The 127,715-nt window shown below is 47.0% G+C and overlaps 1 protein-coding gene and 1 long non-coding RNA gene across 5 annotated transcripts; one reads left to right on the top strand and one right to left on the bottom strand.

Annotated features, from left to right (window-relative positions):
- The first annotated feature begins 25,485 nt into the window (after positions 1–25,485).
- Positions 25,486–81,720, top strand: St3gal5 (ST3 beta-galactoside alpha-2,3-sialyltransferase 5). Of its 4 annotated transcripts, none has more exons than XM_028860520.2 (7): positions 25,486–25,635; positions 57,904–58,028; positions 61,769–61,879; positions 73,635–73,978; positions 77,031–77,217; positions 78,790–78,948; positions 80,551–81,720. In XM_028860520.2, the coding sequence occupies exons 1-7, from the start codon at positions 25,557–25,559 to the stop codon at positions 80,797–80,799; spliced, it is 1,254 nt and encodes a 417-aa protein (XP_028716353.1). In that variant the 5' UTR covers positions 25,486–25,556; the 3' UTR covers positions 80,800–81,720. The 4 variants fall into 4 exon arrangements, with proteins under 4 accessions (XP_028716353.1, XP_028716352.1, XP_028716354.1 ...); XM_028860519.2 differs by having other exon boundaries at positions 57,904–58,027; positions 61,765–61,879; XM_028860521.2 differs by lacking the exon at positions 25,486–25,635 and adding an exon at positions 25,654–25,849 and having other exon boundaries at positions 57,904–58,027; positions 61,765–61,879.
- Positions 31,729–32,630, bottom strand: LOC114685875. Its single transcript, XR_003733507.2, has 2 exons — positions 32,452–32,630; positions 31,729–32,017 (listed from the first exon to the last, which is right to left on the bottom strand). It is a non-coding gene; the product is annotated as an uncharacterized LOC114685875 (long non-coding RNA).
- Positions 81,721–127,715: the final 45,995 nt, after the last annotated feature.

Below are 127,715 nucleotides of genomic sequence, written 5' to 3' on the forward strand. Positions count from 1 at the left end.
AGCAGGTTCCCCAGCACAAGGACACAGTCCCCCAAAAGACTGCCATTGCTTCTGATGTCAGTCATAATCTGGGGAGTTCCCGGACTGCTACTAAACTACCTACATAGTCAGGCTTTCTCCCTACCCTCTTTTATTTGATATTTTCTAGAACAACTCTTAGAACTAAAAAAAACAAAAAAACAAAACAACAACAACAAAAAACAACGCATATTATAGATAAGGCAGTGGTTCTCAACCTTCCTAATGCTGTGATATGTGATATCTGATATGTGACCCCTGTGAAAGGGTCATCATAATAGCACCAGGCAGAGCAAGTTTTCTCCATGCTGCCTGGGGAGGGGTGTCCTAGGCAGGCATGTGGGTCTCCTCCTGCTCTGATTTCAGTTTCATTCTAAAGGACATATATAAAGATCAGTCAAAAGAAGAGTCCCTTAGAGGAGTATTTCTCAACCTATAGGTCGTGACCTCCTTTGGTCCAATGACCCTTTCACAGGGTCACATATCAGATATCCTGCCTATCAGATATTTACATAATGATTCATAACAACAGCAAAATTACAGTATGAAGTAGCAACAAAAATAAATTCATGGTTAGGGGGCACCACAACGTGAGGAGCTTTGTGACATGGTCACAGCATTAGGAAGGTTGAGAACCACTGCCTTAGAGTGAGGACGAAGAGGGCCCTCAGCGCAACGCTTCTGAGTCTTCCACACACAACCAGAGGGTGGTACCCCCCAGCATGTCACCTGGACCCTATTGCCCAGAGTTTTTATTGGGGCTTCATGATCCTGGAGTGATCGATTGAATACCATCTCTGGCTCTTTGTCCTTTCCACTGATATCACATGACTCAAAGCCCTAACCCTCTAATCACGTCAGGGACCATACTAGCTTCATCTTGCAGATATGAATGGGTCACTGTAATGTTCATGGTACTGGTAAATTATCATGCGCTGTTGGAGCTGCTTGAGAAGCTGTCTCTGGAGGCAGAGCCCCCCTTCCAACTTCAGACCCAAGCATGTTTATGTCAAGCGTCCTATAGGGCCCTTTATCTGGGAATGGGCTGCCTCCCTAACTCTGTGATGGGGAACAACAGCAAAGCAGCCCCAGAGTGAAAACGCTGTGCCTTGCAAGCAGCTAGAAGGCAAACCGTCTCCAACAGGTGTTGCTATTGTTTATCTCATGCTATAAAAGTGCCTGCATTGGGAAAGAGAAGCCGGAAGTTCAGCTATGGAAACTCATTCGTGGAGAGAAACTCCAGCTGACTGCCTTGACTTCCTCAGTTGGTTTCTGCTGCGTGTCTGTAAGCCCCCCATTTGGGGATGTATCTGTGTTTGTTGCTATTTGTTCTTTTACTAGGAAGTCTCACCCAAGGGGTCACCCTCCTCTGACCAGGGCTTCTTTATCAGAACTCCGGCTGGCTGCCTCCATGGGCCTTGACCAGTCCATCTCTGCTGGGTGTCTGCACCCTTTAATGGCAGTACATTTCTGCTGTTACTTGTTTTCTACTAGCAAGCCTCTACCTGAGGGGACACTCTGCTCTGTTTGGTACTCTACCAGACACCCCAGCTGACTGTCTCAATGAGGGTTCCCTAGTTGGTTTTTAAATGCTGAATATTTTGAACATCTGATTTGATGCTTGCTATCTAACATCCGTCTGTCTGTCCACCTATCCATCTCTTCTATTTATTCTTTTACTTTGGTTTGCTTTATGCTTCATAAACTCTCATTCAAAACTGAAAATATGGCTATCATAGATCATTTTCAAGCCCACACAGAACAGCCACCATTAGTCACCTTGTTAGTATAAACTTGGGAGTGATCCAGGGCCCACCATGACTACCAAAGACACTCCTACCACTTAGGAAATTCCAAGGGTTTAGAAGCTCTGCCCCAGGGATCTAAGACAAAAACCAGACAAATTCTTTTTTTTATACAGCGTCCCATAGACTGGCTGAAACATTTCAGCTGGAGCAGACAAAAGACTGGTGTTGCCATGGCTGCAGGTCTGTCTCCATGGCCTTGACCTGCTATGATCTTAGTCACTGCCCAGAACACTTGGGAGGCTACATCTAGAATCTACTAGAAGGAGTAACATGGCTAACTGTTCATGACAGCCGTGACGCAGGGACCTGACAAGAAAGGGACAGCAGAGCATGCATGTTGTGCACTAGCTAGGCCAGGTCCGAGGGATTACATCTTTATTTTTACTACATTTATTTATGGAGGGGCACATGTACACCACAGTGGAGGTCAAAGGACAATCTGCAGGCTCAGTTCTCTCCTTCGTCATGTGGGGATCAAGCTCAGGTCATCAGGTTCAGCAGCAAGTGTGCTTACCCACTGGGCCACTTTCCAGCCTGGGTTATTTCTGAAGGGGAATATTTCTGTAGATCTTATTACAGAGCATTGGAAATAGTCACATTAGCTACTAATGGAGGCTTACATGTTAGAATGTGTAAAACCTATCCGATTTTAGCTCTGTCCCAACGTATGGAATGGATGCTTCGCTCCTGCCACACAGGAAGTTATGTCTTTGTTTTTCCTCTTCAGAATCCAGACTAAGAAAGGGAGACACCGGCAGAGATGGGGGCATGTATCTCACCAACGTGGCTCAGATCAGCCCTCTGAACCTCGCTCACCAACCCCAGGAGTCCCTTCTCCAAAGGACTGTCTCAGTGAATGCAGGCCCCTTCTTGGACTGACATGTCAAGCCACCCACGGCAGGACAGAGATCCAGCTGGCATGTTCTAGTTGCTGCCAATCATTAAGAGATTGGAATGCTTTATGGTGGTGTCCAACCCTCTCTGCTCCCACCCTTGGAGTGTCCTACCATTCTGTGCAAAGTAAGACTACAGGGTTCCTTGTGGAGAAATGAATGAGGGGCTGGGAATGTAGCTCAGTTTGTACAGTGCTTGCCTGGCATGCAGGTGAAACCCCATGTTCAACCACCAGGGCGCTATGAACCAATCCTAATGGTGCATGGCTAGACTCTTAGCACTCACGAGGTGAAGGCCAGAAAATAGGAAGTTCAAGTCCACCGGGCGCTGGTGGTGCATGCCTTTAATCCCAGCACTGGGGAGGCAGAGGTAGGCAGATCTCTGTAAGTTTGAGGCCAGCCTGGACTACAGAGTGAGTTCCAGGAAAGGTGCAAAGCTACACAGAGAAACCCTGTCTCGGAAAAAAAAAAGAAAGAAAGAAAAAAAAAAAGATTTTAAGTCCAACCTTAACTACATCGTGAGTTTGAGGCCAGCAAGAGCATAGCATAAGTTTATTAGGGTGCACAATATTTTGGGGAACACAATATCACCACATTTCCCCTTTTTTGTCTAAAATTAAAAAAGCTTATAACTAATACAAGAAAAACTATATCCAATAAATATATATAATATATACAGTTGAGAATTACATTAACAATGTCCAATCCATTAACATTTGACAAATTCAGACAAAAAAATTTCATTACTTATCCTATTTAAAACAAGTAGTTCCTTTTTAAAAGTAGATTCATTAACCTCCCTTTTTATCTTATTATATCCATATTCTCTTTTTTTAGTAGATCTAAAAATCTACCTTTTATCTTATCGTTTCTATATCTTCCCTTTTTTCAGAGTAGATTTAATGTTCTACCCTTTTCTATATCATTTTTCTTTTTCTTTTTTTTTAAATAAGAACCCTGTATCTAATCTCCTTTGTTTAGCTTTTTTTTGACCATTAACAATTAACAACTTGTAACTAACCATCGTAAACAATGACAATATCCATAAGATCATGAGCCCCTTCTAACTCATAGAGCCAATGTATGATGATCATCTCAATTGTCAGCTGGATGAGACCTAGAATTACCTCAGGGATAAGGCTCTGGGAATGTCTGTGGGAAGATTCACCCATTGAGGGGCCACTCTCCAGGCTAGGATCCCGGGCTGTGTTAAAGGGATAAAGCGACCTTTATCTTCCCTATGCTTCCTTTGATCTGCAAAGCAGCCAGCTGCCACAAGGCTGCAGCCACCCCGACTCTCCTCCCACTAATATGAACTGTAATGGATGAGTCAAAACGAACCCTCCCTGTCAGAGTATTTTATCAAGGAACAGCAAAAATAACTAAAGTACTACAAAACTGCAGAAGTCCCAAACCATGAGGCTCATCCTGCCAGGGACCCCTTCAGTCTTCCAATCTAACAGCAGGGCCTCCAAGACCCTGGCCAGCTCCAAGGCCAGCATCCTGCTGAATGATGGTAGGTAGCAGAACGCTTTTGTATTTATGGCCATAGAGGAGGTTCAGCAATCAGGAAGTCAGCCTTTCTTAAGATGCTGACATTTGGCCACATTTGCTGACATTCACCACAGCATAATTTAGTGTGGGAGGAGGGATGCTCACCCTTCAAGCTCTGTTGTTTTGCCTGTGGTCCTGCCCACGTGATTATTATATCCTTGTGGTCCACATGGGACAACCAGAGTCAGTTTTTGGAAGCAACAGGCCTGGACTCTGTTAGTGGAAACTCTTTCTCAGAATTGTACAAAGCAAAACAATATCCACGAAGTTTATTTTTAGCAGATGTCCTTCACTGACAGGATGAATCCACACTGTCTACCAGCGTTCTAGTAAAATAGTAAAGTGTGTATTTATAAACACACTCTAATGCGTCACCATGGAGGAAAAGACTTCTGTTTTCATGGCCTGTCCTTTCTAAATGAGTGTCGACTTCATCCCTTCTTAGGATCCGATTGAGGGGGGGAGGCGGGAAAGGAGCTAGGGAGTGGGTTTCACTTCTATTGAATTTTTTGGCTGTGCTCCTTCTTGAGGGGATTAGAGGGAGGATAGAGAGGAGTGTAATGAGGAGAGATAGTTGGCGCAACCGAGGAAAGGCCCATGGCCCCCTCACTCCCTTCTCCCTTGTATCAGCGACTTCATCCATTGCTGTAACAGAATACCTGACAGAAACAGCTTAAGAAAGGAAATGTCTAGGTCAGTGTTCCATCACTGAGAGCGTCACCATGACCACGGCGACTCTTACACAGGAAACATTTCATCAGGGTGGCTTACAGTTTCATAGGTTAGTCCATTATCATCATGGCAGGACATGGTCGCATGCGGCCAGACATGGTGCTGGAGAAGGAGCTGCGAGTCCTAACAACTCGATCTGCAGGCAGCAGAAGACGACTGTGTTGCCGCAGTAGTCCTCGCTTGAACATGTAAGACCTCAAAGCCCGCCTCCACAGTGACACACTTCCTCCAACAAGGCCACACCCACTCCAACAAGCCACGCCTCCTAATAGTGCCACTCCCCTATGGGCGAGCCTTCACGCACATGAGTCCGTGGGGGCCATTCCTCTTCAAACCACCACAGGAAGGGTTTATTTTAGCTCGTAATTTGAGGGCTCCAGTCCAGCATGGTGGGGAAAGGCATGGCAGCGTGAGACAGGTGATGGCGATGTGTTCAGTCAGGAAGAGAACACAATGAGCTCGGCTCACATCCCCCTCTTTCTCCTTTTTCTTCAGTGTGGGGTCCTGACCTGCAGAATGGCACCACCCCAGTGTCTGTCTCCTCAGTGATTCTGAGTCCAGTCAGGCTGATAACGAAGATTAGTCACCACACCATCCCTCCTTACCCTCCACCTCTGGAAGAGGGGCATTGATGCAGTCAGGGTTGTCCGAGGGCAGAATTCACGGTTCAAAGTTCCTATGGGCAGGGGCGGGGGAGGGGGAAGGGAAGGGGAGCATGGGTGAGGCAAAGGGTTCTTAGGGCGGTGAAATTATTCTCTGTGATACTGTGTGGTGGACACGGGCATTGCATGCTTGTTACAGCCTACAGAAGGAGCAACACCAAGACTGAACCCTGATGCAAACCACCGACTTTTAATTGTAAGGTATCAGTATTGGCTCACAGGTGAGAATCTGTGTGTCCCTCTAGCCCAAAGCACTAATGGAGACATTAGAGGTGGTGATGGGACTATCTGGTATTTTCTGATGGATTTTTCAGTAAATCTAAAACTGCTCCCCACTAAATACCATTAGTTAAAAAAAAATAAGTACACATTTGAGAAAGCACATTCATTCTCACCTCCACTGTCTGCTGGGACTCTCATCAAGGCCTCTCCTAACTTAAGGAAGGAAAGGAGAAGAAAGGAAGAAAGACCAGATTTAGCGGTGAGTTCACAGGAAAGACTCAGAGAGACCCTTGGCCTGCAGCAGCTTTGAACCCGAGGCCACCGTGTGTGCTGCTTGGGTGGGACACTGTACCAGGGCTCATACTGAAGAGGACCACAGTCTGCTTATGAGCACTGGAGCTTTGGGTGTTGCAGGAGTTCCAAGTGTCTTCTTATTTTCTCAAAGACTGTAGGTGAACCTTTCTGGACTCTAAGCCTACTCCAAGATGGGGAACACAATTTGGGGATTTGGAGTAAGAACCTCTGTGAATTTACCATTCTTCAGAACCTTGAGTGGGACAGGTTGAGGCAAACACCGCCCAGGAGAAGCCCAGGGAGAGACGTAAGTGGAAAACCATGGAGCCTGGTCACCATGGTGAACAGAAGAAGAAATGGCTCAGAACCAGCTAAACCTTTGCTTCCAAAATGGCAGGATTAAAGCCACAGATAAGCAGCAAATCCTGGAACCTATACTGGGTCATCCAGATTCCCAAGCTGGGCTGTCCGTTTGTCTTGATCTTTGTCACACACACACACACACACACACACACACACACACACACACAATTTATTTATTTATTTATACACATATGCATATATTATTATTATTTTTTTTTTGCTGCAAGAACAAGCTTGTGTGAGACTGGGCTTTCACAAAACTCCACTGGCTTGTCATTCTACATAGATCCAACTCTTGGCATGGCCTGGGGCCCAAGACAGGTAAGAGTAAGCTGAGGCAGCACACATGGATGGCAACCCAGTCCATAAACCTCCCTCACTCACCCACTAATATGGCTTACAGTGATGCTTTGTGGGAAAAGATCGTTTGAGAGGACAATTTTGGAACCAGGAAAGCAAGCCAATGAGAAACACCTACCTGACGGAGCAAATCATACAAACCAAACCCTAAGCCACAGGCTCTTCAAAGGTAGAAGAGTGGCCCAAGAGATAGCTCAGTCGGTAAAATGTTTGCCTTGCAAGTGTCAAGACCTGAGTTCAGTCTGCAGAATGCAGGTAAAAAAAAAAAGCCACGTGCACACACTTGCAATCTCAGCTCCAGGAAGGTAGAGACAGAAAGATTTCTGAAGCTTGCTGGCCAGCCAAGCAGGCCTGCTTGATAAATTCCAGACCAATTAAAGACAAAACAGCCACAAAACAAAACAATAAAACCAACCGACAAGTTGAATGGCACCTGAGGATCAATACTGGAGTTTGTCCTTTGGTCACCACACACATGTGCAAACACACACAGAGGGACGAGGGAGGCCTGGGAACATGGCAGGCAGCTGATTGGTGGTAAAATGGAGAAGACTAGGGAGAGGGTTGGTTGAGCAGTAACTCTGGCTGAGTGGAGAGGTTACCTTGAACCCTTGGTGGACCACGCAGGGAGGAGCTGTTGGGCTGGCACTCTCTGGTGCTTCGTAGACTCTGCACCTCTTTCTGCTGGATACCTGCCTTGTCTCAACTCAGCAGAAGTCAGAACTCTGGTCCTTGAGGAGGCAGACAGTGTGGGTTTGGACAGGAAGATAATGGCGTCTAAGTTACGAGAGGGATCGAAGACAGATATTGATTACCACGCTCAGCAACTTCTAGCCCTTTCACTGCTACGGGTGGGAACGAGCTGGAAGTCTGATCCTCACTTTCCAGGCAAGAGCCCAGAAGACCTTCTTCTCTCTGGGGAGACTGAGCAGCCCCAAAGGAGAAACCGAGAGATACTGCTGTATCCTAAGATATGGTCAGACGCTATCCTGATTCAGAAGTGACATCTGAAAGTGACTTGGGAGTTGGAAAAAGGAAAGTAAATAATTGTAGGGTTCAAGGCTGGGGAGATGGCCCACTGGATATACTTTTTGCATAGATAAGCATGAGTTCAGATCCTCAGCACCCACATAAATGCCAGGTAGACTTAGCAGCCCAGCCTACCTGTAATTCGAGCATTCAGAAGCTCGACACAGGATCTCCTGAACTATCTGGGAAGCTAGACTAGTTGTATTGGAGAGTTTTGGGTTCAGTGACCACACATATGCTCAGGCACCTGTTCCCACACACATGCAAACACACACACATACACACCACACACATACACATAATTAAGATAATAATGAAGACAGAAGGGATAGCATGACAAGTGGGCAGAACCAGAATGGTGTGGTGCCTGTAAGGGGAACTGTGGGCAGAGTATAGGGCCAAAGATAAGGTGGGAAAGACTGAGAGCAGGAGGTGAGGGTAGCAAGGCCAAGTGAGACCAGTGGGTACCTGATAAAGATACAGGGCACCAAGGAACTCCTGCGCAAATCCCGTTCTCCCTTCTAAGTGATGTGCTGTTGCCTGAGGCCGCGTCTGCCAGCAGAATTATTGAGTCTGGCCGTGGATCTGCTAGCTGTTGCCCTGAAGAACCAGATGGAGAAAGGCTTCTAGGCTGGGCTCGGCGGATGGGAATTAATTCGGGAGCTAATTGTGGCCTGGTGAGACTTTGGAGATGGAGGAGTGATGTGTGGAATTGACTTCGATTTAAGGACAAATTAATTTATGAGCCAGACAGTGTGAGAGGTGATGCTGGGCTGCACCAAAGCTAATTGAGAAACTCCAAAACACTGTTCATTTGGCGTCAGTATTGGCTAGGAAATGACTTGGACGGGACACAGGGGTGATGATAAAGCAAGAGAGAAAACATCTGCAACCGTGTGAGCAAAAACAAGCACCCAGACAGAGCAGGGGACTTCAGATGTCACCGGACGTATTGGCAGGTTGCTCTCCCTTAGCCAGGGGAAAGCATTCTTTCCCTCTGAAAGAAGCCTTGATGAAACACCCACCACCCAGGGGCTGAGGAGGATGGTCCAGTCCCTTCCTCCCCCTCAGCCTTCTGCACAGGCTGTCTCTGTCCCTTTAAGGACAGAGATGGCAGCACCAGCAAAGCATCCTGGGAAGGAAATTGAAGCAAGCACAGGAGCTGTCATCCCCACAGTCAGCCTGTGAACTTAAAATTCATTTCTTTATAGGGTCCACACTGTAGCACAGGGCGGCCTTAAACTCGGGGCAATCCTCCTGTCTCCCAAGTACTATAGATTACAAGTGTGAGCCACCATCTAGTTTACCCACTAATCATTTTTCATATTTATTTATTTTTAGTTTCTGTGTGTGTGTGTGTGTAAGTGTACCTTGTACATGCTGGTGCCTACAGAGGCCAGAAGAAGGTATCAGATCCCCCAGAACTAGAGTTCCAGGAGGTTGTAAGCTATGGTATGTGGGTACTAGGAGCTGAACCCAGGCCCTTTGTCAGGGGCAGCAAGTGCTCTTAATTGCTAGGCCATCTCATCTTCCCCCTGTCCTCTAGTCTATGAATAAAGTCTGGTTTCTAGTGCAAATAACTTTCTGGAAAAGGAAGCAAAAGTTCTTTGCTGGCTGCCAACACCTATTCATTTCACGGGGGTGGGGGGGAGAAGAAAGATGGGGTTCCGGGGTAAATAATAATAACTATCATCCACACGTTGGAGTACATTAAAGACAGCTACACACATTATTTTGAGCCTCATTGGAGGACTGTCTCCCTCTTATAGCCGAGGGACTCAGTACCCAGGGTGGTTTGGACAGTGACTTACTGTAGGAACTGATGGCATGGCGGGTGTCTTGCCAACCTAGCCCCTCGGAACATCTGTCCTAGGGTCTAACAAGTGAGAATTCATGAAAGTGCCCGCTGCTGCCCCAAAGCAGCCCTAGCTTTCAGTACCTTGGGGACCTTGGCCTTGGGGATGATAGCATCAGTGACACAGAGTACCAAGTCCTTGCACGGCAATCTTTTCTAAACAGTCCAAGCTCCGGGACTGGAGGAGACAGTCAGTGACGTGCTTGCCTCAACACACCCACACACACACCCCACAGGCAGGCAGGAAGGGGTAGTGTAGTGCAGTGGGCTTTGGTGATGCAGCCACCTTTGAGTCATTTCTGCTCCTGTCAGTCACCCCAATAAAACTCAGGGGTTCACCAAGTTGGACTTTGGTGGGATCTGTACTTTGGTGTGTCATGAATTCTTTATCTGGAGATGAATAGATAGATATATGTGGCATCTCCTCAGGAAAAGTTTCATCACACAGCACCACTTCTGTCAGCTCTGGGGGGGAGACGGGAAAATAGGAACAGTGGGTAGTAATTTCACCCCAGTTCATAGGCCCTCTGGAAAGACCTGGGAGAGCCAGCCAGCAAGCAGCCGCCTTCCATAGCTCCTGCTCTGCTCCTGCTTGAGTTCCTGGCCTGACTTCCCCCAGTGATGAGCTGTTACCTAGAGGCATAAGCCAAATAAGCCCTTCCCCACCCCCAAGTTGTAAGCATTACAGCTCAGATGGAAAGCTATCCTGGCAGCTGGGAGCCAAGGAATACCACAACATCACACTGCACAACAAACCTCACACGAGAGATTTATTAGGAGGGAAAAAACCAGGAGGGTGGCTGCCTCTGGCCGGGTGAGAAACAGCAGCAAACTGAACAGGATACAGGGCTTAGATAGAGTTTCTTGGGAAGGCGGTGGGACTTTTCAGGGTGGAGCTTTTCAGGGTGGAGCTTTCCAGGGTGGAGGTTGGTGGGATTTCAGGTCCTGAGCTTGGGCTTTTCACTCTGTAGGGTGGGGGCAGGGTCCAGCAGTTAGGGCAGTTAGAGTGTTCCGTGGGTGGAACCTGGTAGTTGGAGGTCCTCGGGGGAGGGTCGCCTGGCCCCTCGTGCGGCTCCAGGGGCTTACACAAGTTGCTTTTGATCATGCTGTAAGCAAACTAGCACAGCGCCTTAACAGTTTACAAGTCATTAGAGGTGATGCAGGTCGCCACTAATCTTATCACAGCTGGAGGAGTTGGACTGCCTGATGGCTTCTCTGGAGACCAATGAGAGACCTGGGGAAACCTAGACCTGCCCTGTCCTGGACTTGGACCATGGCATAGGCTGTAATTAAAAAAATAAGAGTTGGTGCCGGAGGGACGGCTCAGTCAGTGCACGAAGACCGGAGTTTCACCACCGGAACCCGTGTGAAAAGAAGTTAGGTGTAGTGGCACACTTTTGTAATCCCAGAAATACGAGGCAGAGGCAAGAAGATCCCTGGGACTCACTGGCCAGCCAACCTAGCCCTTCTTGGCTGGTTTCAGGCCAGTGAAAGGCCTTTCTCAACACCACCACCACAAGGTGAGTGGCACCTGAACAGCAGTGTTTGAGGTTGCTCTCTGGCTTCTGCATGCACATGGCACCCACAATCACAGGTACGCCTGCACATATATAATACACACACACACACACACACACACACACACACGCACGCACGCACGCACGCACGCACGCACGCGTGCGCACACACACACGTGCACACACACATTGTTGAGTTGGGTGTGATGGAACATGACTGTAATCCCAGTATTTGGGAGGCAGAGGCAGGGGGATTGCCATAAAATCAAGGCCAGTTTTGTCTACATGGTAAATTTCAGACCACCAAAACTATGTATTGAGATGCTGTCTCAAAAAAACAACAAAAATGAAGACAAAATGGGAAAATGTTACCGGGATGGACATTCATTTGTGTAATAACAGTCTTTTAGGCCACCAGCCGGCACCCAAATCATGACAAGGAGGCTCCTCATTGGTTATGAATGTTCGGCCTTAGGCTTGTCCTGCTGGCTCTTATAACTTAACCTGCTTCTCTTCATCCATGTTTTGCCTCAGGGCTTTTTACCTTTCTTTCCTTCTGTATATCTTACTTCCTGCTGTCTCCATGGCTGGTGGCTGGCTGGTGGCTGCCTGGCTGGTGGCTGCCTGGCTGGTGTCTGCCTGGCTGGTGGCTGCCTGGCTGGTGGCTGGCTGGTGGCTGCCTGGCTGCTGGCTGGTGGCCGCTGGCTTCTGGCCCCAGGCATGGTCTTCTCCCTCTCCCTTGTTCTCTTCTTCTTCTCTCTCTTGAGCCTAGCTTCCTCCTCCATTTATTCTCTTCTGCTCAGCTATTGGCCAGTTCGGCTTTTTATTAGACCAATCAGGTGCCTGAGGCAGGCAAGGTGAAACAAGCGTAACACATTTTTACATAATTAAACAAATGGAGCACAAACAAATGTAACACATCTTTGCCTAGTTAAAGTGATAGTCCACAACACGTCTGTGGCTAATTCGAATATCTTTCATGCTCTGATTTGGTGGAGGGGCAAGGAGGACAGTCCTAGGGCCTTCTGCATATGAGATACTAGACAGGCACTCTACTAGTGACCCACATTTCCAGCCAACCTCACTCCCTACCTTAAAATTTTTATTTTGAGATACGGTCTTGCTAAGTTGAGCAGGCAGGCTTTGAACTTTTGAACCTCCTTCCTTGGGGCTTCTGAGTGGCTGGGGTTGTAGGCTGTGTCACCAGGCCTAGTTGCTCTAATCTCAATGGGTTAAAGAATGAAGTGCCGCCAGGCAGTGGTGGCACACGCCTTTAATCCCCAGCACTCGGGAAGCAGAGGCAGGCGGGTCTCTGTGAGTTCAAGGCCAGCCTGGTCTACAAAGCAAGTTCCAGGAAAGGCGCAAAGCTACACAGAGGAACCCTGTCTTGGAAAACAAAAGAATGAAGTGTCTCCAGTGTAACACAGTGAGGGCTCCTGAGGTCAGCCTTGAGCTGGACTGATGATATGGAAAAGAATTTGGTATGATCAGAGGATTCACGATAAGGTCAAGAAAATACAAGCAAGCAGCTGCCATTCCAGCCCGGGCTAACTAAGAGTTATAGAGGATGGAGAGGTAGTGGGCACTTCTGCACAGAGAGGGAAAAGTAAGAGGCCGGCTTATCGAGGAAAAGGCGCTGCGTTGGGCTTTGGACCTTCACTGGAATCAAAGGGGGCGGGGGAATCAGAGAAAATTCACGAGGCACATGCGTGACATCCAGGAGTCTCAGAGACAGGCCATTAGCGCAGTCACAGTTGGCACCAGCGAACGTGGACTAGGACAGGGATGGGAAGCCTAAGAGAGGGGTTTAAATGGACTTTGTCTCATTGAACTGGAACTGGCCGGATTTACTTGTGCAGTCCCAGCACTCTGGAGGCCAGCCTGGGCTACGGACTGAGACACAAACAAAGCAAAACAGCAACAACAACAATCCGTCCTTAGGGTAGCATCTACAGCCAGGAGTACTTGGCCAGGGAGGGCGGTCCTAGCCCTGGGTCTCACAGGTGGAGAGGTCTTGGATAAATTCCCTCCCCAGGCTTTGCTAAGATCTGTGTCGGTGCAAAGAATGCATTACTCGGTGGTATTTGGTTGTGGTTGCTGTTAGTGAATTCCTCCCAGCAGAAGACAGGTGGCCCCATGGAAGCGGGAAGTCGGGTGGGTTGGGTGGGTTTGGTAAAGGGACTGGCAATTAGGGAGTCAGCAAGTGATAGGGAGCTTGCTTGGGAGTCCCAGTAGCTGGAAATCCTTATCCTTACCACTTAGACTTGAAGGAGTAGCCGTGGAACTGTTAGCTGCAAGAGAGGGGCTGCCTTGGCTAGAGAATGCAGCCACTTCTGATGGAGGCAGTTGGTCAGGAATTCCCCAAACTATAGCTATTTTACTGGGCCTCAGCTGCATGGCCCAAATCCAAAGGACAGAGCAGCTAGCTGTTTGAGGCCGGCCGTCTTCCCAGACAGAGCAGGGCAGGGCATGGACCAGAAGGGGCCTGTGGGGATTCTCTCACAGGCTGACAATTTCATTTGAATAGCCAATTATATGTTTGTTTGCTTGTACAATAAAAAGACTGTATGTAGCATAGTAAAGTATAAGTTCCCTACTGTTATTGATTAGGATAAGACTAAAGCAGATATTTTTTAAAAAATTTTTTTTTTAATTTGTGAGTGTGTGTGTTCAAGTTCATGCATGTGCTCATCTCAGGGTGTGCATGAGTGTGCATGTATGTGAGAGAGAGAGAGTTTATGCATGCGCACATGCTTGCCTCAGTGTGTGTGGAGGTCAGAGGACAACTTGCCAGGGAAGTTCCTTCTCCCCTCTACCACGTGAGTTTCTAGGATCAAACTCAGGTCTCCGGCTTGGTACCAAGCCCCCTTGCCTGCTGAGCCATTTTGCTGGCCTTCAAACAGATATTTAAATGATAACAGGTTGGGCACTTTGAAGAAAAAATATTAAGTAAGTAAGGGACTGAGTGGTTTGCAGATAGGGTGGAAATGACTATGACGGCCCTTGGGGGTCTAAACTTTGGGGGGATTCTAGGCTACAAGGTATGAAAGATTCTCCAGTTCTGCGATTCTGCTGAGTGTCTCCATGTAGCCGTGCTGAGTATATGACAAATGTCAGGGACCATTTTTTGTTTCCAGTGTGTTCAAACTAGCTGATTTCAGGGAAGTCACAGTACAAGCCATCTAGTGAGATGATCATAGGATTTCCAGTCACTCCAATACAGGTAGACAAGAGGGAGACAATTCTCACTCTTGAAGGCCAAAGCAGGACAGGCCACTACCCTAATTGCCGTCGTGTTGCTGGTGATAAAATCCCCTGACCCCCGCCCCCAGGGTTTATTTTAGCTCACAGTTCCAGGCTACAGCCCATCTTTGTGGAGAAGTCAGATGGCAGGATCTTAAACAGCTAGTCATATCTACAGTCAAGAGCAAAAATAGAATGCATGCATGCATGCTTAATGCTCAGTGGACTCCTTCTTATTCGGTCCAGGAGCTGTCGTGAAATAACGCTGCCCACATTCAAGGTGGGTCTTTGCCATGTCAGTTAACCCAATTAAGAAAATTCCTCCTCACAGGCCAACCTCATTTGGACAGTACCTCATTGAGACGTATTGTCTCAGTACCTCGGCCCATGTGATTCGGATTGTGTTGAGCTGGCAGAACTACCCGTCACAACCACCAAAGACTGGAGCAAGAACCTTCACAGTAGTGTTATTTGTGATCGCCTCCAAACAACCCAAATGCCTACCAATGGGATTTTGAAAAGGATCGTGATACACTCACACTCCTCAGCAGCGAAGAAGAGAGTGCAGTTCAGTGGTAGAGCGCTTGCCTAGAATGTGCAAGGCCCTGAGTTCAATCGCAGCAATGAAGAATGGAAAGAAAGAATATAAATATAACAAACATTTTATGTAATAAATATAAAAGTACAATAAGTAAATATAATAATAAACCAATATAAGCTTCATTCAGCATCCTAGACAAGCCCCACAAGCCGAGTCTGACAGTGGATAAACTAACCTATGAGGAGACAGGAGAGTGATGTCATGAAAAGGGGGGGGAGAGTGGTGACCAGAAGGAGTCACAGGCTATCTTCAGAGAGGCTGCCCTTATTTCAGTATTTTTTTTAACAATATTACATTTCAATTCAAATGTTTATTTTTCACAATATGAAAATTTTTATTATGTAATTTCTGTATATCAGGCATTTGAGAGTAATCTTTTACAAACAGAAGCTATTTTTGTGATTAATTATTATTTATTGTATGTGTATGAGTGTCTTCCCTGCATGTGTACCTGTACACCACATGTGTGCAGTGCCTACAGAAGCCAGAAGAGGGCATCGATCCCCAGGGACTGAGCTAACAGGCCATTGTGAGCACCCTTTGGGTTCTGACTTGAACCCGGGTCCTCCTGAAGAGGAGCCAGGCAATGCTCTTAGGTGCTGAGCCCCCTCTCTAGCCTCTGAGACCAGTTTCACAAATGACAAAATGAAAGCGGTGCCTTCTGTGGCTCCAGGGGAGTGGGGAGTGGGGGGGGGGGTTATGCTTCCAATCCAGCCAAGAGGCTTGCTGCAATCTCTTCCAGCTTTGCATCGGATTCTTCGGTGATTTTTCCCATCAGCCCTGCTACTGCTCACTGAGGATTGGTGCCGGCTGATAACGTAGGACAGGAAAACATTCTCCAACATTAGGATCTTACAGGGCTCCAGTCAATCAAGACACCCCCTTACAGTCATAGAGATAGCAGCTGCCTGTGCTCCAGTAACCACAGGAAAACACGTTTTAGCAGCACAGTCAGACGCACACCGCAGTTTAAGAGTTCCTGAGTGCAGCAGCAGCAACAGCAGCAGCAGCAGCAGCAGCAAGATCAGGAGCAACTTGGCCAAAGCAGCGGCCTCACAACACTGAGCCCACTCAAGCTTCTTGGTACCTGCAACCTGCCTCCTGGTCCTTGTTTGGGTAGCAGGTCCCACATGGGATACAGACAAACCACTGTGGTTGGCAGGGAAGATCCCTGTATGGACTGTTTCCTAGAAGATCTGTCCATCAGTCAGGGAAGTAAGCAGATATATCATCAGCCTGTGTTTCTATTTCTGTCATTTTTAACCATTGTTGATCCAAGTAATATGGTCATGGAGGATGATGACATTTTGTCCTGAGCTATCAGAGATCACATGTCTTTGTGATTGAAGGTTTGGTTGTTTTTTGTTGTTTTTTCATTTCTAATTCCTTTCTTCCTCCCTCTCAGCCTCCATTCTTGATGGGGCATCTGCCATCCACATAGGTCTCACAGATGTCCATATGATGGACATCAGTGGAGTTCTTATTGCTAAATATAGTTTGCTAAATATGGGTCTATGCAGTTGACTGGATGACTCATGTTAACCTCTAGCCCTGTCTAGTGCTAGGAAAATAGGTCAAGGGATCTGCTCCTTGATTATAGTTGATTCTTGGTACTGTTTGCCTTTACTTCCAACTCTGGACAACCACTACTCCAGGAGTCATGGAGCTGCCTTATCATGGATGGTTTAGCTGCAAGCTTGCCCACAGGTCCTTTAGTATTCATACAACTGTAGCTTTTAGAAGTCAGTACCTGAGCATGCACAGACTTCCTCAGTATAGAGCTCAGCGGAACTGAGCATGGGATTGGCCTCTTCAACACTGCTCCATTCTACTCCACTTCAGTCAAGAGAAACCCAGCTCTTCTTAGGGTGGAGGGATGAGCAAGGCATCTGATTCTTCGGGAATTGGACATAGGTATGAAAGAAGAAAACTGACTTCCATCAGCACTATTTACTAAAAGTCCGGAATGTTCTCTGTCCTGCAGATTAAAAAACATGAAGCTCCTAGCCATAAAGATCTGCCATCCCAGTTGGGAGTATAAGAACATCCCTCTGGTTAACACAAACTGACCGAGCTGGCCCAAAGATGTTTAAGGAAGTGTCAGAGATTGTAATCAAACTCATTGTCACAGTGTGTCTGCACATCATCATCTTCACCAGTCTGAGGGAAAAGTAGGAGACCTCAGTCCTGTAACTGCTATAAAATATATTACTCCAAAAAAACCTGTGAACTTGGATGACTCTGAGCCCAAGTTAAGAGCTGAAGCCCTGGCCACCACCTTGGCTTTAGTCATATGAGATCCTGGGTGGAAAGTCCAGTTACCATACCCAGACTTAGGCTGTGGGAGAGTAAGTTTGTGTTGTTGTTGTTTTGTTTTTTGCTTTTGTTTTTGTTTTTGTTTTTTTGTTTTTTCGAGACAAGGTTTCTCTGTGTAGTTTTGGTGCCTGTCCTGGAACTCACTCTGTAGACCAGGCTGGCCTTGAACTCACAGAGATCCACCTGCCTTTGCCTCCCGAGTGCTGGGATTAAAGGCATGCGCCACCACTGCCCGGTTGTTGTTGTTTTTTAATATTTATTTTATTTTATGTGTATGAATGTGTTTGCCTACATGTATCTGTGCACCACAAATAAGCAGTGCCTGCAGAGGCCAGAAGAGGTCATTGGATCCCCCAGAACTGGAGTTACAGACCATTGTGAGCTACCATGTAGGTTGCAAGAACTGAATCTGGGTCCTCTAGAAGAGTAGCCAGTGCTCTTAACCACTAGACCATCTTCCCAGCCCCAGATTTTTGTTGTTTTAATGTCAATTCATAGTCATTTGTTATACAGCAATAAACAAAATGCTTGTCATAGTCTTGAAAGCCAGATTCAATTTCACTGGTCCTGATGGAAAAGAAACTAAAAAGCAATAGAACTGGTGTTATAAAGGATTTGTTAATAGATTTGCTTAGGACACACTAAACCATGCAAAGTAGAATTCAGCTAAGGGAGCAGCACTGCCTCCAAAATACTCCCAAAGATAAAGAGTATGCCTCCCAGGCCTGTTAGCAACAAGAAAATTTACCACACTAGGGTGTAAGTGTTCACCAGCCATTAGACCCACCTCCAAGGAACATGCCTCTAAGAGGCAGTTCAAGGGGATAGCACAGGGCCACAGCTACCATTAAGTCCTGGTCTGCCATGAAGTCTCCTGTGCTCTTGGTGAGAAAAGCCTAACTCTGCCAGGTGGGTAAATGACCCTGAGTAACAGCTATTCAAAAAGAACAGCACTGGTGTGTTTAAGACATCTGGCCATATCTTTGCTGTGTCAATGTCCCATCTGCCCAAGTGGCCAGACTTGCAGTCTCCTGTCTCTGAGTTGTTCAAAATGTAACCTGGGGCAGGGACCCAAAAGAGATTTAAGGATGACCGTGTGTGTGGAATGCAGAAGCCTCAGGAATGTATGTCTAAGTCAGTCAAGTCTTCTGTTTGAGGCTGACTCTTCCTTGGGCACTGGGCAGAACTGGACAAGTGCTAGTAAAGATCTTCCCCTTCATCTCTAAGTGCTCGGACTGATGTCACACGGGGACAGCATATTAGTCCGGAACAGTCCAAGAGAGGTGTCCCTGTGCTCTTAGGATGTGGCTGGTTTGTTTGCTTGCTTGAAAACGTCTTCCTTTTTAGTTAGGCAATTCAGTCCTTCAGGACTGTGACTCAGAAAGGCTGTGAAGTCTGACCTTACGGTTTCAAATCTGTATAGGTGTGCATGTTGAATGTAGATCTGTGTGGGCATGTATGCATGCACACAGGGGTCAACTTCAGGCATTATTCCAGGAGCCATCCACCTTGTTTTTTGTTTGTTTGTTTTGTTTTGTTTTTGAAACAAGCTTTCTGAGTCTAACAGCCCAGGCTGGCCTCAAACTCCCAGAGACCCGCCTGCCTCTGCTTGAGTGCTGGGATTAAGTGTGCACCACCATGCCCGGCCACCATTTTTTTTTTTTTTTTTTTGATGCATTCTCTCATTGTGAATTGGAACTCACCCATTAGGTTTAGCTGGCTGAAAAACGAGCCTCAGGGACCCACCTGTCTCTCTTCCCGGTTAGTGGAATTCCATCACCAGGTTTGGCCTTTTCACATGGGCGCTGTGAACTCAACTCTCTGACCCTCAGGCCTGTGTTGTAGCAACACTTGGCCAATTGAGCCAGCTTCTCAGCAGGTGAGTTCAAATCTTGACTTTACTACTTCTTAAGCAGGTAAACACAGCATTTTCTTTCATTGCCCTAAATTTCTCTAAAATACGGGGACAAGAAGGTTGTGCCCCCAGCCAAGCATTGGGGTGAGCTCCAGGAGCCCTGTTGAAAAGAGAGAAGAGGAATTGTACCAGCCAGGGAGGTCAAGATCATGACAGGAAACCCACAGAGACAGCTGACCCGAGCTCGTGGGAGCTCATAGACTTAAGACAGACAGCTAGGGAGCCTGCACGGGACTGACCTATGCCCTCTGCATGTGGGTGACAGTTGTGTAGCTTGGTCTGTTTGCCTCTAGAAGTGAGATCAGGACCTGTCGCTGGCCCATGAGCTAGATTTTTTGAAACCTATTTTTCTACGGTGGGATGCCTCACTTAGCCTTGATGCAAGGGGGAGGAGCTTAGTCCTGCCTCGACTTGATATGACATGTGTTGTTGACTCCCATGGGAGGCCTGCCCCTTTCTGGGGAATGGATGGGGGAGGGTAGAAAGGAGGAGGGTGGAGGGAGTGAGGGGAGAGGAGGGAGGGGAGACTGCGGTTGGTATGTAAAATAAAATTTAAAAATTTAATGATAATTAATAAAAAGGCTGTGTCTCAAAAGTCATGAAGATAGACTGACTGAAGGTGTGAATGGACTTTGCACACTGTTGGCACACAACAGGCTCCCTACAAGGAGTGTGCAAACACACAGGTGAGGGAAGGCGGACAGAGGGCTTTAAGACCTGTCTGAACGTGCCTGAATCTAAACCTGTTGGTCCCACACTTGCCGGAGGATCGGGTCCATGTGGGGCATTTCCTCCACCAGGGCCTGCCTCTGCCCACTGGCAGCTTTTCCATGCTCTTTTATTGCAAGTTCTTTCCCTGACTTTATCTGGCTCACGGAAAACATTCCTAGAAAAACCTCAAGGGACCAACTTCTTTTGTGCTCCAGGGCAACAGACAGTGGTTGTGTTGTCTGCCACAGAACTCCAACCCCCTAGGGGCCTGAGGGAAGGAAGGGGAAGTCAGTTGGGATCAATTCACACCATAAAGCACGGCTTCAGTGAAGTGAGCCTAGCCTCGGTTCCCTGGATAAGGTAGACTCAGAGGGTAAGGGAATTCCTTCCACCCCTACATCACACACCCCGTCAGTCAGGGCTGAGGTGTGTTCTGTCCTCTCTTCCCTCTGCCTCCCTACAGAATGGTCACACCAGAGACAGTCCTAACTGCTTAGAAGGTGCCCGACTCAGGGGAAGCCCCGCCTCTGTCCTGGTTGTGGGAAGAGAGCCATTTGGCTGGCAAAAAGAAACAGGCCATCTGGAGAAGCCTGAGACCTCAGTGAATTGTCCTAGTGACTCTCCAAGCTTTTATTTATTGTAAAAACAACATGATAACAACATTAAATAGAATTTTTTTTGAAGGGAATAAAAGATGACTCATGACTCAAGAGCCCTGACACTCACAAGTGTTTAATTTTATTTCCCCAGTCTCCTCTGAGCTTTAGCTACCAACTTAGCTGCATGCAATCTGTGTCTGTCTGTCTGTCTTTTTTGTTGTTTTTGAGACAGAGTGACTATGTAGACCAGGCTGACCTTGAACTAATAGGGAGCCGCCTGCCTCTGCCTCTTCAGTGATGTGATTAAAGGCGTGGGCCACACCCAGCAGATCCTCTTCATTTATTTACTTTTAGGCAGGATGCTTTCTATCTCAGGCTGGCTTGAACTCAATATGTAGCCAAAAATGATCTCAGTTGACCCTGATGTCCCTAGTACTGAAGGATGGGATGGTAGGTATGTACCACCATGCCTTACTTTATGTCATGCTGGGGTTGAAGTCACAGCTTCATACATTCCTAGGCAAGTATTCTAGTAACTGAGCTACATGCCCAATGACTTTTTTTTTAATTTATCACTTAATATATATGTAGAGACTCACAGAGGTTTCCAAGTGAGAACTTACTCAGGGTCCAAGAATCTGAGCTTGCTTTATCCAGCAGGGCTGCATAAGGGGATGATTTGCCCACAGGCATGGTTACCAGGTGTTTGGAAGGGTCTACACTTGGCTGTGAGATGTGCTTTGATCTAGCAAGGGAAGGGAGGTCTTTAGCCCCCACCCCTTGGCATTGTTATAAAAAGCCCTTTCAAATAAACAGAAAAGGCTGTTGGGTATTGACCCAGGTCCTCCCGAAGCTATCCTGTGTTTCTGTCTTTCTCCTCTTCACTATCTTTCTATCTAATATTTTCTTAACCCTCTCTCCTCATCATAAGAACCCTTGAAAAGGTGGGAGCTGGCCTCTCACAAATATACTCCTTAAGTCTTTTTCTAGTATTAATATGCAGTCTTCACATTGGTTTCCTCCATTGTTTCTGTTTTTGTGGGTTTTGTGTGTGTGTGTGTTTATTTTTTTTTAACTGCAAATATCCCAGCTGATTTGATTCAGGCATAATTAATGATTCCTTATCCCCGGAGCATTCCTGTTCATGGCTGGAATCTTGGCAAAGCTGTGAGTGAAAGGGAGTTTGTTTTCTGGGCCCATCTGCACCACAGAGAAGATCTTTCTTCTCTGCTAACATGTAACCCGAGAGTTCCCTTGTCCTATCCCAATCTAAGCTGCACTCTGAAGGTGTGCCCTTGGTTGTTGTTGTTGTTGTTGTTTTTTAAAGTAATGCTATATGTTTGATTTGTTCCTCCCAGTAAAAGCAATGTGTGCTTATGTAAAATAAAAATACAGAAAAGCCAAAGAGAATTAAAAAATGTTATATGCTGATTATGGTGGTGCAGATCCTATAATCTAGCAACCAGGGAGCTTGAGGCAGATGTATTGCCAAGAGTTTGAGGCACCTTCTGGCCCTGCTTTCCCTCTGCCTGGGCTGCATAGTGAGTTCCAGGCCAGTCAGGGTTACACACAGAGACAGCGTCGCTATCAGGCCTGTATGTCACTGTTCTGACCCCATTTCTGTTCTCGGTCCCTTTCCTCTCACCTTCCTGGCTCATTCCAGAGCTGACTTACATCATTTGAACGACGGCATAATGAAGAAGTACTGAGGTCTTGGGTGCTTGTTGAGTTCAAAACATGCACAAATAAGCACTCACAGTATCACTTGGAGGGCTTGAAGGTGGTTAGTTCAATCCACAGAGGAGCCCAAAGCCTCATCTAACTGGAATGTATGGAGGCAGGGAGGGCTTCTGAACTGCTTTAATCCAGTAACTCAAAAATGTCAAAAAGGAAACGTTTTCTCTCTAATCTTTGTACTCTGTGTTCCCACAACATTACTTTCTTCTTTGGGTCTGCTCTTCTAATCCAAATGGCTGGCTATCTTTTTCACGTCTTCTGAGGCTACTCACAGCTAGCAGGAAATGGAAGCATTGCTGGAGATTTCCTTTAAGTAATTCTGGTTCCTGTGGCCAGTGATAGAACCCTTTCTATTTCTAGAAATTACTGCAGCTGCCAAAACAAAAAACAAAACAAAAAAACCCACAACCTTTTAAATATAGAATTTACCTCATGCTTGTTGCACAATCAGAAATTAAAACTGAAGATATTTAAAAATATTTATTACATCAGATTTGGTGGCATATAACTTTAAGCCTAGGCCTCAGGAGGCTTAACGCGTCTGGTTTACTTCGAAGTTCCAGGCCAGCCATGTGAGACCCTGTTTAAAAACAAATCTAAAACAACACTATCTTCCCTCCAAACCCAAAAGAATATGCATTACTCCATTAAAAGTAATAAACACAGACTTGGAGGTATAGCTCAGTGGCAGGTGCTAGTCAGCATAGTGCTGGTCTAGTCAGCATAAGGCCCTGGATTTGATCTCCAGCACTGAAAAAATAAACACACAACTGAAGTTGCTGTCCTTGATTTAGTAGTTGTCCTACCTTGTGCTAATCAGAGTCTGGAAGCTTCTCTGAGGCCAGTCAGTAAATCTTTGAGATCTAGTGACTGATTCTGATAGATTATTTGGGGATTTTGGGGGGCAGCTCTTATCTTCATTAAGTGTGAACCAGGTGGAATGAGTTGAATGCTTAAACAGATGTCCTGTGGGGCTAAGACAGGAGGCAGAGCTCACATCTTTTTCTTCACCACCCCCAACTTAGACCTACCGCTGCAAGTCAGGGTACTTCCGGCTCCCAGGCAGTCATTATTGCTGACAGGGTGGGGCTCCATACAGGGAGACAGCGGATCTTTGGAGCACATAGGCAGGCCCCAGGCTGGTCTCCAGCATAAAGAGAGTGAGGCAGGCGCTCCACATCCTCTTTGCAGCTGTCGCCATTCCAGGCAGCTGCTCTGTCTGACCAGCCTTGGCCAACCCACTGGCTTTAGACTGTCCCATGTCAAGCTTTCTTTCATTTTTCCCCTTCTAGAACATTCCCAGTGTCCACTTTAAAATCATCCAGATTTATTATTATTATTCCTAATAAAAGCAGAATCCACCCACCCTATTCTTTCCTATGTTTTTATTCTTGGCATTGACTACCCAGATAGCATTCGCTCCCTTCGACCCTCACCCCCACATCTCTGCCCTGCTCTCCACCCTGGGGCAAGAACAAAGATGTGCCCAAACCTGCTGCTCTGTTCGAGCTGTAGAAAAGGAAAAAATGATAGGGCTCTTGGCTCGGGGTCTTGGATCTTGCTCTTCAAAATGAGAGAGGTATTGTTTGGTAAAAGACAGACACCGTGCCCGAGGGAACTGGGAGAAAGGGGTTCTAAAAGCCAGCCCAAGTCCTCTTCCTGTTTGTACGGCGTCACATGCTGTTGTAATACCCTGGCCCCAGCTTTCGCTACAAAGCTTCAGCTTTCCCAGCTGACACACAGCCGTAAGAATTATCATGGGACCATGAGCAGCCTCAAAAAGGAGTTTGATCTGCAGTAACCAAGAAAACTGAAGCTGTATCTTGGAAGACGTGTCTCCAGACTGTCAGAATGCCCCTTTGTGGTTAAATGTTCTCCAGGCAGAAGGCAAGCGGTGCCAACATAACAAAAACTAAGGCACCAGAGCATTTCCCACTATACACGAGCCCTAACAAAGGGTCTACATCCTCAGAAGAACTTGGCTTCGTTATAATATCATTTACTTTGTGGTTTGGATCCCATTCCTGTAGGTTTTTCTAGAGGATCATGGGAAGAAATATCCTAAAAGGGAGATACAGTCCAGTTTTAAGAGTTTTTAACGCCCCAAATTTGAGATTTACTAAATGTGTTTTTAAGAATTGCATGGTCGTTCCTTTCCAGAATAAGGTATGGGAGGCGAGGGGATCAGTAGTTTTCAGATTTGAGTGCTCCAAGCCCAGGTTCTGATCTTGGTTCTGCCACTAACTGCCTCCAATGGCTTAAAAGCTACTCACCTCCACCTCAACCCGGACCTCAGTTCCCCCTTCTGTTAAAACTAGGTCGGCTTGGGTAACTAGTACTGTGACACTAGGTACTACACAGCAATCCTGGCAGGGCTCAAGACACTTCATCTAGCCCAGTGGTTCTCAACCTTCCTAAGGCTACAACCCTTTAAAATAGTTCCTTATGTTGTGGTGACCCCAGCCATAAAATTATTTCCATTGCTACTTCATAACTATAATTTCGATACTGCTTACGAATAGCAATGCAAATATCTGTGTTTTCCGATGGTCTTAGGGCACCCCTGGTTGAGAACCGCTGATCTAGTCTGTCCTGGTGCTCGCCTCGAGGGACTCAGGGACCGAGGACCAGTAACTGTCTAAAGATCAGAGGGCGGCTGGCGAATAAAGCACGTGACTATGTCAAGCCCCTTCATCTCCTGGTTCCCCGATTACTAATTGGATGCTCAACCAAAAGCCCACAAGGGTTCCAAAGCCACCTTTGGTTCCCGGGGTGCCTTCCACCATCTAATCGCAGACAAGCCTAGAGACAGTTGGAGAGAGCCCCAGACGCGGGGGATCCCGTGTCCCTGGCCGCCTGGCGCCCAAGCTGCGTCCCGGCCGGAGGCGCCCTGCTACCCCCTCGCTCTCCTGGGCGGAGGGGGCTGCCCGCTTGGAGGCGGGGCCGCGGCGAGGCCCCGCGCGCCGTGATTGGCCTCCCAAGTCCTCGTGACGCTCGACCCCGCCCCCTCTCCGCATCCGCGCCGGGGAGCGGACGGTCCGGGGCTGAATGGGCGCGAGCGCGGCGCCGGGGGCGGGCTGGGGCGCGAGGCCCGTGGCTGGCGGCTAGCCAGCGCTCCCTCCCTAGCATGCGAACGGAGGCGGCGGGCGGCGCGGAGCGGCGGCCTCAGAAGCCGCGAAGCCAAGCAGCGGCACCTGCCTGCCGAGGTACGTGGCGCAGCCCCCAGTCGGCAGAGCCGACACCGGCAACCCAGGCAGAGGCGGTCCGCCTTTGCCCACTCCTACCCCGGGCCCAGCGACTCCTCCCCAGCCCTGCGACGCCGGACGCGCCTGCAGGGGGGCGCGGGCGGAGGGTCGCGGCCCCGGGTCGCTTAGATCGGTGCCCCCCGCGGCCGGCGCAGGTGTGGAAGCGGCGCAGCGGGTAAGGACGACCTGACCTGCGTGGCAGGTCCAGCCGGGGTGGCCCCTATCCACGCCGCTTGCTTCGGGGTTTTTAATTCATTGCTGGAACCTTCTGAGCCAGCGGAGCTGAACTGACTCAGTGTCCCCGTGACTGGCTTGGGGAACCCTCCGCAGGGCTACTAGTGACTCCCGAGCCTTCCCTGTGCATGCAAGCGGGTAGATTTCTGCTGGTAAAAATTCCCTGGTGACCTTCCCCGGCCCCTCTGCGGCCAGTCCTGCGGAGAAGATATGTTGGGGCGACCTTTTTGGTTCCTTGGAAATTTTAAACCTGACAAGGGGGTCCGTTCTTTGTGCGCTGTTTTGTTTATTTGTTTTGTTGTTATTTGTTTTTTAAGAGAACATTTGGTAGGACCCAAGTGAATAGGAGCGAACTCCTGCCCCTACCCCACACCAGCTGGATGACCTTGGCAGACACTGATTCTCCTGTGGGGGGCTTGCTCTCCTGCTCTGTACTGGAAAGCTTAACTGTTAGCTGAGGTCTCTTCCAGGCCACTGGATTTGTGGTTCTAACCATTTAAAATCTATTGTCGAAGAGAACTCTGCAGAACCATTAACTGACTGGGAAATGAAATTTTTATACCTCTCCATCTTAATTCATACATACGGCCTTTGCAAAATTAGGTGTCGTTTACTTAAAAGCGGGGAAATCGGCTTTATGTGTTATGCTTTTTCTGGAACTGATGGGCTGCAGGTTCCTTCAGCCAAGGGCTGTGTTGGGTTTTAGACTCACAGAGGAAGGAGACTCGCTCGCATCTTCTGCCCTCTGGTGTCTAGCCAAGCCTTCCCTTGGTTTATGACTAAATCCTCTTCTACCTGCAGATACACACACATGCTGGAGCTGGCAAGAGGGATCTATGTGTGTTGAATGAAAGGACCAGACAGGACAGATTTTGGTTTCACTTGTGTAATTCCATATCCCAACAGCTCGGAGGGGTGGCTCACATTTCTAGTTGCGGAGCTGGGAATCATCTGCTTCCAAGTGTTTGGACAGAGAGAATTAATACAGACTTCCAGAGCACTGCAATCAGAATGCCGAGTCCTTGACACCCATGTCTGCCGTGTGGTTGGTGCCATTTCTGTAAGGTGGAGGTTCTGGCTAGTGTTGATGGTGTATCCTTGAGACTTGAAAAGAAATGAAGGAGATGATTGGGGGGTTTTAGTGGCTGGTTTGTTTGTTGGTTGGTTTGGTTTGGGTTTTGACGCCCGGTATCCTGTAGCTCAGGTTGGTCTTGAATTCACTGTGCAGCTGAAGTGCTGGGATTACAGGCCTGTGCCAACATGCCTGACTTCAACAGGGTAAGATGAGGAGTGATGAGGCTTCTGGAAGACAGAGTGCTGGGGGGCTGGCAGGAAATTCTAAAAGCTCCCGACTCTGAAAAGTCACTCGGTGTGACACATATTGCTGATTGTCCCGTGTCATCAAAATAGGTTAAGTGGTGAATGGTTAGGGAGCTAGTCAAGAAGAAACACCTGCTCTCTGCTGGGCCTCCTCTACTTCTTCTGCCCCTTACTGGGCTGGCCGAAGCAGTGAAGAGTTAGTAGTTGTCTCTTGGGACATTAATGGTGTGCTGGGTAGTTTTTAATGTCAACTTGTTACAAGCTCGAGTCATTGGGGAAGCAAGAACATCAATTGAAAAGGATGCCCCCCCCATTGTCCTCTAGGCAAGCCTGTGAGACATTTTCTTAGTTAGTGACTAATGGGAGAGGGCCCAACTCATTGTGGGTGGTGCTACCCCTGGGCAGGTGGTCCTGGGTTCTATAAGAAAGCAGGCTGAGCAAGCTGTAAAGCAAGCCAGTAAGCAGTACCCCTCCGTAGCCTCTGCATCAGCTCCTGCCTCCAGGTTGGCGCCATTTCAGTTCCTGCCCCGATTTTCCCCGTGATGGACTGTGATGTGGAACTGTAAGCTGAAGTGAAACACTCCCCTCCCAGTTGCTTTTGGTCACGGTGTTGCAGCAACAGAATCCCTAACGAAGACACGTGGGAAGTAGAGTCACCCTGCACACCTTTCTAGCTTCGGCGGAGGGCTGCCTGTGGAACCAGGAGGAGGATGGTCATCACCCACCAAGGGCATGCTCGGCATTGCTTGTCTAGCTGGGGAAGTTTGGCATAGAAACAGCTAGGGATATACATGACAGCTGCTGAGGATGGAGAAGCATGGACGGGATCGGTGTGGGTGGCCCAAGTTAGCAGAGGCATCCACCGGAGGGGGTGTGACTCACAGGCCCAGTGTGGGAGGGAGCCGGAGGTATGGATGGTGGCACAAGGGCTCTCCTGGAAGAAACACCCATCTCAGGCACTCCCATAGAGGGAACAAGTGGGGTGTGTGAAGGAGGAGGGGGGAAAAGGAACTAAGAGGGGCTCGTGGGTGATACTAGCTGACACCAAACGAGGTTTGCTCCTGTCCAGATGAAGTATAGGTTCTTGCAGCTGCATGTGGTGTGCAGGCTTGGTAATCTCAGCACTTGGGCAGGAGGATCAAGAGTTCAAGGTCAGCTGGGGTGTACAGACCCCGTCTTGATATATATAAATACATATACACGCAAGCACATACATGTATAAAGCCAGTGAGATGGCTCTGTGGGCAGAGGTGCTTGCTGCCCAGTGATCTGAGTGAAATCTTAGAACCTACCCAGTGGAAGGAGAGAACTCCGTGTTCTCTTAGGACCACATTTTAGAAACGTGTGGGTTTGGGGAAGGTAGACTGACCTAAAGTGAATTGCCGAACAAATTTCCGTACTGAACATGGGCCACCTTGAGATCGGGGAACAGAACAGAACCAGGACCCGTGCTGTGTGCAGTCTGTGGCTCTCGGCACTAACCCTGGCCTGCCTGCCTGCCTTTTCCCACACTGTGCATAAATGGGAACCTACAGTGTGTGTCTCCTTTTGAAAGCCCGCAGTCATAGCGTGCTCGCTGTCTCTGCCGATGGTGATCGTGGGGGTGAGTTTAGTGCACTTGCGACCGATTGTTGAATGTGGAGACAGCCTCTAGTGTTTGTCTGCCCCAGAGAGTGCTCCTGTAACCGCTCAGTGCCTAGCATTGACAAAGTGTGCGTGCATTTCTGAGACTCTGTGCTGAGCAGTGGGGTTACTGGGTTATGGGTTTATTGCTCACTTGGGTGATCCCCAGGCAAAGCTCTTTTATTCTAGTCCTGGAATTAACAGTGATGAAGGTAACTGTCTCCAGGTGACGGTGCTAGAGTTATTTTCACAGTAGGATAAGTTTCTCCTTGGTCCTGCTCTACATGGCCTCAGGAAGAGCCATCCGGCAGGCTCCTCCGTTCTGAGCACAGGGCAGGCTGAGCCGTAGCTCTGAGCTCCATGATCCTCTTGATGTTAAGAGTGTCTCTAGTTTGATCTTTGTCTCCACCCATCTTGCTGCAAACAAACCTCCACCCAATCACTACATTCCTGTTTACCTATAGGAAAAGCCTTTTTCTTACTTGAGTTTATGAGCTATACAAAGCATCTTTGTACTTACAGTTACAGCAGGGAAAAATACCCAGGAGTAAATTTTTTGGGTCACGAACCAACACCTATACTCGGGAAACTTTTTTCCCCTTCAGACTTAATAACATCGGGATTATAATAATTTAAGATGGTGTGATTAAGTTTGATTGGCTCAACAAACAGCATTTAAAAGGTCTACTTTATGAATAATATTTATGCTTTTTTAATGTTGCAGCCACTTTTAAAATTATTTATTTATATATTTACTTATGTTTTTAGTTTAGTTTTTGTTTGTTTGTTTGTTTTCGGGTAAGGGCTCCTAAACCCCAGTCTGGCTTTGAAGTTTGGCTCCTGCCTCCCCTTCCAAGCGCCGGGACCTCAGCCATGTGTACCGCACTCGGTTTTGTCAGACTGCCCTTTTCATAATGGCAGGCTTATATATATTAACCGAGCAGTCTGTTTTCTGTTAGACGCAGAGAGCGTGTCCTCCCTGGCTGTCTTCTCTCCGGCCTCTGCGCTCTCCTCTTCCCTCGTGTTCCTCGCTTCTTTTCTGCTTTCCTCTCTTTATCTAGACTCCGGCAGGAGGACAGAGTGGCCTCTGGTCTGTCTTTCCTCCCCTTCACTTGCCGTTTCTGCGATCATATCTTAGTCAGCTGGGACTTATCGGCTGGCCTGGCCGCCACTTTACCTTCTCTCCAGTTTGCTGCTCTCCAGTGGAAAGAACCTGCGCCATACCTGTAATTTAAAATGTTCTAGTAGCCCACCTTTAAAAAAGTAAAAAGAAACTGGCAGGGACTAGAGAGATGGCTTAGGGGTAAGAGAGCAAGCTGTCCTTACAGCGAACCGGGGCTCCTTTTCCATCACGCGTGTCGGGCACCTCACAGCTGCCCATAATTCTGGCTGCAGGGTATGCAGTGCCCTTCTCCAGCCCCACATACCCACGGGTGTGCTCACACGTGTGTACACACAAGATTAAAAAATAAACTAAGGGGCTGGCAAGATGGCTCAGTGGGCAAAGGCCACTTCTGCCGGGTCTAACAACCCGAGTTTGACCCCCAGAGAACTCACAGTAAAGAGCTCTCCACGTGCATGATCTCCACGTGCTCACCATGGCACGTGTGCACCCACACAGATACACACATACTCACAATCAAAACAATAAAAAGGAGCAGATAGATTCAAGTTTCCATTTCTCTGGAAGATACCAACTTCTAAACTTACATGGACCTAGTGATACAGTTTCCAGCCGTATGTAATACATTAATGACTACTTTATAGTCTGTTAGTCACGCTAAGCCTTCAAATCCCGCTCCCCGCTGCTCCCTGTACTGTAAAACATGAGAACTAGTTTCTCACTCTGTTACATAGCTCAGCTGACTTCACCATAGCCCTGTCTGGTACCTCTCTCCCTCCCATTTTACAAAGGAGGGTATTGTTTCAGAGTGCGGAGCTAGGGTTCAGACCTAGGCCTGCAGGTTATGAATGGGGCTACCGGTCCCACATCTTTGCAGCTAATAGTGTATTCCCATCCCTCGGAAGGGGTCCTGTCTGAATTCATGACATTGCTTTGAGGTGGCTGAGGTGGTCCTGTCCAGGTTTCTACACCTCCAGGTGCCACATGGCTGTTCCCCTGGGTCTCCAGGGCAGCCTTCTTTCTGGTTTTGCCTCATGAGGGGATGGCCAGCCTCGGGAGGTTCCCTTCAACACCCAGTTCCACTTAGAAAATCTCTTTTATTCCTCCAGTATAATTTCAACACCCAGGGTAGGGGCAGCTCATTTCTCCATCAGGTTCAGCATGCGGGTCATCCCTCCTGGGCTGGGCCATTCACAGACTTCTCCTACCCGCACCCGCTGTCCCTACACTGACATCTGCCTCCCCCATCCCGCTCCAGTTCCTATTCAGACAGTGGCAGAGGACCCTGTAAAGGGTCTCTGCTCCCACATCTCTAAAAGCTCCTGTAACACTTCAGTGTGCAGCGCCGTGAGAGGGAAGACCCTGCAGACAGATGCACCGGTTTGTTCTTCTTCGTCTTGGCTCTGCGTTGTTTCTGAGGTGGGATGGTAAGACCTTCTGAAGGAAAGGCTGCGTCTCCGTTACTTCTTGCTGTCTGTCCTGATATGGACTCCATGTGTGACTGAAACTCCATGTGTGTCTGTCTGGGAGCCTGCCCAAACGCTGGCTTAAATCCTTTTGCCAAACGAGATTGGGCCCCTCAACATTTTATCCCGGGTGGGGGATAAATTCTCTCCCTGAGGGACTGCTGGTAATTAAAGGTTGTTGGAGAAGGGCTGTCATTTTCTTCAGTGGCGTTGCTACTGGTAAGTTGTCTTGCTGGGGCAAGAAACACTAATTAAACTCAGTGAGCCAGCCGCACTCCAAAGAGGACCTGGAGGTGGAGGGGAGATTTATTGAGAAGAAGGGCGAGCAGGAGAGGGAGGGAGGAAAAACAGGTATGAAAATGACGGAAAAATGATTTATGTACGAAACTGTCAAACATAAGTGTCTCAGTTAGGGCTTCTGTTGCTGTGAAGGGATATCGTGTCCATGGCAACTCTCAGTGAGGAAAACATCTCTCTGGGGCTGGCTCACAGTTTCAGAGCTTTCGTCTGTTGTCGTCAGGGCAGGAAGCATGGTGGTGCACAGGCAGACATGGAGAAGGAGCCGAGAATTCTGCATCTGGATTAGCAGGGAGAGAGAGACACTGGACCTGGCTTGAGCATTTGAAACCTCAGAGCCCACCCCCCCCCCCCCCACCCTCCCGTGACACACTTCCTCCAACACCTCCTAATAGTGCCACTTCCTTGGGCCTTTTTTCTTTCAAAATACCACAGTAAGAAAATCTTGCTTAAAAAAATTGTTCAAGATAAAAGGTTCCTGCCAGGCATGGTGGCGCATGTCTTTAATCCTAGTTATCTAGAGGCAGAGGCAGGCAGATCTCTGTGAGTTCAAGGCCAGCCTGGGCTACATAGTGATTTCCAGGATAGCCAGGGCTATGTAGAGAGACCTGTGTCAGAAAACAAAAAAATAAAATAAGTAAATAAAACAAAAGGGTGCGTGATCGGGGTGTGAAAGGCCATTGTGTGTTTTGGTCATGGCTCCCATAGATTTACGTAGGCATGGCTGGCTTCTGCAATAGGAAGATGCTCAGCGTGATCTGAGTTCAGCATGGCCTGGACTCCGTTTGTCTTCATCCTCCTCTGTTCTTCAGTTACTGGGTCCCACGGACCCCTGCCCTGTGCCTCACCTTAGTGCGGCTTCCTGATTCGGGCTTAACTGGTGTGTTCTGCACCTGCAGGATGAACACAGTTTTTATTGGCATTGGTTCATGTCGGAGCTGCCTCGCAAACCCACACCCAGCGCCTGTCCCCATCAGCCCGGCTCCCCGCGGAGTGTATCTAAGGTCCTGCTTGGCAATGTTATGGTCCTACTTTACCATCTTCAGAACCTGACCTTTCTGGGGTGCAGGATGGTGGCATCATAGAGTGCCCGCCCATTGTTTCCTCTGTGTCCCATTGTACTCGAGCATGCAGGGAAGGAAGGACCTTTATTTGTGCTGGCCTCACAGTTGTTTTCTCGAACTGTCTGTTCTTCTGGCTCTCATTTTCTCCTATGAAGTATGATTTATTAAGCCTACCAACTTATCTTTTCCTTTTATAGGGAAATCTTCCATTAAAAACTTCGCTTCTGGAGTTTGCTATGTTTAGGACAGGCAGGGATTGCCACAGACGTGTTTTACCATAGCAGATTCTTTGAGGCTGATAATGTGGTCAGGTCAGTTCCCCGACCCGAGACTCTCACGTAAGTAAGGCCTTTGTTAAGGGGACCCACAAGGAAGAAGGCCTATGGACAGCTTTCCTCCCAGCATCCTCTCTTCTCCCTCCGTCCTCTTTCTCTCTGAGGGGTGCCCCCACTTTTGCCACCGAATTGTCTTGAGAGCTAATGCCAGCATCAGAACCTTCTCGCACGCTCCATTACTTTAAGAACTGCTCCTCCCAGCTCAGTCACCAAGTTCTGAAGCATCTTACTCCCTGAAAGCCCCTGCTTGGCCCCCTTCTTGCCTTCCTGGCTTTGGCTCAGCAGTTCCGTCACCCCTCACGGCCATGCGCCCAGTGACCTCTCGGGCACCCAGTGCCTCAGCCTTGCCCTGCTGATGTCCTGGTGTCTTCTTAGTTGACTTCCATGGCCACTGTCCCTTAGATGCCCTGGTGTCCAGCCTCAGCACCCCTCTGGCAATCAGCACGTTCTTCTTCCATCTAGAACACGCTCTGAACTCCTCCTCACCCTTGGAGCACCCACCCACTCATTAACCACCTCCTCCGGGAGGCTGATATGGATTTCACAACACGCCCCCACAGTTGGGCATGGTTGCGCATGCCCGGCGGACCTAGGCACTTCCGCCTAGCCATTTCCGGGTCAAAACGTCTCGTGTGACCAGGACCCCGTGGCTTTGAGTGGTTGCGTAAAGCGGGCAGCACAGTAATGTGATCTGCACGCGTGGAGTAGCCACATGGGCCTGTGTGCGCAGGCGCGGCCCAGCCTTTATAAGCCGGGCCATATTCCCGGCTCCATGTTTTACTCGCGTGTCTTTTCCACAGGCCTGTGCACCTCTGTCTCTTTACCTGATCTTAATAAAACTCTCGTTAGTGGATTCCGTCGTGTTTTGTGATGTTTCCTCACAAGGTAAGAGCACCGCCCAAATGAGCACCGCCCAATAACCAACAGAGGCCTCCCTGATTTCTTGTGTTGGACCTGTGGCTCCTTAACCATCAGTCACACTGTCTCGTTGGTGCTTTGAATATTTGGGGAGTTCCTGGTTGATTATTCATTGAAAGAGTGAAGGGATTATGCCCTGTTTATTTCCCTAATCTCAGTTCCTGGTATGTAACATTTGCTTATTAAATGTTTATTTAAAGGATTTTAAATCTGGACATGGTAGTTCATGAACCCCGGGGATTTAAAAAATTATTTACAAAATTAAAAAATTAATAATGAGGAGTAGGAGAATTGTTAAGAGAACAAAACAAATCCCATACCCATGCAGACCAGCCCTTCTCAACTGAGGTTATATGAGAAATTTAAGCCCTAATACCCAGAGACAGCCTGTGTGATACATTAACTTCTCTCCTGTGTTCCTGTAAGGATTCTACTTCTTCGCCATCCTTGGGGCACTTGACAAAATTAGCCGCTCTAGCCCTTTGTTATGGTGATTCAGCCCTAGTGGAATTTCAGTCAAAGAAGGCTAATAGAGACAACTCAACCCTGTTCACATAAAATGCACATGAGATAGAGGCTGAGAGGATCAATAAGAATGTTGGCAATGGGCGCCCCAGGAATGCAGGACAGCTTGCTAATCTGCTTCCCACTGTCAAATATTCTCTGGTGCTTTTGCCTTTGTAAAAACAAGAGTTCAAGGCTGGGGGATGACTCATTTGGGAATAGTCATTGCTGTGCCAGTGTGAGGACTTGAGTTCAGATGCCATGCACCTGATCAAAACGGGGTGTACTGCAGTCTGGTAACAGACAATAGAGGGAGACACCTTATGTCCTTCTCTGGCCTCTTGAGAGCATGAGCATGTGCACACACACACACACACACACACACACACACACTCACACACACACACAATAGTCTGAAATGTCAAAATGGAAGGATAATTTTTTAAAAGATATTAAGAATAAAAAAAAGATTTTAAGAAAGATTTTAAAAATACTTCCTGGATAAAGCAGATTAGAGTCCCTAGCTACCATCATGCCAGAGGGGGAGGTAGAATCATGGACTGAGCCCCCTTGGCATTGCTCATTAAAACAAAAACAAAAACCAGGTATTGGTGTGACTCTTGGTGTTCGCTCCCTGGGTCCTGCATCTCTTCTTGTTTCTGGACTTCTTAGAACGTCTCTAACAAACATGCAACAATTAGTATAGTCCCATAGCCTATCTAAGTGGTATGAAGTTTCCTCCTTCCTTCCTTTCTTCCTTCCTTCCTTCCTTCCTTTCTTCCTTCCTTCCTTCCTTCCTTCCTTCCTTCCTTCCTTCCTTCTTTTTTAACTTTTTATTCATTCTTTGTGGATTTTACACCATGCATCCTGATCTCACTCATCTCCCCATCCATTCGTATCCACCCTCTGCCCTTGCAACCTCCCCACCAAAATGAAATAAAATTTTAAAGAAAAAAAAAATCTTATCGTGGAAGCTATAGTGTAATACAGTATACCCTTCAGTCCAAGTTTTCTTTCTTTTGTTGATTTTAAATTCTATTGTATGAGTGTTTGCCTGCATGTATGTGTGTTCACCATGGGCATGCCTGGTCCTCACGGAAACCAGAAGAGGGCCTCAGATCTCCTAGAACTGGCATTATAGGTGATTGTGAGCCACCATGTGGGTGCTAGAAACTGAACCAGAGTCCTCTACAAGAGCAACAAGTGCTCTTAACCACTGAGCAATCTCTCCAGCTCCTGCCTAGTTTTCTTACTAAGAGTAAGCATGAGTTGAGCTTCCTTGGAGTAAATCTGGTAGGAGACCCAGATGCTAGTTCATCTTCACCCCCTGTGCTATGACGAGCCGTATCCTTGAATTGTGAATGTAACCTTACCTGACATACTGTTTATCCTATTCTATTCCAGTGGCTACTGAAACAGGAAGAGCTGATGAAAAAACAGGAACTTTACTTAATTCCTAGGTGTGGTGGTTTGAATGAGAATGGCCCCCACAGGCTCATATATTTGAATACATGCTTAGTCCTTAGCAGGTGGAACTGTTTAGGAAGGATTAGGAGGTGTGGCCTTAGTGGAGGTGGTATGTCACTAGGGGAAGTACTCTTGGAGATTTCAAAAGCCCATGCCAGGCTCAGTTTCTTTCTCTCTGCTTTCAACTTGAGGATAAGGATGTAAGCTCTCAGCTACTGCTCTAGTACCATGCCTGCCTGCTTGCTGCCATGCTTCCCATAGTGATGGTCATGGTCTCACTTTCTGAAATTGTAAGCAATTAAGTGTTTTTTGTTTTGTTTTGTTTTTTCCTTTATAAGTTGCCTTGGTCATGGTGCCTCTTCAAAGCAACAGAAAAGTTACTAAGATACTAGGTATCTCCCATCTAGTCACTTATTAATTCATAAAGGTAGCAACTTGAGAGTGGATTCTGACTCATGAGATGTCACCAGCACCAGGCCAGTTCAACATCATGAGCTTCCTGAGAAAATGCTGAGAGAAAAGTGTAGCATCCCACTGTGCTACTCTGGGCCCCGTGTATAACTTGAATCTAATTGTGAAGAAACATCAGATGCACTCCAACTAGGGAACAGTCTATAAAACACTTGGCCTGCACTTTTCAAAAAATGTCAAGGTCATAAAAGAGAACAAAACTGTTTTAGATTAAAGAAAGTCAAAGAGACTTGACAATTGGGCCTCACATGTAATCCTGGACTGTGTCCTGGAAAAGGAAAAAGAAAACATTTTTGTTGCTGTTTTTGTTTACAAGCTATCACTTGGAACTACTAGAAGAATCTTCCCAAGGTCTTCCTATTAGAGTCTAGTTGAGAATCTGTTCATGTTCTGACATTGACCATTATACTGTGCTTATATAAGGAATGCCTTTGTTTCTAGGGTGTCACGATGCCTCCAACTTGCTTTCAGGTGTTTCAATAAATTGTGCATCTTATCCTAACAGAGCAGCAGCGCACATGGTAACCATGGGGGATATCTGGGGGAAGGATAGACGAGAACTCTTTATATTGTTCTCTAAGCATAAAGTTGTTTCAGGAAACAAAGTAGACGTCTCTACAGCCTCCAGCTCAAGGTGCTCTGACACCATGGCAACAGAAGCTGTGGCGTGGCTGCATCTTCTGTGGCCACTGCCCCTCATTTTCTCTACTGCTGAATGCATCTCAGCATCTCTTGGCCTCTGCAGGAGACAGAATGAAGACCTAGTCTCTGCTTGAGAGTTCTTTCTGCCTCGCCTGCTATGGCTGCTCTTCTAAGAGGTTTCCTGGTTTGTTTCTGGCCTGAGGGTCATCTGGTCAACCAGCTCTGACCGCCCCTATTGCCCCATTTCCTGATTTAAACTAAACCTACCACAGTCCTGTGAGAGAAGTTTCCCATGCATACTTTGAAGTGTGTTTAAACCGAAACACAGGATCTGTGCACTGTAAGATGCTATAGTCAGCTCTCAATAGCAGATAAGGTACAAGCCCCAGCATTTGCCCATTAAAGGTGGGTCTGCCCATATTGGCATTGTGGCATACACTTGTAATTCCATCACTCAGGAGGCTGAGCAGGAGGATCCTGAATTTGAGTCTGGACTAATGGGGAGATACTGTCTCAAAACAAGACCTACAAAGCAAAAGGCAGCTCCCCCCCCCATGCTTTGAGAGAACCCCAAGTTGTACCTTTCAGTAGAAATCTCACACTTGTAGAATTTTTTATTTTTGAGAATTTCATTCAGGCATCCAGTGTACTTTGATGATATTTACTTTTCCCCCTAACTTCTCCCATCCTTCACCCGCTCCAGACTGATTCCAGTTTGTGCTCCCTCCCCAACCCTTTTAAATCCAGTTTGGGGAGCCTTTTGTACTCCAGCCGGGTTCCTCTGTGGAGAGGTAGTGGTGGGGGCCAGTTCTTGGATTCAAAGGAGGGTCTCCAAGTTGGGGCTTGTAACGGGTTTGTGGGTGGTGGGCTCATGGGCCTCTGTAGAGTTCCTCTGAAACTGCCCAGCTCCAGGGGCAGAGGAAGGAGGGTTGTGATATGCATTTGGTTCCTCTTTGCCACCTTTTCTTCCTGGTTCTAACTTACCAGTGCCTTCCCCTCCCTGGCCCTTCATGGCACTCTGGCCTCAAGCCCAGCCCATGGTAAATATGGTTGCATTCTCTCTGTGTGTCCTTGAACTTGAAAAAAAAAAAAATTCCCCTGCTCTTTCTTTTTGGGGGATCTTTAGTCTAACTTCTTCCATTTATTCTTGTTCTCATTCTCTCCCTCCATGGCCCCAGCATTTTAGTCCCCATCTAACTAGCCAAGCTATTTACTGTTCTTACTTTGAAAGTTAAATGAGTGAGGATTCTAAGGTCCCAGAAAGGAAGAAGAGAAGTAGAAAGTTGTCGTCCAACTCTGTTTTTTTTTTTGCAGATTAGTACACTTAATCCAGTGTTAATTTGGCCCACATCAGATGACAGATAGTTGAGTATTTTAATCTTCTTGTTTTCTTAGGGTGGTGACATCAAAGACATCCAGTTGCTTTTTCTCCCAGGCTACCCCTGCTGGTACGTGGGACAGTCACTGACTTGTCTACCTGCCCCTCCCTCAGCACACACACACTCAAGCAGTCTTGTTTGTACAGCCTGGACACTTAAGAAACATCTAGTGAGACTAGAGAACTAAATATAGTCAGGATGGCTAAAGGTGACCCCAAGAAACCAAAGGGCAAGATGTCTGCTTGTGCCCTCTTTCTGTACATATGCAGAGAAGAACATGAGAAGAAAAACTCAGAGGTTCCAGTCGATTTTGCAGTTTTCCACAAAGTGCCCTGAGAGGTGGAAGACAATGTCCAGCAAAGAGAAACTGAAGTTTGATAAAGTGGCAACGGCAGACAATGTGATCAGGAAATGAAAGATTATATACCGGCTAATGGAGGCTAGAAGAAGGACCCTAATGCCTGCCAAAGATCACCATCTGGGTTTTTCTTGTCCTGCTCTGAATCCCACCCCAAGATCAAATCCACAGATCCTGGCATCTCCTTTGGAGGTGTGGCAGGAATGTCTCGTGAGGTGCCAGTTAACTTAGTGAAGAGGAAGAGCCTTGCATTACCAAGGCCGCAAAGCTGAAGGAGAAGTGTGAGGAGATATTGTCGGCCGTAAGTCTAAGGGAAGTTCAGTGGCGCCACGGGTCCTGCTGAAGTTGTCTGGAAAGAGGGTGACAGAAGATGATAAATAAAAACTGTCTCCTTGTGAATACCTTAAAGTAGGAGAGTGTTGTGATTGACACATCTTTTATTTGAGCCACGTTTAATTACAAAATTGATCATGATCGTAGTGTGGTTTCTCAGAGTGTCAGTGGTTTACATGAACTAGCGGTGAGTGTCCGGAGCGCCCTGAAACTGAATCAGAGTTGTACACAGCTCCGAACATTTTTAAAATGAAAAGGCACCCTCGTGTTCTCCTCACCGTACTTTGCTGTCGGCGTGACAAGGCATTTGAAGGTGTTCCTGGCATTTTGTTTTCGGTGCATGAGGCAGCGTTAACTGTGTAGTTATGGCTGGAGATCTTGAGTTGTCAGCTCTACACATCCATAGTTTGTAAAGATAACAGAACAACCCAGCAGATTTCTTGTTTGGTGTGGACGCTGTGAGGGGAGGTGCCTTTTGGAGGGGGCTCTAGCTCAGGGCGTGCACTGTGAGGCTGGACCTGTTGATTCTGCCGTGGGTGTCTATTTAGCTTCACATTGTCTTGGTTTTTTTGTGGCATAACAGTCTGCTGACATTCTTAGTTGTGGAAGGAGGGGAGGCATCAGCTGGCGTGAGAAGTGTTTGAATTTTTTTCTTTAGTTAAGTGTGGTAGATTTTAAACTGTTTTGAAATAAACTGTGGAACTCCTCCTTGTCAGCAAAGCAAAGGACTACTGTGTCAATGAAGTTTAAGAACCCTCTGTACCTAGATGCAGTTTTCAACATTCTTCTATTCTTTATTTTGTTTTGGTATGTTTAGAATGCTGAAATGTTTCTGAAGCTAAATAAACAGGATTAGATTTTTTAAAAAGGAAGAAAGGGAAAGAAACATCTAGTTGTGGTTTATTTGGCCTGAGGTTACAGGTGAATTTGGGTACACTTTGAAGTGTGGATCTAGTTGCAAGCTGATGGTCAATGCATTCACTCATGAGCCAGCCTCTTCAGTCAGTAAGTGCTCGCTAAGTGCCTTTTGCACAGTGGCACTGTTTTAGGATGCTGAGTTAAAAGAGTGAACAAAATGGACAGAACCCTCACTCTAGGGATCACCTGTGTTAGTGTGGAGAGCAGGCAGCTAGACTGATGTTTGCCATTGGAGGTCTCCAATGCAGTGAAGTCAAGCAGGAGAGCAGGGGAGCAGGTTAATCAAGGGAGGCATAGGAGCCAGACCCTGAGCGAGTAACTGCTTCTTGGTCAAAATCTTGGTTAGGCAACGTCTGTGCTCATTAGTCAAGTTCTCAGTTTGGAGAATGAATGCTTTAGAGACTATCCAAGCATTCAGAATTCATTGCCTTAATGTTTTCAGACTTGTAGAAGCATAGATTTGAGCAATGGTAATGATGCCGCCTTCATATCAGTGGGTGTGGATTAAAAGACATCCCTCAGAATCATGAAGGGTTATTTGGCCAGAACAAGTAGGGTACATATTCTCAGATCCGTGGTATTGTTTGTCATGGAAGACAGATCCTTATAACTTTTCTCCATTATAAGGGCTAAGATTCTCTGTAGAAGAATCTTGATAGTCTTTAGGCTGAAACCTGTCATTCCACGTTTATCTCTGCTGGGAAAAGCTTGCTGAAAAGGAGGATTTCTTTTTAAGTGCTCTAACCACATAACATGAGAGAACTTGCTTGAAAATGGGTGTCCTCTTCTGATCTCTACAGGTGTTGCATTCTGGGAGTGAAGTGTTAGAAATTCACATATTTTGCAGCCTCAGGTGGTTCTTTTATAAGGTCTTGCAAAACCCTGGCTGAGATAATAGAGGGAGGGACACAAGGTTTATGTGTGCACATACCTACTGGGAGATGTGGGGGAAGCCTCAGCAACTAGCACTTCCTGTGGTTTTGATATTGAGGAAACTGCATTCTTGTGACAGTCAGATGAGACCCTGCCCACCCTGTGGAAATGGGAGAGGGTGACGTGGTTGGGGTGATCCCCTCTTGGGTGTTGAGATAAGAGTAAGATGGGTGAATTACTCAGCATAATAAGTCTTTTGGATCTGGGAGTTGTCTTGAAGTGTCTCGGCACAGGTGTGTGGGTTTACACGAATCTGTGGAAAGAAGACTCAGAGGCACGTTAAGAAGATACTAGCCTTTCGAGGCTGCAGCAGGATCCAGTCTCTAAGGACTGAAACATTTTCCCTTCACCCAGGGCATTTTTCTTTTTCTCTATATTTATAGTTTAGCCAGTTGATTTTTATATGTTCAAAACAACTTGAAAGAAGCTCCCCAAAATACAATGCCAAGTGCAAATTCCTCAATTCATCAGGCACCACAGTTTCCCGGGTTTCCTGAGCCAAGTTTTGTATAGGCCTTTGTATCCTTGGGAGAGTCTCAGACAAGATTCACGAAGGGCAACCAGAGAAACCAAAGGTGTCTGCTAAACTGAAGATGGACTGGGGCTAGGACTACTGTGCAGTCAGGCCAGGTGTAGCCCAGTGGGAGTGCAGCCACAGATCCCCCTTTCTTTTATAGAAAAATCAATTATCTTGAAGGTTATGCAGTCTCAGTATATACAGCCCTTTTTCTATCTATCTGTCTTACAATCTTATGTAACACATATATATTCTTAGAGCAAGGCCAACAATCTGTAAAATGTAACACATTTTAAAGCCAATAAAGTTACTATTGCTAGAACAAGGGCACCACCTACTAGTGTAAGAAATCTATGTAAGTGAGTCATAGGATTAATGAGGCCATGGTATCTGCCAGACTTTCCATAATGTCCATTCCTGTTGTACCAGGTAACTTTTTTGTAAAAAGGTCTTTAATTTCTTTCTGGAAGTCATAAACCATTTGAGAAGAATTAGGGTGGCCCAACAAATGCATCTTAACCTTATTCCAATCATACTTGCTTTCATTAATCTTAAGATTTATCTTAATGCACATACCCTTAAGGGTAAGAAGAAACATTCCAATCACATTTTAATTTTATCTGCTCCTTCAAAATTTCTAGCTGATCCCCTAACAATACAACAGCTTGCCTTAACTCAGCTAACTCATTTACTACCTCATTATTAATCTTATTTTGTTCAGTCCAAAGTTCTTCTGAATGTCTATGCCAGTCTCTAAGGAATTCAGCGGTTTGGATTTCTTTATGAAGTGCCAATCCAGCTGTCAATGCAGTGATTCCCATAATAACTGCAACCACCAGTCCAGCCATACGACGTGTTCTTTTTAATATTCTTTCAGGGAGCTTCTGTACCAGGATCGTCACAGGAGAGTCTCATCATGGCCTCGACAACTTCATTGGTATCCAGATTTTTGGCCTTGCTCTAAGAATATATAAACTTTCAAAGGTCAAATTCAAAAACATAGAATTAACACAGGTATGAAGGGTATAGCATTCACAAGTGATGCTGTAATTATTTGGGTGCCATTGTACAGCCATCTCTGAAAGCATTAAAGATAATCTCTATAGGATTTAAAGCGGTAACTTTAGGCAAAACTGTGGAGTATTTCTATAAAAATCTTAAAAAGAAGATATAATCCTTTTTTATAGATCCCAAGTAACACACTAATGCAACTTAGCAATTATTAACAGTGTGGATCAAACAAGTTTATTCTATTTTATTTAGTGGAAAAATAATTTTGTAAGCTTTTTATCAGTAAGACATTATTTTCTGTAAGTTTTTAATCCTAGTAGCCACATTATTTAATAAGCTAACAACCCAATTTGTTTCAGGTGTTACATTTTTAAGTATTTAACCAAGAATTTCTAGAAAGCAACCTAAAGAGCAGAGCCAAAATCTCAGTAATGATCAGCAGACAGGAGCATACCCAATATATAGTTTAAATTATGAATCCTGTTCCTTTAGCTTATCTACCATGAGAATCAAACATTCATCCAAACATTTATTAGACAATCACGAGAAGAGAACATCCTCTATACAATGAATGATTAATACCTCTGGAAATTCAGACAGCATCGACTTAGCATTCCATGTCCCGACTGCCACCATATTTCATCAGAAGTTGAGACCGTTTAAACTTCCTCTTTCTCCCATGAAGGAACTAATAATAATGAGTTATTCCCACCATGAGGGAAAAACAGAGAGCATTTCCCACGAAGGGGTCTTTAATATCGAGTTATTCCTGCTCTGGGGGGGAAACATTTAAACTAAAGTTCAGCAAACAGACAACAAAATTCTAAGCTCTGGGCTTGCTTGTTAGGCTGCAGATTCTTTGTGATTCAGATGCCGCCGCTCTGTGCTGGCCGCCAGAAAGAGCTCAGAGTTTGAGCTATTCTCAGTTTCTTACATTGGAAAAAGAGCCTTTTCTTCTCCTATTTCTGTTGAGAAACGGCTTTTTCTTTCCTTTATTTTTCTCTTCTGGGGCCTTTTAATCTTTAGGCCTAGTTGCAATATTTTTGCCCTTTTTACTGGGAAAATCCTTTTTTCTTGATCAAGCACTTTTCTCTTTTCTTTTCTTTCTTTCTTTTTTTTTTTTTTTTTTTTTTTTGGTTTTTTCGAGACAGGGTTTCTCTGTGTAGCTTTGCGCCTTTTCTGGAACTCGCTCCGTAGCCCAGGCTGGCCTCGAACTCACAAAGATCCTCCTGCCTCTGCCTCCCGAGTGCTGGGATTAAAGGCGTGGGTCACCACCGCCCGGCTACTTTTCTCTTTTCTATCAGAAAAATTCTTTTTACTTCCTTTCCTTCCCTCTTCTCTATTGAGAAGATTCCCCTTTCTATTTTCTTTCTTTCTCTTTTTTCTATTGAGAAAGGTCTTTTTACTTGATTTATTTCCTGTCTCAGGAGCCATTCTATTTCTATTTTTAAAAACTATGCAGTTACAGCTTTTTCTTTTGACAAGCATTTTAGCAACTGTACATTTTATTCTCCTGAGATGGGGGTTTAAATTCCCCATGACCCTGCCAATGCTGGAGTCCTCTTAACCTGAGGGCGCTTCCTTCCAGTTCTTAAGTGGATCCTTTGTCCTTCTTTAAGCCATGAACTGGGTGCCAAATGTCATGTAAACAACCTGAAAGAACCTCGATTCCTGGGGTGCCACAGTTTCCCGAGTTTCCTGAACCAAGTTTTGTATAGACCTTTGTATCCTTGGGAGACTCTCAGACAAGATTCACAAGGGCAACCAGAGAAACCAAAGGTGTCTGCTAAACTGAAGATGGACTGGGGTAGGACTACTGTGCGCCAGGCCAGGAGTAGCCCAGTGGGAGGGCAGCCACGGGGTGGGGACTTTCCTCCCACTCAGTGCCCTGGCTGTTAGCAGCCTTTGTTCAGCCTACTCTGCGTGTGGATTCAGGCCAGGGCATGTTTATTGTCTTGTATACCCTTGACAGGTAAGGACCAGACCACTCTCATGATAAACTAAGATATCTTGAAATTGTACATTCCTACCCCAGCACTGAATATTAGATATTGAAATGAGGATGTCATTAGTGTCCGTTCTTGATTCTAGTCTTACATTTAAGTCTAATTACCGTTCTTGACTTTCTGATGGGGCCGTGTTGAAATATCATACATGTTATGATAACTGTCCCAACAGTGCCAGGGGTGCGCTTGTCCCTCGGGGATAGGTGGCAATCTCTGGGGACATTTTAAAAAATTACCACATTTTATTTATTGAAACAGTGTGTGATATATATGTGTAGACATGAATGCCATGGCAGGAGTTTGCAGGTCAGAGGACAACTTGTGGGAGCCTCTTCTTCCATCCTGTGGGCCTGGGCATCAAACTCAGGACTTGAGGCTTAGAAACAAGCGTCTTCACCCAGGGAGCCATCCTGCTGCCCAAAAGATTTTTTTGTTTTGTTTTGTTTTGTTTTGTTTTATTTTCAAGACAGGGTTTCTCTGTAGCTTTGGAGCCTGTCCTGGAACTCGCTCTGTAGCCCAGGCTGGCCTCGAACTCCCAAGAGATCACCCTGTCTCTGCCTCCCAAGTACCGGGATTAACGGTGTGTGCCACCGCCCAAAAGACATTTTAAAATAAGATTATCTACTTATTTGTATGTGTATGTGTGTGTGCCTGTGTGCACCAAGTTTGTGCAGCTGCCCATGGAGGACCCCTGGAACTGGAGTAACAGGTGGTTGTGAGTCGCCACATGTGTGTGTTGGGAACCAAACCCAGGTCCTCTGCAAGAGTGGTAAGCACTCTTTAACAGTGGAGCCCTCTCTCCAGCCCCACAAGAGAGATTTTTTTATTATCGACACAGGAGGAGCAGGAGGGTGGTTTAGAGATGCTGCTGATACTTGGTGATGCCAGGATGCTGCCGAAATCCGATGATAAATGGGACTGCTCCTCCCCACAAACCCCAGAGCTGAACATGTCTGCACCGCGTTTGAAAAGACCAATTGAATACCTTGTCTCTGTGTTGTTACTAGGATTCTAAGTAAGCTTTCGTGTGTGTGTGTGTGTGTGTGTGTGTGTGTGTGTGTGTGTGTGTGTGTCACTGCTAAAGCTAGCCTGTTGTTAGCTACCTAGATTGTGTGGGGATGGAAGTCACTTGGGCAAGGAAGGGTAGGTCGACCTTTAGAACGGGAAGAGAAGTTCAAAGTCAAAGCCCTCCTAAGCCATGCATGGGTGAGGCACAGGACCGGTGTGCTCCTGAGTGATTTTATTACAGCTCCGTGAGGTTTACAGCACGTTCTGTGATACATAAACATAAGAAAGTGGCCACTATAGTAAAACAAGTAATGGACCTGCCACCTCACAGTATTTTTGTGATTAGAGCAGCTGAAATACACTTATCTAATAGGAGTCCCTCATATACTTTATCTTCTTTTTTAGTTTGTTTTGATTTGGGCTTTTCAGGACAAGCCCGGGCTGGCCTTGAACTCTGTTTAGCCCAGGCCTGCCTCATGTTCAACAGCAGTCCTCCCCAGTGCTGGGTTCCAGGCCTGTGCCCCACACCCAGTTATATTCTTAGCTTTAGCCCTCACATGTTACGTTAGAGATCTATACTTGTTCATTCTGTACTCTTCATCTGCTTCCTGTTTCCTCCCCAACCAGGCTGTGGTAACTGCTGGTAAACTGTCTGATCTATAGTTTTGAGATTTTTTTAATTGCACATGTAAGTAAGACCATGTAGAATTTGTCTTTCTGAGTCCAGCTTACTTCACTCAGCATAGTGTCCTCCGTGGGCCTCCATGTTGAAGCAAACAGGAAATATCTCTGCCCATCATGGGGTTAAGGCTAGAGGAGTTTGATTTAGAGTTCACTGGCATCCATTGCAGCCTGGCCCCTCCGTTCGAGCAGCCGAGCTCCTGGATGCCATGCCTGCCCACAGCAGCTCTCAGACTGCTCTGCTCATGGCTGACACCCCCTCTGAGCAGCCCCCTCTCTGGGCAGCACCCCCCACTTGCTGTCCTCCAGATCATATTACTTTCTTGGCAGGTCTTGTTTTATCTCAGTGTCCTTCCTTTGGGCCTGGCAGGGCCGGTGAAACTGACAAATTAGTCTTTCCTGTGGCTGCATCAGGGGTTTCTATGGTCGCCCCTCCACCAGGGTTAAGCAACTTAAAGAACATTTTGTCCAAGAACTAGTATTCAGCTTAAATGATGAGAGCTCCAGAATTATTTACAGCCTGCAGAGTCACATCTCCATCTTCCTTTCATAATTCCAAAGTCACAGGTTTTATCTACCTCCTTTCTTTGTTTTTTGTTCGTGACAGAATCTCACCTGTGCCCCATGCTGGTAACTCGCAGTAATTCCCCTGCCTCTGCCTCCTGATTGCTAGGATTGCTAGGTATGACCTAGCATGCCCAGCATAGATTTTTTTCTTTTCTTAATACTTCTTTTTCCTTCTCTCCCACCCTTCAAGGTAGCCGTTTCCAAGTTAAACCTGAGCACTGTTCTTCCACACTGGGATTTTGCCCCTTTAAGAATCTTATCTCATCTCTTATCTTCCTTATCTGAATGGCCATAGGTCCTTATCTTTTCTAGACTTACCTATTTCCTTCTTTACTGCAGGAACTGAATTTTACCTGGGCAGACAGGAAAAGAACAGTCAGTCTGTGTGTTCCAGGATAGACTCCTTGCAGCTTGGTTCACCTGGGTCCGTGGAGGAAGGCTGACGGTCAGACGGGCTGGCGGGACGGTTGCTCTGTTAAACCACACACCCAAACCTCCACCGCCTCCTGGGCACCGGCATCTGCTCATCTCAGTTCATCACCGCCCTAAACCACACAAAACCTGCCATTCATGTCTGCCTCCTGTTGTGGGACCCAGATCCTTGATGTGTTCTTTCCTCTCCATCCTCCTTTCATAATTCCTTAGTCTGTCTGCCACTGCCTCCTCTTCCTCTCGGTCCACCTCAGGCTGTCCCCCCTGTTCCTCATTCACCTGTGCCAACACAGCGTGAGTCTCTAGAGCTTGCCACAGTCACTGGGAGTGTAGCACGCAGCCCACTGGGCTAATTCCTCATCTGTCGTGAAATCCATTTCTCGTAACCCTCCCACCGCCATGGCCATCAGCTCCATGGCCGTTGCTCCCCTTTCTGGACAGCCCACTCCAGTCATGTTGATTTACTCACCGGTTTATCAACTCAGATGCCATTTGGAACAGTATCGCCCTAGCAGGCCCTCATTATTTAAGCCCTCATGTACATGGTCCACCTGCTGTTCTGAGCTCTGCTCTCCCCAGGCCGTGGAGAGGGAAAAGGGTGAGTTGATTTCTCAGTGCCTCTACTTACCCAGCTGTGCCATTGGGAAAGTGAAATCCAGATAGCAATCCAGTGAGGTGGGTGTTTTAGGATTGGTCAGAGCAGGTGTAGGCTTATCCTTCCCATTCTATGGGTGCCCTGTCTACTTTCCACCAGCAATCATCCTTAGGGTCAGTTTGCCATTTCATTTTATACTGCTTGGAAGCATCTATTCTGCTCTTGTCTGTAGTGGTTGATTGTTAGTTTCATGAAAGTTTGGGGGTACCTATAACCGGTGACCGTCTCCACAGAGTCATCACTTCGGTAGGGTCCCCTCAGCCACCTCTGAGATCTGAAGTTTCCTCCCTGGTCTTGGTGTGACCACGTTCACTTTGTCCTGCCAGCAGCCCAGTCAGCCCCCGACTCCTTACAGCCACTTTCTTCCCTCCATCCCTGAAATTCTTTCTTTTCAAAAATAGATAATGGGGAGCCAGTGAGCTGGCTCAGTGGGCAAAGGCACTTGTTACCATGCCTGGTGACCTCAGCTTGATCTCCAGGACCCACATGATAGAAGGAGGGAACCGATTCCCTTCTTCAAGCTGTCCCCTGATGTAATTTTAAAAATATATATAATTAATTTATAAATTATATATATATAATGCCAGGCATGGTGGCACATACCTTTAATCCCAGAACTCAGGAGGCCAAGGCAGATAGATCTCTGTGAATATAAGACCAGCCTGGTCTACATAGTGAGTCCCAGGACAGCCAGGGCTATGTAGAGACCATGTTTACAAAAACACAGAACAAAAAAATATATGTGCATAATTAGAATTGCACAGCATATAATCACTTGACTGGTCAAGCAAGATATGAATAATAACAGATTATAGCAATATGGTAAAAGTAAATAATAATTTACTTTTACTTGTGCATCATTGATTAAGAAAGTTTCACTTTTAGACATTCTCTTTCCATCTGATTGGAAGTATAGACAGTGATGTTGGGTAATATCACTGCTCCCTCCTGTTTCCAGCTGCCTTTTGTGGTACATGTAACATAGTTGCCTTCAATAAGTTTTGGCTACATTTTCTTTCTCTCTCTCTCTCTCTCTCTCTCTCTGTTTTTTTTTTTGAGACAGGGTTTCTCTGTGTAGCTTTGGAGCCTGTCCTGGATCTCGCTCTGTAGCCCAGGCTGGCCTCGAACTCACAGAGATCCACCTGGCTCTACCTCCCGAGTGGTGAGATTAAAGGCATGTGCCACCACTGCCCGGCTACATTTTCTTTAAGGTGAAATATTCTACAGATGGACTAGAAGCTCTCCCCCCCCTTTTTTAAGATTTTTTTTTTTACAACCCCCACCTTCCTCCCTCCACCTCTGCCCCCTCCCTCTACTTCCCTCTCCCCCTTCCGTGAGAGAGAGTGTGTGTGTGGTGTGTGTGTGTGTGTATGTGTGTGGTGTGGTGTGGTGTGGTGTGTGTGTGTGGTGTGTGTGTGTGGTGTGTGTGTGTGTGGTGTGGTGTGTGTGTGTGGTGTGTGTGTGGTGTGGTGTGGTGTGTGTGTGGTGTGGTGTGGTGTGGTGTGTGTGTGCACACTTGCATGCAGGTGCCTGAGGCCGGAAGGAGGTGTCAGCTTCCTGGAGCTGAAGTTAGAGGCAGTCGTGAGCCATCAGACATGAGTGCTGGGAACCACACTAGAGTCCTCTGCAAGAGCAGCCCATGCTCTTCATCACGTCCTCACCAGGGCTCTACTAAGAATGATTTCCTTATCAGATGTGTAGGCTCATAAACATCCATTCCACTCTTCATATATGGGCAGAAAAACACCTTCAAAGATAAGCCTCTTCTATGTGAAGTAGTTAGTGAAGCCATAAAGTAGGGCTGTGGCTCAGTAGCCTGAGTAAAGATAGGGTCAAACTGATGTGCCCCGGGCAGCCACACACTTAGGAGAAGAGGAGAACCAGGAGAGACAATAGACTAGTGCAGTGCTGGAGAAACTAGATTCGGGTGAGGGAGACAAGAGACAAGTTATATTTAAGTCTGAATATGTCACACAGCACTAAAGCCAGAGGACAGTGTTTTATAGGAAGATGTAGATCAGCAGTTCCTGCAGGTAGGTGTGAGTGTAATTGCCTATAATGTAAGCTAATTGAACTGACTACTAGGTGTTGAATTGTTCATGTCGTAATTATGCTTCTGTTATTGTGATAAAATACTCTGATAAAAGCAACTAAGGAGAGAAAGTTTATTTGTATTCACTTATTCATTAGGGGTTTTGTATCAATATATATAGCTTGTTTTTTATTTTATAGAAGTCACAGTGAAGAGACTTTATTTTTTCTTTCTTCCTTCCTTCCTTCCTCTCTCTCTCTCTCTCTCTCTCTCTCTCTCTCTCTCTCTCTCTCTCTCTTTTTCAAAACATGGTTTCTCTATGTAGCCTTGGCTGTCCTGGATCTTGCTCTGTAGACCAGGCAGGCTTCAAACTCACAGAGAACTGCTTGCCTCTGCCTCCTGAGTGCTGGGATTAAAGGCGTGCGCCACCACCGCCAGGTGACTCTGTATTTCTTTGTATTTGTATGCATGCCAACACATGGAGGTCACCAGTCAACTTTTGGGTGTCAGTCCTTCCTTCCACCATGTGAGTCCTAGGGATTAAACTAGGTCATCAGTCTTGACAGGAGTGTTACCCACTGAGCCTCTCACCAACCAACCCAGAAAGGGGTTGTTTTAGCCCACAGTTCCAGGTTCCAGTCTGTCATTTTGGGGAAGTCCCAAAGGCTGGAGCTCAGGACTGTTGACCACATAGTCAAGCAGAAGAAAGCAAACCCCCTGTATCCTGCGCTCACCCAGCATCCTCCACTTGTTCAGTTCAGGATCCCTTGCCTAGAGAATGGTGCCATACCATAGGTTGGTCTTCCCATCTTAATTAACATAATCAAGATAATCCTCGTATGCTGTGAATGTGTTGCTCTGATTGATTGATAAATAAAATGCTGTTTGGCCAGTTGCCAGGCAGGAAGTATGGTATAGGCAGGATAAGCAGAGAGGAATTCTGGGAAGTGGAAGGCTGAGTCAGGAGACATTGCTAGCTGTCGCTGCCATGAGAAGTAATATGTAAAGATACTGGTAAGCCACATGGCAAGGTATAGATTTATAGAAATGGGTTAATTTAAGATAGAAGAACTAGCTGGGCAGTGGTGGCGCACACCTTTAATCCCAGCATTTGGGAGGCAGAGGCAGGCGGATCTCTGTGAGTTCGAGGCCAGCCTGGTCTACAGAGTGAGATCCAGGAAAGGTGCAAAGCTACACAGAGAAACCCTGTCTTGAAAAACAAAACAAAACAAAACAAAAACTAGATAACAAGAAACCTGCCACAGCCATACAGTTTATAGGTAATATAAGTCTCTCTGTGTTTACTTGGATCTGAGCAGCTGCGGGCAGAGGAGGACTGGAGAAAACTCCAACTACACCTATAGACATGCCCACAGGCCAGTGTGATCTAAACAATCTCTTATCTTATCAGCTTGGCATGAAAAACGTATCACCCTTAAGCCATAACCTTCTGCCTCTTGTCCACAGCTGTCTCGTGTTAATCTCATAAACTACAGTCCAACTTGAACAACTCCCGTGTCTTTAAAAACTCCAACCATTTTAAGAAATACAAAGTCACCTGGTAGGGGTGGCACACATATATAATCCCAGCACTTGGGAGGCAGAGGCAAGTAGATCTCTGTGAGTTCAAAGCCAGCCTGGTCTACAGAGCGAGATCCAGGACAGCCAAGGCTACACAGAGAAACTCTGTTTTGAAAAAAAAAGAAAAGAAAAGAAAGAAAAAAGAAAAAAAGAAAAGAAAAAAAGAAAAAATCTCTTCACTGTGACTTCCGTAAAATAAAAAAACAAGCTATATATTGGTACAAAATAAACCTTTCCATTTCAAAATGGAAGAATGGCATGAAACAGTCCCACCAAAACAAAGTCAAAACCCAGCAGGGTAGGCACCACCCCGCAGCTCTGCGTCCAGCCTCTAGAGCCCATGATGAAATCTGCCCGGCTCCAATGGATATACCCACCCCGCCAGCCCTTCTACCTCAGCACAGATTCTTCCTGAGGCTGGCTGTACTCCATGCCTGCAGCTCTCCTTGACTGGTGACCACAGTCCTGACACCGTCAATATCCTGGGCTTTCCATGGAAACTGAGACTTTATCTTCACAGCTTCACACAATGACATTTCATGGCCTCTGTAGACACCCAGCAGACCCTGCCCTGTGGTGCCTAGCCTCAGTTGCTTTCCATCACTCCCTCAGTCCTGGGTTTTGTAGACTTTCAACACCAGTACTGTGTGGAGGATGGTATGACACTGTCAAGTTTTAATGCCACCTTAAGGTGTAGCTGGGCCTTCATTGGACCGTAGATGTATCAGCTTCATGTGCTGGCCCTGAGGAAACACTTCCCTGCTGCTCAGTAGCAGCCAGAATTCACCCTTCTGCCTTGAAAGTTCGGCCAAAACAGACCATTATCTTTAAATGTAACTTCTCTGGGATTCTCAGGACAGGGGGTAAGTAAAGCCAGATTCTTGGCCAAAATATCACACAAATGGCCACTGTCTCTGTTCCCGATGAGTCATTTCCTTCCGCGAGCCCATGAGCCTGGCCTCCACTGTCTGTGTGTCCGTCTGTGTGTGTCTTCCAAGCTCTCACTAGAACAGCCCATGGCGCTGCTCCCAGCCTGTGCCCTCTGCTTCTGCTCGCTAGGCTGATCAGAGAGTTGTGTGGGAAAACTTGCCAGGGTCTTGGCTGTTGTGACTTCTCCTTTAAGGCTTCAATATTATCTTCAGCAAGGGTTTCCTAATAAGGTCTTTGGCACTGTTTTTGAATGTACTTCAAGTAGAACAATACACTATGGTATTAAATATTTTCAGTGTAGAATTGGTAGAATATCTGCCGAGTTAGAACTGAACTTGAGGGAGAGATTTTTTGTTGTTATTGTTTGGTTTGGTTTGGTTTTCCGAGACAGGATTTCTCTGTGTAGCTTTGCGCCTTTCCTGGAACTCACTCTGTAGCCCAGGCTGGCCTTGAACTCACAGAGATCTACCTGCCTCTGCCTCCAGAGTGCTGGGATCAAAGGCGTGTGCCATCACTGCCTGGCAGGGATAAGTTATTTGTAATAGCAAGGAAAAGAAAAAGAAAAAAATGAAATAACTTGAGTGTCAATTCACTTATATTCATCTAAGATAAGAAGCCACGTGTTTTCACTCAGGTCCTCTGGAAGAGCAGCCAGCGCTCTTAACCGCTGAGCCATCTCCAGCCTCCAGCCGTATATTCTCTGCTAGATTGAGTAGACCTTGGGTAAGGAGAGGCAATCTCTGAATTCTTTGCCATACCGCTTAGGTCATAATCCTGCTGCATCATTAGATAGGAGCATCCCACTTTCTGGTGTTGGGTGTTTGGTGCTCATAGCGATGGTCCTAACTCTTGAGCCTTTTATTTGTTTATTTTTTAAGATCACATATTAATAATATAAAACATTTTGTAAACTTAAAATGTCCCATAGCCTTATAAATTTATATATTTTAAAAGTTGTTCATTTTTTTTTTAAATCCAGTTTTAGCCGGGTGTGGTGGTGCAGGCCTTTAATCTCTGCACTCAGGAGGCAGAGGCAGGAGGATCTCTATGAGTTCAAGGCCAGCCTGGTCTACAAAGTGAGTTCCAGGAAAGCCAGGGCTCTGTTACACAAAGAAATCCTGTCTCGAAAAACAGAACAAGACAAACAAATCCAGTTTTTTAATTCAAATTTAAAACTACAAAATTTCCTCTTAAAGAAGTTTAAAGTCTCTCAACTGTGAGCCCCTGCATTATGAAAAATAAATAAATAAAGTACCTTTGTCCAGACTGTGGCTGTGCCCTGCTTCTGGCCGCAAACTCACAGAGATCCGCCTGCCTCTGCCTCCCACTTGCTGGTATTAAAGGTGTGAGCCTTTATATGCGGAAGAAGCAGGGCACAGCCACAGTCTGGACAAGGCAAAAACCAAGTTCCAACAGTGCAGACAGCTCCATGCTCCACATCTGGAATTCACCCACAATCCTCTGGGCTTCTCCAAGGGGCTTGGTCACCACTCTGGCCCCAGCTTCAGGAGCATACAGAGCATGCCTTTTCAGTCCCAGCCGGCTCCATTTAGTAGCAGGTGCTGTTTGTGGTGGCTCTCATGGCGCTGGCATCCCCAACACTTCCTGGGCCCTTCTCTGGGCTCTCCTTAGGAACTCCAGCCAGCCCTGCCACACAGTGGTAAGCATCAGCTCTTCTCCATTCCTTCATATCTTTAAAACCAGTACCACCTGGGTGACTCTTACACTACAAAGTTTGGCTGCCAGCACAAGGTATGTTCTTGTGTGTGAATGTCCGAAGGTGCAGCTTTAATACCTTTTTAAAGAAGCATTGTTGTAAAGTCCTATCTTTCATAAACCTTGTTTTCATAGCTTTGTTTTCAGGGCAGGAATTTTTATACAAAAATCCATCCTAATCCAAAATATCTTGGAGACCTGTTGTCTCCTTGGTTGGTTTATGCCATGTGGTCATCTTTAATCAAGATGGCAGTGAAGTCACATGACATCCATCCTCTCCATCCCTAGCAAAGTGGGCTGCCAGCCACGTGGCTGTCTACTGCCTGATGGGGGACAGCAGCTAAGATGTTGGCAAACCACGCATTGCTTATACCCCAGAGTGGCGCCATGCCACATGGTTCCTTTAAGATCACCTATGCATAGATTTTTAACTGTCAACGCTCGTTATGAGTTTTAAGTTAACTTTTTTTTTTTTACAGATTTTACATATATTTAACCATACAAAATAAACTTATAAACTTGAAGTACAGAAAGTTACATAAAGCAATAGTCTAACTTTTTTTGACTGTTCTGCTTTGCTTTCTTCTCCCTGTCACAGCATCAGGTGACTCCCCTGACCCTGGACATAGAGACTTTAAAAGCATGCATGCCTGGGTCGGAAAAAGGGAAAGCCATAACCCAGTTCCAGAGCCAGCTTTTCAATAAAGTAGAACAGCATAAAACAACTTTAATATTATCCACCCCAAGAGATAAACAAGAGATCCCTGCTAAACTGAACCCAGTGGCCAGAAAGCTCAGAAGTAAATTCTGAGCCCTGGCCATAAAAGTGGCCATGGTAGCAGTGGTGACTGGTGGCTGACAGCAGAGACAGAAACAGTATACCAAGAAACACAGGACACAGAAAGCCCACACACTCCAAGAACAGTCAGAAACAGAACATGGAGGGGCCACCATACTTTTCAACTGATTCTGATCCCTTTCTCTCTCAGCTCCCTCCATGCTTGCCACCAGAGAACACAGACCCATCGACAGACAAACCTTTCCAGCAATAAAACAGACAAAATTGTCTCCATTCAGGAGACAGACAAAACTTTCCAGCTAACCGGAACTGGGCAGGCTTCACTATTTGCCTGATGTCTTACTATTTGCCCTTAAGGGGAGAATATTGGGGTCCCATTGACCCCCCCCCCATATCCCAGATCATTGTCTCATAGAACAGAACAGACTATGACTCTCCAGGAGGCCTCCATAGATGCTTGCTGCTTTTCTCAGCATGGCAGTTCACTCAATAGTCCGTCAAACCAAAGGTAGCCTTCGAGCCTTGGAATGTTTTAAGGTATGTGCCTCCTGCAGTGGTCTCAAAGCCCTCGAGTTCCAGAGTGAAGATCTGGCTTTAGAATTTAGATAGGGGCGGTAGTGGCTCACACCTTTAATACCAGCAAGTGGGAGGCAGAGGCAGACGGATCTCTGTGAGTTTGCGGCCAGCCTGGTCAGCAGAGCTAGTTCCAGGGCAGCCAAGGCTACACAAAGAAACCCTGTCTTGAAAAACCAAACCAAACCAAATAACAAAAAAAAACTTTTAAGAGGGCTGGAGAGATGGCTGAGAGGTTAAGAGCACTGGCTGCTCTTCCAGAGGTCCTGAGTTTAATTCCCAACAACCACATGGTGGTTCACAACCATCTGTAATGAGATCTGGTGCCCTCTCTGACATGCAGCCAGAACACTGTGTACATAAAAAAATAAATAAATAAATAAATAAACAAACAAACAAACAAACAAATAATAAAAAATAGAATTTGGGGTGGGCAGTCTGAATCTCGCTGGGGCCTCCAGAAAATGTTAATCCCACCAGTTGAGAATAAGACCACTACCACCATTTTTTGAGCAAAATTTGAAGCAAGCTTTAATTAAATACTGGCCAAATTCATGGACTCTGGCCAGGACCATTCTAGGGTTCCCAGAAAATGGCAATGAGTCACATTTTGTAGAGACTTACAAAGACAGAACCCGTAAGGCTACGTATTTCCCACCAGGTCCAATCAGGGGCAAGTATATCCTGATTTTCTTCCTGCCTACCACTTACGTGTGATCAAGCACATCCGGTTCTGTTGGATCAACCCAGCTTGTTTAGAGGAGGAAAAACATGTGGCTTCTTATCTTACATGAACAACAGCCCCCAGCAACTCAAGAAGTCTCTGGCCTTAGGCAAGTGGGCTTACAGGTTAGAGGCACAGTAATTAAAACATCAAACACAGCGTTCTCTCTCACAGGTGCCCTCCTTTTGTGTTGTCCAGTGAACGAGGTGTCTTCCCGTGTGGTCGAAAGTGGCTCATCATGTTTCTGCATGATTCTCATCATGTTTCAGTCCACAGGAAAGAGCAGAAAGCAGAAAGGGGCTGTGCTAAGGGGTGCACCCTGGGAGTTGCAAGTAGGAATTCTGTTCATATCTCATTGGCTAACACAGAGCATCACTAAATCCAAGGGAATCTGGGAAATGTAGTCTCTGTCCTAGCAGGCCATGTTTCCAACTGAAACTCCAGAGTTCTGTTGGGGAGGCGGGGTGTACTGTCCGGGGTGGAGAGTAGAACAACCCCTGCTGTATTTCTCACTGTGATAATACTTATGCAAAGGGATGGAAAAAAAGAAACATACAGGAAATGTTTCTTTTTAAATTGCCATAATCTCCTTTTCTTTGCTTCTCTTAATGTGATACTTGTGTTTTTAATGTAACTGAAAACATTTTCTTGATTTTAAAACCATAAAACATCACAGACAAGTCATAGAGTGAGTCCCACATACCTGTTCCCAGCTCCAGGTTAGCATTGTCTCGGCCATTTTCCCTATGGTCTTCATTTTTCCTCTTCCTGTTTCACTGTTTTGTAAAGTAGCTCTGTCATGTCATCAATAAACACTTCTGTATAGATGGCGTAAAGGAAGGCCTTCTGAAGAATTACCTTTTTAATCTGTGTGTGTGTGTGTGGTCAACAGTGTAGAATTAGGAGAAAATATCAGTGAGATCCATGGCTGATATTAGAGAAAAACGCTCTCTCTCTCTCTCTCTCTCTCTCTCTCTCTCTCTCTCTCTCTCTCTCTCTCTCTCTCTCTCACACACACACACACACACACACACACACTCACACACACACACACACACACACTCATACTCACACTCATGTCACAGTGCACATGCAGAGGGCAGAAGACAACTTTCAGTTGTTGATTCTCTCCTTCTACAAAGTGGGACCCAGGGATCCAAATCAGGTCATCAGACTTGCCGTGACCGACTTAGCCATCTTGCCAGACCCCTACTCCAAATTAAAATTTTAAATTTTGGAATAGTAGTAGGTTCATATGTGACAATGTATAGATTCTCTGTACCTTTATCGCCCCCTCCCCATGGCATCTTGCAAAACAATAGTGCTGTGTCTCAACAGGCATGTCAGCAAGGATCCATCAAGACCCAGAATTTCCACCACTTCAGGGCCTTTCACGGTGCCACGCCCCACACTCCTTTTAATTTTTTCTTCCTGAAACAGTGGCACCCTTTAGCATCAGCTGAGCGTAACTCCCTCTCGTTTCTTTCAAGTCGTACCAGGAATCCATCCCTTTTTATCACCAAGCAGCACTCCAAGCGTGGCCGTATCACTTTAGTCTCTTAATGGATAATCCACCTGACGCTTCTCTCTTTCTTCCCCTCTCTCCTCCCAGCAATGCCAAGTGAGTTCACCTCTGTAAAGCTGAGAAGCAATTGCTCAAGGACCTCCCTGCAATGGTACACCCGAACCCAGAACAAGATGAGAAGACCCAGCTTGTTACTAAAAGACATTTTCAAGTAAGCATCGCCTCCAGGTCCTGCTCCTCCCCGGCAGCAGCATAAGGTTAGGAGGGTGGTCAGTGAGGCTCGTACCTGTTTTTAGAGGAAGACACTGGTCCGAGCAGCGGGTCAAACCACAGCTGAGTAAGGACTCGGTATACAGATGAGTGGGTTTATGCACTGCTTGCGTTTGATAGATGGGTTTGACGGGAGCCCCATTCCTAGCAGCTGGTCTGTCTGAGCTTGGACGCCTGAGAGCAGCTTGAATGCCTCTTGTTCATGTCTCTGCTTAGCGAAAGAGGCGTCCTTAGCTATTGTGAGCTAATGTAAATATGACAGATGGAAGTGCCCTGGAGACTAAGTGCCACTAAATACAGAACATTAGAGAAGACGGCAGGTGTTTAAGCCAGGCGACCCTTATATCCCAGCAGCGGGGAGGATTAGCAAAGGAAGACTTGATGGGTTTCTTGGTACCAGCCAAACCAAGGTGACATCTTCCTTCCTTCTCTCTTCAGAATAAATGACTGTGTGTGTGTGTGTGTGTGTGTGTGAGAGAGAGAGAGAGAGAGAGAGAGAGGGAGAGGGAGAGGGAGAGGGAGAGGGAGCGAGCTGGGGAGAGAGAGAAAGATGAGATTTTGTTTCCCATTTCACTTTACTAATTTAGGAGATGTGAAAGGAAGGTTTTCGTTTTGTTTTGTTTTTTTCCGAAGCTAAGGACTGAACCCAGGGCCTTGCACTTGCTAGGCAAGCACTCTACCACTGAGCTAAATCCCCAACCCCAAAGGAAGTTTATGTGAATCCCATTCGGTTCCAACCAGCTGGTGTTTATTGAGGCCGACAACACACTTACCACTCTATCAGGTGCCTGCTGGAGGACCCAGACCAGAAGGATCTAGGCCCATGCTGAGCGGTGTGTGCAGGGCAGACCCATGCTAGGAAGTACAGTGAAGAGAGCGCATGCTGCAGATGTGGAGATGCCTTTAATGCCTTTCATTTAAAGAAATCAAATTGGGGATCCAGCTCAGTGGTAGAGCACACACCTAGCATGCAAGAAGCCCTGGATTTGATCCCCAGCATTCCATAAACGAGGTGTGATGCTGTATGTCTGATATCTCAACACTTAGGAGGTGGAGGCAGGAGAATTCAGAGTTCAAGAGCTTCTTCACCTACATAGTGATTTTGAGGCCATCCTGAGATACATGAGACTATGTCTCAAAAAAAAAAATACACACACACACACACACACACACACACAGACACACACACATACACATGGGATATACACACACACACACACACATACACACACACACACACACACACACACACACACACACACATGGGTGCGGTGAAGGCGGGGAAGACAGGACAGGAGAACTGGGGGAGATACTTCAGTCATCACAGTACTGAGGACCTAGCTTCAGTCCCAGAACCCACACTAAAGAAGCCAAGCAAGGTGGCATGTGCTTATAATCTCCGAGCTGGGGAAGTCTTAGAGATGCTTGGATCCCTGTTGCTCACTAGCCAGCCAGCCTAGGCTGCTTGGAAAGCTCTAGGTCAATAAGAGATCCTGTCTCAAAAATAGGGATAGAAGGAAGGGTCTCAGAGGGTAAAGGTACCAGTAAAAAGCCTGGTGATCTGAGTTTAACTCCCCGGGACCTACATGGTGGAAGGGGAAAGCCAGCTCCAGCGTACAGTCCTTTGGCTTCCACACAGCCGTGCGTGACGCCCGTGATATACCTACACACATACCTCACACATGTCACGGAGAGAGAGAACATTATGTGCATGCCATATCATCACTAGGGTTTAGAGAAAGGAGTCAGTCATACTGAGTTCACGAGCTTAGTCGGAAAGGTATCAGGGGCCCAGGGAAATGCCTTCTCCTCCCCTCCATGTTTGCCCTCTGCTCTGGGGACTGGTGTTACCTGTATCTTGTATGTATAAGTCGCATTTTTTGTATGGAGATTTGCTCTCTCCACGCTCAGCCAAGCCATTTTCATAGACAGTACCAGATCCTAACCGTGTGCTCAATCTCAGGAAAGATTAAGACATGGTGCAGGTTTCCGTGAGCAGCATGGTGAAGGGAGAACTCCTGAAGTCTGACGCACTCCCAGCAACCCCCCCTTGCATTGTGATCCTCAGATCCGTTTCCTCAGCACTTTGCGTCTGTTATAGCCAGTGGAGTCTGCTAGGGGCTTTATTTTAAAAACTGCCTCTGCCTTAAGAAAATGTTGCTTTTCTCAAAAGATTATTCCTTACCTTTGCTTTTATAAGCCATAGAGAGTTGGAGGGATGTCTCCTGAGTACTTTGTGCACTTTGAGTGGACCTGGGTTTGTTTTCTATCGCCCATGTCGTGGCTCATAATCTCCTGTAACCCCAGTTCCAGGAGATCTGACACCTTCACCTAGCCTCCTTGGGGACCAGGCACATGAGGTGAACATACATACATCCGGGCAAATACTCATACACAGAGGTAGAAGTAAATAAGTCTTAAGAATATAGATTGTTTAAAGCAGTGGCTCTTAAGTTGTGGCTTAGACATTCTAACCTTTCATTTGCCATTGTTACGTGGGACTTATTAAAACTGAGATCTTGGCTGGGCATGGTGGGTACACACCTTTAATCCCAGCACTGGGAAGGCAGAGGCAGGAGGATCTTTTGAATTCAAGTAGCCTGGTCTAACCTAGCAAGCTGCAAGACAGCCAGGACAGTGAGAGACCCTGTCTCAAAACAAAAAAGCACCAAGATTTCTAGAACCAAAACTAGACACACTCTTTCCTCCAAGGACTGTGCGTCTGTACATCTGTGTGTGTATGCATGTGTGATGATAAACTAGTGTGAATTTATGAGAGCTATAGAAATGGCTCTTTGATGTACGAAATTAGTGCCTTTTAATTACTCATTTCTTGGTGGAATTCTCTAGAAATGCAAGTAGATGTATTGTTCGATTTTTTTTTTTAAATGTTTTACCTGTTAGTGTGTCTGTGCACTGTGAGTGTGTCTAGTGCCAGAGCCAGGAGAGCATCCCAGAACTGGAGTTACAGGTGCTCGTTAGCCACCGTGTGAGATGGTGGCCTTTTTTAGAACGTTGAGAACTTCATCTACAGCCTTTCCACCTCTCCCTGCACCTAGATTGTTTCCTCTTTTAAAGGCCTGGGGGGGCAGGGGGGGCACACACGACAACAAACCGTGGAAGCAAGGATTCTGTAGTTCAGTAGTTCAGATCTGTTATTGCTCTGTTTAGTTCCATCATCAACATTGTCATTTGGATTTTATCATTTGGATTTTATCATTTGGATTTTATCATTTGGATTTTCTGCCCTTGCAAAAAAAGGTTAGGGGTGAGAGAGGACTCTGTATTTGTATATAACAAGACAGTCATAAATGACTAATTTATCTCATCATGAAATGACACCTTCCTTTTACTCTGTGGTGACCTTTTTATCAGTGGTTCACAACCTTCCTAATGCTGTGACCCTTTAATACAGTTCCTCGGGTGTGGTGACCCCAACCATAACTTCATTTTCATTACTACTTCATAACTAATTTTGCTGCTGTTATGAATCAAAATGTAAATATCTGGTACGCAGGATATCTGCTATGCCAACCTGTGAAGGGGCCGTTCAGCCCCGTGGTTAAGACCCACTGCCTTAGACTGTTCTTTTGTTCCATTTGAATTAGGATTGCACTTAGTTTAGGTTTTTCTCTGGGTATCACAGACTGCATTACTCTACCTGATTCCCCCACCTAGGTGTTGTACATTGGTTGTGTTTGGAGTGTGGCTCCTGTACATCCTCAAGTTAAATTACACCGTTGAAGAATGTGACATGAAAAGAATGCATTATGTGGACCCTGACCGCATAAAGGTGAGCTATTGCATGTGGTTTAAATTCAGACATTTCCAAACACACACTTCAGCTGCAATCCCGTCTCTGCCGTATGACATAGAAATGCTATTGAAAATCTGAACAAGAGGTGCTCTAGTTTCATATCTGTTTCTGTGGTAAAGAATAATCTGACCAAAAGCAACTTGCAGTAGGAAAGCTTTATTTCAGTTTCCAGGTTACAGTCTGTCATTGAGGGGAATCAAGGCAGGAAGTCTAAGATAGACCTGCTTGCTCTGCCATGCAGAATTACCTTCTAACCAGGGAACGCCCTCACAGCCAAGGAGGTGTATCAGAAGCCAGGGCGGAGCACGGCCTGCTGGCTTGCACAGACCCCTGCTCAACTACTTTCCTTGTACAGGCCAGGACCACCTGCCCAGGGAATGGTACTGCCCACAGTGGGCGGGGCCCTCCCACATCAGTTAACAACCAAGACAGGTCCCCATAGACTTGCTCATGGGCCAGTCTGATTCGGGCAGTCCCTCAGTCAAGACTCCTTTCTCTGGTGACTCTAGACTGGGTTCAGTTGACAGTTAAAGCTGACTAGGACAAAGGAAAAACCAGTCTCAGCACTCTGGAAACAAAGACACCCGTGTCAAGCCTGCTATCTGGCCCTTCTGCTCTGTAGTAATATTCTTCATTTACCAGTGGGCTCTGCTGGACGCGTGTTGAGGCACCTCCCGTGGAGTTCATTTGTCATGACGCTGCCCATCATTCTTCTAAAACGGCTGATGAAAACGTTCCGTGGATGTGATGTGTCATTCCTGGGCTTTGGTTATTGTAGGGGTCTCTGCATACACCACAGCCGGCAGAGTAATGATCTGAGCGAGTCACGAAGGAAACCCAGTTCAACACGACTCGGTAGCTGGTGTTGGTTCAAACTTGTGGAGTCTGACACCAGGCAGTTTATTGTAGCCATATTTAAGTACACTACGATCTAAAAAAGGTTTCCTAGTGTAACACGATCCCATGGACCCAAGGAGGCGTCGTTTACATATAAACTCTTCTCAAAGTCCGTGTCGCTTCTCCCATGAAGAAGGGTTCTGAAGACAGGTTACATGTGTTACCTTAGGGCCTGAGGGAGAATCTGTTATGGTATCAGTCATTCAAATAGTGCATAGGTCATCTGGGCTGTTAGCCACCTCTGGTCCTGGTTGGAGGAGTTTGGGGGTCCCCTGGCCATACAAGTAGCGCAGGAATCATCTAAGCTACTAGTACCTCCATTCTCAGCCTTCTGGGAGAAAACAGGTTATACGTCTCTTTTGTCAAAGAGATAACGTTGCGTGTTTAACATTCCTGATTTCCCTAGTGCTTGTCTCTGAACACAAGGACAGGTTTTAGTTTTAAAGATTTTCATATGGTATTTTCATAGTTATTTTCATAGTTATTCAGTATTTTATACATATATTTTTTCAGTTATTCACATAGTATTTCAGTTTTTCTTTAAATTGTTGTCGATGTTTCTAAGTGGTTTGTTACATGAAAAACAAATTTCACTGGTAAACTGAGTGGTTAAATTCAGCAGTAGTGTTCCGCCCAAGGTTCAAGACAGGTGATTTAAGACAAGGTAGTGTGGCAGGAGTGCACTCCAATGGGAGCAGGTGTTGCATGAGTGTGACTCACTGTGTTGTCCTGGCTCATCCCAGCACCTGTCTCTGCAGACGGTGGCCTGCAGACTTGACCTGCTTGCCCGTGTCCACATCTGGCGTCGGTAGCTAGTGCAGTTAGCCTAGTTCGTGTTGGGTGTCTGCCAGGAGTCATGCCACAGGTGCACTGTGCTGTCAACTCAGCCCTCAAGATCGTTCTGGGTATGTAGCATGTCACTCTCCCTGTCTCACAGCTGAGATGACCGGGGATTGGAGATGAAGCAGTCAGGCCAGAGTCCTGACCACTCTGTGGTCCCAGCACTCAGGAGGCAGAGGCAGCAAGACTGCTTCGCGTTCAAGGCCTTGTCCCGCCAAACTAAACCAAACCAAATCCAATGGTACCTGAATCCCTCGAGCCCAAGTTTTCCCAACTGGGAAATGTCAGGAGCAGTGTATATCTGCGTTTCTTGTTTGACTTGGATTCCCTCATTTCTCCTTTTGGTCTGTACTCTTCCGATCGCCAGGTTTTTGTGGTCCAGTAGATAACCAAGCCGCTGAGGAGCACCACCCCGTTCAGTCACAGGTTTTGTTTTCCTGCTGTCCCTCTGTGCTCCGCTGTCTGCTGCCGCCTCTTGTCGCATCGGTATTCCACATCCGCTGTGGGGCCACACGTGTCCAGGATCCTCTGCTCGGCCCCGTCCTCTGCCAATCTGTCTGGCCTTACAGATGTCCCCTGAAGCCCATTCAGTTCCAAGGCCTTCCCCGGTGCTCTCGGATCAGGGTTTTTGACATCCTGTCTGTTTTCTGTCTCCTGGGAAAGACCTAGAATCACGGCGTTTGGTGTGGCTTACTGAGTCACTGTGGGCTCTTTTCTCTGACTCTTTGTGGGGCTTCCCCGCCCTCTCCTGCCTCTTACTTCCCTGTCCTTTTAATGACGTGTGCCAGTGGCTGCCCACCTGCCAGTCGATGACTCTGGAGTCTGTGTAGTAGAGGAGAGAATGAGTCTCTCGCGTGAAGCTGAACACGCTGCGTGGGGTGCTTTTTCATAACGCTGTGCACCGAGTCCACTTGGCAGGAGTAGAGACCCAGCTGTCTGCAGTCACGGTTTCCCACCACACTACACTTTCAGAGGTCAGACCACTGCGTGTGTATGTGTGTTGATGTGCGCACACCACCGCCGCCGCGCCTGGCTTTCCCACGGGTCTTCAGGCTTGTGCAGCAAGCGTTTTGACACTCACAGACCACCACCCCTGCTCCTGCTCTGATGATTACAGCTATTGCTCTTTTTTTGAGATTTTTTAAAAAATTATATGTGTGTTGATGTTTTGCCTGTATGTTTGTCTGTATGTCACAACTGTGCAGTTGGAAAAGGGCATTGGATCCCCCAAACTGGAATTACAGATGGTTGTGAGCCTCTAGGTAGATGCTGGGACTCAAACCCAGGTCCTCTGGGAGAACAGTGCTCTTAACTGCTGAGCCACCGCTCCAGCCTTATAGTCACTGTAGCTTGCTTGCTCTGTAAAGTTCTTCAGGGTCCTAATGACTTTTGATAGAAACCAAAAAGAGACTCAGGGCTGCATCCCTGAGGCTCCATCAAAAGGGGGGGGACGACACTTGCCTGGCCTGAAAGATCTGATTTGGGGCAAATGATGGGACCTGCCTACGTGGCCTTAATGACGGAAAGGTGTACTGGACTAGCAACCAGACTGCAGAAGGGAAGGCTTGAAATCTTCTGCCATTTGCCACACCCCCTCTCATATTAAATCATGTGAGTATATTACCAGTCTGTCCGAACTATAAATTATCTGAGAGTGAAATTAAGTTCATACAGTTCCCGATAGTCTAAGAAAAGGCCGGCATGCCAAGCTGGCTCTTAGGAGCCCTCTGCTCTAGTGTCCTCTGTTTCGGTCTACATGTTGTCCTTGCCTCAGGCAGGATTGATTGCACAGTAGATTTCTGAAAACTGAACCTGCTGTGTCTCCTCCCCCTCAAGAGTCTTGGTCCCTCATTATCTTCAGGAGCACATGGGGGTCCCTTCACCCACCTGTGAGACTTCATGGCCCATCATCTGGCTTTCATCTGACTTTGTTTTGGCCTCACAGCATCCCAGCACTGCCCCTGTTGTGTGTACCGGGTGGAGCTGCTCTTGCTTGTTACCCCTCAACCTCTTTCTTTCTAACCACCTTACTGAGAAACAATTCACACATCGTAAAATTCACGGTTTAGAGCATATGGTGCAGGGTCTTTCACGTATTTACAGAGCTGTGCTGCTTGGTGATGTGTGCCGTCTCCCCCAAAGAAGCTCCAGGACCATAGCAGTCACTCCTGCCTGCCCCAGGCAACCGTGAATCCCTTTTCTGCCTCTAAGGCTGTTTCCTGTTCCATGTAAATACAGCCCACCATCTTTTGTTGCTGGCTTTTTTGCACTTAGCAAAATGTGTTGTCTTTCCGATTGAAAACTAACACTGGAGCTGGGCATAGTAACCCAAGGCTGAGGCAGGGATTGGAGCCACATGCACTGGGTAGCAAGACCCTGTTTCTAAGACCAAACAACAAAATCCTCAAATTTCACAAAATACAGGGAAGAGTGAAGAGAAAGTTTGCTATGGTTTTCCACTGGAAAAGAGAAACCAGGGGACTGTTACGTGCGCATAACCCCTGAAAACCTGTGACAGCCGGGGTAGAGCTGGAGTCGGAGTGCATTACTGGAGACGTATTTTTAAAGGCAGCTTCTTTTTTTAGTGATTATTATTATTATTATTTCCCATCCTGACCACAGTTTCCCCACCCTCCTCTCCTGCCAGTTCCTTGCCCCCAGCTGCCCTCCCCATCCACTCTTCACCATTTCTATTCAGAAAAGCCAGGCCTCCCATGGATATCCACCAAACATGGCGTATAAGGTTGCAGTCAGACTAGGCACCTCCTCTCATATTAAGGCTGGACAAGGGAACCCAGTATAAGGAATAGGGAAAGAGTCAGAGACAGCCCCTGCTCCCACTGTTAGGAGTCCCACAGGGAGACCAAGACACACAACTGTAACAGATATGTAGAGGGCTTAGGGCAGTCCCATGCAGGCTCCCTGGCTGTCAGTTCAGTCTCTGTGAACCCGATTAGTTGATTCTGTGGGTTTTCTTGTCTCCCTGAGCCCCTGGCTCCTACAGTCCTTCCTCCCCGTCTCCTGCAGGGCTCCTTGAGCTCTGCCCAATGCTCGGCTGTGGTCTGCATCATTTCCATCAGTTGTCGGTGAACATCTGATAACAGTTGGGCTGGACACCAATTTTTTTCTTGCCATTCATGTTTGGTTCTATCCTAGGCCTCTGGGCTACCCTTCCTCTGGGTCCTGGCCCTCTAGGTGGTGTCGGGTGGGCTCCCTCTTGTGCCATGGGTCTCAGGCTGAACCAGCCGTTGGTTGGCCACTCCCCCGATTTCTACAACAGCTTTACCCCAGCGCATCTTGTAAGCAGGACAAGTTGTAGGTCAGAGGCTATGTGGCTGGGCGGGTGTCCCAATCCCTCCACTGGAGGTCTTGCCTGGTTACAGGAGATGGACACTTCAGGCTCTGTACCCACTATTGCCAGGAGGCTTAACTACTAGGGCCATCCTTGTAGATTCCTGAGTTTCCATCTCACCCTGAAATGCTACACTTTCCCAGTCGTCTCTCCAGTTCTCTCCCCCCCATCCCCCACCTGATCCCTCCTGTTCCCATCCCTCCCTCCTCTTGCACACCCCTCCCCCCCCCCACTGGCAGTATCATTTCCATCCCCCTTCACGTGAGCTTGAAGCACACCTCCCTCGAGACCTCCTTGTCACCCAGCCTCTCTGGGTCTGAGGATTTTAGCATGATTATCCTTTTCTTTACAGCTAATAACCACTTATGAGTAAGTACATACTATGTTTGTCTTTCTAGGTCTGGGTTACCTCACTCAAGATGATCTTTTCTAGTTCCATCCATTTGCCTGCGAATTTCATGATGCCATTGTTTTTTTACCGTTGAGTAGTACTCCGTTATGTAAATGTACCACATTTTCTTTATCCATTCGTCGGTAGAGGGGCATCTAGGTTGTTTCCAGGTTCTGGCTATTACAAATAAAGCTGCCATGAACATAGTTGAGCAAGTGTCCTTTGGTATGATTGAGCATTCCTTGGGTATATGCTCAGGAATGGTGTAGCGGGATCTTGAGGTAGATTGATTCCCAGTTTTCTGAGAAATCGACATCTTGATCTCCAAAGTGGCTGTACAAGTTTGCACTCCCACCAGAAGTGGAGGAATGCTCCCCTTGTTCCTCTCCAGCATGAGCTATTTTTGATCTTAGTCATTCTGACAGGTGTAAGATGGAATCTCAGAGCCATTTTGATTTGCATTTCCCTGATGGCTAAGGATGTTGAACATTTCTTTAAGTGTTTCTCGGCCATTTGAGATTCCTCTGCTGAGAATTCTGTTTAGATCTGTAGCCCATTTTTTAATTGGATTATTGGTTTTTGGATGTCTAGTTCCTGGAGTTCTTTATATATTTTGGAGATCAGCCCTCCGTCAGATGTGGAGTTGGTGAAGATATTTTCCCATTCTGTGGGCTGTCGTTTTCTCCTGTTGACGCTTCCTTTGTGTTACAGAAGCTTTTCAGTTTCAGGAGGTCCCATTTATTAATTGTTGATCCTAGTGTCTGTGCTACTGATGTTCTGTTCAGGAAGTTGTCTCCTGTGCCAATGTGTTCAAGGCTATTTTCTACTTTCTCTTCTATCAGGTTCAATGTATCTGTTGTTATGTTGAGGTCTTTGATCCACTTGGACTTGGGTTTTGTGCAGATTGGTAGATATGGATCTATTTGCATTCTTTTATATGCTAACATCCAGTTAGACCAGCACCATTTGAAGCTTTCTTTTTTCCATTGTATAATTTTGGCTTCTTTGTCAAAAATCAGGTGTCCAGGCCAGGCGGTGGTGGCACACGCCTTCAATCCCAGCACTCAGAAGACAGAGCCAGGTGGATTTCTGTGAATCCGAGGCCAGACTGGTCTAGAGAGCGAGTTCCAGAACAGGCACCAAAACTAGACAGAGAAACCCTGTCTCAAAAAAAAAAAAAAAAAAAAAAATCAGGTGTCCATAGGTGTGTGGATTTACGTCTGAGTCTTCCGTTGGATTCCACTGATCCACCTGTGTGTTTTTATGCCAATGCCATGTAGTAAAGGCAGTCTCTTGTGTATCTCAGGCTAGCTTAACCTCTTAGTAGCTCTTTTAACATCTTTCTAAAAACACTTCTTTACATGTGTGTGTGTGTGGATGCATACATGACACAGCACACATGTAGAGGTCATAGGACAACACGCAGGTGTTGGCTCTTTCCATCCGCCGTGTGGGTTTCAGGGATTGAACTCAGGTTGTTGAGCATATGGAGCGCTTTTCCCTGGTCAGCCACTCATTGCTCGCACCTTTCTGGGAAAAAACAAAGACAAAAAAAACCCAGCAACATCAAAAACCAGTTTAACCCTGTCAGGTTGCCCCACTTTCCAGAAAGGTCTTGGCAAGACGTCTCCCTTCTGGTGTGTGGGGCTTATCATGGGGGGCTTGGGGCGGGGCACAGCCCGAAAAGAGATGGCAAATGGGACAACCAGGAGGGCGTCAGAGCCACGGCAGGCAGCACTGGTCTGCTGTGCGTTGTCACCACGGACTGGGATTGTGGGTGTGCACCACACCCCTGCCTTTACACGTGGGCACAGTTGAGTGATCGGGCATGTATAGTCTCAGGAGAGCGAGCCCTGTTAACTTCTTTGGTTACATCCAGCATCCGGGAACATGAATGCTGCCCCGCCCTGCCCCGCCCGGTCAGATACTGTGTTCCCCGTTGCGCTGACATTCATTTTTTGGGGGGGGGGGAGCAACTGACAAGCTGTGAAACTTGTGTTTTTGACTTCAAAGTGTCCATTAATGTGCCAGTTGTTAACAAGACCAGCAGCAGTCTCCGAAGGGATGCTTAGGCATATCAAAAGTGTGATTCATACTGAAATTGCACTTAAAAGACATTTGAGAAGAAACTGGCATGTTGTGTTAATTTAGGCTTGGTCTGAGTGAGTGGTGGAGCAATGTGAACTTGGTGCACTCTTCTTTCAGGGAGCTGAAGACCACAGATCACCCCGGGGACAGCATTCCGTGCCATATAGTTAATTGTGGCCCAAGTCTTCGGCCTTCTCAGCTCCACAGACCCCCACTTAGTGTGTCTGCCGTCAGCAGGCTCATCCTGCTGAGCTGGTCCTTAAGCTGAGGCAGAGAACCCTGCACATACCTCTGCTATCCTTGGTACCACCCCCCTTTCCACAGACCACCCCAAAATGTATCAGAGGTGAAAAAACTGAAGTCTCCACCCGGTGTCCACTGCTTTAACCAAGATGATATACTACTAGTTAGGTAGATCTGAAACTGCCCAGTCTTTCTGTCCTACCAGTCTGTGGCTATGAAAGCACACAGTAGGACTTATTCCTTTGAGCTATTCTCTGAGTGCACCATAATTCATTTTGGGGTGTTCCGTCACCCTAGTTATTTCCCTCAGAGCACTTTATAATCAGTTCTCAACTAATTCCACACACAGCCCAGGCATCCACTACCTCACTGAGGTCTCACTGTGGCAACCTAGCCCTGGCATCCACTACCTCACTGAGGTCTCACTGTGGCAACCTAGCCCTGGCATCCACTACCTCACTGAGGTTTCACTGTGGCATCCTTCCCTTGAGTGTCCTTAAATTTTGTCTGCTTTTAATCACAGTAAGGCTGTAGACAGGCAACTTGTACCTGAGAACTTTGCTCTCGATTGTACCAGGCCCTAGGCAAGATGCCCTGGTCCTCAAAGGGAGGAAGCGGCCAGTGTGCAGTTACAGATGTGGAAACAAGCATTTCTCTAGTAACCATCCCCAGATCCCAGGAGCTGTGGTGGAACTAGGCTCCCTCCCATTTTTAGTTAACCCAAAGTTCTCTGACCTAAATTCCCTCCTCTCCTGAAATTATAAAATCATTAGGTAATGAGAATGGAGCCTCATTGTGTCCTCACAAATATGCCACTTACTTGTATTTCTAAGAAACATGATCCTTAAAGAGTGGAAATGGTAGCCGGGCGGTGGGCGAGCTTTATAGCACTCGGGGAGAGAGGCGGATCTCTGTGATTCGAGCAGCTGGTACAATGAGTTCAGGAAAGGCAAATAAAAGAAACCTGTTCGAAAAAAAAAAAAAAAAAAAGTGGAAATGGCATGGCGATTTTGCTGAGGGAATTACCTTGACCTTAATTCCCTTCAGTGAACTTTGATGTGTGGTGTTCCATGGCAAATTGTCACATCGCTAGACAGCTGGCCCTTCACGATGTCTTTCTCCTTCATTGATGGTAGCTTACAGCTCCACCTGGAGACTTTGAAGAACTAAAGTCTTTATTTCCACCCCTAGATTTGACACAGTATCTTGCATCTTAGAAGAGTAACATCAGCTCTCTGCATCCCAGGGTCACCTGCCTGGTGCCACCCAGGCCAGGGGCTGGTGCCTGCCAGTCAGCCCTCCCTTGCTTGTCTGCCAGGCTCCCCACTGCTTCCTCTAACTAAGCACCTCAGTTCCTTAAAGTGAGCTCTTCCTCCTTTGAATTTTTTTTTTTTCTGAGCCGTGAACCCCGTGCGGGGAAAGAAGGGGAGACGCTGAAGTGTGATCTAGCTAGAAAATGTCACCCCACGTGACTGCAGACACCCTCAGAGCTCAGCGTGGCTTTAGACAATGGGGAACCAACGTGAGGGCGACTTGCAGGGGCTGCAGCATCTCCAGGGCCCTTTAGCCCTGCTCGCTTGCTCCCTCAGACTCGCTGCCCCAGCTGTGAAGCAGGCACAGGAAGTGTTAGCACAGAAGGTGACAGCTGGGCTCACAGTATACCAGATGAAATGTGAAACCTGAAACTGAACGCCTTGCCAGGACAGGGAATGGAGTGAAATTTCACTCCTCTCCAAAGGAAACGTCTCAAGGAGAGATTTGGCAGCATGAGAGCACCGTGCACATGCTTCCAGCTTGCTTACATCTCCTTCCTGCCGGGCAGAGAGAAGCTTCCCTGGGTCTCCTGGCACTTCGCAGATGTTCCTTTGCATTCTGGGTAATTTGTGAACACATGTGCTGGGCATGTATCCTAGGGGTGACCTGGACCTTTGGGGCTCCAAAAATGGCCGTTTATGGCCACCATACCCAGAGTCTGTGGAGGTGAATGAAGACAGTGGGGGGGGTCCTTTGCTTCCCCCAGGTTGGTTCCCTCTTCCCACGAGGGGTGGAGTGTCGCCCGCTTGCTGTTTCTGAGGACACAGGATCATGACAGGTTCCTTGCTTGGCTTTCTGGCTGGTCCCCGGGGAAGATGCCAGTCCACATGTGAGCCACTGTTCTCCGGAGTGTTATTCCTTTCCAGTGGGTGTAGAAGCTGCTGGGTCAAGCCTTGGCACATGAGCTGTCCAGATCAGTGATTCAGTCTGCTGGTTATGCTGCCTTGAAACCACAAAGGGAGCTCACTAGTGTCCTTATCTTAAGGGGCCACAGGGGCTGAGACCATCAGTCAGTTCCCCTCTTCCAAATGGAGTCAGTCCCCAGAATGCACACACTGTGCCCTTTATAGGCACTAAGTAACTTTTCAAGGCTATACTTTTAAAATTTTTTTGAATGTTTTCTACTGAAACGAGGGAAATATGTTCCCCTCAAAAATATATTTTACAAAAATTAGATAATGGCTGGTAAGGGGGTGGCTCCATGTGTCAAAAGCGTGGTTGCTGCCGGGCCTGACAACCAGGCCTTCCCTTATTCCCACGTGGAGGGAGAAGAAAACTGACTGCCATGAGTTGTCCCCAGACCCCCCCCACACACACACACACACAAGGCACATACATGTGTGCACACAGAATAAAGTGCAATAAAAAATAGAGTAGAAACAATAAGACTGAGGAAAAACAGCTGAGGTAGTGTTTGAAACTACAACAGTAAGAATCTTTAAGATACACTGACAGGTTTAAAGACAAGAGAAGTTCCTAGAAATAGGTATCCCGGGAAGTACAGGACCTCGTGCCCCACATCTGCATGCACTCTTGTGCACACAAGAGGAAGCTGCATCGGAGCAGGTGTGTGAGGCAGGCAGGGCCGCTGAACACAAAATAGAGAGCATGCAGATGCAGGGCAGCGCCTGGGGTGTTCTCTGCTGACAGCAGCCGTTAGCTCCGGGGAAATGCACATGAACCAGCAAGTCCTCTGTGTCAGGACACTCGTTCCCTGATAACACTGGAGGTCATTTGTCTTCCAGACTGCCCAAAGCCGATTAACCCCACTGATAAACAAGACTGTTTCCTACCCTGCTAGATAAAAAATATGAAGATCTTTATTATTGTTATGGTTAAAAAAAACAAAAAACAAAAAAAAAAAAACCACGTAACACCCCATCTTAACCTTTAGGGTAGAGTGTTAAGAAAGAATCCAAAGCCTTGCAACATGCCAAGTAAGCATATCACTGAGCTACATTACCAATTTCAATTCAGTATGGTGAAACAGACCTCTAGAACTTCCTCGTGCGTGCGTGCGTGCGTGCGTGCGTGCGTGCGTGCGTGCATACATACACGTACGTGTACCACAGCATAGTATGGAAGTCAGGGGACCATCTTTAGGAAACTCTCCTTCCATCATGTGGGTCCCAGAGACTGAACTTGGGCCGTCAGGTTCGGCAGCAGCCATCCTGACCTATTGAGCCGTCTTGCTGGCCCTCCAGAAGTACTTTTCAGTGTGCAGAACTGAAGCACCATGCCTGCTAGATGCACAGCCTCTCCATCTCCTCAGCCCCGGTCCCCACATCCTGCTCTGTGCTTCTGTGGATCTGACCACTTCACACACTGCTGGCAAGTGTGGTCTTCTTAGTGCTCGTCTTCATGGGACTGGTTTGTCTCACTGACATAATGAAATCAGTGCCCTTGAGAGTTTCTGTTCTTGTCATGTGATGTGGGCCCTGGTCCCTTCCTGTTCCTGAGCAGAACCTAACCCCAAAAGGCAAATGTTCTGTATTACCAGAAGGTAATCAACAAAGGCCTCCAGGCCTCACGGGCCTGAGTGTCTGCGCAGTGTTATTTCTAACGTTGGAGAGGTCTTAAAGCCCGTGTTGATCCTCCCCTTTCAGAGAGCTCAGAGATACGCTCAGCAAGTCTTACAGAATGAGTGCCGGCCCAGGTTCGCCAAGAAAGCCATGGCCCGGTTATTTGAGCACAGATACAGCGTGAACTTGGAGCCTTTTGTGCAGAAGGTGCCCGGGGCCAGTGAAGCCGAGCTCAAGTATGACCCTCCTTTTGGATTCCGCAAGTTCTCCAGTCAAGTCCAGAGCCTCTTGGATTTGCTGCCCGAGCACGACTTTCCTGAACACTTGAGAGCCAAACACTGCCAGCGCTGCGTGGTCATCGGGAACGGGGGCATCCTACACGGGCTGGAGCTGGGCCACGCCCTCAACCAGTTCGACGTGGTAATAAGGTATCCGCTCTCCAAACCAGCCTTTGTCCAGACTTTGGTCTTGCACTCTGGGCCAGTGCAGCTCTGGGGACAGAGAGGAACCCTGGAAGCTCTTGGGATCTTGAAACAAAACCACAAATGGCCAGGTGTCCCAAACTACTTATTAGTTATCCTAGATTCAGGAGTGTGCTGTGTGCTGGCGTTTCTTGCTAAGCCTTCCAGAAGAGGGAGGTTTGGAAGGATGGAGGGCTCGGTAAACAGGACTGTTAGTTAGGCAGGGACTCAGGTTGGTACAGGACGAGAGGATGATGGGGACACCTGGCTTGGGAGCAGGTCCAGGGATGGTGAGCCCTGGGAGGCAGGGCTGGCAAGGATAGACAGCCTCTAGGGTAGTTAGAACTCAACACAAGCAGTAGACGGCCATCCTAGAGTTCTCTGACATACCTAACTCTTCAAAGGGGGCTTTGTTCATTTGCTTGTTGGTTTGGAGTTTGGGTTCTGGTTTTTTTGAGACAGAGTCTCTCTAACTAGCTCTGACTGTCCAGGAACTCACTATGTAGACCAGGTTGGCCCTGAACTCCCAAGTGCTGGGAATAAAGGTTTGCTCTACCACTGTGCTTAGAAGTTCTTTTCCTAGGTTAGGGTGTCACTGAATGGTTGACCGCTTGCTTACAATACACAAGGCCCTGGAGTCAGTGATAGCGCAGGAAGGAAACACGGTTTCCGATGATAAATGTAAAGTGTACCCGTTATTAGGAAGAAAATAACAGCCCCCCGTGGCATGAGTAAGCAGCCACTGCTGATTTCCTATGCTGACTCTCACTGTTGCTCTGGACATGTGCTTGCATCTGTGTCTCTCTCTAAAGACTGATTTTGGTTTTATTTGTGTGTGTGTGTGTGTGTGTGTGTGTGTGTGTGTGTGTGTGTGTGTGCACATACATGCAAGTACCCATGGAGGCCTGAAGAGGACAGCAGAAGTTCTAGGCTCTTGTAAGCCACCTGATATGGGTTCTGGGAACTAAATCGTGGTTCTCTGGAGAGCAGCAAGCGCTCTGAACCACTAGGCCATCTCCCTCGCCCTGCTTTACAGAGGATTTTGAACTTACATTTATGATTAGTTTCTGAAGTCATATCTTAGAACTCCTTTAGAAGAAGATAAATTGTTTGGTGACCCTCTTGCCAGACATTAGAATGTTTCCAGTTTTTCACTTTTTATTATGAAACTGCTTTGCATATTTTTATCCACATGTCTTTTTGTCCAGCTCTGATTAGTTCTTTAGACAAGTTGTTTAGAGTAGAATCGATGTCTTCCAGGCCCAGGTCTGTTTTTCCGGCCCTTGGTACACCGTGGTAAATTAATCACAAGAGAATGGGACAGAGCCTAGGGATGAAGGTGTGACATGCATGGTTGGGGGTCACACACAGAAAGTAGAAACAGTCACAGAGGCCTGGATCTGAGCGACATACTGAAAACTAATGTCAAGTGATACCAAGATTTCTACTTCAGGAGCTTTCAAGGGCAGGGAAGCATCTGTGTACCAGGAATAGTGAAGGGTCCTTGGAGCCTGATTAGAAAGATTGGTTAAGAAGCAATTTTATTTTCATAATTTTGTGGGAATAGGACAAATAATTCCCATTTACCTTCTCCCAGATTCCCTGGTTGACCACACTTCATCCATTTGCTATTTTCCCTGTATCTATACAGATGTTCCTTAGCTTTTGCGGAGGCTTCCATCTGCACACCCAGCATACATTTCCATCAGGAATGCATTAAGCTGACAAGAGAGGTAGCTCCGTGCATAAGGCTCTTGCTGCGGGACTGGAGTTCAGGTCTCCAGTGCCTGAGTAAATGCCACGCGGGGGGACGGCCCACCTCTAAATTCCGTGCTCGTGAATTCCAGACTCAGAAGGCAGAGGCAGGGGATCCCGTGGGCAGCCTGGTTAACTAGATTAGCCATACTGGTCAGTATGACTTCAGTAGAGAGAGCTTGTTTCAAGTTGGAGAGCACTTGAGGAAGACTCCCCATGTCAGCCCATTCATGCATATAAGGGGACGGGAGGAGTGGGGTGCGCTGACTCCCCCTGACTTACCAGACAGCTTAGTGTAGAATGCCAGTCACTCCCCTCATTGTCCACATGGCTATCACTCTGTGGAATCCTAAAAAGTTTGACAGCACAAATGTTACCAGCCCAGGAAAAGAACAAAATCCCAAGTTCGGAATTAGGTTTCTGTCAAATGCACATTGCTTTGAACCATCACAAAATTGAAAGATTTTAAGTCGAGCTGTTGAAAGTCAGATACCATCTGTACTGTTACTCTCTGACGACTCCTTTTTGAAAGTTGCAAATAGCAGACCCTGAGAACTTGAGTATGCTTCTCTTGAGAACAGGGAAACGATACTCAGGATCAGAAGTTAACATAATAAATTAGTAAGTTGTATCTAATCTACAACTTCATCTATTTATAGCATTAATGCCCTTCCTTTTCAAAGCAGAAGAAAGAAAACATCTGGCCAGTGGCTTTGGCATTTAATTGTCTGTTGAGTAGCCTGTTTTAATAACCAGGGGACTAGGTGTTTAAGGTCTGGAAGAGGAAGTAGCATGAGATAGAAAGGCTAGACACAGCTGTGTCTGATGTGTTTATGAGATTTCAGAAGATATTAAGTAGCCAGGCACAGTGGCATAGCTCTGTAACCCCAAGTACTCAGGAGACTTTGGAGTTCTGGCAAGAACTCTTAATTATCTGAGCAAACAGGAGATTTTTGAAGGAAGTAATTTCCAGGAAAGCCCCAAATGTTAGGTTTGACTAAGCTTGAAATACTAGGGCATGACAGAACTGCTTAAGTTGACAATCTAGGGTTTCATCCTGGTGTTCCATCATGGGCTTCCAGCTGCATTCAGCCAGTGCCCTGAAGGACAGCGCTGTGTAGAGCACCAAGGCCCTGGGAGGGACGCCGACTCCAACAGTGTCCCGATTCATGGAGGACATGGCATAGGGTATTGGGATGTCATATGATGTGACAAGATGGATAATGACTTACTTTGTCAATTGTTCTTTTTTTTTTTTGACTAGGTTAAACAGTGCGCCAGTTGAAGGTTATTCTGAACATGTTGGAAATAAAACTACCATAAGGATGACTTACCCAGAGGGTGCGCCACTGTCGGATGTGGAATACTACGCCAATGACTTGTTTGTTACCGTGTTATTTAAGAGTGTTGATTTTAAGTGGCTTCAAGCAATGGTAAAAAATGAAACCCTGGTAAGCACTCAGAATTCTTCTGGAAATCCAGCCTTGGTAAAAAGTGAGAGCATCTTGAATTGCAACTATGGGCTTTTATTTTTAAATAGACACAGTAGAATACACACTTTGTGTTGTCTTTGAAATGATATTCTCCCTCTCTGTGGAAACCCCTCAGAACTCTTCCGCACATTTGTTTTCAGAACCTGATTAAGAACAGGCACACGGAACTGAAAATATAGCTCAGTCTGTAGAATGCTTGCCTAGCATGCATGAGGTCTGGGTTCAGTTCCCAGCACCACACAAAACTGGCTAACAGGGTACACACCTACAGTCTCAGCACGTGGGAGGTGGAGCAGGAGGGTAAACTCTAGGACATCCTCATCTATATAGAGTTTGAGGCCAGCCTGGGCTACACGAGACCTTGTCTTAGAAACAAACAAATAAATAGACCAAAACTAGAAGAAGAATTTTATGTGAAAATGGTGGTCATTACTAAGAGGGAGTATCAACTACGCTCTCTATTCTGAAGTTGATTACCTTGTTCTCCAGACATAGACTTGAATGACTTTTAGTTAGTTCAAGAAGTGAGATTTGCCTGGATGAATGTAAACTGTGCTGAAGATTATACATATAATCATCCCAAAGGTGTTCTCCAAAATGCTGTAGGCAGGGTCCTCTCATTGGAGTAAATAAGTCCAAAGCATTCTGGAAGGGCAGAGGCTTCCACTTGGTCAAGTTCCTCTTGTCGGTGTTTCCAGTAATCAGCTAATGCTACTTTGTAGTTCTGTCCATGAAAGTGAAGTAATTTTCAGAGCTCAGTTACCAAGCTGATCACAAGTAGTTCTCTCCAAAACTAACAAGAGAGGGTCCACGGAGATGACTCAGAGGGTAAAGGTGCCTGCCAGCATGCCTGACAACCAGCTTCAATCCCTAGGAGCTCTGCGGTAGAAAGGGAGAAACGATTCCCAGAGATCATCCTCCACACACATGCAAGACATGGTTAAAACTCCACATTTTTTTAAACTATTAGGCCATTCTACGTGATGGAGCAGTTTATATGTCCAGAACCTGATTCTCTGTGGATTATTGTAACCCTCTGGATTTTCTGTTGGGAAAATGAGGTGACCTATAGTCATTTGCTAAGTAACTTCATGAGACTAGGAAATAAAGTCAGTGGGAAGTGGGTATGAGGTGAGAACCCATCCAGCAAGGCACTCACAGCACTTACCACCCTTAAATCGAGCCTGTTAACTGGCCTTCCCTGGGAACATGGTGGCTGTAGACTGTAAAAGAGACGCCCTGGCCCAGATCATCCTTGGGGAACTTCTTCCTCAAGCAAACAAGCTGGTCCTGTGGTTTCTGTTCAGGTCTACACCACCTTTGTAAATTGCAAGTTTCAGGGTTACATTATTGGGTAGAAGTACCGGATTTCCATGCATTTAGATGACTGCACTCTAGGGTGCAGGGTCCAAGGCCAGTTGGAGTTGTGCCCATGACCTTAGCATGATTAGCAGTGAATGCCTTCTCACCCTCCAGTGACAGGATAACGTCATTAATCATCCCTAATGACTGCTTGCATTCTTTCCTCAGCCATTTTGGGTTCGGTTCTTCTTCTGGAAGCAGGTGGCAGAAAAAGTCCCACTCCAGGCAAAACACTTCCGGATTTTGAACCCACTTATCATCAAAGAAACTGCCTTTGACATCCTTCAGTACTCAGAGCCTCAGTTGAGATTCTGGGGCCAAGATAAGGTATTTTTGTTACTACTCAATTAACTGTTCTCTGTGTACAAGAAGAATGTTTAAGTTTTGTGTGGGCTCATCATTTACCCCGAGAAACATCTCTAGTAGGGAAACCTACTTATTGACTAGACAAGTCCATTATCATTACACCCCTTGGTGCCAGGGCTCCTTGTGGTTTAATTAGCCTTCTTCCTAGGTGTACTCTTTAGTATAGTGACACTTATGGTACCAAGATGTTAATTAAGGTATCTTTGCCCCAGGCTACATTCAACTGCCAGACACTAAGAGGCACTTGTTAATCTAAAAAGGTTCTGTATATTTTATCTCTACAAGATACTAAGAATTGGTATTTACCAACACTTTACAAATGATGGTAAATGAAGTCAGACCTCTAAGACAGTGCTTTTCGGTTTGGCCCCACCCCAGACATTCAGACTTCGATTGATCAGTGTTGCGTCTGTACATGGAGATTTTCAAAATTACCCAGATGATTTACTTTTCAGCCTAACTTGAGAACCTTTGTGTTCTAGGTTTCCATTGAGTGGGTTGTTAACCTGCAATTAGCATGTGCTGCCAGAAGGGGGTGGTGTGGAGAATGCTTTTATTGTAGCTTGACCCGTGTCTTTAAAACTTTTAAAACCTGTATGGAAATCCTTCTTAAACAAGATTTAGCATGTGCATGACGAAGTAAACATGTTCAAAATACAAACAATCCTTTCTTGAGCTAAAACAAAAAAAAAAAATGAGCCTAAATAAATAAAAAGGATGGAGCTAGAGACATGGCTAAGCACTTACAGCTAAAAGCACTGGTAGCTTAAGAGCACTGACTGCTCTTCCAGAGGACCTGAGTTCTGTTCCCAGCACTTACATCAGGTGGCTCCCACTATCTGTAACTCCAGTTCCAGGGCACCTGATACCCTCCTCTGGCCTCTTTAGGTACACGTACACACACACACACACACACACACACACACACACACACACACACCTTAAAAATATAAAAAGACAAGTTAATTAATTAAAATTTAAAAATCAAAGAAGAACAAATGTCCTTAATTCAGGTCTGGCTTAGCTGCTGTGTATATAAAAATGGTCTAGGAACAGCAAATGGTTAACATTAAGTAGGGATGTGGGGAAAAGAGAATTTAATAAGGAAAGAGTGTGTCCCACGGGAGGGTTGGACTCTAGAAACCATGCCCTGGGAAGGACCATGGAGGGTCCTCTCTGAAGCAGACCTGATAGATCCTTACAACATACATACAAGTAACACACGGACCCAGCAGGGTATATTTAGGAATATATATGTGTATACGTATACATATATGCATGCATGAAAATAAAGAGGCTGTGAATTGGCAGGAGAGCAGGGAAGGGTGTGTGAGAGGATTTGTTGTAATTGTTATAATTTCAAAAATTAAAATAGCTGAGTGTAGTGGTGCACACCTTTAATCCCAGCACTTGGTAGGCTGAGGCAGGTGGATCTCTGTGAGTTCCGGGACATCCAGGGCTACGTAGTGAAATTCTGTCTAGAAAAAAAAAAAAATTAAAAAAGAATTAAAGTGTTATTTTTTAAAATGAATAAATGAAATAACCAGTCTGTGTTCTTTTCAGAACATTCCCACGATGGGCGCCATTGCTATCGTCTTAGCCACACATCTGTGTGATGAAGTCAGCTTGGCAGGCTTTGGATATGACCTCAGTCGGCCCAGGACGCCTCTGCATTACTTCAACAGTCAGTGCATGGGCGCCATGTACTCGCAAGCCATGCACAATGTGGCCACGGAGACCGAGTTCCTCCTGAAGTTGATCAAGGAGGGGGTGGTGAAGGACCTCAGTGGAGGCATCCACTGTGAATTTTGAGCACAACAAACCTCAGAAATGCAGAGGACTGTGGTGAACAACCCCCACTTGCATTTCAGCCTGCAACTGCTTTGATGTGCAGCTGCTGTTTTTAAACTTTTAGTTAAAAAAGAAAAACAAAACAAAACAAAAAAAAAAGAAACAACAAAAAAGTTTAGCTCCCCCACTCCTTCGCCCTATTTATTTGAAGCCTGTGTTGGGTTTTGCACATTTTTATAAGTTAATTTTAAGAATGGGATTGGAAAGACTTTTCAAAGAGAATCATATGGAATGATACTTTATTGTATTTTAAGGAAATAATTTAATTTGCAGAAACTACGCATGTCATCTGCACAGTGAGTAGCAGGTGATGGGGTGGGAGGAGAGGGCCTCTGTCCCTTGGATGATGGCCCTGGTGCCCGATTCTGGATTCTGCTGCTCTGTTTGGTAGAACTGACGGCAGAGAGACTTCCTGCTTCCTGGACGAAGGGCTTACTCATCACCACTGGCAGGGGCAGGAGGTTGGGGGCCGCTGGACAAGTTCATGACCCCTGTCTGCGGTCCATCTTCTGCCAGAACCATCACAGCAGCCCACAGGAGCGAGCAGCGGCCTGGAGGTTGCCGGTCGTCGGTGAACCACTGTTTGCTGCATACTGTGATGTCGCCTCAGGCTGCCGAAGCCATGTCTGCCCACACTGTCAGGACACTTTTCAACTCGAGAGAATTTTTTTTTCTGCCCTTCCAAAGCACTTACGTGTTACTTAAGACACTGTTTGTCTGAGGCGGCACATCGGAACTGTGACACAAAGCCTCAGTTATCCAGAGCCATGGGGAACGAGTCCTTTCCATGGATGATCACATTTCTGAAGCACTGGAGTGAAATCCTCCCATTGTTAGAACTTGCTCATTAAAAAAAAAAAAAAAAAAAAAAAAAAGATTTTTCAAATGCTTGACAGTGTATACCAAGCAATGTCAAAAAAAAAAAAAAAAAGGAAAGAATAAAAGCTTTTGAGGAACCTCTGTGATCTAGTTACTTTGAGTGTTAGTTCCATCATTCATTCATTTTTAGAGAAATCTCTTGACTAAGTGGCAACCTCGTCCTGGATGCCGCATCATGAGGGAAGAGTTAGGGCGCCTCACTCTCCCAGCTGTTTGTCCAAGTCAAGGGGCCCCTCTGGAGAGGTGATGGGTGTCTTAGTTACTTTTCAACACTGTGACAAAATTCCATGACCAAGGCAACTTATTCAAAGAAAGCATTTCATTTGGGGCTCGGGGTTCCAGAGGGTGAGTCCATGACCATCATGATGAAGAACATGGGAGCAGGCAGGCAAGCATGGCCCTGGAGCAGCAGCAGAGAGCTCATACCTTGATCCACAGACATGAGGCAGAGAGAGCTAACTGGGAAAGGGCGCTTTTGGAACCTCAAAGCCCACTCCAAGTGACACACCTCCAACAAGGCCACAGCCCCTAATCCTTCCCAAACAGTTCCACCAATGGCGGACCAAGCATTCAAATAATGAGCCTATGGGGACCATCCCCATGCAGACCCCACTGCAGTTAGCTGCCTCGCCCCCAAGCTCTAGCTTGTCTTTAGTGGCCTGGCGTCAGAAGCTGTGTCCATCTGCCATGCCTTTGTTCCTCGCCCATGCTGTCTGGTGCCTCCCTCAGTTCACTCCCCTGCCCTGCAGCCCCTGGGGAAACTTGTCCCCAGGGCAGGAATGGAGAAAGGGAACAAGTCATGGCTGTCCACACAAAATCCCATCTCCGGGACTGTGGGCTGAAGCCCAAGAGAACTGCAGAGCAAACTACTGTTTCTCTCTCCCTTGGTCTCCTGGCTTCTACTTTGGAAGATACTGTTTGCATCTCTGACTGTTTCTCAACGCACAGTTCTCTGGACTTACTTGAAAACACTCTAGCTCAGATACCACACAGCCCCGTCCCTACACTCGGCAAAGAAGCCAGAGGTGTATGGGTCGGTGAGATGGCCCAGCAGGTTAAAGGTGTGTGCTGCCAAGCCTGGACCTGAGTGCAAGCCCTTTTCCTATCTCCAGAGAACACTTGAGACCAGCATTGTAGAAAAAGTAAGGAATGTGACTTGAACTCTCCCTTGCAGAGTCACATCATCCAAATTGGGGGGGGGGTGTGCACATCGGTACATTCAGAGGGTGTGAACATACACAAGCACCCCTTCCTCTGGAGGGTGAGACATCATTGTCCAACCTTCTGTTTATTAACTCCTGTTCCGCCATCCAAGGTCATTTTACAGACCATGAATTTGTGTTCATGAACAAAGGACTTACGTGGCTGGAGATGACCCTGACCTGCAACTAACACTCAGTGGAAGACCAAGCAAAATCAGGACGGAGGCCATTCATTAAACATGCATGCACAGATGTTTTTGACCCTGTTCTCCACAGGGAAAGTGCAGGCTTAACAGTTTAACTTGCATTGTCTGAATAAGATTTTTACTAATTCCCAGTATTAAAAAACTACAGTCTCAGTTGTGGTGGTGCACACCTTTAATCCCAGCACTCAGGAGACAGAGGCAGGCGGATCTCTGAGAGCGGTCTACAACGTGAGTTCAAGGACAGCCAGGGCTACACAGAGGAACTTTGTCTTGGAAAACTGTCAGGCCTGCCAACAGTCAGCTTGGTAGCTGGGTAGAGGCATGCAGATTGAAGAGACAATGAAGAAGACAGAAAAGAGTTGAGAGGTCTGCCGGTCAATGCCGGACAGCCCCGAGTTTATTTCACAGCCAGCTTATGTACAGTTCTTGAAGGACAGAGGTAGAACCATGCACAGCACAGGCATTCAGCCACTATCTATCCCGTCCTTGAGTCAAGGAGCAGGGAGTTTCATTTTCTATCTTAATGTACCTGTGGCTGGCATCAGCAGCCTACGTCTAGTTAGATAGTGTGTTCCTTCCTGTGGGCTAATCAGGACTTTCTCACAGCCCTTCAAGGAGGCTCTGTGGGCTAATCAGAACTTTCTCACAGCCTTGGAGCAAACAAGCTTGAACTCTATTGACTCAGAATAGACTTCAGATTCAAACTGGGAAACCGAGTCAGTTGCGGGCTGCCACAGAAAACAGAGAGAGAGAGAGAGAGAGAGAGAGAGAGAGAGAGAGAGAGAGAGAGAGAGAGAAGAGAGAGAGAGAGAGAGAGAGAGAGAGAGAAACAATTTAGTATAATGATATGATACAAGGACTAAACAATGGGCTTTTAGTTTTCTAAAAAGCAGATCGGGCCTAGCAATGTCACTCAGTTGAGAGTACTTGCTTAGCACGCACAGAGCCCTGGGTTCAACCCTTAACATAAACTGGGCATAGTGGCCTCCAATCCCACTCTTGAGGTAGCGGCTACAGCAGTGGTTTTCAACCTTCTTAACGCTGCAACCCTTTAATACAGTTCCTCATGGTGTGGTGACCCCCAGCTACATTTTTGTTGCTACGTCATAACTTTAATTTTGCTACTGTTATGAATCATAATGTAAATATCTGACATTCAGAATTTCTGATAGGAGACCCCTGTGAAAAGGGCCCAAAGGGGTTGTGGCCCACAGGTTGAGAACCACTGGGCTAGAGACTCAGGAATTTAAGATCATCTTTAACTACACAGTGAGTTAAAACCAGTCCAGGATATATGAAACCCTGTCAATGAATAAATAAATTAGTTAATTAAGTGGATTCTGTTCAGTATTACATGAAGGAAGACAAGTTTATAGATTTTTCTTCTGCCTAGAAGTGAGACGTCAAGTGTGCTGGATTAAATGGGGAATGTCTCCCATAGGTTCATGTGTTTGAGCTCTCGGTCCCCAGCTGGGATTGCTGTGTGTGGGGGGGGGTGACGGAACCTTACGGAAGTGCAGCCTTGCTGGGTGAAGTACATCCTGGAGTGGGCCTTGTCCCCGCACCATGTGTTGATGGAAATGTGACCAGGCAGTTCACCAGTTCACGGCTCCTGCCAGCCTGCCGCGCCTCTCACCACCACAGACTCCAGCCCTCTGGAACCATGAGCCAAAGTGAACTCTCTTCCTTAAGATGCTTTTGGTCATTCTCTTATTCACTGGTCTATTGCTGTGAAGAGAGACCATGACAACTCATATATATATATATATGACTTTTTAAAATTACTCTCTGTGTTTTTCATATCATGTATCTTGGTCCCATTCATTCCTGATCCCCTCGCATCTGCCCTCTACCCCTACTCTGCCCCCCACCCCCATCCCTGAATAAAAATTCAAGAGAAAAAAAGGAAGAAGATAAAAATGATAAAAAAAAAAATTTTTAAGGGAAGGAATTAAAAACCTCATCATGGAAGCTGCAGTACGATCCAACAAGTCACACCGTCTATTCACTCCTTGGTCTGTTTGCCAGTGTTCATTGCAGAGTCATTTGTCTGGTTCCAGGACCCTGGTCTCCACGACGCCTTTGATGCTGGGCCCCCACTGGAACTCCCCCTGGACATCCTACTGCCGCCCTGTGTGGTGGAGACCCTGCAGCTTGGGGTCTGTGGGTCAGGTCCTTTCATGTGGATGTTGGGGCAGGCCAAGTCATAACCCTGGGTCTGAACCTGGGCAGCTGTAGGGTTGATCCACCAGATGGGGAATGGGGACAGCTCTCCCATAGTCACAATTTCAGGTGGCTCACCCCCACCTGCACTAACAGGGTTGGCTCTATTGTGCTGCCCTGGCGAGGTGCGGGGCCTGCTCTCCCGAGTGTTAGCAGCTGGTGGGGGTCAGGGATGGCTCTCCACTCTTATGACCCCAGGGCCAGCTCTCCCACTGCCTCTGGCTTTGATGGGCACTGGGGGGGGGCACTTCTCCCCTGCCCATGTCACACAGCAACTCTTACAAAAGAAAGCATTTAACTGGAACCTTGGTTACAGTTTCAGAGGCTTAGTTGTTTATTATGGTGTCAGGCAAGGTGCTGGAGAAGTAGTTGAGAGCTACATCCTTATCCACAGGCAGAGAGAGAGAGAGAGAGAGAGAGAGAGAGAGAGAGAGAGAGAGAGAGAGAGAGAGAGAACTGGGCCTGGCATGGAGTTTTGAAATCTCAAATCCCACCCCTCAATGACATACTTCCAACAAGGCCACACCTTCTAATCCATCCAAATATATAAACCGATGGGGCAATTCTTAGTCAAACCACCACAGTCGTGGTACTTTATCAAAGCAGCAGCAAAGTAACTAATACCAAGTCATTCTCCGGTGCTGAGCTGCCATCCAAACCTCGGCAGGTTGCAGCAGCTCTTATCTCTCTCTTTCATCTCTTATCTCTGTGTAGTTACAAATGCAGAAAGTAATTTTGTATTATACTACCATAATTGTTCTATCTTTTTATTAGTCATTGCTAATCTTTTTTAAAGAACAACAACAGTTATTTGTTGCTGTGGGATGGTGTGTATGTCAAATTGCTCTGATTGGTCAATAAATAAAACACTGATTGGCCAGTGGCCAGGCAGGAAGTAGGTGGAACAAGGAGAGAGGAGAGTTCTGGGAAGCAGAAGGCTGAGGCAGAGAAAAACTGCCAGCCGCCACCATGACAAGCCGTATGTGAAGACACCAGTAAGCCACAAGCCACGTGGCAAGGTATAGATTTATGGAAATGGATTAATTTAAGCTATAAGAACAGTTAGCAAGAAGCCTGCCACGGCCATACAGTTTGTAAGCAATATAAGTCTCTGTGTTTACTTGGTTGGGTCTGAGCGGCTGTGGGACTGGTAGGTGACAAAGATTTGTCCTGACTATGGGCAAAGCAGGAAAACTCTAGCTACAATTTATATTTTACGTTTATGGATGTTTTATCTGCAGTTTGTTAAGTGCGTCTGAAACTGATATTACCAGTGGTCGTGAGCCACCATCTGGATACTGGGAAAGGAACTCAGGTCCTCTGCAAGAGCAATGCGCGCTTTTAACTGCTGAGCCACCTCTCCAACATCATTTAATTCTTCTATTGTGACTGATTTTACAAGTCAGCTTTGTCATGGGTATTGAGTCCAGGAGCAAAGTTATGGCTAAGGTCTAGCACCATCCAAGGAGCCTCAGAATGAATCCCTGAAGATGGATGGGGGCCGTGGTGCAGCTGCAGGAAGATGGGCGGGGGCCATGGTGCAGCTGCAGGAAGATGGGCGGGGCCGTGGTGCAGCTGTAAGAAGATGGGCGGGGCCGTGGTGCAGCTGTAAGAAGATGGGCGGGGGCTCTGGTGCAGCTGCAGGAAGATGGGCGGGGGCTGTGGTGCAGCTGCAGGAAGATGGGTGGGGGCTATGGTGCAGCTGCAGGAAGATGGGCGGGGGCTGTGGCGCAGCTGCAGGAAGATGGGGTGATGCACTTAACAAATTTGCAGGCAAAACACCCATTAATATAAAATACAAATAACTGTGTTATTTTAAAAAAGATTAGCAATGATTAATAATAAAATAGAGCAATTATGGTAATGTAATACAAAATTACTTAAAATGTATGAATTATTTATTTTCTGGAATTTTCTAGTTAATACTTTCTTACTATAGCCATCCACAGGGCGCTGAAATCATAGAAAGTAGAATTCTGTATGGAGAGACCAAATGTGCACTAAAAATTGAGATGTTCTAAACAAGCAATATATTGCTACTTGGTCTTGTTATCTGGGTTATGTTGGGTTTATTGAAGAAATTAAATTCTTATAAAAGTTGGCATTAATGACAAGTCCATTTAAAACATTAACTTCCTGAGTGGGAAGGTCACATCCTAAATGAACGAACAGTAATACGACCAGAATGATGGCTGAAATAGCTGTGTACCGGCAGGGACGGTTAAGGCTGAGTAGGAACAGTGGGCCAATGAAAGAGCAACTTCATACTGTCCGTTACTCCGCTCGGAAGATCCTATCAGGGCCAGCAGGATGGCTCAGTGAGGCAAGGAGCTTGCCACCAAACCTGAGGACCTGAGTTTGATTCTCAGGTCTCATCTGGCAAAAAGGCAGCACTGACTCCTTCAAGTGGTCCTCTGACTTCCACGTGTGCTGTGGTGTGCTTCTGCACGCAAACAAGAGCCAAAAAGATGTTTTATCAGGCTGAGCATTCGGAGTGGGAAGAAACTGAGCCCTACGCTCTTTGCTGACTCTTTATCCCCTCTAAGGCATCCCTAATAAGGCCTTGCTTATCTTCAGCATTCAGGACATGGTCTCAGGTAGCCCAGGCTGGCTTCAGACTTTCTATGTAGCCAAGGAAGATCTTGAACTTCTGAGCCTACAACATCCAGCTCCCAAATGCTAGGATTACAGGTGGGCACCACCCCTGGTTTATGAGGAGCTGGGGACCAAGGCCAGGTCTTCCCGAGTGTTAGGCAAGCACACTACCATCTGAGCTATGCCCCAGCCCCAGTACATGACTTCCCATCTCTGATGGAATTTAAAGATGGACATAGTGTCAAGCAACTGGCTCAGACGATACAGTCTCACGGACTACTCCATGAACCTAAAATTTTCTTTGTATCCTCATAAGATACTGCGCCCCCCTCCAGCAGGAAGTAGTAAGAGAAGCTACGCCAATTCCCAATATACCAAGCTGGCTTTAAAGATGTGTAAAAGTTAAAACCTTCCTTTTTAAAAAAAAGAAAAGGGGAAGTGCTGTGGGATGTTCTGTATGTCCTGTGGGAGCCCCTCTTGGGTTCTTTGTGGCGTTATCCAGCAGGTCCGCATAGAGGATGATTAGGACCATGGGCCTGAGTGCAGGTGTCTGAGATGGTCTGCACTTGGCTGTGCTGGGGGATGGTCTGTATGTCAAGTTGTTCTGATTGATCAATAAATAAAACCTGATCGGCTGTGGCTAGGCAGGAAGGATAGGCGGACTAACAGAGAGGAGAAATAAAAGGACAGGAAGGCAGAAGGACTGACTGCCAGATGCCGCCAGCACAAGAAGCATGTGAAGATGCTGGTAGACAGTAAATGAGTCTAAGATATAACGTGATGAAGAGCTCAAGCTTAGATTCCAGCTCAAGGGTTTTTTTTTTGTTTTGCTGTTTTTTTGTTTTTGTTTTGTTGCTATACAAGCAATATACACACATTTTTCATTTATAATTGTCCTGGCAATGTAAGTAATGTCTTAGAGGAAGACATCCAAACCTGAATAGACTTGTTTCATAGCTGGACACATAGCCATACATTTTGAGAAACATGTTATTGCTAGTGTTTGCAAAACAGGTCGTGTGCTTGGCTTTTCAGAGCCTACCAGTTCTTGTACAGTTCTTGTAGGCATTAACTTCCTTGAGATGGACTGTGTGGCCTGGGTATTTTATCACAGCTGCAGAAATGAAGCCAAGACAGCTTCCTGGGCTGGGAGCTGTGTCCTGTTCCAGTTGTAATGAGCGACCTTCCTTTTTTTGAAACAGAGTTTCTCTGTGTAGACCTGGCTGTCCTGGAACTCGCTCTGTAGATCACATTGGCCTGGAACTCACAGAGATCCACCTGCCTCTGTCTCCCCTGCCCAGCTGGCTACCTCCACTGCCCGGCTGTCATGAGCTTCTTAAAGCAGATTTAGAAACCAAGATTTACGGCTCACACACATCTGTATCACACATCTATCTACTTTTATGGGGACATTCCTTGATTTCTCAATAAAGCTTGGTAGTGTTTAGGGCAGATTTGGTCATTTTAAGTTAGGCAGTTGTTTCTTTAAAGTAATGGAGACCGGATCTTTCCTGCTCCTCCAGTGTGCTGCTCAATTAAAGGAGCAAGTGAGGTTAAAATTTGCATCCACACACTCTCCGGTGTTTGTGCTACTGTAACAAAGTAGACTAGGAAACTTACAAACAAAAGGCGTCCATTTTGCTCAGGTCTGAAGGCAAGATGATAGCAGACTTCCTGGTTCTTAGATGGTGTGATGATCAGGTCTAATTGTCAATTTGTCACAACTTAGAATCACCTGGAAGAGAGTCTCAGGAGGGACTGTCTGCCTGGGGGTGGCCTGGGGGTGTATTTGTGTGTGTGGAGGGGTGTCTTTTTATTTACATGTATGTATGTCTGTGTGTGGGAAGGGTAAGTGAACATGAATGGAGGTGCCCACAGAGACCGGAGTTATATATGGTTGTTGTGGGAATTCACTCCGCCAATGACCTTGGGGTATCCAACCCGATAAAGGCGTGGTTTTTCTGGGTACATGACTACTTAAAATTGAGGAGGGGGGTGCACATTCTCTTGGTCTTGACTCAGGAATCTCTGTTTTGACTCAGGAATCTTTTTTGGAAAAGAAAAAAAGGGGAATAGATAGGCTAGGATAATAAGGTAGACTATTGTATCTACTTGTAAACTTATTTAGCAGCTATCAGCTTTAGACAGTTTGCATTGGTATAGATTCTTGTATATTGATACAAATGTAAAATTATTTTTCTATTCCTATTTATGATAATTTGTATATTGATACAAATATAAAACTATATTTATCATATTGTAATATGTTTCTACTCCTGTTTAAAATATTTTTGTATATTGATACAAATGTAAAATTATATTTGCCATAATATATGTATGTTCTACTTCTGTTTAGGATATTTTGTATATTGATACAAATTAAGGATATTGTTATCATATTTCACTATTCATTTCTACCTCTGATTAAGATATTTTTGTATATTGTCATAACTTCAAGGTCATTGTCCCTATGCTGTACATCTGTTTACAGATTGTTTAATTTTATAATGTGAAGTCTTAGTCTTTAAGTTATATAGGTTGATAAGAGTTATAGGTTAATAATCACCCATGCTTGTCATACATATAGTTATGTTAGTTAGGGTTTCTAGCTATGTAGAGATATATGTCAGATGGATAGGTAATCTTCAAACACTTCATAGACCTAGAGAATATGGCATTTGAATGTTTTAATAACTGAATTCTGTTGATGGGAGACATGATTGCTCCTGGCAGCACCGATCTATTCCCAAGAGGATATTGGGCTTCAAAGACACTCCATATTGAGTTTGTCTTCTTCTTGGCATAAGAGGCTTGTTGGGCAAAGAACTGCCCTTTCCTCAACTGCTGACAGTAAGCATGCTGTCCGATCTGGATGAGCAGGACACAAGGAAAAGTGACTGCTGAACCTTGCCAAGACAGGGTAGGACAGTCTTTCAAATTTTCCTGCTTCTGAAAAAGATCTGTCAGATATTCTAGGCCTGTGGCCAAACGTGGATGCCCAACATTGCAGAGAAACCTTGGGTGACTGTCCAGACAGCCAGCTGTCTCTGTCATTTCTTGTGTATATTCAGAAGCTGCCTGCTTGCACTTCCTGCTTACTCAGGTAATATTATTTTCCTTCTCAGGTCTTTGATGGGGTTGAAGATTAGATAGTTACAGATATAGTTCTCTCGTATTTTAGGTAAGAGCATATCAGTTACAAAATTCAGATTCTTCAGAATAGGACAGCTATTGGAGTAATCTCTATAACTTGCCAATTACCTTTGGCCTGGACATACACTAGTGTATGTCTCTTGCTTGATGTTCTTGTTGGTTGTAGTTCCATTTTTGTTTGTGTTATTACCTTTTCTTTTTTTCTAGACAATACTTGATAATTGTTCTTATTGTATAACTTTGTATTAGGTTTAGAACCTTGGGGTTGGGGATTTAGCTCAGTGGTAGAGCGTTTGCCTAGCAAGCACAAGACCCTTGGTTCGGTCCTCAGCTCTGGAAAAAAAAAAAGGTTTAGAACCTTCTTATTTAGACAAAAAAGGGGAAGTGTTGTGGGAATTTGCTCTGCCGATGACCTTGGGGTATCTGGCCCAATAGAGGTGTGGTTTTTCTGGGTACATGACTTCTTAAAACTGAGGAGGGGACCTTTTCTCTCTCTCTCTCTCTCTCTCTCTCTCTCTCTCTCTCTCTCTCTCTCTCTCTCTCGGTGTTTGGAGACCTGATGGCTGGTTCCATTCATCCCCGGGCAGAACGGAGGACAATGATGGCTGTTTACTTTGTTCTGTATCCGTGAGTGTATTTCTCCCCATTTTATATCTTAATAAATCCTTGACACCCTTTGGCAGGCTCTCGCGGACTCTCTTAGCAGGTTGTGAATGGTCCAGCGTTGGTGCTGGGAACTGAACGCCACCTTCCCTGATAAGTTACTTTGGGTCAGGATATTTTATCACAGCATCAGAAATGAAGCAGGACAATATTGCTTCAAATATCCAAATACCGCTTCCCCTAACATCTTCTGATGCTATCCCAACATCATTACCATCCTATGGGAGATCACGTGCATGTGCACACACACACACACACACACACACACACACACACACACACACACATGAGCCAATAAGCAAAATTAAAGATTGAAACATACACCAAGGGTTTGGACTCACACAAAAGATTTTTTGTTAGATAGAGAACCCTACCAATGACTTTTCCTTCCCCACTTCGGCCTGTGATCAATGTGTATCACTTCTCCTCCAACGGAGAACACTGGGTACTCTGTGACTTCAAAAGGTCAGCTAGAGGGAGGTCAGGAGGGTCAGGACCCCGGCCTTCCTGCTGAACTCTCTACTCTGCTGACATGGTGCTGTTCATCACAGGGAGCCTGACAGGGATGGAGAAAGCATCTGGCTGACTTCCGGCTTCATAGACCGGCATTTCCTTCTGGGTCTGTGCACAGGAGCCTGGCGGGGCTTGTCTGGCAAGTGCAGGCAGTCTGTCCATTCATGAGTGATCGGCTGTTCCTCTGTTGTCTTTGGACAACATGACCCCACACTCATTAGTGTATCTACTTTGTTGTTTTTAGATTTATCACAGAGTCACTTTCGGTGGTCCCCTGACCTTGTCCAACTTCAAACCGTCTGCAGGACTTTCCCCAGCTTCAGATCCTCCCCGCTCCTGTGCTCTGGCTCAGCTCCCTACAACCAGGAAGGGTCCCTCCTCTTCAGGAAGGGACATGGCTTGAGTAATGGTTCTGAGGCAGCTGAAAGACCACAGCCTTGTTCCTGTTTGTCAGGGTCCCAGCTTCCTGTAGAGACAGAGGGCTGTCTTTTTGTTGTTGTTGTTGTCCAGTACTGATGACAAATTTTAAGTATCCTTTACTTCAGTGTGAGTTAGAAAAAAGAAACACTTATTTGGATTTATTTATTTATTTTTGGTGTCTCTGTGTGAATAAGGAAATAATAGGTAACTTCCTTAGTGGAACAAGCCTACTTCTCAGTAGCCCAAAAGCCGTACCACCATGCCCTGGAAAGTCAGAAACCTCCATCAACACACGTAGATGGAACTGATTGTGAGCGAAGAGAAAAAGGAATTTTTGAAATGTTAGTCCTAGAAGCCACAATGCAAAGTCAGTGTATCCAAGAAATTGCTATTCCAGCAGCTTGCAGAGCCTTCCATATTACATCATCTCACCCAGGGGTCCCCCCCACCCCCGGCATTGCTCTGACAGAGACAGAATAAAAGCCCTATGTGCTCTGTCCATGGAAAATGCACCCCCGTGTTTTCCAAAACTTGGAACCGAAATTGAACTGATGGTGGCCTGATTTTCACACACACTAACTATATACCAGGTCCTGGACTGTGGACATAACACTGAGTGGAGGCCCCGCTGCAGGATACTCTCCTGTGGCTCTGGCAGACTCTCCTGACCCGCCATTCCATTGGTAATGCTGTTTGTGCAAACAAAACACCCAGGGCCTACCCACAGTTCCAGACAGACACCCCTGGCTGCATCTTAGTTCCCAGTGGGGCGCTCTCAAAGATACTGCCCTGGGCTTCTGCCTGCTCGGTCAGAATGACGGCCGTCAGTCTCTCCCACCCTCTGACAGCCAAACCCCTATGATAGGCTGCAAAACCACAGACTCAGACCCACTGGACTAGAGTTTCCATCTGGGAGGGGGTGTGATTAAGTAAGATGATGTAATGAGGGCATTGGCATCAGGGTTCCTCTAGGAAAATTCCATGCTGGAGGTAAAGATGGGCCACCCACAGGAACTCTGACTTTGGAAGAAAAATGGCCTGCCTATGCATTGCATAGTTCCTGCCTTGTTTCTTAACTGTCTTTCTGTCTCTGTCTCTGTCTCTGTCTCTCTCTCTCTCTCACACATGTTGTAAAGTTGCAGTAAGCAACATTCAGGCAGATTGCTGTGTGTGTGTTCACATGTGTATGAGTACACATGTGTGTGCTGGTACACGTGTGTGTGTGTGTGTGTGTGTGTGTGTGTGTGTGCGTGCGCGTGCGTGCGTGCATGCGTGCGCGCATGGCCATGTACACCCAAGACTGATATCAAGAGTCTCCCTTGGCCATAGCCACTGTTGTTCCTGGACTTTCTGGCCAGAGGTGGGAACAGGCTCAACTGCTTCTCACTGGCCTCTCCCAGGCAGCGCAGGAGAGACTTCCCGGGGCCTCTGAATCTCAGCCCAGCTAGGTAAGGGCGGTGTGTGTGTGTGTGTGTGTGTGTGTGTGTGTGTGTGCACAGACTGGCTGAAAGGAGGAAACTGCCGTAGGAGTACGCTGCTCCCTTATCAGCTTGCTGCGTGAGGTCCCTGGGTCCATCCCTGAAGCCTTCCGCATTCTGGCCACCATCTTCCTGTGCAGCCCCAGAGCTTCGGCCCTGAGCACTGAGCTCTTTCCGACACGCCACACCATTCCCCAGGCCCCCAGGCTACTGCGGTTTCTTAGCCTCCAAGCCCTTCCCTGTATCTTCCTTCATGGTATCTTTTCTACCCACGTCCTTCCTCTCCTTCCTCCTCCCTCTCTTCCTCCCCCCTATGCCAATTACAGCACAATAAAGAAATTAACACAGCTTAAAAAAAAAAAAAAAAAGAGAGCCTCCCTCGATCTCTCTACCCTAATCACTGAGGCAGTACCTCTCAGCTGACCCCAGATCTCACCAGTCCTGCTTAGTCTAACTTGCCGGTTTGCTCTGGGACCCCTCTCTGCCTTCCGAGCGCTGGGATTGCCCATCCGGCATTTGCTGGGTTCTGGGGATCCCAGCCTCACACTTGCACAGCCAGCCCTTTCCCCACCCCCATTTTTCCCCCTTACTACAAACCCAGGGTCAGGCCTTCCGGCTGGAGGTGACAGTGGCAGTGGACATCAAAGTTATGGGAAGTCATTGACCATGGGACAAAATCCCACGTCCAGCAAGTCTGGGCTGAGGCCACGGGGTGGTCGGGGGAGGCCGAAGGCTGGAACTAAGCGCAGGCAGAGTGAGTTTCCCTTGCTGGGAAGAGGAAGGGAAACATCAGGACACTCTTTGTCACCTCCCAACAGGATGCACTCGATCGAGGCGCAGCACGGCGCGGCTCACTTTATCCAACCCAAACCAAAACGGCAAATGCAGGTGGGATATGACCTCAGCGAGGGCCGACACTATGCAGGCCACCCTGAGACCAATGTCAGGGTAAAGGGCAATCGAAGTCCCGGGACAATATGAACGGGGGCGTCCCTTAACTCATATTAAAAACCAATACTGTGACTGCGGATGGGAGAAGCCGTGAAGTCCTGGGAGTTAAGTGTGGTGGGGAGCTGCTGCTGGAGACACAAGAGATCTGACGTCACCTTGGGCAACACTGAAAACTGGGGCTGGTGGTCTGAGCCTCACCATCCTTCAGGCTGCCTCCTGACTCAGGATTGTTGGTCATTCATCTAGACCAGCCTTTCTCAACCTGTGGGTCATGACCCCTTGGTGTCGAATGACAGGGGTCACATGTCAGATATCCTGGATATCAGATATTTACATTACGATTCAGAAAGTAGCAAAATTACAGTTATGAAGTAGCAACGAGAATAATTTTATGGGGGGTGGGTGTCACCACGAGGTTGAGAACCACTGATCTAGATCCTTTTAGAGCCAAGAATGGAAGCTAGGAGCCTACCTCCGCATTGACACGCACATGCCCCTCTGGCAGTTTCTCCACTCCTCAGCAGAGCCAGCCAGGTTCACCTTGACTCTACTTGACTTTTAGCCAGGCGGTGGTGGAGCATGCCTTTAATCCCAGCACTCCGGAGGCAGAGGCAGGCGGATCATTGTGAGTTCAAGGCCAGCCTGGTCTACAGAGCGAGATCCAGGAAAGGCGCAAAGCTATACAGAGAAACCCTGTCTCAAAAAAACAAAAAACAGAAAAAGAAAAAGGAAAGGAAAGAAAACACGTGGGTGTGACTATTACTAATGGGCCGGTATGCAGCGCCACCTAGTGTCATGAAGCCATATGTACACATGAAGCCAGTTCGGTGAACTGTTTTTCCGCAGAGTTCCAGTCCTCTCCAGCAGCTCCACCTTCCTGCCCTATCTGCCTGCGCCTTCCCTATCCGACCATTCAGCTACAGGCTCCTCTTCCCCATCTCCTGTCTTTGTCCCTGATCTTTCTTCCTCTGGCATCTCTTTCTGGAAGAACATCTATCCCCATGAATCAAACCACACACTAGGAAAAAAAAAAATAAAAGACAGCTTCTTCAATGAATGGTGCTGGTCCAACTGGATGCCTGCACGTGGAAGAATGCAAATAGATCCATATTTATCACCCTGCATAAAACCCAACTTCATATTCTCCATATGAATCAAAGGCCTCAACATAAAACCAGATATGCTGAACCTGATAGAAGAGGGGGTCGGGAAGCAGCCTTGAACTCATTGACACTGGAAAAGACTTTCTGAACAGACCACCATTAGCATAGGCACTAAGAACAGCAATTCATAATTGGGACCTCATGAGAAGATTCTGTATGGCAAAGAACATCATCATTCGGACAAAACAGCAGGCTACAGAATGGGAAAAGTTTTTTTTCACCAACTACACATACCATAGAGGGCTGATATCTAAAATATATAAAGAACTCAAACTGGACATCAAGAAAACAAACAACCCAATTAAAAATGGGATACAGATCTAAACAGAGAATTCTCAAAAGAGGAAATACAAATGGCTGAGAAGCACTTAAAGAAATGTTCAACATCCTTAGTCATCAGGGAAATGCACATCAAAACTACTGTGAAAGTTCATCTTACACCAGTCAGAATGGCCAAGATCAATAAAACAAGTGACAGCTCATGTTGATGAGGATGTGAAATAAGAGGAATACCCATCCATTGCTGGTGGGAGTGCAAACTTGTACAGCCACTGTGGAAATCAGTGTGGCAGTTCCTCGGGGAGCTGGAAAGAGATCTACCTCAAGATCCAGCTATGCCGCTCTTGGGCATTTTCTTAGGTTTTTATTGCTGTGAAGAGACACCATGACCACAGCAACTCTTATAATGAAAACATTCCATTGAGGGGGCTCACTTACAGTTTCAGAGGTTCAGTCCATTATCATCATGATGAGGAGCATGGCAACGTGCAGGCAGATGTGGAGATGGAGCTGAGAGTCCTACATCTTGATCCAGAGGCAACTTCTTCCCCAGATTTCTTTCTCACCAATTTTCCAATCATGTTCTTTCCAAGTCTCTGACCATCAGCCAATCCATTGGCTACAGCCCATGGATCAGCGAAAATCTGGCCATTTCTCCTTCCAAACAAACTGTATGACCACGTGTACTGCCCAAAGTTCTGCCCACTGTGAAGATTTCCCTTCACCAGTATCTTTCAGGGTTGTCCCAGAAACAGGATGTAATGCTGCAGCTGTCCACTTCTGGTTGGTGCCTGAATAACGTGCAGAACCATGAGTAACCCAGGCTCTAGTCTGCTCTTCCTCAGTCAACCAACTCAGGAACATCCCATGAGGCTCTAGGTGCATGCTTGGCGGCAGAAGACATTGTAACAGGAGTAGAAACCATAGGCAATTGAACCACTTCTTCATGTCATTTGCTTGTGCTTTTAGGACCTGCTCAGGCCCAATCACACAAATACCACAACCATTTGATAATAGGTTGTAGTTGTACATGGTCTACTTTGTGACTTGCTGGGTCAGGTAACACCCAGCTCCTGATGGGCAGCTCAGGTCACATGGTAACTTGGTGGCCCACTGTCAAATGTTCAGTTTCCACTACGGCCCAATCGCAGACCAAGAGCTGTCTCTCAAAGGGAGAATAGTTGTCTGCAGATGATGGCAGAGCCTTGCTTCAAAACCCCAAAGGTCTTTTCTTTGATTCACTTACAGGAAGCTGCCAAAGGCTCCAAACTGCATCCCTGTCTGCCACTGCCACTTCAAGTACCATTAGGTCTCCTGGATCATATGGTCCAAGTGGTAGAGCAGCCCGCACAGCAGCCGGGACCTGTGGAAGAGTCTTCTCCTTTCCAGCCTGCACACAAAGCCAGCAGCTTTCCGAGTCACTTGGTATATGGGCTGAAGTAACACATCCAAATAGGGAATGTGCTGTCTCCAGAATCCAAAGAGGTCCACTAAATAAATGCTGTGCTTCTTTCTCAATGGTGGGAGGGGCCAGGTACAATCAGTTATCCTTCACCTTAGTAGGAACATCTCTGCATGTCCCACACCACTGGACTCCTGAGAATTTCACAGAGGTAGAAGGTCCTTGAATTTCGGTTGGATTTATTTCCCATCCTCTGATGTACGTGTATGTTACCAATGAGTCTGAAGTGGTTGCTACCTCCTGCTCACTTGGTCCAATCAGCATCACTTTGTCAATATAGTGCACCAGTGTAATTATTTTGTGAAAGAAACAGAAAATCGAGATCCCTTCTAACTAAGTTATGACACAGGACTGGAGAGTTAATATATCCTCGAGGTAAAACTGTAAAGGTATACTGCTGGCCTCGCCAGCTGAAAGCAAATTGCTTCTGGTGTCCTTATGGACAGGTACCAAAAAAAAAAAAGCATTTACTAGATCAATATCTGCATACCATGTACCAGGAGGTGTATTAATCTGCTCAGATAAGGACACCACATCTGATGCAGCAGCTGCAGTCGGAGTCACTACTTGATTGGATTTTTGATAGTCAACTGTCATTCTATACAATCCACCTGACTTCAGTACTGGCCAGACAGGAGAGTTAAAGGGAGATGTGGTGGGAACCACCACCTTGCGTCTTTCAAGTATCTAATAGTGGCACTCATTTTTGCAGTTCCTCCAGGAATGTGATGCTGTCTTGGGTTCACTATTTTCCCTGGAAGAGGTGACTCCAAAGGCTTCCATTTCACCTTCCTAACCATAACATTCCCTCACTGCACAGGTCAGGGAACCAATGTGAGACTTCTGCCAGCGTCTAAGTATATATATATCCCAATTACACATTCTCGGACTGGAGAAATAACCACAGGATGAGTTCTGAGACCCCCTGGACCTATTGTGTGTCAGACTTCAGCCAAAACTCCACCAATCACCTGACCTCCATAAGCCCTTACTTTATCTGGAGAGCCGCAATGGCTTTTGGGACCTCCTAGAATCAGCATTAATTTGGACACAGTATCCAAGAGGCCCTGGAAAATCTGATCATTTCCTTCCCCCAGTGTACAGTTACCCTTGTAGAAGGCCTGTAGGTCCCTCTGGGGAAGGACTAGAGAGAGGTTAACAGTTAAACTCTTAGGTATCTTATCAAGGTCCTTCCTTAGGGGAACCTGACCATCCCTTCATTCACGGGGTTCTGGGTCTGCAAACTGGCTCAAGTCTGGAAATTGAATCACTGGCCAAGATTGCCTTTTACCACAATCTAATGAAGCTTTTCCTTCACCTGTTTGAGAATGTTCTACTTATACAGATCAAACAAAAATTCAGTAGCTTATCTATTTCATGCCTGGAAACACCATGATTGATTAGCCAGTGATAAAGGTCTGTATGAGTCATGCCACCATAAAATTCCCTTTGCCTGTGTAACTAGAGTTTTCCTGCCTGGCTCACAGTCAGGACAAATCTCTGTCTACCGCCAGTCCCACAGCCGCTCAGACCCAACCAAGTAAACACAGAGACTTATATTGCTTACAAACTGTATGGCTGTGGCAGGCTTCTTGCTAACTGTTCTTATAGCTTAAATTAATCCATTTCCATAAATCTATACCTGCCACGTGGCTCGTAACTTACTGGTGTCTTCACATGCTGCTTGTCATGGTGGCGGCTGGAAGTGACCCTTCCGCCTTCCTGTTCTTTCTTTTCTCCTCTCTGTTAGTTCCGCCTATACTTCCTGCCTGGCCACTGGCAAATCAGTGTTTTATTTATTGACCAATCAGAGTAATTTGACATAGAGACCATCCCACAGCATGCCTGTGCTGAACATTACAGGTTAGGCCATTGTGGACACTGCTTTGTCTATGCTGCCCGCTATGATAACTATGATCACTTTGCTACCACCTGGCTCCATGCTACCTTGGGGCCCAATTACACCCACTGCATTGAATTCATCCAACTGAGCAGCAGCCTCTCCAGCCCTAAGGGCTGACACAGGAAAAGGGCAACAACAGCACTCTTCAAATGCCCTTCTCACCGTTTTGTGTCTTACAGGGTTAGTGGAGGGCATGTCTTCTGGGCCTTCCCATTGTGGAGGATTAGATTTACACAGCATATCCACTTCAGCATTGCAAATTCCTGAGCCTTAAAATCCCTCCATCAACACTAAGCCAAAGGGTATCAGGCATCTCCAACTCCTTTTCAGTAGGCCAGCTTTTGACAAATGCTTCAGCCAACCCTTCAGACTTTTGACACCATTTTTAACTGTGTGAGCTTCCATAGTAAACCTAGAATCTCCACTCCGTGAGCCCTTATCAACAAACTCAGCCTCATCCAGTTTTATGTTCCTTCCACCATTACCCCACACCCTTAAAATCCATTCCCACACATATTCCCCAGACTTCTGCTTGAATGAATTAGCAAACGCATTAAGCTCCTCAGTAGTGTAGTGCACCACCTCATGGACTACACTTCCTACCTCCCCTCTAGGACCCGCTTAGCCTCAAGTCTGACTAGAGGTCTAGAGGCAACTGTTGGTGGGCCCTGAGGGACATCGGCATTGTCTTGCCTGGCATTTCCTTCAGAGAAGATCACTGCTGGTTTAGCAGACAATGAAGGATTAATTTTCTCAGTCAAAGGGGAAAGGGGGAGTATTTTAAGGGGTGGAGCTGAAGGTGGAGAGACTGCTTCCTCAGGTGAGATAAACCCTTGAGAATCTGAGGGTTCAAAGTGCTCAGCTTCAATAGGGTCCTCCCGCAATCTCCACCCCAAGGTACAGGTTCCCATTCCTTACCAATCAATGCCCTCACTTTAACCACTGACACCCTCTGAAGCGGGGACTTGAATTTTTGCTGTAAATTCAGCCAGCTTCATAATGCGGGCTTCGGTTTGATTTTCTACCCTTTGAACTCTGTGGCTGCTGGAGAGAAGATTCTCTTCAGGGCACCCTTAGAAACCTTTAGACTGTTTAATGCACATCAGGAGCCCGTTAGTTTCATCACTGAGTTCATTGTTGTCCTTCCCCAAGTGATTCTGCTCTGTCAGAAGTTAACTTTATCATAGGTCTCATTCCTATCCTTTGTCCATTTATCCAGAGACGCTAAGAGCAAGTGATCAACATTATCATTCTCCTTATTTTTCCACAAACTATCCAAAGTTTTATATACAGAGTCAGCAAATCCATTGGTGCTCACAATTGGTGAATCAGGACAATCAAATGCATTTATCTCCTTAAGTTTGTAAACAGTTCACACCATGGCTTTAAGTGCTCTCTGAGCTCCCGGGAGAGGTTTTAGTAGCTGTAGTAGCTGGAGAGACTTCAGTAACTGTAGATATTGGCAAATTGGAAAGCCTATGCCGGATACTTAAAAGAGTCGTCCTTATACTTCTGGTACCCAAATCTGTATTAGTTGGGGTTCTCTAGAGTAACAGACACGAGTGTGTGTGTGTGGTGTGTGTGTGTGTGTGTGTGTGAGAGAGAGAGAGAGAGAGAGAGAGAGAGAGAGAGAGAGAGAGAGAGAGAGAGAGAGAGAGAGACTTACTGGAATGACTTACAGGCTGTGGTCCAGTTAATCAGAATGATGGCTGATTCTGAACAGAAAGTCCCAAGAATCCAGTGGTTGTTCCGTTCACAAGGCTGGATGTCTCAGCTGGTCTTCAGTCTGCACTGGAATTCCAAGAAGCAGACTCTAATGCCAGTGAAGGAATGGACCTGCCAGCAGGTGAGAGCAAGCAGGCAAACAGCAAAAGCTTCCTTCTTCCATGTCCTTACACAGGCTTCCAGCACCAGGTGTGGCCCAGATTAGAGGTGGGTTTTCCCAGCTCAAAAGATCTGGATTAAAGGTGTGTCTTCCCACCTCACAGATCCAAATTAGAAGTAGATCTTTCTACTTCAAATTAAGCAAAAATCCCTCACAGGTGTGCCCTCCATTTTGGGGTTTTAGTTAATTCCAGATGTTGTCAAGTTGGTAACCAAGAATAGCCATCCTATTCCCCATGACTTGGTTAGCCCAGGATAACCTACCCAGGGGTGGCACCACCCACATCCACCATTAATCAAGAAAAAGCATGTGTATAATAGGAATAGTGGGCATACAAACAGAAGTTCTTCCAAACCTTATTCGACTTCCTCTCTCCCACCCTTCCTCATATGTCAACTTTCTTACTCCCCTCCTATTGTAAAATATTATTTTAAGATGTGTTACATTTGTTTATGCTGTGGGACATTTGTTTAATTATGCAAAGATTTATTGCATTCTTTTATGTTGCATTTGTTTAACTCTGTGAAGCTGTGTTACTGTGCCTGTCTGGAACACCTGATGGTCTAATAAGAAGCTGAACGGCCACTAGTGAGGCAGGGGAAAGGAGAGGTGGGGCTGGCAGGCACAGAGAATAAATAGAAGGAGAAATCTGGAAGATGAAAGAAGAAAGAGCAAGAGAACAAGGAGAGGAGGATGCTAGGGGCCAGCCACACAGTAACACAGCCAGCCATGGAGTAAGAACAAAAGTAAGATTTACAGAAGTAAGAAAAGGAAAAAGTCCAGAGGCAAAATGTAGATGGAATAATTTCAAGTTAAGAAAAGCTGGCAAGTAGCTCTGCGGTGGTGGCGCACGCCTTTAATCCCAGCACTTGGGAGGCAGAGGCAGGTGGATCTTTGTGAGTTCGAGGCCAGCCTGGGCTACCAAGTGAGTTCCAGGAAAGGCGCAAAGCTACACAGAGAAACCCTGTCTCGAAAAACCAGAAAAAAAAAAAGAAAGAAAGAAAGAAAGAAAAGCTGGCAAGAAACAAGCCAAGCTAAGCCCAGGAATTATAATTAAAGATAAGCCCCCTTGTATGACTAAGAAGACTAATTCTTCCTCTTTGAATAGTTTTTTTTTTAAATGACTGTAGATCTTCACCTAAGGTTGGGGGCCCTGTGAGATTTTCCCCATCTACATCCGTATGTCAACTGGTGTTGTATCAGTCAGGTCTTGTTTGGGCAGCCATAGTGTTGAGATTACATGGGTGTGGGTCCCTTGTCACATCTAGAAGATGTAGTTTGAAGTGAAGTGTCTCCCATTGGCTCACATGTCTGAGCACGTGGTCTCCAGCTGGTGGGGCTGTTCTGGGAAGGTTGTGAAACCTTTAGGAGATGCAGCCTCACCAGAGGAAGTAGGCCACCAGGGCGGGCCTCTGTCCACATTCTGCTTCCTGACTGTGACTGCAGCGGAACCAGCTGCTCCCTTTGGGGCCACCATGGCCCTCCAACCATCATGCGCTGTGTCTCCCAGAATTCTCAGCCAAAAGAAGCCTGTTTTCCCTTGAGTTATTTGCCTCGGGTGTCCTGTCACAGCAAGAAAAGTAATCGATGCAAGAGAAAAGGTTTATTTTGGCTCATAGTGGCCGGAAAGCAGAGAGGAGGCTCTGAGAGAGAGGGAGAGAGAAGACAGCAATGGGAAGGACAAGGCATGTGGAAGCAAGAGACCCCTTCAGAGCCAGGCACTCCCTCAGTGAACGCCTTCACCGGTGAGGTGCCCCCTACTTTCTCCCATCTTCCAGCAATGCCATCAAATCATGACTACATCAACACACGAATCCACTGATTAATAACAAATTAACTCATCTTCGTGATCCAATCACTTCCCCAAGGCCCCACTTCAGAACATTATGCTGGTCATCAAGGCTTCAACACATAAGTTTTGCCAGGCTATTGCATATGCAAACCATAACACACTAATTAAACCAGTGGTTTGGGTTGGAGAGATGACTTCGCCATTAAGAGCATTTACTGCTCTTACAGATGACCAAGGTTCAACTCCTAGCACCCATAGTAAGCAGCTCACAACCACCTGTAGCTCCAGTTCTAGGGGATCTGACCCCCTCTGACCTCTGTAGGTTCCTGCATACATGTGGTACACATAAACTCACACAAGCACACATACATACACTAAATCAATCAATCGGTCTAAAAGGTATTCTAGCAGTTATGTTTTCTTCCAAAGACTTAAATATTTTATATCACCATGGTCTGCTTGGCTGGCTTCCAATAGAAGTCTGATGCAATTACCATGCATTTCTTCTAAAGTGTTCCTCTGCATTCTCTGACACCCTCACTTCTCGATTTCTTGAAGGCTCTGTGCTTCTCTTGGGTTGCCTGTACTTACACAGTAAGTCGAGGCACAGACTCACTGCACCTGCTGCTGTTCACACTGCTAGTGCCGTGTGAGCTTTTTGGGTCTGAGCTGTTCACGTCTGTCCTTAGTTTTTGAAAATTCTTCACCATGATGACTTCTACTGTCCCTTTCTCTCTGTCCTCTCCCGAATTCCATCATGCACAGGTCACACTGTTTGTGCACAGAAGGAATGCAACAGGTTCTTGGTTTGTCTGTCTGTCTGTTTCTTTTGTTTTGAGAGAGAGGGAGGGAGAGGGAGGATAGAGTCTCATGTAGCCCAGGCTGGCCTCAAAATAGCTATGTGGTTCAAGGATTCTTTTGAATGCTGTGTTAGATCTGCACCACCACACCTGGTTTTATGCAGTGCCAGGGATTCAACCCAGGGCTTTGGGCATGCTGGGAAAGCACTCTACCAACTGAGCTACATTCCCAGCCTGGGAAGCATGACTTCTAAGCCCTTTCCATATCAAAGCTGAAACAGGCAGCCCTCCTAAAGCTGCTGGTTTTGAAATAGGAAGAGTGGAAGTACAAGTAGGAAGTGGGAGAGAGTATACACCAACACCAGGGACCGAAAACAGCTTTCAGAAAGAGAACATACCCCAGAGGCACACAGAGGATGAGAGAATGGGTTCTTGGGATTTGATTCCCTGTGGTCAGGTTGGAAGCCAAGAAGTCTGAACTCCCATGGCATTTTCAGTGGCTTATAGACCCAAATAGTCAGAGAACACAGTATGGAAACTATACGTATGTTGTGCAATGATTTTCTTTGGTGCCAGGAGCCTCATTAAAACCAAAATCCTCTTTAAAACAAAGAAAAGCTTGTTAAAACTAGGGAAGTTTTAAAGAGGACATCATTAAGAATTCTAAAGGAATGTTAGGAAGTAAACCACTCAGAAGTCTCAGGAAGTCCCTGAAACTTACTAGGTGCACAAGGCTCCTCCCTCCCAAAGGCTACATGAGCAGTAAAGACTGCTGAGAACAGAAACCAGCTGAATAGTCTAGGAGAGACTCTCTGACCTGTCAAGCTGCTGGCAACTCATACAGTAAGCTTTCGTGAGTTGTCACTTACACTGGAGTTGCCTTTCCATGACACAGCTGCTTTTAAGTTGCCTCATGGTCCTGTAAGTAACCCCTCATCTATATTCCTGTTAATGACCCCAAATAAACTCATTAATTCACCAAATTGGGCTTTTGCAATATCATCACTTTGGTCCTTCATTGTTTTCCTATTTGAGTGAATAATTGTTTGTGTCATGTCTCTCCAGATGTGGTGCCATGCAACAGCCTGTAGGCCACAAAACCTCTACCAGACACTTTGTAAATCTCATCTCTAACCATTGCAATGAAGCTCTCAAAGCATGGAGCAACTCATTTCACAGGTGGAACAATGAAGTCCCCAACAAGAAGGCAGCTCTCCCAAGCTGCTGACAAGACTGGCTTGAGTCCAGTCCCCAGTGTGGGACTTCTCCAGGCCTCCCCCTCAATTCTGTCATCCCATCACATCTGAGACTTGAGTTCTGTCGCCCGGCCCTCCAAACCGACACTCTTAGTGAATGTGAGATGTACCTGGCCCTGGAAGTCGACACACCCTAGATTAGCAGGCTCCGGACACAGCACACAGATCAGGAAAGAAACTGACCGCAGGTGTTACAGCTCTGGAGGGAAAGGTATCCTGATTCGTCTGGAAGTCGGGCTATACCTGAAGCTCAGGAAGTCAGGCTATACCTGAAGCTGGGGTCTGGTGGGGGATGGTCTCCCCACAGGATGTGGCAATCCTGCTTTCTAGAGAGCTGTTACAGCTAAGTTCCGCTCTGCTCCCCTTAAGGGAGTTTCCCAGCAGAGGTATCTGTTTCTTCTCAGCTTTGGGCCAAGATGTTACTTCTTCTGCTTCATTCTGCTAAGGGGAACTCCTGCAGAATTGTAGCAATCTGCTCCAGCTCTGGAAGTTTCCCAGCAGAGGAGTCAGTGGCTTCTTCTGCTCTGCTCCCCTAAGGGAGCTTCTCAGCAGAGACTCTGCTGCGTGCTAGTGAAAGAAGATCTTCACCCAAAACTCCTTCAGGAGATTTATTTGGGAAGGAGGAATCCAGGACGCGCCTCGGATGTAAGAAACCAGTTCCCAGCGGCAGCTATGAAGACTGATGGCCTCACTGCCGAACTGCTTTACCCTGAAGACCTCATTTTGTCCTCCATTACCGCGGAGAAACTCAGAAGCTGAGGACTCGCACAACTGGGCAGATATTCAAACTGCACTTGAGCTTGGATCCTTGCATAGAAAGCATGACAATCTTAGACCGCCAAATGGCTCAGTGGGTAAAGGCACTTGCTGCCAAGTCTGATGACCTGGGTTCAATCCCTCCGCCCCTCATCACGGTAGAAGAGAACTGGCTTCTACCAGCTCATGTATACCTGTTCTCTCACATACACAGCGCAAATCAATGCAAGACATTTTTACAAACATAACAATTGAAAAGAAAAGAAGTAGGAATAAAGTCATAGGTGTAAATATAGGAAATACAAATATGTACTTGTGCAAGATGTACATGCGTAAAGAGCAAAAGTACAAATCCAAGTATTTGGATACATAAGAGGAATCCTCCCCAAAATGACTGGTTTATAAGAGAGGCCACAGGTAGAAGAACCAACTGTCGCCAAGCACAGAGCCAGGCGAATTACCTCCATGTTTGTGTCCTCAAAAATCCTTATCATGAGCTGGACATGGTGCCCAAAATGGCCGTCTCAGGACTTGGGAGATGAAGGCAGGAGGAGCAGAAGTTCATCTTCAGTGAGTTGGAGGCCAGCCTAGGATGTATGAAACTGTCTCCACGGCAACAAATCGTATGTTAAAATCCTAACTCTTGCCGCTAAGAGCTGTGGGAGCAAGCCCTGCTGTAGCTTCCTGCCATTCCACAGATGCCCCACCCTTTCTCCACCACTCTCCCGCACTCCTTGTTTTAGCACTGTTTGCCTTGAGTCATGCTGGCGCACTGTTTATCTATGCCCACCATGGTCACATGTGCACTAAACATGCAGAGGCCTTTCCTTGTCCATATTACGTAAGCAACACCGAACATCGGCTAGTTATGTGATACTGATGTCACCTTAGGGGTTGCCATACACACGAGGAGCCAGGCATACTGGTTCATACCTGTAGTTCCAGCACTCAGGAGGCTAAGGCAGGAGGATCAATGTAAGTTCAAGGCCACCCTGGGGTACATAGTGAGTCCCAGGCCAACCTGGGCTACAGAGTAAGAAGTTTCTCAAAAAATATAGTAAGATACAGGGCTGGAAAGAGTACTGACTGCTCTTCCAGAGGGCCTGGGTTCAATTCCAAGCATCCCACATCATCTGCAACTCCAGTTCCAGGGGATCTGAGTTTTGACCTCTGAGAAGGCCAGGAGAGGGTTCACAGGCACACACACACACACACACACACACACACACATACACACACACAGGCAAAACATAGAATAAAATAAAAATATTAAATAATAAAATAAACACATATGAGGGCATGCATAGGTTATATGCAAATAGCACATCATTTTATTTGAAGGTCGTGAGTGTCGACTTCTGCATCTCCCAGGATCCAGGAACCAATCCCCTGAGGGTATCAATGAAGGAGTACAGATGTTTGGAACACGTCAGCCTGTTCTCCAGGGATCTCCAGTGTGGATTCAAGAAACAAGACCCAATGACCATCTGGAGTCAAGGATCGAAGCTCAAGTGCAGCTTGAATATCTGCCCAGTTGTGCGAGTCCTTCAGCTTCTGAGTTTCTCCGCGGTAATGGAGGACGAAATGAGGTCTTCAGAGTAAAGCAGTTCGGCAGTGAGGCCATCAGTCTTCATAGCTGCCGCTGGGAATTGGTTTCTTACATCCGAGGCGGGTCCAGAAAGGACTAGATCTTCCGTTACTGATTCATTCATTAAGACAGAAGTGAGTCCGTTATCCTCAAGTTGCTGTGTTCTCTCTGCAAACCTTGTTGTTCTGTTTATAATCAGAAGTCTAAGCACATGAGCCTCAATGTTCTCTAGCTAATGAGCAATTAGCTCGCCTTGAAGACACGGGAATCCCTTAGAGATCATTTGCAAATGTAATTCATTACATTCCCTTAAACACTTTGAACTGCATTATAAATTTAGCACACCGCCTCTCTCTCGCAAGTACTTTAGTTGTCAAACAAAGCAAACCACCACCTTAGCAAGCCAAGTCCTTCAAGCACTCAGCTGTAAATCTAGGAAACAAAACTTATTACTATAGTGAAGCACCAGATTTCTTTAAAAGTCCAAGGAGAGGTACAAAAATGAGTCAAGCTTTCTTTCTCTCTCCCCTCAAAATTGCAAGTCTAAATTTTATTACCCATTGAAATTGGAAAGTATCAGGGCTCGGGAGATGATTCGGTCAGTAAAGTGCTTGCTTTACAAGCACGGAGACCTGAGTTCTATCCCCCAGAATCCTCATTTTTAAGACCCTTGGTGTGATGACTCTTGGCATCCCAGCAATGGAGGGATGGAGACAGGTGGGTCTCTGGGGGTCACTTGTCAGGCAGCCGCGCCTACTTGGTGAGTTCCAGGCCAGTGAGAGACCCTGTGTGCTCTGGCCTCTACATGTGTGCCTACGTGTGAACATGCACACGCACACGCACAAACACACATTAATTAATTTATTAAAAACTAGAAGCATCAGCAATCTGTCCATCCTTAATACTCTGCGAACAGTATTTTAACACGCAGATCTCTCCCAAACCTAATGTGGAATGTTCGGTTGTCGAGGGCTTAGCTTGTTCATAGCGGGCACAGTGAAACTTCCCTAGGGTAGAAGAGAACTCTCAAAGACAACATGAACTGCCTCCAGCAGGCCAAGAGCCTGGGGACTGGGGACCTTTGACATATAATGTATCTCGTTACCCTGCAGTGCCTTTTGGTCAGAGAGTCAAAATCCGGATTGTTGACCTGGCTGCCACAGTGACCAGAAGGACCCACTCGGCTCTCTGTGTGTAGTTACAATTACAGGGCAGATAGGATCAGCTCTGTGACCCTGACTTCCTGGGCACATGGCCCTTACTCATCAGGGAGGGTCACACTATAACCATCCTGGCAGGAATGAAAATATTCTAAAGAAACAGTTGCGTCCCTCCCTCCAGTGTCAGACGATGGAGACAATGGTCCACGAGGAGTGGAATTTCCCCAGGAGTCTCACTCTGGTAGAAGGAAAAGGCTGGGCCCTTGGTACCAATCCCAGGGGAGATTCCACATCGCTGACAACTTGTCTGGCCACTTTGGGCTGGTGGGATGGCCCAGTGGATATGGGCACTTGTCATGCAAGCCTGGCACAAGCCTGATGACCTGGGTTCAGTCTCTAGAACCCACGAAAAGGTAGAAAGAGACAATGAACTCTACAGTCCACCTTGCAGATGGGGGGACTGGGAAGTGATGATGGGGGACTGGGAATGGATGATGGGGGACTGGGCAGGGATGATGGGGGATGTGGGGACTGGGCAGGGATGATGGGGGACTGGGAAGAAGGGATGACAATGGGGGACCAAAACTTGACCAAGACTGCTTAGTCAGGCACGCCTCTTGCTTTCCTATTGAAACCTAAACCTCGGGACCCGAAGGTGGAGTTGGGAAGGGGTATGGGTGCCACTGGGCCTCTCTGTTCATCTTCCCAATGTGACTATATTGAATGTATCTCCTGCCTCTGTTTCCCCCTCTCACTTACCTGATTAATTAGCCTGTTAAAAGCAGCTGGCCAAGCCTCGCTTATTAGAAGATGCCCGACCCAGACTCTAATAACAGAATGTCACATTCCTTATCCCGACCCAAGCATCTCCAAGAGGAGGTGAGCTCTGGCTTGTCAGAGGTGAACACGAGTTCTGGCTTTGGCTTCTGTGGGGGATCACTCCAGAACCCATGCTGTCCCACAGGCACATGCTGTAACCCAGCCCCGGAGCAGGAACTTTCCCTGAAGGGACCACCTGGCTTCAGACCTCACCATTTTCCTCCCCCTGGTCAATCTACCTTTCCTGATTTCATTTCCCAGAACCTCAGGGGGATTGGGAAAGGAGAAAGAGGCTCCAGGGCAGTTCGAGGGGCACACTCAATAGCCACAGGCACCTGTGGGGTTGGTTGGGGGTAGCAAGGGCAGGAGTGGGCACGGCCAGGCCCCAGGCTGCCCATCACCACAGGAAGTGGCCCCTGTGAAGATTTAAACATGCCTCCTCACCTTATTTCCTGTCACACTGGGATCTTGGGTACTCCACACCTGGGGAAAGGAGGCTGTATATTCCCACCTCCCAAAGCTAGAAAGAAAGGCCGTCTCACCCACCCCAGTGCCGTGAGTCAGGCCGAATTCGATTTACCTCCTCCCTCCCTCCCTCCCTCCCTCCCTTCCTTCTTTTCTTTTTTGAGCCAGGGTCTGGCTAAGTATCCTTGGCTAGCCTGGAACTTGCTATATATACCAGACCGACGACTTCAGACTCACAGAGATCCACCTGCCGCTGCCTCCCAAGTGCTGGGATTAAAGACCTGCATCACCATACCCAGCGATTTTAATGAAAATTGTAAATGCTATTTCTAGAAGCTGTGAGTCCAAGCTCACACACACACACACACACACACACACACACACACACACACACACACACACACACACACACACACACGAGAGTCTCATGCCTTAGTTCCAGCCTAAGAAGGCGATGATGACCTGAGTACTTGTAATTCTCCATCCTCTGCTTTCTGAATACCAGGGTCCCAGGTTGCACCACCACACCCCGTTCATGCAGTGCTAGGGGTGGAATCCAGGGCCTCAGGAGTACTAGGCAGGCAGTTAACCAGCTGAGCCCATCCCCAGCTCCTCACAAGATGATCCTATGTGGCGTTCTGGAAGAATTACAAAGCCAGGGCTGGCTCGGCCGTTTGAAAACCGAGGAGCTCTGAGCGGCGTCCATTACTTCTCTGACTTTATTAAAGCACCTCGTCTGTAAAGTGAGAGTAAGCTTCCCACCTGCCAGGTCCCTCCAGGCTTCAGGAGGGCTGGAGAGTCCCAGCGGGTGACGGCTGAGTCAGTGCGGCCCTGACAAGCCCATCATTAAAATCACCTCTTCCTGTAGTGAGTGGCCGGTACTTCCCATCTTGGCCAGCAGATGGCGCCGCCACACCGTAAAGACTTTCCCCGCTCCACGGCCACTAACTTGAGGTTGCTGTTACTACCTAAGATGTGTCTGGTGGCTGTCCGCCCTTGCCCAGGAGAGCAGTCAGATTCTTGAGTAACCAGTGCGTGAGCACCGGTGTCATATTCCAAAGTTCTCTGCACCCCTGGGCTCCTAAGCAACAGAGCCTCAGTACCGGGCCCTTCTGAGAGCCTGGGAAGTCCTGCGGGTCCACAAGGCACGACTGTAGCTCTGTTAGGCATCAGGAGTGTCCCCAGCAGGGCACACTAGGCTCAGAGCAGCCTTTCCCTGGGTATGGGCTGCTCTCCAGAATGTCAAAGCTACAGAATGGTCAGGGCAGAGGTGGGGGCCACCGAGCTACAAATCCTGCAGGTGCCAAATCACACCAGCCTCCCCAACACTGTTCCCTTCTCAGGGCTAGGAAGAACTCTGGGTCAGCCATTCCCTCAAGCTCAGCTACTCAGCCCCGTTGGTAGGGTTGGTGCCCACCCCCAACTGTGACTTCTACAACAATCCTGCACTTTCCCAAGTGTGTGCAGGGCTCCAAACACCTCATGCCTCTCAGTCCTGAGGAACTGAAGTCAACATGGCCATTGTATGGGGAAACTGAGGTACAGAGAGAAGTGATTCACCCAAGCCCTCAATCAACCACAATGCCAGAAGTTCCAGCCTATAACTGAATTCCAGTGACCTCTTGGCTGTGAGTTTCTGGGGCTCAGGCCATTGTGGAGAGCAGGATGGCAGCGCCTGCCTCCTAGAAGAAGTCTGGGAGAGCCATGGTGTGGTCACAGGCTGGGTACAGGGGTACAGATCATATGAATGTTGTATGGGCCTGGGCAGGAGTCTCTCTAATTCCAGCATGGGTGACTTACCAGAAGGCACTCAGATACCTGGGGAGAGTCAGCCTTTAGCTATGACTAAACACAGCCTCCTGACAGGTCCTGATCATGAGACAATTAAGGAGGAAGGGGAGGGAAGGAGGGCTGTCACTGACTGGACCCGTTCCTGGGGTTGGCAGCAGGTATGGGGGTGTATGGCGATGTCCCCCTGTGTCTCCCTGCCAAGGTGCAAGCTGGCTTCGGTCCCCTTTCTGTTCTCCTGACCGGGCTCAGCAGAGGGAGTTATGTCACCAGGCGCCCCGATTTGCCACCAGAGAAAACCCGTTTTCCGAAATGACAGGCGCTGTTTTGTGTAAGAGACTGACTGGCCAGAGCCGCAGGAGTCCGGAGGACAAGCCAGAAGGATGAGAATGACCTCGTCCTGGTCAAGGTCAGGAGGATGGGAGGGAAGGTTCGAGGAGCCGAGAGGAGGAGGAGCCTGTCTGGAGAGGGTAGCAGGACAGGTACCTCCAGGCAGAGCCAGCCACGGAGTAGAGAAAAGGAGAGACACTGGCGTGAACACTTGGCAGGGATGACGCCAGGAGGGTGGCATGGGGCCCGGGGGGGGGGGGGGATGTGACAGCTCAGACCATTGGCTCCTCTTCGCTTACGGTTTCATGGCGTCCGAACACATCTGGACTGTGAAGAAAGACTGCACGGGTCCAATTGTTCAGGTGATTGTTGGGTGGCCTGGGGTGAGTCATTCCGTTCCCAGGGGCCCTGGTTTTTCTATATTGGTGTTAAAGGATTAACACTGGGCTGTTGTAAGGATTAACCGAACTATAGGCAGCTTTTAGCACGCACTCAGTATACCCTGCTGGCTCCTGAGGGTCAGTTTCATATAATAACAACACTGCCATTTAGTGAGCACTCGTCACACCCAGATTCCAGCGATTTCCCTTCCTCCGTCATCTCACACCTTCACAGGCAACCCCCAAGTAGCTTGCCATTTTAAAAACTACTTTGTATTTATTCTCCGACAGTTTCACACATGTATAAGATGTATCTTGATCATGCCCACCCCACCCCCTGCATCCTATCCTCGTGCCTTCTCGATTTTTCACTTTATTATATTAGTTTTTTGCAACCCACAAAGTCCGTTTAGTGCTGTCTGCTGGAATACCGACTGATCTTGTTGGCTTGGTCTTGTGCGGGTGACCCCAACCCAACCCCAGGGAGTTCCCGAATGCAACAGAGTGTCCTGTCCAGGAGCCCGCATATTTCACAGCTGTCCTCCCCAGCCTCGGACTCCCTCCCTCAATCTTTCCTCCCTCTCTTCCGTCATGTCCTCGGAGCCTTGGGGGAGGAGGTTGATTTGACCGTCCCATTCAGGACTGAGTCCTCAGAAGTCACTTAGTCTCAGTACTTGGGACCAGTTCTGAGTCCCTGTATTAATCTCCACCCAGGGCAGAAGCTTCTCTGGCCAAGGTTGAGAGCCATACCAATCTATGGGAACAAACATAAACCTTTGGCTTACCATTTGGCCCCAGTGTTACCAATAAGCAAGTAGAGGCCCTTGCCAGTCACAAAGGGCCAAGGTGATGAGTGGTTTATTTATCTCCCAGGTTCCAAAGACCCATTGGGGACCGGGCCTGGGCTGGGCAGGTCTCTGGCTGGTCGCTCTGGAGGTTTGGAACAGGACACGTGGGCATCAGCGCTCCCCACCTCAATCTGCTGACCCTCCCCTCACCCACACCCAGGAGTCCTGGTTCTCCTGTTAAAAAACTGGGGTGGGGGCAGGAGCCCTTACACAGAGCGCAAATGTGTCCCTGGATTCTCCTGGAACCCCGGGCGCGCACAGACAGAAGTTGTGTACACAGGATTTTAGTATTTCCTCTCCGGCTCCAGCCCCAATTTGAGGGCCTGTAAAAGCTTGAACGGCGTCCAGTGCGGCGTGGTTTGCCTAAGCCAGGCTCCCGGCGCTGAGTCAAAGCCCACACAGGGACCAGGGCGCCTGGAGTGGGGTGGGGGGACCATGCAGGGAGGGGCGGGTGGCGGGCGGGAAGCTGCTGGGGGGATGGAAGCATGGAGAAAGGCGCCAGCTGCCGGGGCAAGGGGACGCAGGCGGGCGGGGAGGGGACTCTGAAGCGCCCACACACACATGGCCCAGCCTGCCAGGAGCTGGCTGATCTGCCTTTGAGCAAACCTCAGGGACTGGGGCGCACTCACGGGGAGAGGCGAAGGCGTAATTGCGTGACCCCTTTCTTCCCCCAGAGCCCGGGAAGCTTTCCCGTGTTCATTAGGACCGTGGCGGTGGGGGCTGGAGAGGGAAGGTTCCTTGTGGCTGGGAGGATAGACCTGGTGTCTCGGTGTCTCAAGAGGTGGGTGTAAGGACACTTCTGGTCTCTGACTTTTAAGCACCCCACCCCCATCGTGAAAACACCTTGTCCTTGAGCTGTGTGAGTCTGCACAGCTCGCTCACCCTCTCTGAGCCGAGCTTCTCTCCGCTGTGAAGCCCAAGGGTGCGTGAGCCTGTCTACTATCTCTGCAGCTCTAGCTCCAGCATACGGATGTGCGAGGCAGGCTGGAAAAGCAGAAAAGAATGGACGTCTTGGGAAGGGAAGAGTCCCTCACCCTGGGATCCAGTGTGCCATGCCTGCTGGCTGAGTCCAGAAACTGCAGCACCAACTGATAACGCCAAAACTGACGGTTGAGGTTGGGTTTCCTGAATCCGCAGCAAACAGCAGTGTGGAAGACACAAATGTGAACACTTAGGGTAGAGGGCTGTGGCCTTCCATCTGACTGGATCTGCGTTCTTCTCTCATCTCTAAATCTAAACGTGCCTCATAAAATCACCTCAGAACTCATGCACAAAAGGCCATCCCCTAGTAAGTGAACCAGTTCACTTTTTTAAACTTTTGTTCTTTAACATGGTGGTGATAGAGAGCGAGATCAGGATGAGGCAGAGACTTGAGCTCCCCAAGCTGGCTGAGAACTCTGAGTAATTGAGGGTGACCTTGAACTCCTGATTTTCCCGCCTCCACCTCCCAAGTGTTGAGATTATAGGGGGCATAAGCCACCACACCCATCTTAAATTTACTAAAGTTTTAAACTTTGCTTAATCTTTAAGGCTTGTGGTAAATTACATCCTTCAAATGGCATAATTTAGAAAAGCACAGAGTCATACATAATGTCACTGTACTGATGCAGTAGTGTGCCGTCCTCTAGAAAACACAGTCATACATAATGTCACTGTACTGATGCAGTAGTGTGCCAGTCTCTAGAAAACACAGTCATACATAATGTCACTGTACTGATGCAGTAGTGTGCCATTCTCTAGAAAACACAGTCATACATAATGTCACTGTACTGATGCAGTAGTGTGCCATTCTCTAGAAAACACAGTCATACATAATGTCACTGTACTGATGCAGTAGTGTGCCTCTGCTCTACATAATCACTACTCATATTCTTCTCTAACTACATCTTAGGTGTGGACTTGCTTTTCCTAGTGGTCGTTCATATACTCATATTCTCTCTCTCTCCCTTCCTCCCTCCCTTCCTCCCTCCCTCTCTCCCCTCCTCTCTCCCGCTCTCCTCCTCCCCCTTGTCAATGCTTAAGTCTTACCTCTTAACTCTACTTACTAAACATACTAACTGATTTTTTGAGACATGTCGGCTCCTGGCAGTACCAATCTACTTCAGAGAAAATATGGGCATTGAAGAAACTGCATATGGAGTCAACTTTCATTGTGGCAAAAGTTAGCCACTGGACAACAGAGTATCCTCGAATCAACAGGACAAAATGGACAGACAGAACGTGAAACAAGGGACTACTGATTCTTGCCAAAACAAGTGTGGTCTTGAGATTCTTTTCTGTGGTGCAGTCAAGGACCTCCTTTCCCTTAGCACAGATCCCACTCCCTGGGGGGCGGGGGCAGCATTCAGGCCCTTGGTGGCAGTAGTGGGTTGTGTCTCCCAGCCACCCTTGACATAGGCCAGAACTGCAGGCAAGGTGTGCCAGCTCTGACGGAGGAGGGAGGACTAGACACTTCCTGCGTGTGTAGGGGGTCAGTGTGGGAGCTCCGAGTGCACTGCTCTCAGGGGACGGGCCCCATATCTTCCAGAACCACTCACTGAGCACTGTAGCCTCTGTACCCAGCTCAGGTGAGGCAGGGCCTGGGCCTCCCCACCATTCTGCTCCGCTCCTTTCAAGCCCAGAGGCCCTGAACATCAAGCATGTGTGCAAATGTGTGCAAATGTGTGCAAACGTGTGATGGCTGGAGCTGAATCTGACCTAAACAGTGATTTCCAGTGACACATTCCAGTCCATCGGAAGCCCGCTGCCGGGAAACCTGCATCTGTGAACATTGGTTCTGACACATTTGCTACTAGGGCCTGTCCGCAGGCTGGGATGAAGCTGCTGATCCAATCAACATCATGACGTCACAGGACTTTTCTAGCCTTTCTTAGTCAAACCAGACTTCTAACTTCCTGGCCCTAAGACTCCTGGTAGGAAGCTGTGAACAGGCAAAATCCCTCACTGTGTGCAGGGTGGCCCCTCACATCGCTTCTGGAGACAACCATCACGGAAGCATCTTGTAGGACTGATGTGGCGCCTCCATATATGGATGCCTGTGCACGAAGTGGTCCTCAGGGCGTACTCCTTCGGGGAGAGGAGCTGGAGGAAGTTTTGTTGTTGTTGCCTTATTTTGAAGTACTTAGAAATTCATAGAAAAGTACAAAGGACAGGGAGTCCCAAGCACTCTGCACCCAGCTGCCCTCGGGTTCCTCATTGCCAGGTGCCCTGGTCTGCCTTCTACTGCTGTGAGGAAGACCATGACCAAAAACAACTTGGGGAGGAAAGGCTTTATTTGGCTCCCAGGTCCCACTCACAGTCCATCACTGAGGGAAGTCAGGGCAAGAACACAAGGCAGGAACTGAAGTGGAGGCCAGGGAACACTGCTTAGTGATCTGCTCCTCATGCCTTGTGCAGTTTACTTCTTTTATCACCCAGGACCACCTGCCTAGGGTGGCACTGCCTACCTCAGGCTGGACCCTCCCACATCAATCATTAATCAAGAAAATGCCCTGACAGCCTTGCCTACAGGCAGTCTGAAAGAGGCATTTTCTCAAGTGAAACTCCCTCTTCCCAGGTGAATTGACCTTTGTCAAGATGACAATGGATATAGATAGATGATAGATAGATAGATAGATAGATAGATAGATAGATAGATAGATAGATGATAGACAGATAGATACATAGATCATAGATAGATAGATGATAGATAGACAGATACATAGATCATAGATAGATAGACAGATGATAGATAGATAGATAGATAGATAGATAGATAGATAGATAGATAGATAGATAGATAGATAGATAGATAGATAGATAGATAGATAGATAGATAGACAAAAGTAACCAGTTTACCATGGTACCAAAACTAGGAAATGGACATTGGTAAAATCCCAAGAGTATCTTGGTTTTATCACATATATATATGCTTGCTTGTCCACCGCATATTCTGTGTGCGTGGGGGGGGGGAGAAAGAGAGTTTTCTAGAATGTTCTCACTCTGTAGTCTTGGCTAGCCTGGAACTTACTGTGTATCTCAGCCTGACTTCAAACTGTGGGATCCTCCTGAGTGCCATGGTATAGCTAGCCCTTAGCAATTCTGTGCATACGTTTGTCTTTGACCCTTTTCAACAGGGTCTTTGCTTATCATTTTCCATCTTTAGAACTGTATTTATATGTGTGTATTCATGTGTGTGTTGGCAGAGAGGAGGGGAAGAGGAATGAGCAGGGAAATCAGGTCTCATTCAACAATTGGACTTGTCTCTGGTTTGGCAATGGGTGTCAGGAGCACAGGGTGATGCCTCCTGTGTCTCCCTGACACAATGCAAGCTGGCTTGGGTCCCCTGTGTTCTCACTGGGATCACCAGAGGGAGTAATGTCACCATGTACCCAGACTGGCCACCAGTCAAAATCCACTTCCCTAAGTGGCAAGTACTGCCTAGCCCAGGGGTTCCCATCAAACGCTAGACTGAAGACTGGAACATCCTGCTGGACATTGCAGATATCAGATAGAACACACATAGAGGACCCAGAAAATGAGATCCAGGAAAGAGGAAAGGCAATTGCAGGTCTCATGAGTGTTCTCTTACTTTTCTACTGCTATGACCAAACACCATGACTGAGGCAACTTATAAAACAAAGCATTTAATTTGGGGGCTCATGGCTCTAGAAGTTTAGAGTCCATGACTGTTACAGCAGAGAACACGGTAGCAGGCATGCAGGCAGGCAGGGTGCTGGAGCCGTAGCTGAGCGCTCACATCTGATCCACAAGCAGGAGGCCGAGAGGGAGAGCTAAGTGAGAATGGAGTGGGCTTTTGAAACCCAAGGCCACCCCCAGTACCACACCTCCTTCGACAAGGCCACACCTCCTGTCCTGGCTGGTTTTATGTCATCTTGACACAAGCCAGAGTCATCAGAGAGGAAGGAACTTCAACTGAGAAAATGTCTTCCTGAGATGCAGCTGTGAGGCATTTTCTTAGTTAGTGATCAATGGGGGAGGGCCCAACCCACTGTGGGTGGTGCCATCCATGGGCTGGTAGTCCTGGGTTCTGTAAGAAAGCAAAATGAGCAAGCCATGAGGAGCAAGCCAATAACAGCACCCTTCCATGGCCTCTGCGTCAGCTCCTGCTTCCAGGTTCCTGCCCTGTGTGAGTTCCTGTCCTGACTTCCTTCGGTGATGAACAGCAATGCTGAAGCGTAAACCAAATAAACCCTTCCCTCCCCAACTTGCTTCTTGGTCATTGTGTTTCATTGCAGCAATAGAAACCCTAAGACACCTCCTAATCCTTCCCAAACAGTTCCACTAGCTGGGGACCAAGAATTCAATCAGATGAGCCTATGGGGGCCGTTCGCATTCAACCACCGCAAGTGTTCCTGTTTGCTTTCTATTGCTGTGAGAAAGACCATGACTAAGATAATTGGGAGGAAAGGATTTATTTTGTTTGTCTGTTTAAACAATTTGTTTGTATTTTGTGTACATTGATGCTTTGTCGGCATGTATGTCTGTGTTGTGGTGTCAGAACCCTGGAACAGGAGTTACCGACAGTTGTGAGATGCCATGTGGGTGCTGCGTATTGAACTCAGGTCCTCTGGAAGAGCGGCCAGTGCTCTTAACCTCTGAGCCATCTCTCCAGCCCCCTCAGTCTTCTTTCTTACACCATCCAGGACCACCTACTTAGGGGATGGCATTGATTACAGTGGGCTCCCCGCCCCCATAAATCATTAGTCAGGAAAATGTCCTACAGACTTACCCATAGGCTAATATGATGGAGGCAGTTTCTCAATTGGGGTTTTGCCTCCCAGATAACTCAAGTGTGGTTGTTTGAATGATAATGGCTACCACAGTCTCATATATTTGAATGCTAGGTATATGGAACTATTGGAAAGAATTAGGAGTTATGGCCTTGTTGGAGAAGGTGTGTCCCTTTGAGGTTTCAAAAGCCCGCATGAAGTCCCCCCACTCCCACCTGCTGCCTGTGATTCAGGATGTAAAGCTCCCAGCTACTGCTCTGGTGGCATGTCTGTCTGCTTCCCACAATGATGACCACGCTCCAACCCTCTGAAAGTGTAAGCAAGGCCCAAATCTTTTAGAAGAATTGCCTTGGTCATGGTGTCTCCTCACAGCAATAGAATGGTAACCAAGATGCTCTAGCTCGTGTCAAGTTGGAAAAATAAAACCTTACCAGGATAAATGAGCATTTGTGAGAATACTCATCTGCGGAATGATTAGGAAACATCAGCACTTGATGAAAATCCACTGGCACACATCAACTGTACTAAGCAACAACTCGCTTTGGAGGATGTTTCTCAGGATAAAATTCGGTTGTTTTGAGAGAAACCCAAAGCTCCCAGAATTTTATTCCCATTACAGCACACAGAGATGTGTGTATAGACAGCAGCTGTGACGTTCACTGGGTGTGCTGGCTGGTTTTTATGTCAGCTCAACACAAGCTAAGGTCACGTGGGAAGAAGAATCTCGATTGAGAAAACTCCTTCATAGATTGGCCGGTAGCCAAGTCAGTAGGGTATCTTCTTGATTTGTAATTTATGTGGGAGGCCCAGATCACTGTGAGTCGTGCCATCTCTGGGACCACTCCTGAATGGTATAACAAATAGTCCATCACTGAGGGGAAGTCAGGGCAGGAACTCAAGACAGGAACTTAGAGGCAGGATCTGAAGTTGGAGCCGTGGAAGATCCCTGCTTGCTGGCTTGCTCCCCATGGCTTGCTCAGCCTTCTTTCTTACCATCTAGGACCACCCACTTAGGGGATGGCACTGCTCACAGTGGGCTTGTTTCCTGAGCGAGCAAGCCAGGAAGCAGCTGTCCTCCACAGCCTCAGCTTCAACTCCTGCCTCGAGTCCCTTCCCTGACGACTACAAACTGTAAGGTGAAATGGACCCTTTCCTCCCCAAGTGGCTTTGGTCACAGTGTTTCATTACAGCAACAGAAATGCTGACTAAGACCCCGGGGTAAAAGAACACAGCTGTGTCTTGGTCTATTGCTTAAAAACAAACCAACAAACAACTTCATGATAGAGGTTTACTTCTGATAGTCCTGGAGGCTGAGGTGTCCCGTGGAGAGCTGAGGATGTAGAACAGGGGTAGAGTACTTGGTTAGCATGTGGGAATCCCTGGGTTCAATGACAAGCATTGCATAATATGCAATAAATAACAAATAGAATGAAATAACACAAGTAGTATCAGGAGGAGGAGTAAAAGAAGAAGAGGATGGAGAAGCAGGAAGTACAGGAAGAAGAAGACAGGATGGAGGGAGGGGAGGAGAAGAGGAGGAGGAGGAGAAGGAAATAGACAATGCATCATTGTTATCAGCAGAGTTGGAGACTGATGAGGGCTTGCTTTTTAATTCATGGATGGCATCTTATTGTCTTCAGATGGTGAAAGAGGGGACATCTGGCCTCTTCAGCCCCCTAGAAATACACTAAATCTCATTCATGAAAGCTCTTCTCTCATCATCTAGTCACATCAGTTGGGTTTTAACACATGAATTTGGGATAGACACAAACACAGACAAAAAATAATCTATAGCAGGCTGCTTGTGTGTAGACAACTAGCCCAGGATAGAGGTTATAGTTTCACACACATGAAACTCATCTGTAGCACATGAGAGAAGCTCTGCATTGGTTTTGAAGTGCTGGCTTAATTAATATATATGTTTACTTATTTTTTTATACAAAAATCTGAGCTATTATTCTGCTCTACTCTATGATGCCATCAAGGGCCCAGATCCCATCCATGTTGTTGCTCTTCCGTCCCCAGCATATTGTCCTCACCAGTAAGATGTAAGATAACACACTACATATCCACCATCTATCCAGAGGGTAAAGGGGAAGGAATGGTCAACCTAGCCCTTTCAGAACACTCAGCAGTTGTCTTATTCTATCAAATAATAGCAAAATGTCCTAGTTAAGAATAATAAGTACTTGTTAACTCTGTTTCTGTTGGTCAGAAATTTGAAAGCTGTGGACAAGGTGTCATACAGGATGACAGCATTTGGAGGGCTTGACTGGGTATGAGGTTTGCTTCTAAAGTGGCTGACTCAGGCCAAAGACCTCAATCCCTTGCTCAAGGGCCAGTCAATAGGACTGCTTCATGGATTCCATGACCTGGCAAATGGCTCTTTCCAGGTGACTGTAAGCTGTCACAATCATGTTGCTATTCAACTGCATTTCTCATCAACCATTCTCTACGCACAACCCCAAAGAATAGCAGGGGTCAAAAATATGTTTGTATCTCTGTGGTTATTTGAATGAGAACAGCCACCATAGGCTCATATATTTGAACCTTTGGTCCTTAGTGGATCAGATGTGAGCTCTTAGCTACTGCTCCAGCGCCATGCCTGCCTGCCTGCCGCCATACTCCCCCACCATGATGGTCATGGGCTCACCCTCTGAACCTGTAAGGAAGCCCCCAATTAAATGCTTCCTTTTACTAGTTGCCCTGGTCATGGTGTCTTTCCACAGCTAGTACAGTGACTAAGACAATCTCATAGAAGGTAAACTACATTCTCTTCTTCCACTTCCCCTTTTCTCCCACCCTCACAGCACAATTGTCTTCTTCTTCTTCTTCTTCTTCTTCTTCTTCTTCTTCTTCTTCTTCTTCTTCTTCTTCTTCTTCTTCTCCTCCTCCTCCTCCTCCTCCTCCTCCTCTTCCTCTTCCTCTTCTTCTTCTTCTGAGGCATAAACTACAATCATGTCTCATTTTTCTCTCACAACAACTGATTTTTGGCTGGGCTTACACCATGCAATAGATAACTGTCTTATATTCATTTCTATGGCTATGAACCTGTTGGCTCTGAGGCATACCAAGTGTGTGGGGGGGGGCAGGAAGGGCAGGGCCAGGGCCTGGTTAGACAGGCTAAGCCAGCAGACAGGGCAGCAAAGCATGAAATTACAGCTGGGAGCTAGAGAGAGGGCTCAGAGGTTAGGAGCACTTGCTGATCTCTCGGAGAACTGGAGTTTGCTCTCCAGAACCCACAACAGGTGGCTTATAACCACCTGTAACTCCAGTTCCAGGGGATCTAATGCCCTCTTTTGGCCTCTGGGGGCAAACCACCCATCACATATACACAAAAGATAAAGTGAAATTTGAAAGCAGAGTGAGCCTAGTGTGGTGCCAAAGGCATAGACTGGGGCCAGGAAAGGCTTAATCTAAGCATCAAGGGTCATAGTCTGTATAAAAGATAAGATAAGGTCTAAGCATCCAGTGCTAAGGATCCATAAGATCTGGGGAGGGGGAGTATTTCAGAAAGTGCTCTCAGACTCAGCAATAAAATCTAAATGCAGATGCTGACCATACTCTCCCACTCAGGAAGGAATGGTAAAGGATTTAGGAGTTAGGGATGTAGCTTATTCAGTTGAGTATTTACCTACTACATATGGATTCCTAAATTAGATTCCAAGTACCAAATAAAGTGCTAAACCCAGTACTCACAAGGTCAAGACAGATCAGGAGTTCAAGGTCATCTTTGGCTATATACAAGTTCAAGGTCAGCCTGGGATAGAAGAGACTCAGTTTCCCCACCAAAAAAATAAAAATAAAAAATAAAATAAAAATTGAAAGAAAGTGATTGGTTAGTGATGTCTGCAAGGGTATGGGAGGATGGTGTGATCGCCAAGTCCATGACTTCTGGAGCTCTTTCTTTTCTACCGGTGGCTCCCCTTCATCTGCTCCTCCCCCCTCAGAGGCCCCCAGAGTAAGAAGAAATTATCCGCAGCCCCACCCTTCTCATGCTGGCTGACCCACCACTAGACTTTCTATACACAGGAGCTTTTTCATGCAGTTGTAATCAAAAGGTACCTCCTAATTGTAAATGCTTTTTCCACTTGGCATGGCAGTACAGGACTTTCCTACGATTGTTTCTTAATGTGATTTTTTTTTAAGTTAACACAATCTCATTATAGAGAACTAATAAAAGAAAAAAATACACTTTAGAAGTTGGGTAAGCAGCTTATTTGGTAGTATTTATCCAGCATGCATGAAGTCCTGGGTTTGATCACTAGCATCCCATAAACCAGGCATGATGGCATATACCTGTAACCCTGGTACTCAGGAGACAGAGGCAGAGGTTGAGAGTTCAAAGTCATCCTTGGCTGTATGGTAAGTTCAAGAACAACCTGAGCTTTGTGAGAGCTTGTCAAAACAAAAAAAAAAAGTTAAAAATGAGTAAAACTTATCCTAAAAACTTGAAAACACCTTTCATTCTAAAGTCCACTGGGGACTCCACAGCTTGTCAGCCAGTAGAAAACCAGAATGGTTCTCCTACTAGAGAAACAGCTCTGGAACTTTCTGGAAGGGTCAAAATTATCTGTAATCCCATTTTAAAAGTCAGCCCTCCCCTTCAAAAGAACGGGTAAACACTATGAGCAGGGCCATCAGCAGAAACAGAGGCTGAAGAGCTCAAGAAACATGAGAGAATATTCTCCTCTATTACTCAGAAAAATGAGAGGTAAAACAATGAGATGTCTCTCCCCAGCTCCCACCCCGCCTTCCCTGGAAAACTGCCAAAATTCAAGTGTGATAAAGTCTAAGCCAGGCACGGGAATGGGCACGAATGGCTGTAACCTCTTGGGAAAGTCATCTGGGGTTGTTGATGAACATTTAGCATGTTCTGTAAGGACAATCACCGACCCACCCACTTCCAGTTAAAAACCCCAGAACATGAAGAAGACATGGGACCTTAACTGAATCACCCACTCATTTATTCAATGGATATTTGTTAATCAGCCCAAACCCTGATCCCTGACAAGCTTACCTGCTAGGAGGAGACACTGGTCAGCCATGGAGTGGATGCGGGGTGGGACTTAAGTGTGTGAGGGAAGGCCTCCTGGAAGGCCCACGTGTTAGTTACTTTTCTTGTTGCTATGACAAAAGCAAATTAAGAAAGGGTCACAGTTTTAGCTTCAGCGTCAACTTGACACAAATCTAGGGTCACCAGGAAAGACGGAACCTCAACTAGAGAACTACCTCTTCGGACTGGCCTGTGGGGCATTTTCTGATTGCTAATGTTGTAGGAAGGCCCAGTCCACCATAGGTATTCAAAGGTAGGCGGGGCTAGGCTGTGTAAGGAAGAACCGTTAATTGTGGACCTGAAGCAAGCCAGGGTTTCTCAGTGGTCACCGCTCCAGACTCCTGTCCTGGCTCCCCTCTGTGATGAACTGTAACTTCTAATATGAAATAAACCATTTCCTCCCCAAGTTGCTTTGGGGCATGGCATTTATCACAGAAACAGAAAGCTAACTAAGACAGGAAGGGAGGGTTATTCTGGGCTGTTATTTGAGAGGATAATCCATCTTGATGACAAAAGCATAGAGGCAAGGGGTGTGAGGCAGCTGGTCACACCGAGTTCACACTCAGCAATCAGAGCTCTGGATGCTGGTGCTCAACCTGCTTTCTCCTTTTTATTCACGGCTTCCCAGCCCAGGGGATTATGCCACCCACACTCAAGGTGAGTCTTCCTCCTTAGTTCACTCTCTCTGGAAATGCTCCCAGAGCCACACCCAGAGACGTGTCTTCCATGTGATTCTAAATTCCATCCGGTTGACAGGACAACATCACACATAACATTTAATTGAAGAATAGAAGCCGAGGGAACTAGCCATGGGGACATGTGAGGCTGTCCTGATTAGAGTTTCCATTGCTGTGATGGAACACCAATGACCACAATTTATTCATTACAGTTCTCAGGTCATACTCCGCAGTTGAGGGAAGGGCAGGGTCCTGGAGGCAGGAGCTGATGCAGAAGACATGGAGGGGTGCTGCTTACTGACTTGCTCCCCATGGCTTGCTCAGCTCGCTCTCTTTGAGCACCCAGGACCACGAGCCCGGGAGTGGCATTGTTCACAGTGAGGGCTCTCCCACATCAATAATAAACCAAGAAAAGGCACTACAGACTTGCCGATAGGCCAGTCTGATGGAGGCATTTTCTCCATTGAGAGTCCCTCTTCCCAGATGACTTTAGCCTGTGTTGAACTGACATGAAACTCACCAGCATAGAGCATCCCAAGCAATAAGAATAACTAATGCAAAATCTTAGAGGCATACTGAGTCTGACATGAAAACAAAACACACACACACACACACACACACACACACACACACACAAAAAAAAAAAAAAAAAAAAAACCATAGTGGAGGCTGGCACTCAGTTGCTAGAACACCTGCCTGGCATGCATAAAGACCTATGTCAGATTCCCAGCACCATATAAAACAGGTGTAGTGGAGAAAGCCTGCAATCCCAGCACTTGGCCGGTAGAGACAAGAGAATCAGAAATTCAAGGTCATCCTTGGATATATACGTGGTTTGGGGCCAGCCTGTTACACGAGACCCCCCCCCACACACACACACACAGAGGCGGAGGGGAGGGCGTGTTAGCAGATGGTAAGTTCAAGGAGGGAGGAGGGCAAATGGCACAGTGCCTTGGAGGTCACAGTAAAGACTCAGCTTTGCTGTGAACAGAACCAGACAGTGTCTGGGGATGGGATGCGGCGCCAAGTCAATGGAGGCTTTGGAGAGGGACGCGTTTGATGAGGACTAAGGACTGTGCCCTGGACACGGCAAATGACCACCTGAAGAGGAAAGGGTGGGAGGCACCAGGTCGGGAGGAGGACTTCGATCACTGTGGGTGGGCACCGTGGTCTCCCCTCGGGGAGGGAAGCAGAAGGACCCTGAGAGCGGGAGGGCGGCAGGTGACGGAGCCCGGAGCAGCTGCACACCGGCAGCTGTTCCTCTACAACAATGGGATGCCCTGTGTCCTCCCTTGCGCTCCAGAGGCCTCTCACCCAGGGCCAGGACAAAGCGGGTCCCTCCGTTAGCCGGGTCTCCACCACAGCAAAGCAGTGCTCACCGACTGAGGCTCTGGCCCAGAGGAAGCAGCCGGGCGCCTAGTTCAAGCGCCGGCTCTTGGGACTAGGGCTGGGCTGGGAAGAGGAAGACAGTCCCCCTGACTTAAGGGCTGGGCCAGAGGAAGGACACGGCCCTGGGAGGGGCCAGGGAGAGGCCAGGCCAGATGAGGCCAGTGCTGAGTGGAAAAGCAGACAGAGCAAAATGCTTCTTCCTTCCCCTTGTGGGGGTGCCCTTCGGGGCAGGCGCAACACTGTGGACTCAGAGTCGGGGGCCCCGCTTGCATTTTAACGGCTGGGGAGTCGGCAGATGCTATCTAGTGAGGCAGGATTATGGATCGAGACTTTATCGTCCTGTTTCCCGAGGGAGAAACTGAGGCTCAGAGAGGGACTAATTGGCCCAGGGTCACCCAAACCGAGGAGGGCTGGGAACCGTAGCAGGCCATGGACACCCATGACAACCGGCAGCCACCAACATCGACACTCTTAGGAGACCAGACTAGGAGGGTGAGGCAGGACCCAGAGCAGGTAAAATGGTTTCAGATGGACGAAAGAGGAGGAAGAGAAGAAGGGCCTGGGCCTGAGGAGAGTGAGCACCTGTGGAGGGGAAGGACCACGATGAGAAGAGCCCAGCCGCGTACACACACACACACACACACACACACACACACACACACACACACACACACACACAGAGCTTTGGGCTGGGGAAGCACCGTACTTCCTGTTTCTCTTCACGGTGTTGAGCCAGTTTCCAGAGCCTTCTTCATCTCATGCCTAGAACACAGTTTACTTCATCCTCTGCTCCCTGCAATGAATCACCACCAGGCTCTGCCGGACAACCAAGGCCAGGGGGTGAGGCAGGCAGGACCCTGTGGGCTCACTGCTCAGCCCCGCACCATGGCAGAGAGCACGAGGTGACTTGCCTGTCAGTCACTGGCCCCCGCCCATGCCCTGTGTCCTGTCCTGGGGAGGTAAGCCAGGTGTATTTCTTCCTGCCCAGTCTGCCCGGATGAGCCAGGGGTCGCCACACAAGTCACTGTGCTATAAAGGAAAAGGAGAGAGTCCAGAAAAGCCCACA

Source organism: Peromyscus leucopus, chromosome 3 (assembly GCF_004664715.2).
Source record: "Peromyscus leucopus breed LL Stock chromosome 3, UCI_PerLeu_2.1, whole genome shotgun sequence".
Lineage (NCBI taxonomy): Eukaryota > Metazoa > Chordata > Mammalia > Rodentia > Cricetidae > Peromyscus > Peromyscus leucopus.

Bases quoted from the DNA above. Each gene is read 5' to 3' on its own strand.
- St3gal5 (XM_028860519.2), top strand. From the start codon at position 25,557: ATGCGAACGGAGGCGGCGGGCGGCGCGGAGCGGCGGCCTCAGAAGCCG. The intron at 58,028-61,764 runs GTAAGCATCGCC...TCCCCCACCTAG, and splicing joins TTACTAAAAGACATTTTCAA to GTGTTGTACATTGGTTGTGT. The intron at 61,880-73,634 runs GTGAGCTATTGC...CTCCCCTTTCAG, and splicing joins TGGACCCTGACCGCATAAAG to AGAGCTCAGAGATACGCTCA.